Source organism: Eumetopias jubatus, unplaced genomic scaffold (assembly GCF_037043125.1).
Source record: "Eumetopias jubatus isolate StellerSeaLion01/CBP00866 unplaced genomic scaffold, mEumJub1_p1.0 scaffold_6, whole genome shotgun sequence".
NCBI lineage: Eukaryota > Metazoa > Chordata > Mammalia > Carnivora > Otariidae > Eumetopias > Eumetopias jubatus.
This window is the reverse complement of record NW_028274812.1, coordinates 124,699,399-124,842,868: the sequence shown is the minus strand read 5'-3', so window position 1 is coordinate 124,842,868 and position 143,470 is coordinate 124,699,399. Positions and strand designations below refer to the sequence as shown.

The window sequence follows — 143,470 nt, the reverse complement described above, 5'->3', positions numbered from 1 at the left end:
AAACTCGGGGTCCTGGGTCCTTGGAACCCTCAAGTGGGGCCTGTGGGAGGACCTTCTGCTCCTCTGCCTCTCGCCCGACCCCATCCCAACCCCGAGAAGGGGAGCCGCGTCCGGGGAATTCTGCCCCGAAGGTTCAGTCTGGGCGCCATGGGTGTTTGGGGGAGGCTGGGCTTTTGTTCTCTGGGTTTCTCTTTGTGCCCTGGAATTGAGTTGAAAGCCCCCCTTCCACCTCCCAGCGGGAAAGAAAGGCGGTGACAGCTTGCTGATAGTTCTGGGAGGGTCTCACTCAACAGCTGCAGGCTCCGCTCCCCCACGGGAACCCGGGTCATGCGGCCCCTCTCGCCAGAGGATGAAAAGGGGTCACGTCACCTCGCAGAAGACCCGTCCCGAGTCGAGAGGGGGAAGGGCGCTTCACCCACGGAATTGCAGGGGCCGGGTTCCAGGTCGGTATTTCAGCCGCCCTTTCCGCTCCCACCCTTGAACGCAAGCAGGTTGAGCACCCTCTCCCCATCCCCCCTCACACACAGACACACGAAGAGTAACAAAGAGATCATCTCCTCCGACCACCTAGAAACTGTGGATTTGAAAGTGTCAGTGCTCCGAGTCTGCGCACGCGCTTTGTGCGCGTCAGGGTCTCGGGTGGCTGCTCCCTCGCTCTGCCGCAGTTTTTAGGCGTGTCCCTCACCCCCATCGGCAGCACGAAGGTTGGGGACCCCGTGGCCGCCGCAGGGTCCGGCACCTGATGAAAGAGAAGAGTGTTAGCGGTGCGGTGGGCCATGATCACCCGCGGAACCCATTTCCTTCCTGGACAATAGATGAACCAAACCCAGAGAGGGAGAGCGCCGGGGGTGTGATTTTTTAAAAACTCAGACGTGGGAGGTATCCCACACATTTGTGAGCCCTTTGTTCTGCCGCAGCCCCGCCCCCCGGACCCCACCCTTGTTCTGACCGCTGGACAGTACCCGTGCGCGGACAGCCACACCCACACCATCCACTCCGGAGGAACAAAAAGCCAGCCCGCGAGGTGGAGGGGTCTTTGGTACCAGCCAGGGAGCTGGGGACTCTTGAAGAGAGTCGGATGGGGCTGGAGGGGGCGCGGAGGCTGCCCCACCCCTGGATGCAGCAACCGCAGTAGAGGGAGCAAGGAGCCCTTGACAGAGACAAAAGAGAGCAGGCGGATGCTGGGGGCAGGGCGCAGGGCCCCCTGGGGCTCCTGGGCTTTGGGGTCCGGGGTCACGGCTCTTCAGACCCCACAGCCTGATCACACACCATTTTCTCCTGGGCTCGCCTGTCCTCCCAAGGCTCTGTGTGACCAGGGTTCGGCGGCTGGACAGTCGCTGGCTTCTAGGGTTGGGGAAAGAGGCAGTGGTCTCACGAGGGGCGGGTAGCTTAGGGATCCCCGGCCGTTGGCCGATGAGGGGCCTCCGCCAGCGCTGACAGTGCGACCTACGCCCCCCTCTACCCTTCCACCTGCCAGCACCCGGCGCACAGCGCACCTGAGGGCCTCTCCACCTGCACCAGTCTCCCTGCTCCCCCCATGCAGCACCAGCTCTCCCCCCACCACCGGCCTGCCCCAGGGGTCGCCCTCGCTTCGCCACCCTCCCGCCCTCAGCTCCTTCACCTACCCCCAATTCTCAATCCCCAGCTCTTCCACCTCCCCCCGCCCCAAGTCCTAGACAATGCCCACGCCTCCACCCTACTACCCCAAACCCCCACTCCTCGCCCGGTCCGCAAGCCTGTGCTGATTGGCTGCGGGCCCAATGTCCAGCCCCCAGGATGGTCCTTTGGGCTCGGAGCATTACGTCAGCGGGGCCTGGAGAGCTCTAGCTCGAAGGGGACTGGGGGGCTCGAGCTGGGGGCGCGGCCTACGCGGGCCGCCCCACCCTCCTTGCATAAAAGGCTGAGTCCGCTGGGCCGGCGCTCTCAGACAGTCGGTTCCCGAGCGCCTTGCCGGTGACCCCCGCAGTGGGTGTTTAAGGGAGGACGGACAGACTGACCAGAAGCCGACCAGGGCCAGAAGGAGCTAGCTAGCACCATGCGTGAGATCGTGCACATCCAGGCGGGCCAGTGCGGCAACCAGATCGGCGCCAAGGTGGGCGCTCCGGGAGGGGCGGGGTCGGGGGGGGGGGCCTTGGCCTGTAGCCCCTCGGAGTTCCTCGGCTCGAGCCTCGACCTGAGCAGGCCCGGGACTCCCCAAGCACAGACCTTCCCGGCAGCTTTGTGCGGCCGTGTGGGGCGTGGGCTCGGAGGCGATTTGGAGGTGGGGAGGAAGCTCGCTTTCATTTTTGCTGTAACTCATTTGGAATCCCGGCCACTCCTTGCTCCCCGCTTTCTCCCTGATCCTCACTTGGCCAGACAAGCTTGCCTGGAGAAGGCGCGGGTGTGTCCCCGAGGCTGTGCGCGCGCGTTTACGGGAGGGGCCGGGACACTGGGAGAAGTGGTTTTATCCGTTCGAACCCCAGTCGAGCTGTGGGGGAGGGGAGGAGAGCGATTGTCTTGAGGTCTCTGGACGTGCTTTGAATCTCAAACCACCCTCCTTCCGTCCCTCCCGTCCCTGCTCCCCAGCCCACCCCCTCCGCGCCGCTGGGAGTCCCTGCGCGCCCGCCGCCCGCCGCCTCCCGCAGCTGCGACTCTGAGCGCGGAACTCCGCGGCCGCGCGAGCCCGCAGCTTTTGCTGCACCAACCCCACCCCCCCCCGCCCCGCCACCCGAAGAGACCCCCGCCTCCTGCCGCCCGCAGCTGTTCGCCGGGGAAACGCCCAATTTCAACTTTCTGACCCTGCACAATACAAGCCTTGCGGCGGAGCCGGGTCAGCTGCCTGAGAGTTAGGGTTTTTGGAACTGAGTCGAGGGCTTTTCATTGTGAGACTCGGTCTCTCTTTGAGGGGTAGGGCATGTCTAAATGCAAACTTTTTCTGTGTCTTAGTTTTGGGAGGTCATCAGTGATGAGCATGGGATCGACCCCACTGGCAGTTACCATGGAGACAGTGATTTGCAGCTGGAGAGAATCAATGTGTACTACAATGAAGCCACTGGTAATTGCCTTACCATCCCCCCCTTCAATTTTTTACTCTCCTGTCCCCAGGACTAACTCCAGGAGTGTGGCCCCAGGGTAGAGTGGACTAGCGGATTTAGAATTCCCACTCTTTCACTGCAGGATTTCAGTGGGCGGTTCACAACCAAAACCTTTGAGAATCTGATCGGTTCTGTGTCCTTCTTTGTTTGGGGACAACAGTAGTGCCTGCAAAAGGGGGGAGGGAGCCTTTCTCTTTAGAGCTCTCTGCCTGCACATCTAAGTCCAGCTGTGTTCCCTGCAGGTAACAAATATGTACCTCGGGCCATCCTGGTGGACCTGGAGCCGGGCACCATGGACTCGGTCAGGTCTGGACCCTTCGGCCAGATTTTCAGGCCAGACAACTTCGTGTTTGGTGAGTCACTGACATGGCTGATGGCATGGGAGGCTCATTTGACACTGTACAGCTCGGGGTGGAGGGGTATGACCACCTAAGGGAAAGTATTGAATGAAGAACATCCTGTTGTGTGCCCATTCAGTCTTAATATAAGCTAAAATAAATTTGCCTTTCAACCTCTAATGGCCAGGTATTCCTAGACTTCCTTGTTTATAATTATATCCATAACCAAATATTTTAATGTCTGGCCATTTGGGTGGTAATCTGAGATAATCTTATCTGAACACTGACTCATTGATCTATATTAAGGGGTCTAAGGTAAAAAGCATTTAATCCAGTCATCAGTGCCTTATGAAGTCTCTCCCTCTGGCAGGCCAGAGTGGTGCGGGCAACAACTGGGCGAAGGGCCACTACACAGAGGGAGCCGAACTCGTGGACTCGGTCCTGGACGTGGTGAGGAAAGAGTCAGAAAGCTGTGACTGTCTGCAGGGCTTCCAGCTGACCCACTCGCTGGGGGGCGGCACGGGGTCCGGGATGGGCACGCTGCTCATCAGCAAGATCCGAGAGGAGTACCCAGACCGCATCATGAACACCTTCAGCGTCATGCCCTCGCCCAAGGTGTCCGACACGGTGGTCGAGCCCTATAACGCCACCCTGTCGGTGCACCAGCTGGTGGAGAACACCGATGAAACCTACTGCATCGACAACGAGGCCCTGTACGACATCTGCTTCCGCACCCTGAAACTGACCACCCCCACGTACGGAGACCTCAACCACCTGGTGTCGGCCACCATGAGCGGCGTCACCACCTGCCTGCGCTTCCCGGGCCAGCTGAACGCCGACCTGCGCAAGCTGGCCGTGAACATGGTGCCCTTCCCGCGCCTGCACTTCTTCATGCCCGGCTTCGCGCCGCTCACCAGCCGCGGCAGCCAGCAGTACCGCGCGCTCACGGTGCCCGAGCTCACGCAGCAGATGTTCGACTCCAAGAACATGATGGCCGCCTGCGACCCGCGCCACGGCCGCTACCTGACCGTGGCCGCCATCTTCCGCGGCCGCATGTCCATGAAGGAGGTGGACGAGCAGATGCTCAACGTGCAGAACAAGAACAGCAGCTACTTCGTCGAGTGGATCCCCAACAACGTGAAGACGGCCGTGTGCGACATCCCGCCGCGCGGCCTCAAGATGTCGGCCACCTTCATCGGCAACAGCACGGCCATCCAGGAGCTGTTCAAGCGCATCTCGGAGCAGTTCACGGCCATGTTCCGGCGCAAGGCCTTCCTGCACTGGTACACGGGCGAGGGCATGGATGAGATGGAGTTCACCGAGGCCGAGAGCAACATGAACGACCTGGTGTCCGAGTACCAGCAGTACCAGGACGCCACGGCCGACGAACAGGGGGAGTTCGAGGAGGAGGAGGGCGAGGATGAGGCTTAAAGTCACGCTTGAAAGCAGGTTAGGGAAAGTCGAGGAAAAGGAAAGCACGGGGGAGGGGGGCTTAGTGGTGAAAATCTCTTGGCAGTTGAAGGAAAGAAGCATGGTCTTCTCTAGGTGTGTGCGCTGGGTCTCTGGTGCTCTTCACTGTTGCCTGTCATTTGGGTTTTTTTTTCTTTTTGTATTATTGATGATATCAATGTAACATTTGAGATATTTCTGAACTACTGTTGTAATGGCTAAAATCACATAAACGTTTGTGTCCTAATGGTGTCTTCTCTTCTGTCTCCTTCTTCTCTTTATTGGCTTCTTTATAATGGTTTTGCCTGTTAACTTGCAGAACACATTATATTAAATTCTTCCTCTAGAAAAGGGAAGAGAGAGGTAAAAGTTCAAATGAATTTACTCTGTCCGTGTGGTAAAACTGAACCGACCACAGTCATACCCAATATAAGATGTGACATCACTGCAAATATGTAAATGCCCTTAAATATTTTATTAGTTGAAAGGCTGCCTCCTTGAAAGCAGACTAAGTGTAATTTCATGTAGAAATCCTACTATGTCTTTACTTCTTTACAAAAAAAAAATTTTTTTTTTTAATAGTTACTACCTGCATAGGGCACACAATTCTAAAGAATAGAGAGTGGAAAGGAAGTCTCTTCCTCCTGTGTTCCTTGCTACAGTTTTCCTCCCTGGAGGGCAACCATTCTTATCACTGTTATCTCTCCAGCATCCTTGAAGAAATATTCTATATATCTTCAAACGGAGGTAGATTATTCCCTTTTTTCTTTCTTCACACCTCTTATGATGCTAGTAACACTGTTCTGCTGCCTCTTTTCTTCACTGAACAGTATGTTTAAAATACAGAGCTTCCCTCCTTGAAATGGATACACAGTATCCATTATGTAATCCTGCCGTACTTTATTTCGTTAATTCCTTAGGACGGCCATGTAGGTCCTTTATGCTTTTTTCTCATGGTGCCACGGTGAGTAATTTTGTGCATATATCATTGTGTATATGAGAACAGCTATCCTGCAAATTTCTCTGGAGATTTCCTGCCAAATTGTGCCATGTTCTGCCTTAGATTGGGCCAGTCAGTTTCTCATTTGGGGAACAGAAGTGGAGTGTTAAGTTATAAACAAATGTATAACATTTATTTACATATCCCTATAGGAAGAAAAAAAATCAAACTGTAGGCTTATGATTTTTCTCATTTTTAGACAAATGCAAAATTAGGAAAAATATTACTTTAAATGTGACCCTGTATTTATTTCATTCTAGCTGGTTCTACTACATAAATGTTTTTTTAAAAGAGGGGAGGAGAAAAGATGAGGGGTGGATTAGCGATTTCCACATTAAAGAGGCTGAAGTATACATGAAGATGGTTCCAAGGAAAAGCGTGAACATTATCTATATAGTGTGAAAATGGCCTCCAAAATGGAAAAGGGCAGCAGTTTGCAAGTATTGTATATTATAAAAACTAGACCTTAGTGATGAGTAAGGACAAATGGATCAGAGTCAGTGACTTCTTCAGTTTTTATATTTAACAGTGAATTGGCTGGTGCCACTCTTGCTGAGCTGGTGTAAAGCTTCCAACAACTTAATTGAAGGGTAACATTGGTTTTTAAACGCCCTGAACGCGGGGTCAGCTGCCAGGGCCCCCTGGACCCTTGGCCATGCATTCCCCACAACCTGTCAGACACATGATTGGTAACTTTGGAGAAGACAGGGATTGCTGCCAGGTGCTTCTTGGCATACCGTAAGTACCCTGCTTCTCTTTCCCACCTTGTGAGAAGGGGACAGGCAGGCACCCAGCAGGCCAGCCTGCTAGCCTGTCAGCATATCCCGTCTGCACGCTGCTAGAGCTTACTTCAGCATGATTCGAACAGTGGGTGCCAGACAGACCAGTCAAGCAGATGCTCTGGGGCAAAGCTTTAAGAGCACTGTTGTACAAGACAACGTGAAATGCATACTTAAGAAAACAGTTCAAAAGCAAGAAAATGCAGACCAACACTTGGATTAAAAGATACTTTTGGAAACTCTCAGTTTCCTTTGTTTACATCACCATTGTGTGATGGGATTTGGAGTGGTGGTGATGGTCATGGTGGTGGTGGTGGTGGTGGTGGTGGTGGTGGTGGTGGTGGTGGTGTGTGTGTGTGTGTGCAACACTCTGCAAAGGAAATGTTCTGTCACTCCCTGATGTACCACCAGGAGGATATTCACTTCGAGGCAGACGCAGTATCCAAATTACTAGTGGGATGTGATGCAGGATTCAAAGGTTGGGGTGAGGGAGGGGCAGCTAGAGTTATCTTGAGGTCCTCCCAAGAGTCTAGAAGGAACAGGAACCTTGTACGTTCCAAATCTGCCTGCACCCCTACCAGAGATGATCTTAGACTATGGTAGGTTTCCCATTTCATCACAAGGATGCTAGATTAATAGAAATTTGAACCAAAAGTAACCTTAAGAGATCATCTAGTTTGACCTCCTTATTTTGTAAGGAAAGAGATGGAGGCTCAGAGACTTGTCTCAGACCACTGAACTTTTTCTGTACAAATCAGATCTTGGACTTAGTGTTCTTTTCTCTACAGCTGCATCTCTCAGGTCCTGTTATGTACAAGGCCACACGAAGAAGGGAAAGAGAAATTTCCTGGCTTCCAGAAAAAACCCAAAGGTGTCCCTTGGTCTGTAGCTCAACCTCCCTGGATGGGTGGGGCACAGACGAGGTGCTGAAGGGCTTTTGTCTCTAGTGGGGTCACTGACAGATGATGCTGAATTTCCTGGTTCTGAAACACCACATATACGATGTCCTAATGTAATCATGATTGCAAGAATATTCTATCGGGGCATAGTTATTGTGAAAATGAGTAGGAAGTTAATGAGTAGGAAATAGCACTTTGGAGCGCCACCTTTTACACACCCCCATTTTAGTTAAGATGTGACATACACTAGACAAAGCTATTTGACATCTACTATAATGCTGATTTCTTCCCATTGTTTAAGACAGATTCTATTGTGTAGTCATGCTTTTTTAAATGTATCTCAAAGTTGAGCTATTTACTTGAAAACTGACTCACTAATACCCTTGTTTCTTAGAGGCTTTCTCCCTATCCATCTTGTTCCTCATTTTTTTTTTGGTTTTGTTTGGTCTGGTTTTGAGAGAGAGAGAGAGAGAGCGTGCACACTGGGGTGGAGGAAGGGCAGAGGGAAAGGAAGAGAGAATCCCACGCAGACTCCCCACTGAGTGTGAATCCCAATACGGGGCTCCATCTCACGATCCTAAGATCATAACCTGAGCTGAAATCAAGAGTTGGACACTTAACTGACTGAACCACACAGGCGCCCTTTTCCTCATGTTTTTCTTAAGGCACGCTTGCCAACACATACCCAAGTAGGATGCAGTCTATTTCACTGAAAATGTTTCATAATCCTATTTTCGTTTCCTTTAACTGAGATAGAACTGACATGCCATAAAAATCACCATGCAAAAGAGTACAAGTGAGTGAGTGTTAGTATATTCACGGAGTTGTGCAACTATTACCACTATGTAATGGCAGAATCATCACCCAAAACACAAACCCATGCCCACTGGCAGTGCCTCCTTAGCCCCTCTCCCTCCAACCCCTGCACAACCACTAATCTTTCTGTCACTATGGATTTGCCTGTTCTGGACATTTCATATAAATGAAATCATACAGGACGTGTGTTTTTTTGTGTCTGGCTTTTTTTTTTTTACTTAAGCATAATGTTTCAGAACCTCATTCCTGTTTATGCATGAATACTATTCTATTGTATGGATATGCCACATTTTGTTTACCTATTCATCAATTGGTGGACACTTAGGTTGTTTCCACTTTTTAGCTATTAAGAGTAATGCTGCTATGAACACTCATGTACAAGTTTGTGTGTGTGTGTGTGTGTGTGTGTGTGTGTATGTTTTCATTTCTCCTGGGTATATACCTAGGAGTGGAATTGCTGCGTCATGTGGTGGTAACTCTATGTTCATAATCATTTTGACTTCCACCTAAGGATGTAAATGCTTTCGAATTTGCCTGGAAGGCCAAGATAGGATAGAGATCAGGCCAGCCCTGGCTTTTGTACTTGGGCACCCGTATAGAGTCTTAAAATTGTAGTTATAGAAATGGTGGGCACTGGAGGGATCTAACAGGACTCCATCAGTTTGCAAATGAAGAAACAAAGCCTCATTGCTTAATTAGCAATGTTCCCAGGTCACTGTATCAGCTAGGGCTGATATTTGGCTTCTAGCAACAGTGGCTTTGGATTATTTTTTTTCCTCTCCCTTAAAAAAGTCTAGAGACACACAGCGTAGGCCTTGGGGCTCCACAATATCCTCTTTCTGCTCTACTGATCATTGTCACTGGCTTTCTGCCTCATGTTCTCCTCAGGCCACAGAATGGCCATTGCAGCTCTGGTCATGATACCTGGGTTCTAAGCACGGAAGAGGGGAAGAAGAAGGGTAAAAAGGTACCTTCCAGCTGAGTAAGCCACTTTAAAGACCATGGCAGGAGTGCCCCCAATGACTTCTACTTGTACTTCCTTTTCTGCAGGGAAGGCTGCACAAAGTTGGTTTTTAGATGGGCCCATAATCCAGCCTCTCAACCATTTAGACGTTCTGTTAGGAAGGAAGAAGTGGAGAATGGACACTGGATGGGAAACTGGTAGTTTCTTCCATAATTAAAGAGTGGCTAAGAAGTGACATTGACCCAGATCTCACTGCTCCTCTTCCAGTGCTCTCCATAGACATCAGTTTGCAAAAACCGTCATGAAACTAAGAGTCCTCATTTTCTACAACAGAGAGCTGAAGACTGAATGAAAATATTTCTTGATTCAGATTTCTGAATCAAAATGTTTACTTACTTTTCAGCATTTCTAACTTTTAGTCAACAACACATGTCCATGACTTCTAGAGAGATTTCTTTCAATGACCTATAATGGAATGTTCATATTAGGTTGGGCTGATCATGAATATTTTTCAGCTAAAGCAATGGGATTTTTTTTGTCACGAATATATTTCACTGGGACTCACAAACCTGATCACTGAGGAGAAAGAACCAAGAGTACTTTGATGAATTGGGTGGGAGGAGAGGACACCAGGGAGCACTCCAGGCATGAGCAGCTGTGGGACCACATGGGACAAGTGGAGGAAATTATGGGACACACCTGCTCAGGAAGATATGGGTAGGTGTCGGTGACTAATGCAGTCAAAGGGCCCAAGGGATGAGCTTTCAGAGGTTAAGACAGGAAGAGTCAGGCACTAAGGAGGTAAGATCAAAGTTAATGCAGACTATACCTAAGTGAGCCAGATCTAGAGAAGCAACCTTCCAGGTTCTGCTTTCCTCTAGATCTCTGGGTAGATAGGCATGATTTCAGGATCTCATGTACAGGAAAGAGGAAGAGAATCAGCATTTACCAAGTGCCTGTTACGTGTTAGGAATGTGACTGCAGAGCCTATAGTGTAGAATGGAGAGAGAGCTCAATTATGTTGTTTATCGACTTTGGGACCTTAACAAGTCACCTCCCTTCTCTAAATCCTTCTATAAAATTGAGTTCTTAATAGCTACTTGTGCAGAGTTTTAAATGTCATTAAGGTATATATAGTGATAAGAAAATGAAAAAGGCCAGTATTAATCAAACATGTGCTGTCTGTTACACATTTATCTCATTTCATCCTACAGAAACGCTATATAGTTTAAGTGCTTTTAGACCTTTTTTTAAAAGATTTATTTAGTTGAGAGAGAGAGAAAGAAAGCACGCTCAGGGAGGTGCAGAGGGAGAGACAGAATCCGAAGCAGACTCTCCACAGAGTGCAGAGCCCGAGGCGAGGCTTGATCCCAATACCCTGAGATCATGACCTGAGCAAAAATCAAGAGTTGGACGCTTAACCAACTGAGCCACCCAAGCGCCCCTAGTTTAGGTGCTTTTGGCTATGTCCAAAATCATTTAAAAATTTACTTACAAAAGGGTAAGTTTGGGAAATTATTGACTCAATCAAAAAGTCCAGGGGCAGATCTTTGAAGTTCTACCATGACTAATTCTGGAGCCTCTAAATATGTTATCAGAACTTTCTCCTTTATCACTCTCTGGGCTCTGCATTCTTCTGTTTTGGCTTCCTTCTTTGGCAGCCTCTCCCCAACTTTAGGCTCCTAGCACCGTGTTGCTAGAGACCCTGAGAGAAGAAGAACACAGACTGGCCAGAACTGTGTCAGGTGCCCATCCCTGAATCAGTAATGTAGGCAGGGGAAAAGGGACATTGATCAACTACCATGTGACTGGGAGTCTCCTCTTTTAGGGAACTGACAGTTCCGAAAACAATTCAGGCTTAGATTAAGTAATTTGCCCCAAATCAGTCTGCTCTAGGTGGAGGACCTGGATATAAACCCCGGGGATTTCTGACTCCAAAGTGCATGGTATTTGCAATACAACAGCAAAAAAAAGTGATTATAGCCCATTAAAAAGGGGTATCCAGAGCGGCAGCTGAGGACGCGTGCCTGAATCAGAGACAAGCAACCCTTCAGAGGCTCCATCTTGCCCACCGGCCCAAGTCTAAATTCAAAGCACTGGACCATCTGGCAAACCTCTTTACCTCTCTTATTACTTTCCAATATTCTCTTGTTACTTTCAGCATGAACACTTTGTAGTCTTAATTTCTCCAACTAAAAAATGACGTTCTTCCTCTTCTCCTACTTTCGTCATTACATATACCATCCTCTCTCCCAAGACTATCTTATTTTACTTCTCTCCCCAAAATGATTTTCGGTTCTTAGAGTTAGGCTAAAGTTCCACTTTTTCTCAGAAACCTTTCTTTACTCTGATGACTCGTGTAGCACATTCCTTGCATTTTTTATATACTAAGAGCCCAGTTCTAGGAGCCAGGCAATGTCAGTTTCCGTCCTGAGAGTTTCAGCCTCAATTTTGGCTATTGTTCATTGGTTATCTATTATGAGTGGGGCTTTTTATTCCATTTTTATCTCCACTATTGGCTTAGTTGTGTGTATGTTTTTAGTGGTTACTCTGGGGTTTCTAATATAAATCTTTAACTTGCTATCATCTACTGTCAAATAATACCGTCTCACTCCATGCACAGGGTGCGATTCTTACAGCAACATGCTTCCTAAGGTGGGGGGGGAACTAAAAAGAACATATTTATCCACATATTTACAACTCAGGTCTCTTCATCTGTTTGGGTGGATCACGTTTCCTTCTACCTGAAAAACTTCCTTTAACATTTTTTTGTAGTGCAGATCTGGGGCATGAATCTCAGCTTTTATTTGGCTGAGAAAGTCTTTATTCTGCCTTATTTTTGACAGATATTTTTCCTGGATATAGAATTTTACAGAGATGACTTGTTTTCTGCCAGCACTTTAAAGATGCCATTCTATTGTTTCCAGGTTGTGCTGTATGAGTAGTCACTAGTAATTTTCAACTTTGTTTCCCTGTATGTAATGATCTATTTTTGTCTAGCTGCTTTTATTAAGAAGATCCTTTTTCTCTTTTTAAAATTATTTTTATTTTTTTTAAGATTTTATTTATGTATTTGACGGAAAGAGAGCGAGAGAGCACAAGCAGGGGGAGTGGCAGCGGGAGAGGGAGAAGCAGGTTCCCCAGTGAGCAGGGAGCCCAACATGGGGCTTGATCCCAACACCCTGGGACCATGGCTTGAGCCGAAGGTAGACGCTTAACTGGCTGAGCCGCCCAGGTGCCCCTCCTTTTTCCTTTTTTAAAAAAATTTTATTATTTAAGGATAATTGATATACAATGTTATATTAGTTTCAGGTGCACAACATAGTGATTCAACACTTCTATATATTATGTAATGCTCACCACTTACAGGTAGTTACTACCATCTGTCACCATTCAACATATTTAATATGATGTGCCTTGGTATGGTTTCCTATCCTACTTGGAATTTTATTCTGCTCGGGATTCATTGAACTTCTTGAATCTGTGAGCTTATAGATTTCATCAAAATCATACAATTTTCCACCATAATTTCTTCAAATATTCTTCCATCCCCCACTTTATTTTGGGATTCTAATAACATGTATTTTAGAGGTCTTGACATAGTCTCATAATCTATTGATGATCTGTTCATTTTTTTAAAGGTTTATTGATTGATTGATTTTTTTTAAAGATTTTATTTATTTATTTGAGAGAGAGACAATGAGAGATAGAGAGCCTGAGAAGGAAGAGGGTCAGAGGGAGAAGCAGACTCCCTGCTGAGCAGGGAGCCCGATGTGGGACTTGATCCCGGGACTCCAGGATCATGACCTGAGCCCAAGGCAGTCGCTTAACCAACTGAGCCACCCAGGTGCCCCTATTGATTTATTTTGGAGAAAAAGAGCAGGAACAGGAGAGGCAGAGGAAGAGAGAGTCTCAAGCGGACCCCTCACTGAGGGTGGAGCCCAAGGTGGGGCTCGATCTCATAACGCTGAGATCAGGACCTGAGCCGAAACCAAGAGTCTGATGTTTAACCAACTGTGCCACTCAGGTGCCCCAGATCTGTTCATCTTTTGTTCAGACCTTTCTCTCTTTGCTTCAGTTTTGACGGCTGTGACTTCCATCCACTGATCTTTTCTGCAGTGCCTAATCTGCTGCTAATTTCATACAAGTATTTTTCATCTCAGATATTATATTTTTAATTTCTAGTTCTATTTTTGTCTCTTAAAAATTTTCCATTTCTTGGGGCGCCCTGGTGGCTCAGTCGGTTAAGCGTCTGACTTCCGCTCAGGTCATGATCCCGGGGTCCTGGGATCGAGCCCATTTCTCTCTTTGTGTCCACACTCTCCTCTCCTTTCTTGAATGAGGGGCACATGTTTATGCCAGCTGCTTTTTGGGCCTTGTCTTCATCACCTTTGTCTTTTCTAGTCTATTTGTATGAGTGATTTTCTTCATGGTTATGGGCCATATTTTCCTGCTTCTTTGTAACTTTTGATTGAATGGCAGACATTGTGAGTTTTTTGTTGTTGAGTGCTGGATATGTTGTAGTCCTTTAAATGTAGTTGCACTTCATCCTGGCATACAATGACATTACTTGGAATTGGTTGGATCTTTTCAAAGCTTGCTTTTAAGCTTTACTAGGGCAGGTCCAGAGAACTCTGGTCTGGGGATAATTTAACCCCACTAGTAAGACAATGCCCTTGAGGCATTTCCATTCCAGTCAACAGGAACACAAATCATTCCTAGCCCTGTGTGAGCTCAAGGAATTGTTTGGTCTGCTGCTTTCCAGTTGTTCCCTCCCTATTCTCGAGTAATTCCTAATTTTGCACATTAGTATCAGTACTCAGCTCAAGACTAGAGAGGGCCTCTCTGCAGATCTCCAGAGCTCTTTCAGTGAAGTTCCTCCCACGTCTGTGTTCTGCCTGGTAGCTCCCCCTGACTTGGGTGCTCTGAATTCTGCTTTCTCTCTGCTCAACTCAGTGCACCCACCAAGCTCTGTTTGGGTGCCCCCCCCCCCGCACTGCATCCTCCAAATCTGTTGGGACAATCACAAGCTAATTTCATGTGTTTCCCTTTCCTCGGGGGTCGCTATCATGCGCTGCCTGTTGTCCAATGTCCTGAGAACCATTGTTTCATATATTATGCCCACTTTTTTTAGTTATTGCGGTCAGGCAAATAAATCCAACTCCTCCTGCTCCATCACAGCCAGAAGTAGAAATCCTCTCTTCATTTTCTTTTGATTAAAATGTGTTTTCTTTCCTTCTATCTACCAATTCTCTTAGTGTCTGTCCTGTTTGTTTGCTCCTATATTCCTTTTAATTTGGACTTCATTTGCAATTTTTTTATGTTTTTTCTCAGTTCTTTCCCTTTTTACAAGTATTTCTTTTCTCCAAGAATCTCATTTCAGAGTTTTTCTAATTTTAATGTATTTTTTTCTTCCGCATTTGTGATCCTTTGCTTGACTTTTTCTTTTTTTAGCTAATTTGAAATTTTAGGTTATAGTTTTCACCAGTTTGTATCTGTTGTCTTTCTGGCATACTCTCGTCATCTGCAGGGACATTATTCTGCTCCTAATTCTTCTTGATATTATTAGTAATTTTGTATGGATTTGGTCATGATCCTTTTCTGTTGCCCATGTTTAAGTGAAACGAGTTTTATTGTGGTTTTAGGAGTAAGAGAAAGGCCAAGAGAGCTTTAAGAGCTGCCTGGCTCTATAGTTCCCCCTTCTGTTGTTTTCAGAAACCGCCCTACGTTAGAGATCTTTAATGCTCCCTCCTTCATTTTTACTGGGATTCTGATTTTTCCCTTACTGCTATTAATCCTATCCTCCATATTATGGAGGATATCACCGTAAGGCTTTTTCTGAAAGGGAACTTTGATTTTTTTCATTTGAGAGTTCATTTACTTAGCTTCTTGGTCTGTTTTTTGATGGGGGCTAGTAGGGGCGGATGGTCAAGGGAGAGTCAAACTTACGGTCCCACCTCCACGATCTTCCAAATCTCCCAGGATCCAGTCATTTCTAAAGTCTTGTAGTTCTGACTGCCATGTCTCTATTTCATTACCCATTTACTTCAACAAATGTTTATTAGATACCCACTATGCACAATGCTGTGCTAAAAATCACAAATATGAATAAACAAACTCTAGCCTTCAGGAAGTTTCCAAGTTAGTCGGGAAGGCAAATATATGCACAGTTAAGTACAGCCAGGCTGTGGTCACTGCTGTGAAGATGCTAGGGAATAGGAGCAGTGTCCACAATAGCCAAGATAGGGAAAGAGCCCGGATGTCCATTGACAGATGAATGGATAAAGAAGATGTGATATATATATACACACACACACACACACACACACACAATGGAATACTACTCAGCCATCAAAAAGAATGAAATCTTGCCATTTGCAATGATGTGGATGGGACTAGAGGGTATTATGCTAAGCGAAATAAGTCAGAGAAAGACAAATACCATATGATCTCACTCATACGTGGAATGTAGGAAACCAAACAGATAAACGTAGGGGAAGGGAACGAAAAATAAAACAAGATGAAAACAGAGAAGGAGGCAAACGATAAGAGACGCTTAACTCTAGGAAACAAACTGAGGGTTGCTGGAGAGGAGGTGGGTGGGCGGATGGGGTAACTGGGTGATGGGCATTAAGGAGGGCATGTGATGTGATGAGCACTGGGTGTTATATGCAACTGATGACTCACTAAGTTCTACCTCTGGAACTAAAAAAAAAAAAATAGATGCTATGGAAACACAGAGATGACATCAACTAATTCTTATTGGTTTGAAACCAGGGCAATTTTCATAAAGAAGCAACATTTACATCCCCCCAAACTCAAAAGTCTAATGTGATCCACCTAATAATAGGAATTAGGGTTCTTGTAGGAGGGTGGACTGATTTAAACAGTAGCTTTTGAAATAGCCAAGCTATGTTATTAAAGAACCTGTGGTGAGATAATTAGTGCTGTCTCCTCTGCAGAGCTGCAAGCTTCTCCTCGCCGTCAGCCTGGCCTCCTCTCCTTTTATCTGTTTTCCTCTTCCCTGGCAATGTTGACAGTTCTCTGGGCGGAAGGCAGGGTGGTTGCTGCTTGGTGTAGATCCTATCTCGTTCTCTTTGTGGGAGACACAGCAGATTACAGCTTTGCCTTCTTCTGCTGGAAGAGGAGTCCCGGACTGAGCAGTCCTGCTCTCCCAACCTGTGACGTGCACCCCCAGCCCCACGCCACCCCATCACCTAGGGAGACGTGCGGGCTGGTGAAGGAGCCAGGCTGGCATTTCACACAATCAAGCCCCTTTGTTTGGATCTGCTCATAAAGCCAATGGGTGGATGTGTGTACTGGCACAGAAGGAGGGCAGGCTGCCATCTACCCAGCTTTTACCCAGAACAGTCTTTGTGGGCCGATCTTCATTATACAGTACCAATGTGTGTGTCTCCCTTCTATTCCTAAGAATGGTTTTTTTTTTCGTAAGTGTTGAGTCCTGTATTCAATTATGCAAGGTTTCCACTAGAAATTTCTTTAAAAATGTAGGAGATGTGTTATTTTTTGCAGTATTTTCCTGGTCTGTGATGCTATGGCTTCCTACAGAATCAGAAGCTCAGAAGTAACCCGCGAGGCCAGGCAGGAGGTGGGAGAAAGGAGGACGTGCGCCAAAGAAGGCCTTCTCTCTGTGAGCCCCAGTAATGACCTTCCAGAAAGGGGAGCCTGCTAAGGATAAACACACCCTGAAGCTGTTGACTAAAAGAGGAAGAAGAAGAGAATTCCAAGTCCTGGAGGGAGGGGACTAGCAGCCTTCCCAGCTGCTCCTCACCCTGGCCCTTCTGGGGACCCCACTGTCCCTATACCAGCTTCCCTGCCTAGGCCTTCAGGCAAGTCACTGCCAGATCACCACTGCTTGTGCAATCTAGGGGTTCACTGACACCCCCCAATTCTTTGCCAGGTGGGGAGCTCTTTTGCATGATAGGTCCATAAGATGAGCTTAGAAATTTCACTGAAGAAATTAGAAACTAGAAACTCTAAAGCCTGGAAACAAAGGACTTCCAGGCTACAAGATCCTTTTTTCTAGGGAAAGAGAGAGAGCATGGGGAGGGGCAGAGAGAGGGAGAGAGAGAATCTCCAACAGACTCCATGCTGAGTGCAGAGCCTGATGTGGGGCTCCATCCCAGGACCCTGAAAACACGACCTAAGCCAAAATCAAGAATCAGATGTTTAACCCACTGAGCCACCCAGGCACCTCTGAGTCACAAGATTCTTGTCCTAACTCAACTGTCTTGCAGCTTGGCTCAGCCAGCACAACCCATGGGCTCCCCTCCCATGTCTTCCTTCAACTCTGCCTGAGATAGGCACCGAGCAGAGAGACTCAGTCATTTGGGCCACAGTGGACCTGGGACAGAGCACTCTGTCCCCCTAGGTACTGGCTTCCTTCTTTCTCTCTCACTTCTGGGTATGGCCTGAGGTGGGACCTCTGGCCTTGGGGCGACCCAGAGTTTCCCCTTTGTTCCCTCAGGGATCCCTGAGCCACTGGTGATGAAGACACTTCATCAGTCAGCACTTCTCTTTGGAGCTTTAAACCTTCTTGAACAAATCCTTCAGCTCTGTGACCTTGGCCTGGTATTCTTCCCCCACCCATCTTCACTCCATCTCTCCTGGTGCTATCTGGGCTTCCACTCACACAGCCTATTGATTGTTCATGATAATTACATCCTTCAGTAAGATCCGTCCATTCGTCCCCAGTGGCATGGGCTGGAGTTTGGAAATGATTATGCTATAGTTATGGGGAATTAGATGGAGAACGTTGGTTCCTGGTAAGTGAGTACATCTGCCCCGCAGGGGCATGGATAACCAGATTCTTTTCATGTCCTGGTTTTAACTCATTTTTAAACCATTCACTAAGTCCCTAGTTCCTTCTGAGTGGTTTCTCTAGCTTTTAGCTCCTAGGTCCAACAATAAATGAAAAAGCTCTTATGCTAAACGTTCTGTCCACTAGAGCGCCAAGCGGCTCTAGTGATAATCAGGCATCATTCTGATTACAAACTGGGGGACTTGGCAAGGTACAGAGTGCCCTTCTAGGCAAGCCTCCTGCCCGTCTGTCCTTAGGAGGCATGGCTGGTGCTCAGGTCGGAGAGCAGGAGGATGGTGACCCCACGCACACGCACACTCGTGCACACACGCATGCACACAGAGTAGCTGAGTGAGAAGTCATGGACACATGAGACTCATTCTGGGTGCTCCCAAAGTGTGAGGTTGCGCTCTCTTGCTCAGGCCTGTGGTGCTGGCAGGACAGGTAAGTATTGCAGTGTTCGTACTGCCAGGAAGCTCCGTTGTCACCGTCAAGATCAGAAGTGGCATTATAAACAGTACAAGAAAGCCCATTTGGGCACAGCTGTGAAAGCCAACCCTTTTGGAGGCACTTCCCATGCAAAGGGAATTGTGCTGGAAAAAGTAGGGGTTGAAGCCAAACAGCCAAATTCTGCCATCAGGAAATATGTGAGGGTCCAACTGATCAATAGTGCAAAAAAAAAAAAAAAAAAAAACCAAAAAAACCAAAAAACAAACCACAGCCTTTGTACCCAGTGATTGTTGTTCAAAATTTATTGAGGAAAATGAACCAGTTCTGGTTGCTGGATTTGGTTGGAAAAGTCCTGCTGTCAGTGACATTCCTGGAGACATTAAGAATGTCAAAATAGCCAATGTTTCTCTTTCGGCCTCATAAAAGGCAAGAAGGAGAGACTGATATCATAAGTTTGATGGTGCACAAATGACAGTAATAAATTTTCATACGCCAAAAGAAAAAACAAAAAACAAACCAAGTGTGAGGTTGAACCATGTGGAATTTCTGGGACTTGGGGAGAAACCCGTAGATTCCTGTTAGGTCCCACTTTTAGCCTCAAGCAGAGCATGGGGGAAATGGGGATTCCTAGCTCTTCTCACTTGCCAGGTTCTCCTGATGACTCCTCCCGTGTGAGAGAGCTTCTGCATCCAGACTGGCACCTCCAACGTGAAACTGCCTACTCTTCGCCTCCTCACCTCTTGGGGGAACTCATTAAAATGCAGATTCTGACTCAGTCGGTGGGGCGGGGCTGGCGATTCCACATTTCCAACCAGCATGCTGGGGATGCTGCTGCCGGCCAGACCATCCTGGAAGGAGCAGGCTCTAGAATGTCGTCGGTAGAGTTGTAATGCATCCTAGTTCTGAAGATGGCAGAATGAATCTTTCCAGTGCAACATTAGCAGACCAAAAACAAAATAAAGCCAAGCTGCAGCCGATTGTGTGTGTCACATCCGTGTCACATTTCCCCACCCCCACCCCACCGGTCTGGAGAGTTCCATAACCTACGTTTTTTTTGCTGCAAACCCACTAAGCCTATAAAAAGGGATTTTTTTCTTTCCTTTCTTCACTGATCTTTCATTCAACAGATATTTCCTGAGCACCTACTATATCAGAGGCACCACGTAACGAAGAAAAATTCCAACCCATGCTTCATACTGTGGCAAGAGTAGTTGTTGGCAGTGAAACCTGACCCTGTGATTTCTCTTCTTACAATTCTGTTTCTGCAAATATAAAGTGCAAGTGCCCTAACATAGCCCTTCTGATACCTGCTGAAAGTCGACTTATCCTCTCCCCAACCACTCACCCTGCCTCAGGCCCTGCCTGGTGTTAGAACCCTGTCCCCTCCAGCTCCTGCTGAGTGGGTCTGAGATTTGGCACCTGCTCCCTTCCTTCCTATGGACAATCTATAGAATCTAATCTAATATAGACATTCATGGCGCACTTACCCGCTTCCAGATGTGACTCCCCACCACTCCTTTCAGGAATTCTTTTCTGAACACCCAGGTGGATTTCCCGCATCCCCTCAGTTCTGAACAATTTTACATTGAAATTCCAGTTCTCTCTCCTCTAAACTTGAAATTTCTTAAGTGTAGAGAAATGTCTCAACTCTTGCTGGCAGGTTTTCCCATTTGAGATGCCCATGGACTTTGACCTGCTTCCAAGTCATTAGTCTTGGCCTCACAGCAGCTGGTGAAGGGCTGGGCGACAGACCGCTGAGGAATGAAAAATGTTCTGGGGTGAACATGCGTCATCCGTGCTATGTGACATTTTACAGCCCAGCTGTCGGGACAGAATCAATAAAAACCCGGTCAACGCAGGGTGAGGAGAATACGAAGTAAGCAAGCGAAGGACGGGAGGGTAGGGTGCTGATGTCTAATGCCAAGCACTTAGAGACAGAGTGGGTCAGGAATTTTAGATCTGCTCCTGCCCTGGAAATCTCTCACCCTTGGATATAATGCGATGAAAAAGGAATCCAAATGCTTTGCACCTTCTAACACTAGTTCTATCTTGCTTTACGCCTAATGTTTGGCATGGCTAATCTTTCCCAATTTGACAGTTTTGTAAACCATTTCACTTTACATCTTTGGATTGCTAAAAATCCATTCTTCCATTTTATGGGGAAAGGGTTTTGGAAAATATTTAGTTTTCTTGCTCCTCTCTTGAAATCGCAACCCCCATTCAAAAACCATGCACACTAACACACACCAACAACAGCACAAAACAAAGACTTCTTTTTCCTTTATTAGACACATTATGCATTTTTATTGTAGAAAGACATATACATATAGGTGAAAAGGTCATTTCACTTGGTCTCACCATTTGTAGGTAACCAGTTCACACCTAGTGCATATCTTTCCAGATTTATTTCCATGTACACACACATGTATAAATATTCTTACGAAAATATGATCATACTATGACTGCCATTCATAATGGTATCTTGGTGTCAATTTAGATCCATATCTTACATGGTGTCCATACAGGTTTGTACTGTTAAGACTGCATAGCCTCGCCCTGTGTGGACCTACCAAAATTTATTTAATTCCCTGTCACTGGAAATTTCTGTTGCACCAATATTTAGGCATTGTAAGCAATGCCTAAAACAACGTTTTTGAACTTGTGTCTCTGGCATCATTATTTCCTTAGGATAAAGTCCAAGACATGGAATTCTTGAAAGTGGAAGAGATTAGCAGCATTTTAAAGGTTTTACAACGATGTCTTTAAGGTGTATCTGTTACGTCTTGCTTCCTACGAATTGATCTGTGCAGCCAGTGCCCAGTCTATAGCTTTGACCGCCGGGGAGGCCAGCCGGGTGGCCTGGTCAACACGTGTGCCCAGTGTGTCTGCCTCGAGGTAGCTGAGCTGCTGAGACATGGCCTGGAATTCAAATACTCTCTTGGCACGACAAGGGCAATCTGGAATATCCTTTTCTTGAGGGCTATTTTCACCAGGAATCCAGATGAGGACAATCCCTCTGCCAATTTCTGAGAATTTGTCCGGATTCAAAAGCTATTTTGGGTTTAAACTTCTGCAAAATGTTATCTTCCCTGGATCCATGTTTCGCCATGGAATCCAATTCTTTTTCAGGCGCTTCTCCCACGCTTCCTGTAATCTCTGCGACATCATCCTTTTCTACAACTTCAGGTGTAATCCCATCTTCTGTTTCCATTCCGGTTTCAAATCCTGGAGAAAGGAAGTGGCAGTCTAGAACTCTACTGTCTGGACGATCTGTGCACAAGCCTGCTTGTGTCCCAGTCTCCGGTCTGGACTTGGATGCTGCCTACTGCAGTAATGTGCCTTGTGACATCTGGGGCAGGTTTGGGGGCCCAGATAGCCATAGGCCCTGCAGAGAGGAGCACCAGACCCCAGCTGGAGGCACCAGGATTTTCCTGTCTGTGGGGGAGGATTCTCAGAAGGAAGCTCAGATGAGTAAAACTTTTTCTTGGGTTGCTGATTCCTACAAACTCACAGCTGGCGTAGCCCCGTGGCTCTGGGTAGCAGAAGAGAAAGAGGCCTCGGTGAGAGTTATCATGGGGAGGCCGGGCAGGGACACGCGCACCTGCAGCACAAAGGGATGAAACAGCACTGCCCGGCTCACAGGCCAGGGGCTGCCACCCCAGCTTCGCCAGCCCCCCGGGCCGCCCACCCACCTCATGCAGAACTGCTCTCAAACGAGCTGCCTCCTCTCCAAGCCCTGCTCCACCGACTGCTTAAATCCTTCAATATATTCATAACAGCTGTTTTTAAATCCTTGTCTCATACTGACATTTAAAAGAATTTTTCATTCCTGGCTCTTTTTCTATTGCTTTGATTTTCCCCGATTATGGGTCACATTTTCCTACCTCTTCTTGTCTAGCATCTTCTAATTGAATTTAGGGCCCTGCAAATGTTTCACTTTTAAAAAGCATGTGGATTTTGTTGTCTTCTTGTAGAGGGTGTTGGGCTTTGCTTTTGCAGGTAGTTCACTTACTTGTAGATCAGCGTGGTCTTTCCCAGGCTTGTTTCCAAGCTCCGTTGGGTGGGTCTGGAGTAAACTTTCCTTCAGTGCTACTTAAGTTCTAGTCCTAAGGTGGGACCTTTCTGGGATTTCTACTGAATATCCTGGGTAGCTCACTGAAATAACTCCTTGTGGCTGGTCAGAACTCGAATGTCTCCAGCCATGTGAGCGAAAATTACCAAATAGTTGTTTTTTCCCTGGTGGTTGTTCTTTGCTTGGCCTTGTGGAATCTCACCTGTTCATCCCAAAGCCAGCCTTCAGCCGGAACCTTCAAAGGTGCCATGCAGGTTTATGGGGCAATTTCTTTGCGTGGCTTTGCAGCTTCAACCTCCCTCAGCGTTCCAAACATCTGTCTCTGTTTTCTCAGCTAAGACTGCTGGGCTCCACTTGGATTCCTTCTCTCTGTACAATGGTTTAGAAGGTTCTTCAGGCAGAAAGCACAAGTGATTGTAGGGTTCACCTCATTTGTTTCTCTTTTTTTCCAGAAGGTACAGTCCTCCTGGGTCTGTGTTCCGAGGACTAAAAACGGTTGTTTCATAGATTTTGTCCAGTGCTCTCATTGTTTATGGCACGAGGGTTGGTCTGGAATCAATTTACTTCCCATATACTCCTTTTAATGAGGCTTTTTGGGGGAAAAGGGGCGGGTTATTATGTGGTTAAAAAAAAAAGAGTACTCTGGTTCTGAGGGAGGTTTTCTTTGCTCTTAAAAAATAGTTGGGTAAAAATACGTAGTGCCTTTTCTGCCTCTGAAAGCATGTGATGCCACAGAGGGTTGCCACAGCCCATGTGAGGGAAGCTGATATAAGGGGAAGGCCAACAGTGTGTTGAGAATAACAGTCTAGAAAACACCTGGGTCTGGGGTAAAGTCAGTGAGATGGAGTAACCAATCCTGGACCTGTCCTGGCTCTAAACTAGCTGTTCTCAAACCTGTCAGCCTCAGGGCCCCCTGACACTCTGAATAATCACTGAAGATCCCAACAAAATTGTGTATGTGGCTTATCACCGTCAATATTTACCATATTATTAATTGAAATTAAGAACATTTAAAAAGGTGTAATTATTATGAATTTAAATAGATCGTTAATCTTTGATAGAATCAAAAACCCATTACATATTACCTTAACTAACATTTTTTATGAAAAACCATGTTTTATAAAACAAAAAAATAACTTAGGGATATGAGTGGCATTGTTTTACATATTTGCAAATCCCTCTAATGTCTGGCTTTTCATAAGTGATTTTCATACTGGCTTTTCAACTGGATTTTCATAACTGCTTCTGCATTCAATCTGTTCTCATCTGTTGTTTCATTTGAAAATCAAACAAACAAAAAAATCTGGCCTCACTCAGATATGTAGTGGAGAAAGGGAGGAGTATTTTTTTTAAAGATTATTTATTTATTTATTTGAGAGAGAGAGAGAGAGAGAGAGAGCATGAGGGGGGGAGGGTCAGAGGGAGAAGCAGACTCCCCATTGAGCAGGGAGCCCTACACGGGACTCGATCCCTGTACTCTAGGTTCATGACCTGAGCCGGAGGCAGTCAGTGAGCCACCCAGGCGCGCAGGGGGGAGTATTTTTTATTCACGTTCAGAAAATCGTGGGTATTCTTCTTTGGTAAACACCAAAAACGTAACAAGTTGTAATTCCTTAAAGGTTAGTTATAATGTGGACTCTGAAACGATATCCAAAAATACACTTTATTACAGGGCTCGGTACATTTTTTCTGTAAAGGGTCAGATAGTAAATATTTTCCCCGCTGCAGGCCTTGAAGCTTCTGTTACAACTGCTGAAGTCAGCCCGTGCAGCTCAACAACAGCCACAATGATACATAAACACATGAGTGTGGTTGTATTTCAATAAAACTTTTACAGAACCTTCTTTGAAATAAGCTTTTTATAAATAACTGCTGACTTCTGCTTTATGACAGTTAAAACCTGTTGGTCTATCCTGCACTTGGAATGGATGGTTTTGACCATACAGAGGCCCTGAAAGGGTTTCAGGCACTTCCAGGGGTCACTAGAGAACACTTTGAGAACTGCCGCTGTAATATTTTTGTTATATGGGATAACACATTTCTTCTTGCGAAAGGCATTTTCAGTTGGATCTTCTGTTCCTTGCAGACAAAAGCATCCTAGCTGATAAAGCCCTAGGTAGTTTCTCAAGCGAGAAATCTGCATACCGGTTTCTATTTTGGATTCTGGGAAATGGCAAATTAAACCCAACCACGTTCCCTCCCACCAGTTTGATGTACCAGCAGTAGAGTAGAAATTGCAAGTTGCATGTCGGGGCTGAGAGGTCCTGAGGCTGGGAGCTTCGTGGGGCCCCAGAACGTTGCAAGAGAGCTTTGGAAAGTTTCATGTTTTCACTGGGAAGAACAGAGGTAGCCAAAGAGTCCTCATTATCTAGACAAGGGGTATGTGAGTCAGGGTTCTCTGGAGAAACAGAACCAATAGGATATATTTAAAGACATTTATTATAAAAAAAAAAAAAAAAGGCTCACAGGGTGCTCAGTTGGTTAAGTGGCTGCCTTTGGCTCAGGCCATGATCCCAGGGTCCTGGGATCGAACCCCACATCGGGCTCCCTGCTCAGTGGGGAGTCTGCTTCTCCCTCTGCCCCTCCACCTGCTCATGCTCTCTCTCTCAATAAAGAAATAAAATCTTTTTAAAAAATTGGCTCATAAGATTATGGAGACTGAGAAGTCCTGTGGTCTGGCATCTGCAAGCTAGAGATTGAGGAGAGCCGGTGGTGTAGTTCCAGCCTGAATCCAAAGGCCTGGGAATCCAGAGAGCCGATGGTGTGAGTCTGCGTCTGAGAGCAGAAGGTCAACATCCGGCCCCAACAGTCTGCTAGAGAGCAAATCCTCCCATCCTCCATCTCTTTAATCTATTCAGGCCTCCAATGGACGGGATAATGCCTGCCCACACTGGGAACAGCAATCTGTTCCACTCGGTCTACCAATTCAAGTGCTAATCTCATCCAGAACCACCCTCACAGAAATAATGTTTAGCCAAATATCTGGGCACCCCATGGTCCAGTCAAGATGACACATAAAATTGACCCTCACAATGGGACAGGGCAGGATATGTCAGTGAGAACTTTATAACGTGAGCCTCCAGGGACAGGAGTCTGAGAATGTGTGAGTCTGGAAGGCAGGCAGAGAAGAGGCCGTGTAGGACGCGCCTCTCTGGTGCGCCCCGGCCCCCATCACCACCACCTCGCATTGCTCTGAATCCACCTCAGTGGGGAGGGTAAAAGCTCTGGGGTGACTGAGGGTCTCCCAACCCGACAAATACTAACCTTCACTGACTAAGTTGAAGTTGTTTCTGCCAAACAAAACAGTGGCTCTTGAGTTAGAAATGAAGATCAATTTTAGGAAAACTTAAAAATTTTTATATGCCTGTGTTTATGTCCTAAAAGTTCATATTTTCTTCCTTCCTTTTTTTAAAAAATATTTTATTTATTTATTTGTCAGAGAGAAAGAGACAGAGAGAGAGAGAGAGAGAGCACAAGCAGGGGGAGCGGCAGGCAGAGGGAGAAGCAGGGTCCCTGCTGAGCAGGGAGCCTGATGCGGGACTCGATCCCAGGACCCTGAGATCATGACCTGAGCTGAAGGCAGCCGCTTAACGAACTGAGCCACCGGGGTGCCCCGATTTTTACTTCTATTTCTTAATTATTGGTGAAGATGAGCATCACTCAGATGTTGGGGGCATCATATTTGAATCCACCACAGTGCCTTTGAGCACAGTGCAGTTCACATTTGCGGGCTCAGATCTGCAGATGAACCTACGTGCCCCGAACTGGTGACCACGACTTTTACCTTTACAGTGACAGAACTTACAGTTTGTCAAGCATTAAATAGACCACTCACGAGACATATTCCTCCCTTTGAGGTTGACCTGCGCTTCTCATATGTTGATGCTATTTATCATGGAAGTTACATTTTGTTTTCCTATGTGCACTGCCCTGCCCATGCTTTCCAATCAACTCTGTTGAATGGCTTCTGGAAACAAGGCCAGGGCACTAAGTCTCCGTGTGATTCAGGATTTTGTTACTTCCTAAATCTCTCTTCTCCTTCCCAATATTCTAATAAAAATAAACACGTACTTTGGGTCTACATTCCTCATGACAGAGGCAAGTAATTTTCCATGTTGTGCAATTTTCTTATATATTAAAGGGTTTGCCTTTGCTTGCCTGCAGGAGTCATGCCCATTTATAAATTACTCTGATTAAAAACAAAATGGTACACAGGCTACTTGAAATCTCACTGCTCTAACAGAAGCAGTTAGTTTCATTTTTTAAACATTAGCTTTAATCATTGCTTAACTCCACAGATATTTTAAATGTGTATCACGCTGTGTCATTAACTAAGCATCTCTCCTATAAAGGTCTGTTATATTTAGTCTACAAAAGTGATAAAAACATAAAAACAATTGTATTGTGGATTTGCACAATCCTTGGCTATTGTGAAATCCAAATATTGTCACATCTCTTTATTCCACTTTATTTATTTATTTATTTACTCATTTACTCAACAAATATTTATGGAGCTGGGCAATGGGAATACAAATATAAATAGGAGAGACACTGTTCCTGCCCTTAAGGACATGAAGTCTAGGAGGGGAGATAGATATCACACGGTTCTCATGCATTTACCCATTGAGCCATGTATTCATGTTCTATCTGCACAAGCATCCAAATAGAAATCCCCCCTTTTTTAATTATCTTCCAAATTATGTACAAGCGTGGCAGCTCTGTGTGTTTTGGTTGATCAAGTTATTTCCTCAGGGCTACAAAAGCAGAACCATGACAGGGATGTGGAAGACTTGCTGTCCTCTTTTGTGGTTTAATCTCCAGACAGCACTCCCTTCTACTTCCTGCCACAGGATGGGTAGGCAGATAAAACATTCTTCTGAATGAAAAAAACAATTAAGCATTGAAATGTGAGAACAAGAAAACACAAGATAAAAATAGAACTCACTAGCCTGCTTTATGAAACACGTTTTTAACTGGTGGGTTTAACGGTAGCATTTTGTTCCTTAGTCTATCCTTTCTGGACTATACCATGTTTATAAAAAGGAAGTCAGCAAAACATTAACTAACTGTACCACTTAGTATTAAAAAAAATCTGTTTTATGGTTCAGGCCTAGAATTAATCATTAACCCCTTTAAAAAAAAACCTTTAAAAACTTATTTAAACAATAACACTTAAAACCTACAAAATGGGGGCACTTGGGTGGCTCAGTCGGTTAAGCGTCTGCCTTTGGCTCAGGTCATGGTCCCAGGGTCCTGGGATCGAGCCCCGCGTCGGGCTCCCTGCTCAGCGGGGAGTCTGCTTCTTCCCTCTGCCACTCCCCCGGCTTGTGCTCTCTCTCTCTCCCTGTCAAATAAATGAAATATTAAAAAAAAAACCTACAAGATGAAAGAATAGCTCAGACAATTCTTGAATACCCTTCTAATTCCAACAGTTATTCATGTTTTGCCCATTGTGGGGCGTTTGCTTGTGTATGTGTGCATGCGTGTGCATATACACATTTTTTTTTGCTAAATTATTTGCGAGTAGACTATAGACATCATAACAATTCACTCCTAAAAGTTTCGGTATACACCTCCTAAGGACAAAGGCATTGTCTTATGTAACCATAATGCCATTACCATTCCCAAGAAACTTATTAATTCAAGAGGGCCGCCTCATATTCAGCTCCCTGCTACAGTGTCCTGGGATCGTGAGCAGGCTCAGCCCATCTTCCTGCTGGAACTAGCTTCCAGTCCCTGCTGCCTGGCCACTGAGCCTTGTCCCTGCCCTGTCCACTGCCTGTCCAAAACTAGAAGTCTGACTTGGGGTACTGTCACTGCCCAGAGACTGTGCCAACCACCTTCATCCATCAGCTCAGACCCCTGGATGCTGATGCCTTCTCACACCCCTAAAACTGAGCCCACCATTTCGTATCCCTGCGGGCTCACCCTGCAGCTAGGCTGATGCCTCCTGACCTTGACCCAAGACCATGCTGTAGCTGTCCATTGATATTTCAGATGGCAAGTGAAGGTGTTAACCATATGTAATAAAGCTGGCTAGAGACATTTCCAACTTGTTCCATGAGCATAGTGCTACTGAAACAAAATGGCTTTTAGCTGCAACACCCGTGAGCTTCACTTTCATTAATATTTATATCAGAAGAGAGCTTCTCATAAAAACAAAGTGCATTTCAGCTTCTTAGTAAAGGGAATGCTTTGGACTGATGAAGATCCAATTGTTGGCGGCGCTGAAGAAGCGCTCTGCTTCAACTCTCATTCTCCTTGCTTATTTAATCTCTCGGGCTAAGCCCGTCTCCTGCAGCAGGGCATGGAGAGCAAATTCTTCCAGTTCCAGTGGCCCTCTGCAATGACCATCACAGGACGGAAGATAAGAAGCAAAGACTCCGTTTCAGGATGAATGGGTCAGGCGACACAGACATTTGCCAGCCCTGGCCCTTGTCCTGGTCACTGGCAGGTCCAGAGAACGGCGAGGATTCTGCAGAGCCCTTTGCCCATGGGGGAACAGGTGTTGGTGTTTCTCAAGGGCACAGGCTCATTGGAATAAGGGGTACTCACTACTCTTGCCCCCTAGGAAGGGGAACTTGCTGCAAGGACAAAAAGCCTAAGAGAAAAAGGAAAAAGCAGGGGAGTGAATAAAAGCAGAAATAGGCTCCATGCTCTGAACAGGCAAGATTCTCAATGCATCTGGTCCTTCAGTGAGTAGAAATTCTCATTGGAAACATAATCCCACAGGCAAGTGCTTGGGCTTTCTGTTTTCGCCACATTAACACCCCGACAAAGGCTGCGGCATTGTTGATGCAGGAAATGAAGGGAAGACTAGATGGATCCCCCGCCCCTTCCTCCCTTTCATGCAGACAGTCCTGGAGGCTGTGTGCTGGTTACCTAGGAAACTATGCATGTGAAACTCCAGAAAATGTGCTGTCAGGCGTCAGGGGATGCAACTGCTGAGGTTTTTGCTGGCATTGCACGATGCCAGGCCATTTTCTTAACCCCTCTGAACCAGTTTCCTCGTGCACAAGGAGGAGATAATCTCTACCTTGTGTGTGTGTGCGCGCGCGTGCGTGTGTAAAGTGCCTTGGTTGACTGTAGAATACAGAAGGAGCTCAGAGTGGATCTCCCTTCTTTTCCCTTCATCTCACAAACATGTTGCACGGAATAGGCGCCACTGGATAAATGGGATAGAGATCTAACATAGAAGCAGTTTTGGTAACAAATGAGACATTCATTCAATTTTTGTAACTGGAATGATATTAACACCTAATAAGAAAGTTTATTATGATAAATCTCTTGCAAATTGAAAAATCATTTAAAATGCAAATACTTCTAGTTTATCCGCTCCATACATGTGAAATGTTTAAAATGTCTTAGATGCTCTTTGAATCGGCACAGCCTCGTAGTAGGGGTTTGAAGAGCCCGTCAATGGCACTCCCTTGTGCTCCGCTTGAATTCAGACCGCGTGAGGGCTGGGTGTGGGAGTCGGCCATATCGAGGCAACACGGCCAGCCGCAGTATTACTGATAAAAACCCTATTACTGACTCTGTGACAACAATGGGGCTTTTGAGGCTGCTCCTCAGAAAGACTTCACCCTCCCTTCCCAGGCAGCTCCCCACAACTGTGGCCAGGGCTGGGCCTCCTCACCAAGTCTGGGCCTGGCACGGGCAGCCCGCACCATGCTCCCCCAGTAGGCAGACCACCAACACATGCAACACAACGAGAGGTTGTTGACCACGTGTGCATTAGGACTTCCAAGGACTTAAAACTGGAAGTTTCCAAGTGAATTAAGGAAGTGCATTCCCCCTTCAGGACTCTGAGGCTCCTGGAAGTTGGGCCACTGATGGAGCCTCAGCTAGCTCTGCTCTTCGAGTTGCCTTCAGTTAGCAAGCTGCCTCACCCACAGGCATGGTCCCTTCCTCGGGGACCTGTTGCATGCCAGGGCTAGTCGGTGAGGGGAGGGTGTGAAGGTTTAGCCCCCTTGCTTCAATTTGGGACGTCCCTGAAGAGTCATCATAGCTCCAGAGCATCCCCCGGGACTGTACACCTCAGCTTCTCATTGCCCCCATTTCAGCTCCCTTCGTTCTCCAATACGCTTCTTGTGCAAATCTCTCCGAGTCTGTTTCCCAAGAGACCGATAGGAGACAAGGCATTTTCAAGTAACTGGATCATGCATTCAGATCCTAAGGAGGTGATAGACTCCACCATACAGAATTATATCTGGAAACTCACATTCTTCTGTCATTTTCTTCATATATTTATATGATCATATTTCTCCAGTTTTTTTTTTTTTTTCTTCAGCTGCTTCTCTGTGGAGCTGTTATTCATCTGATGTTGGACCTCTGGTTAGTCCTCTAATTTTTTAATCAAATTCGCTCCTATTTTCCATCCCCCACCCTTCTTTCCTATACTTTTTAGATTTGCTTGCTCCAGCGTCTCAACTGAGTGTTCAATTATGCTCTTATATTTTTTAATTTCTAAGAATCTTTCTCAATTCTTTAATTTTATTTTTTATGTATTCTGTTCCTATTTCATGGATACACTATCATCTCTCCTCTGAGGAGATTCGTAAGATTTTTAAAGGACGTTTCCTTTTCCCTTCATAATGTTTTCCATGTTTCTTTCTTTATTCTTAATCTTTGTTTACTTGTTTGAGCCTCTGTCTTCCAGGTATCTGGTCATCTTCAGTTGTGTGCTCATTTTTAAGAGAGAGACACTAAGAAGCTCTTTGGGATCTCCAGGCCCGTGCATAGAGCTTTTTGAGCATAGGATTCACTGGGTGAATTCTGAGCAATCTGGTTATTTGTTTAGGGAACTATCAATGGAGTATACAGACTGAATGAGAGCTGAATATTTGCTCTGTGATGGTGAAACTTCGTGTGTCACCTTAGTTAACCTATGGAACCCAGTTGTTCAAAGAGTAATCTAGATGTTGCTGTGAAGGTATTTCATAGACGTGATTCACCTTTGCAATCAGATTACTCATCGTTTTATTTATTTATTTATTTTTTTTTTTAAAGATTTTATTTGTTTATTTGAGAGAGAGAGAATGAGAGACAGAGAGCACGAGAGGGAAGAGAGTCAGAGGGAGAAGCAGACTCCCTGCTGAGCAGGCAGCCCGATGCGGGACTCGATCCTGGGACTCCAGGATCATGACCTGAGCCGAAGGCAGTCGCTTAACCAACTGAGCCACCCAGGCGCCCTACTCATCGTTTTATTAACAGATTATCTTTCATAATAAGGATGAGCCTCATCCAAATGGTTGAAGGCTTAAGAGCAAAAACTGAGGTTTCCCAGAGATGAATCCCTTCAAGACTGTAACATAGAAACCCTGCTTGAGTTTCCAGTATGTGGGCCTGCCCTACAGATTTCAGGCTTTATTGGTTCTGTTTCTAGTGAAACTGACTGATACACACTATTTTACAATGTGATTTTGCTACTCTATCAATCAAGAGGTAGAGTCTGTTTCTCTACCTCTTGAATCTGGGTTTGGTTACATGATTTGCTTTCACCAATGGGACATTAGCAAGTGTGATACAAGGAAGGGTGGGAAAAGCACTTGTGGATTGGGGCTTGCCCTCTCCTGCCACTAGGGACAGTTTTGCCACCATATAAACAAGCGTGGTTAGCCTGATGGATGATGAAAGACACATGGCTTTTCCAGCTGACATCAAGCCAACTGCCAGACATGACAGTGAGCCCCTCACTAGACCAACAAGCCTGCCAACCAACTGACATGTGAGTGAAGCTACCCCAGAACATCAAGCCCCAGATGAACCGGCCCATAACAAAACCACTCAGCCAAACTCAAACTTATAATTAATAATAAATAGTTTGTCTCAATCCACAAAGTATTGGGGTGGATTTTTGTGCAGCAAAAGATAGCCTATATAATCATCATTATGATGTCTTTGTTCTCGAAATGATCACATAGCCCAGATCATCCCCACACATATCCTGCTTCTTCTGCCTGGCCGCCAGCATTCTGATTGCTGAGTAGAAGGCTGGAGGTTTCAGCATTCATAATGTAAATATTCACTTCATCCCCTGAATAAAATATGGACAAGTATGAAGTTCTAGAGGACACAAAGTGTCCACACAGAAGACTGCCCTCACTTCTGACAACAAGTATAAGTTCAAGGGGCCCCCAAAACCACCCTCAGTTTTAACAATTTGTCAGAAGGAGTCACAGAACTCACTGAAAGCTGTTATGTTCATGGTTATGGTTTATTATGGGGAAAGTATATAGATTAAAATCAGCCAGGAGAGGAGACACTTGGGGAAGAGTCCCAAAGGGTCTGAATGTCAAGATTCCAGTCAACCCGCCCTCATGTAGTCAGGGACAATGTTAATTCCCAGCATCTATGTATGATAACACACACAGAGGACTGCCAACCAAGGAAGTTCACCTGAGCCTGTGGTGTCCAGAATTTTGGGGGGAACTTTTATCTCCTGCCACCAGGGACACATACGGCTCATGTGGCCAACCATTAGTCTCCAGCCCGTCCTGGAGGTTGAGCTGATACCTTCAGGCTCTAGTTCCTGTGATCTAGTACCAAAGCCCTATCATACAGCACATTGACAGACTGTCTAGTGACCAAAGCCTTCAAGCAAATAAAGATGCTCCTATTGGACATTCAAGGGGCTTAGAAATCACCTCCCAGGAGCCAAGAGCAAAGCCAGACCTCTCTTCGGATAAGATTAAGTCTCCATTATATAGAAGACCCCCTGGCCTTTGGCCAAGACTCTGTTATGGCAAAACAATCACCTTTGTCTGGGCATCTGTAATTACAGATACAGTATTTACTAACAAAGCAATGGTAAACAACTAATCAATTCACCCTATAAAGCCATGACATGGACATTCACCTTTTGGTGCTAGGTTAATTACTCTTTTTCTCTCTTGGTGTGTTGCTGTTTGTACCTTATAATCAACTTGTACAGAACCATTTAGCATAAAAATTAGCTTATGATTAGTTAAATCCAGCTGTTCCCCAAGCCAGTTGTTTTATTAACCCTGATGAGGCTTTAATATATATATATTATATATATATATAATTATATTGCTACCCATAAACCAAGCAGCTCTTTGTTGGTTAATAGAGAGTTGTTTATATGGCAATACCCAAGTGGCTTTAGGGTCCAACAGCACGTCAGATGGTTCCAAATTCAGTCCTAAAGGAGAAGGAGCTCCCTGCTCATCAGTACCTCTCCTTGGATTCCCTTGGTACCATTTCCTATATAAATGACTTCTTTTTTATTATGAAACTCTTCTGAGCACTCCCCTCCCCATTATGGTATTTTTTGACATTACCCAAGACATTATGGGTATTTCAAGATTATTTTATGTCCTTCAGTCATAGGAACAATTCCAATTAACGTCAAATAGCAAGCTAGTAATTGTCTCTCAAATGGGAATGCTCTGGAATTTTCAAACAGCAATCCCAGTGGTCATTGCTGGGGTGGCACTCCCAGGCTTTCGTCATGAGCCCCAGTCTGCACCCCACCCCTCACCCAGTGTTATTGTACAGATGATATGTCTGTACCGCTACCCCAGTCAAATTAGCAACAGCCCACGTTGTGTGCTGTCTACTTAATAATGGCTGAAGGGTGGCTTTACATGACTTCCATTGTATAATACTAGGGTAGGGGAAGCACTGCCCAGTTAGACACAATATTCACCCCCATAATATAGTCAGGTAATGGAGATACAACCACTTCATATAGTCTGTTCAGACATTTCAGTCTTCATCTAAACTTGAATCCCACCACCCATGTCATTCCCATAGCCTCCCAATCTAACTGCAACCCCGGTTAGGACTTCACCAGCTGTGGCATCAGGGTGCACAGGGCTCTCATGTCAAGGAGTCCCCGAAATATCATTCTTAGACTCCCTGACCATTTTACCCACTCCTGTGTATATGCCCTTAGGTCCCCAGCTGGGGATTGGGTCAAGGGACCAGGCCCTTTTGTCAATCTTTAATGTGATTAGATTGTGGGATCATCACCTCAGGCAATTCCAGGGTGGTTTTCCCATTTTCATTTTTGCCATCCAGCTTTTGAAATTCTTCCAAACTATGGCGAATAAAGCAGATTTGCTTAAGGCCCTTCAGTGTAGGGGGAAGAGCAGAGGCTCTCATCAGTCTGTCCAACTTCTGAGAGTGCTACAGGAAGACCTTTATTTTGATCTCATTAATGTCTGCTTTAAACAAATAACTGTTTAAAGGTTTCTATCCTCCTGGCATGGGTTTCTTGACTCTCCCCTTCTCCTTTCCCCCCATTATCTTGCAAATCTTGGTTATCTGTGGCTTCACCTTAACTATTTCTTTTGGCGGAAGTCCTAAAATAACTCAGATTCCAATCTTGGCTCTGTCTCAAGATCCACCCACCATCTACCTTTCATTTTGGTTATTAGAGATAACAACAACCAAGGGATTGATATTTGCTTATTTCTTGTTACTTTGCATTTCCTTATGATCCAGTGAGCCACCTCCTTAGGGTTGGAGCCATCATTTCTAAATTCTTTTGACAACTTTTTTTTTAATTTTTAAAAAATATTTTATTCATTTATTTGTTTGAAAGAGAGAGAGAGTTGGGGGAAGAGCAGAGGAAGAGGGGGGGCAAGCAGACTCTGTGCTGAGCACGGAGACCAAGGTGGGGCTTGATCCCATGACGCTGAGATCATGACTGGAGCCAAAATCAAGAGTCAGACCCTTAGCCAACTGAGCCACCCAGGTGCCCCTCTTTTGGCAACTTTGTCTCCAATAACTAATGGCAGCATAGCTCCCCTGTATTCTAGGGAACTCTGTGGCCACCCAGGTAATCCCTACCCATTCTTCCTTCTCTTCTTGAACCATGTTTTGTGAGTCAGGGTCAGGCTAGCGAATCCCATTTCTGACACAAACTGAGAAGCATTTGGGCCAATTGTGAAGTCAGAAGGAACAGTCTCCAAGAATATTCTTAGTTCTGACACCAATTGCAAGGTGAAGGGTCTCCAAGATCACCCTTAGGTTTGATAATTCAGTAGAAGGACTCACAGAACTTACTGAAAGCTCTTAATATTCACAGTTACAGATTTGTCTTTATAAGTAAAGTCTATAAAAGATATAGATTAAATTAGCCAAGGGAAGAGTACAAAGGACAGAATCCAGAATAGTCCTATACTCAGAGTTTCTGTTGTCCTCCCATGGAGTCAGGACATTTTACTTTCACTGCACTGATGTTTGACAGGATGCATGGAGTATCACCAACCAAGGAAGCTCAAATGAGCTTCAGTGTTCAGAGTTTTTATTGTGCCTTGTGTGCATGTTTGTGGATGTTCCAGCCCACACATCCAAACTCCATCACCCCCTCCTCACATGCAGTCTGCCCTTGGTCCTAGAGGTGCATACTGCAGGCATGGCCTGTCCTCAGGGAGACTTGGGGAGAGAGACTTATACATGCACCAGAAGTGGGCTCAGAGCAGTTTGGGCAGGACGTTCAGACATCCTAGGATTTGGGACATGGTCTGAAAGAGGGGTTGCAAGCTTTGGGTGGATATGATCTCTTGGTTTGACAAATGTCTCCCATGGGGAAGGGCATGGCAAAGAAAGAGAAAAGAATGCCTATAGTTGGAATAGATCCTGTTATTGAGCTAATCTTATTAGCCCATATCAAATCTTTAGCTAGGCTGCCTGCTTTTATCACCATAGCTATATTCTCACTTCTGATTTCAGTTTTTCAGGCACTAGTTGATCCAAAACATTGACAAAATCATGTCACATCTACAAGCTGGATGTGGAATCCCAGCCCCAGACAGGCTTTACCCTCCTTCCTTGCCAGGTTATCAAGAAGCCTTAGAACAAGAGGCTAGGGGATTGGAGGACTCTCAGAAGGCTTGACTGCTACAGCAGATCACATGTAGGCAATCTTTTTGCCTGGAGCTGCGGCAATGTGGGCCATTCAGAAAGTCTGCCAGAACAACATTTTCTATGTTCTGCTTCAGGAAATGACCAGAACTATGGACAATGTTACCAAAGACCCAACACCATCACAGAGAACTACGGGAAACTCCAATGAATAGGCCTCAACAAGGGTCTGGTGTTGGCCATGATTCTGGCTTCCCAAAGGAGCAGAAGTCACCACTGTGCATGAGCTCCCATAAATGTCTAGGCCACCACCAGAAATATCCACTGCAAACCATGAAATCCATCAAATTGTCACTGTCATCTTCATTTCTGCCATTAAGTATGCTTTAAGCCCAACATCTCAGAGCCTACTCGACTCACTCACTTCAAACTTCAAATTGTGGTTTTACTCCCTAATTTAACCCTTAATCATTATTCTTTTTAGTATATTCCTAAGTTTACCTCTTATGACACCCCTGATTTTGAAGACCCTCTAACACCTGTCAGTGTAGGGGCACACCCAGCAGATGATAACAGCTAGTCCTTCAGAGCCAACAATGGAAGGCAGCCCACCCCTGACAACTAATTGAACCAATACAACCTCAGAATGACTGTTATTCCATCCCCCACAGCATTTTTTTAAATTTTTTTTTAAAGATTTTATTTATTTATTCATTTGAGAGAGAGAGAGAATGAGAGATAGAGAGCACGAGAGGGAAGAGGGTCAGAGGGAGAAGCAGACTTCCTGCTGAGCAGGGAGCCCGATGTGGGACTCGATCCTGGGACTCCAGGATCATGACCTGAGCCGAAGGCAGTGGCTCAACCAACTGAGCCACCCAGGCGCCCCATCCCCCACAGCATTTAACAGAAGATTGTATCTATGAAACAAAGGAGGTAATGACCAAGTGTTCACAATTGCCCATTTCCTACCCTCTATTTTGCTTCACCTAACTGTAGGCAGGTTTTCCCCCACCCACAGCCCATAAATTTTGGCTTGCACCAAGTTTAAACAAGCACGCAGGTGAACACTGCCCCCCTTAACAGTTCAGTCTGAGAATCTGCTGACTACAGAGGAAAATATTCCTGCTGGGTAACCTCACATTGCACCTACAGCCCCACCATCTCTTTCCCTCCTCACCCACATAGTCCCTGCCAGTCCTGCCCACCTCTGCCTATAAAAGAAAAGTCTGTTCTGATTGATGTCTGATGCTTGCAGATTTCTCAGATCCGAATGGTAGATAACTTCCCTAATATGAGCACTCTTGACATGATGAGACATAGTGTCGGAGTCTGGCTTCCTGTCTGCGAGGCGGCAGGTGATGTCCCCGGCGCTGTGACTACCGACCGCAGTGGGCGAGGCAGGAGCCAGCCTGGTGCAAGGCTGTGGGCGGGCGCCTGGACAAGGACGTGGTCTCTTTCACAACCGCCATATTGCCCACCCCAACCTCCCCGCCCCCTTTCCTGCTGCAAATTCACAATGGAGCCTGTGCCCTCACCGTGCCCAGCTCTACCCACTGTCCCCGGTTGGGCTCCCAGACTCCTCCTGCCTGCCCTTCCCCACCCACCCCTGCCGTGGGCAGGGGCGGCAGGCCCTCTGGATGTCAGTGGCCTAAAACTGCTCTGCCTGGAGGGCTGGGTGGGGTTTGCACCAGGAGACCTTGATCCCTGCAGGCAGTTGAGGGGTGGGGTCCAAGTGGTCCTTGGTCCTGGCAGGACCCACCCATCCGCTGGGATGCAGTGACATTCAGCCCTGCCTGGGGGTGACGGCCCCCCAACCTCCATGGCTTTCCCTAGAAGGGCATCGCTGTGCCCACCCTCCTCATTCAGTGCCCTTCCCAGCTTTTCAGTCTGTCGCCATCATATGGCCGATGCTCTGCGGATTTCCAAGCCCCTCTGCAGCAGCCCCTGGAAGAATGGGGGGTGCAGCTCTAGGACTCCTTCACTGGCTGACCACAGTGGCCGCTGTTCCAAGCACATGAGAGGGAGAAAAGAGCCATCCTTAACCCATATTTAGGATGCCAGCCCATCATGTGTTTTTTTTTTCCCCAGTTTTGGGAGGTCATCAGTGATGAGCATGGGATCGACCCCACTGGCAGTTACCATGGAGACAGTGACTTGCAGCTGGAGAGAATCAACGTGTACTACAATGAAGCTGCTGGTGAGTACTTGAATGTTTTTGCCCACTTTGCTTTGCATACTGTGGCAGATGGAACGTACTAGGACAGACAAATGACAAAGATGTGCTTCTTGCATTCGTTTTAAATGTCAGCTGCTAAAAACGACACGTTCTATAGCTCCTCACGACTCCTGCACGTTGGCCATGACTAAGCATGCCGTTATCTCCTCTTCTGAGGCAGAAAACACCTCTATTCGCTCACTTTTGTCTCAGATGCTAGAATGCTCTCTAATGATTCTGCTGTGAAAGGAGCATAGAGCACAGCCTTGTCTGTGATCCCTTTGCCCGCTGCACATCTAAGGCCAGCCGGCTCTGTTCCCCACAGGTAACAAATACGTACCTCGGGCCATCCTGGTGGATCTGGAGCCGGGCACCATGGACTCCGTCAGGTCTGGACCATTCGGCCAGATCTTCAGGCCGGACAACTTCGTGTTCGGTACGTAGTCACGATCAATGGCAACTGGCTCAGTGAGTCTCCCTTCTCAACACTGTGGAAGTCAGAGATCTTAGTGCTGAATGCCAAGGTGGAGACTGTGTGTCCGCAGAGAGCCCTGGGTCCTGGCCTAATTCCGCGTAATCCTGGGGCGGCCACTTCTCTGGCCCCTCTCTGGGCAGTTCAGAGAACAGTGTCAGCCTCCAGAGGGCCCCTTCGCTCCCCCCGACCACCCCCAACTACAGAGCAGCCTGTGACAGGTGAAGAATACAGAGCAGTGACTAACCTTCCAGCAGGAGTTGATAGGCTGCTGGTGACGTCAGAGGACCAGGGCCAGCAGGTAAGCATGTCAGGAAGCCAAAGGCCAAAGGCACAGGTTATGACCAGACGTGGGGCCAGCTGCTTGGAGCCCATCTTCTTTTCGGATCATACTGTGCCCTTGCCCTTGACCATTTATGGTATCTACTTTAGGTATGTTAAATACTGAACGCAGACCTGCACAAATGGGTCATGAACACGGTGCCTTTATAGGCCCTTAATGGTGTCCAAGCTCACCCACAAATGAAATGTCCTTCCTACAATCCCAATACTAATAGCAGAGGAACAGGAAGGGTGAAATAGTTCTTAGCAGCTCCACAAAGAAGCAGGACAGCTTCATATGAGTCACCAGTAGGATGAGGCTGCCCAGAAGCTGATGTGGTCAGACCTACATTCATAGCTCCCAATCAAGACAATCGAACTAGTTCTGAACTGAAAATCCTGTTTCATGGGGCCGGGGGGAGGGAGTCCAGGAAGGGACTGGAAATTTTAACTAGTAAAACAACACCTCAGGAATATGGAAATTACAGGTATCTGAAAAGTATGGAGAAGATAAACAGCATTAGCTAAGGAACCAAACCTGGACAATTGGCTGAAGTGTATGTGTCAACTGATATGAAGGAACTTTCTGAGGAATGTCTTTGTAGCAGATACCGTTGGTGCCTGCCCATGCTCCTGGGACACTCATTCTTCCTAGACTCCCTACTGCATATCCTGCCCATCGTACCCCTTTGGAAGGAGGACTGTTGAAGGACAGACTAGGGGCTAAATAGCCCAGCTTCCCCAGCTCTTGGTGAAACCACTCTGGGTGATGGTCTGCTTCGTCCCTTACAGATCCCCCAGCATGGAAGCCTGTGCCCACCCCAGCACCTGCTTGCAAATGCAGCCTGGGGTCTTCCCTTTCCTGGCTCAGTTCCCTACTACCCTCCTGCTGCTTCCTGGGGTAAACTTCACTCAAACCCTTGTCTCAGGTTGGCTTCTGGGGGACTGACCTGAGACACTCACCAAAGAGGAGATGCTGTAGTTTTTCATTGCTACGTAACAAGTTACCACAAACTCAGTGGCTTAAAGCATCACAGTTGTCTTACAGTTTCTGTGGTCAAGAGTCATGGGTCTTCTGCTCATGTCCTCAACTGACCACCCTGAGCTGCTCCATCTGGAGCCCAGGGCCCTCGTTCATGGCCCTCGGGTGGTTGGCAGAATCCAGTTCCTCACAGTCATAGGTCTGAGGCTCCTGTTTGCTTTTTGGCCATTGATCAGAGGCCATTCTCTGCTCCTTGGGGCTGCCATGCACATAGCCCTCTCCACTAGGTGGTAGTTCCTCCTTCAAGGCCAGCAGGAGAGGGTCTCTACTGCTTTGAAATTCTGATGTCCTCTTCTGCCACCTGCCAGAAAAAAATTCTCTGCTCTAAAAGGGCTCATGTGATTGAAGGAGGCCCACCCCCATAATCTCCCTATTTTAAGGCCAACTGACTTGTAATCTTAATTATATCTGCAAAATCCCTTCACCGGAGTACCTTGATTCGTGTTTGAACAACTGGGAAATAGTGTATATACACCAGGGCTGGGTGGCTCCCGGGGCTGTGTTAGAATTCTGCCTACCACAAATGGGCCGTTTGGGGAATCGAAAGCACATGGTCTATGAAACTGGTTCCAACATTTGAACCTATGTTCACAGAGTAAGTGATGTTCCTACTTACTAGTTGTATGGCTTTGGGCAAGTACTCAATCTCTCTGAACCTTAGCTTCTTTTTCCAAAAAACATGGTTATAACAGTATCTACTTCAGAGGGTCATTGTAAGGGTTAAATGAAATAACATCTGGAAAGTACTGGTCACACAACAGTGCAACAATTGGTGTGCAGTGAGCATCCCATTAAGGAAGGTGTTCGAGGACAGGCTATATGACTTCTTGTTCGGAATTCTGCAAGGAGGGAGGAACCAAGATAGATTAATTTTGGAATATCTTTTTATTTTAGAAAATGTGATTTTCCCTTTTGACCAGGTCCCTTTTGAAGTCTATGGATCTATGTGAATATTCTTGGAAGAGTTAATATACTCATCAAAATAAGACCTTAACTGATTGGTATTAAATCGTTTCCCTGGGCGCCTGGGTGGCTCAGTTGGTTAAGCGACTGCCTTCGGCTCAGGTCATGGTCCTGGAGTCCCGGGATCGAGTCCCGCATCGGGCTCCCTGCTCGGCGGGGAGTCTGCTTCTCCCTCTGACCCTCTTCCCTCTCGTGCTCTCTATCTCTCATTCTCTCTCTCTCAAATAAATAAATAAAATCTTTAAAAAAAAAAAAAAATCGTTTCCCTGGTACAGAATTTCATAAGGGGATGGAGCCCGTGTGCTCAAATTTGGGAAAGAGTAGCAAGAGGTGGGAAAAAGAATCAAAAGAGAAACCTAACCGCTCTTAAATTTGCCTTAGAACTAGTTCCAATTCTGTAAGTTAAATTTGCAACTGCAGGCGGCTACAGTGGAAATTTCTATCTTAGGCTGGGCTCAGAGTAGCAACATAAGATTTTCTGAGGCAGCCCTGCAGGTCAAGAGCCCATTCTAACTTTCTTCTCACATGTACTTCCTTGTTTCCTTGTCTTGTTTTTCCGTCATTTCCTTTCAGCTCCAGTTTAAGACTGGACCACAGGTTCTGGTCCCAGCATTAATCTCTAGTCAGACTCGACAGTTCATTTGTTGACTCAGCTCCTGATCTTGCTGGGCCTCTTTATTTCCCTACTGTTCCTGTACTCAGCCTATAGTGGGCTCTCCCCACTGTGGAGACTCTCAGTCGGTGCCCTATTTTCAGCTTCATTGCTCCAACATCAGTATTGGCATCTCAACGGGATCCAGATGCCTCATTAATTGCAAAACAAGCCAACCTTAAAAGTCATCTGTGAATCAGCAGAGTATTCCCTGAGTTAACAAAAATGTGACTTTGAAACATCCAGTACATAAGAATTTCTGGTTACACACTGCTTCTCTATCCTACAACTCACCAGAGGCCTTACCCTCCACTCTTCCCCCAACGCACACACACCCCACAGCCAAGCTGTCCTTTGCAGGTACACCCCTATACTGGTGAGGGGAAATGACTGGTCCAAGACTACACCTCCTTATTTTCACCAAAGTAGTTGTGCACACAACGTGCCCCTCCCTTTCCTCTTCTTTCTTTCTTTTTCTTTCTTTCTTTCTTTCTTTCTTTCTTTCTTTCTTTCTTTCTTTCTTTCTTTCTTTTTCTTTCTTTCTTTCTTTCTTTCTTTCTTTCTTTCTTTCTTTCTTTCTTTCTTTCTTTCTTTCTTTCTTTCTCTTTCTTTCTTTCTTTCTTTCTCTCTCTCTCTCTCTTTCTTTCTTTCTTCTTTCTTTCTTTCCTAAGACTTTACTTATTTATTTGAGAGAGAGCAAAAGCAGGAGAGACCACAGAAGGAGAGGAAGAAGCAGAATCATCACTCAGCAGGGAGCCCGACACAGGACTCAATCCCAGGACCCTGAGGATCTGAGCCAAAGGCAGATGTTTAACCAACTGAGCCACCCAGGTACCCCTTCCTCCCTTTCCTCTTTCAACAGTCACAGCTCCGTTAAATCTCTCTCAGAGGATGCCTTTCCCAACATAATTGTCTCCATCTTCTTTAATCTCCTTCTTTCTTCTAATTATCAAAAAAATCTCATATTTCTTTGTAAATACTCTATTATTTACAGAAAATAATCTATTTTGTAAAATGTTTACACTAATTGTAATTTATGTTATGATATAAAAGTTAAGTTGCATTTGACTAATTGACATGCTATGTTTGGTAGACATATCGTTAACATTTATTAATTTTACTATTGCAGTTTTCTTTTCATACTCACATTTTGGAGTTTTATCCCTCCCCCTGCACCACTCATCTCAAACATTTTCTTAGGTCTTGAAAACTAGTAAGTGCTATGCTTGTAGGGGTAAGATAGTAAAATGGGTAAAACTGGCCTTGCTGACAAGATGAAAAGAGTGGAAATAACAACTATTCCGTGTAATTACGAAAAACAAAAGAATATCGGGAGTGCGTTACCGAGGCATCACACTCTGAGTGTTCAACAAAATTCGGTACAGTCAAGTACTAAATTTAACAAACTTAATCTACCACATATTTGAAATGCAGCCTATTACTATTTTTGTACTGCATGACAACCAGGCATAAAGAATAACTGATTACAAGAACATACAATGGGGAAAAGACAGTCTCTTCGAACAACGGCACTGGGAAAACCATAAAAGAATAAAACTGGGCCGCTGTCTGGTAGCATACACAAAAGTACCCAAGATGCACGAAAGACCAGGATGTGAGACCTGAGACTAGAAAGGCAGCACGGGCAGCAATTTCTCTGATATCAGCCGTAGAAATATATTCTGGAAAGGTTTCCTAAGGCAAGGGAAGCAAAAGCAAAAATAAACTATTGGGACTACATCAAATTAAAAAGCTTCTGCACAATGAAGGAAATAATGAAACCAAAATACAACCTACTGAATGGAAGAAGATATTTGCAAATGACATACCTGATAAGAGGTTAATCTCCACAACATATAAAGAACATACACAACTCAACACCAAAAAACAAATAATCCAATTAAAATACGGAAGGAGGCCTTGAAAAGACATTTTGCCAAAGAAGACATCCAGATGGCCAACAGGCACACGAAAAGATGCTCAACATGACTCATCATCGGAGAAATACAAATCAGAGCTACAATGAGCTATATCACCTCACACCTGTCAGGATGGCAAAAAGTAAAAAGACAAGAAATAACAAATGTTGGCAAAGATGTGGGAAAAAAGGAACCCTAGTGCATTGCTGGTGGGAATGTAAATTGGTGCAGCCACTATGGAAAACAGTAGGAAGGATCCTCAAAAAATTAAAAATAGAATGACTATATGATCCAATAACTCCACTACTAGGTATTTATCCAAAGAAAATGAAAACACTGATCTTCCCTGTTTATTGCAGAATTACTTGCAAAAGCCAAGATATGGAAGCCATCTAAGGGTCCATCGATAGATGAATGGATAAGGAAGGTGTGACATGTGTGTGCGTGCATGTGCGCGCGAAACACCACAGGATGTCACTCAAATGTGGAATCTAAAAAAAAAAAAAAATGAATAAACAAAGACAAAGCAGAATCAGACCTACAAACACAGAGAACAATCCGATGGTTGCCAGAGGGGGTGAGGGAGTGGGACCGTGGGACACACAGGCTTCCAGTAAAAATACAATAAAACAAAACCGATTGCAAATAAATAGTAGTATTTCTGCACAAAGCAAGCATTTCTGGCACTCAGTTGGGAAAAAAGGAGGGCAGCAGGACGGAGAAACAATTTCAGGGTTTCTCTGACGACTCCCGGCTGCACAATGCAGCAGACCCCAGCAGCCTGTAGTTTTCCACAATTTAAATGAGCTCGATCCAGTAAACAAAATGTACCTCAATATTATTTCATAGCTAAAAAATAGGCACTTCATATACTGAGTGCCTCTTTCCGCGCGCCCCCCCCCCCCCGGTATTTAATGAGTGGTGGTGGTTGGTTGGTGCTCCCAGGGCCAAGCCCGATCGTGAGCAAGCTGGATGGCCCATGCTGGTGGTGGGCAGAGAGGAGGTGACTCCTACATCTGGGGCGGGCACTGAAAAGGCACAGAATGTTCTGGGACGGCGGAGGCGGGCCCAGGCTGCAGCAGCTGGGCCAAGGATCCAGAGAAGCCGGTCTTGCCACTCCCCACCAGCCACCACTGGAAGCCTCTCCCCCAGCATGCTTGTGGCAGAAAGCAGAATTATTAGGCTCTGCACAACCTAATGGCTTTCTCACCACCGGGAGGAAAATGCTGACGTCAACCTTTCCGTAACTGCCCTTTGCCTTGACAGTGAAACAGAGCACCACTTGAGCCCTGGAGATTCCAAGAAAATGACCTGCACCTTTTGTGCACCCGGCTTGGCCACAGGGGAGTCGGCATGGTTGGCCTTGCCCAGATTCTTTGCAACTCGCTGGTGTGAAAAAAAGCCTGTATTTGGAAAATAGGTGGTGAGGGAGCCAGAAAGTTGGAAAGTGATGGGAATTGGGCTCTCTTGGGTTCCACGCCTCCTCCAGGAGCTGGTCCAGTTCCGTGAGAGGTGCTCGGGCTGGAACTTCCTGCAGAGTGTGGCAACACCCACTCACCCGCAGACCCTTCGGGTCTGGGAGGGGAGACAGCATTCAAAGGGTGCCTCAGCTCACTGCCTGCTCAGTTCTTCTGCGTGTTTATTTCTACAGTAGTGCCTTTTGTTGCTAAATTAATCTCAGGGAAGAAGGGTTGGGATTATAATATGAAGATGTGTACACCATATGATAAGGTACAAAGGAGGGAGCATCACAGAGAAAGTGACATTGGAGTTGAGCCCTGATTTGTGGAGGGGAGCTTCCTGGAAGGAAGGAAGGAAGGAAGGAGAAGGAAGGAAGGAAGGAAGGAAGGAAGGAAGGAAGGAAGGAAGGAAGGAAGGAAGGAAGGAAGGAAGGAAGGAAGGAAGGAAGGAAGGAAGGAAGGAAGGAAATAGTAATACTAATTATAGTAGCTAAGATTAATGTAACATTTACTATGGAACAGGTGGCATTCTAAGTGTTTTCCCATATCCATTCATCCAGTCCTTGTAGCAACTCTAGGAGGTAGGTGCTATTATTATTACCATTTTACAGGTGAAGAAATTGAAGCACAGAGAGGTTAAGTAACTTCCTCTCAGTCACACAGCTAATAAGTGTCAGAGTCAGGTTTTGCACCCACTCCATCCATGGCCTGTGCTCTTAACTCCATCCAGGGAATATGAGAATGGGCTGAATGGGGGGACATTCATTCAGGTCATGTGAACAGCCCTGGCTGTATGAAGCAGTTTGCTTAGAGAATTTGGTACATTCCAGATGCTCTAGATTATAGGGAAAATGGTAGCATTTGGAAAAAGGTTACATACGTTTGAAAATTTGTAAGATTGTGATTTAGGTCATGGCATAAGAAAATGCAGTATTTCTTCATTTTTTTAATGTCCAAAGCAAATGTAATTGAAATGATGTTAAAAAGGAACAAACAAAAACACCCAAATGACCAGAAAAAGGAAGAAGAAAAGAAAGTAATGCATCAAACATAAACAGTGAAAAAAAGTACATACAGAGAAGAGTAGAAAGACATATTTATGTTCTTTGGTATTTTCTAAAGTTTCTAATTTCATAGTCAGAAAATATGTATATATAAAATAAGTTTTCTTACCATAATAAAATATATATGTATATATGATATGTGTGTATATTATACACACACACATTTGTTGTTTTCAATTTTGAAAGGCCCAGATTGACAATTCTAGTAAAAATAACACATACTGGGACATGAAACATTCCAGAAGGGGGCTGAAAAACATTACCATATATTACTCCAAATTATTATTCTCTGGTGCAAAAATTTATAAACTATAAGTTGGTGGAGTTGATATTTTCAAAGTAAGTTAAATTGGGGTTCCGACTATTTATACTTCAGGCAGTCTTTTTAAAAAGGAAAAATTTTAAATGCTTTAAGTAAAATTCCTCCGTCTTCATAAAGAGATGCTTTTATTAAAAGCTTGAAAATGTGTGCTCACAGTCAAAGGAGCAGGCAGGGCTATTTTAGAGGAGTTTCACGGGAAAGAGAAATTGAGGTGCCTTGTCCCCTGGACCCTCTCTGAGGGCACAAACAAGTAAGCTGTGAGACTGTTCCAGAATAATGCATGCGACTTGATTGCTGGAATGGTTCCTGGGTTTTTGTTATTCTATTGATGTTTTCCCAGTGTCAGGGTCCCAATGAAATCTCTTTCAAGCAGATCACACGTGTCCTGTCAGAGACGGCAACCGCTAAGAGCAGCTCTCATCATGGACCTCCCAGGCTTGGGGGCGGGGGGGCGCTTTCACTACGATCCTCTCACCCAGGGCAGGAGACAAGAAGGGCAGGCAGAGCGAAGGGGAGGCTCCTGAGTCCGTCTTTACAATGCAGGCAAGGCCCAGCCTTCTACTGGGAATTCACTCCTTTCTTTCCAGTCTGAATGTTGTCAGCATCACCCCAAAGTGCCTTCAGGGCAGGGACGGCTCACACACTGAAGTCAGTGACATCAGGTCCAAAGCAGGAAATGACATGCGGGGGCGGGAGGATGTTGGGACCCCTCCCCCCTCCCCTGGTGAACAGCCAGAGAGCTGCTCCTTTTTGGACAGGAGGGTCTTGGGGGGGTGGGGGAACCACCTTTCCCCAAAGCTTGCCAAAAAGCCTATTCCAGGGGAGAGGGGAGGATGCGCCGGCCCCATTCCCTCCTGTTCCCTTCCCCAGGGCGGGGGTGGGGGGGTGGGGGTGGGGACGGGTTTCCCTAGACCCTTGCTGTGTGACAGCATGCTGGTGCCGCCTGCCCAAATGGAAGAGAGTAAGAGCTCACAGCCGGATGAGTCACCTTAGGCTGGGCAGGCATTGTTTAAAAATCTGCCTGTGTGCCTCTTTGATTATATTCCAACGGACAACAGGGGCGGGTACTGGGGCGGGGGGAGCGAGCAAATGAGAAAGCAGGCCGGTGCAGACTGGGTGGAGGGAGGAGACAGCCTCGGCAAGGGCATGTGCTGCCAGTAACCCACGGGCAGCCCTCCTGTGCCCAGGCCTGCTGTAATCAATGCTGTCATTGATTTATCGACTGCATAGGTACTAGACGTCCAGTTCACATTGTCTCTTAGACTCACAACATAACAAAACTGGATTTCCACGCTAACAGAGGCTCAGAGAGGGTAGGTGACTTACTTAGCGACCCAACCAGCAGATGGTGCCCAAGCAGAGTGGGCACCATCCATGAGGGTGATCTTTCCCTTCCACAGGTAGGGAGATGCCCACCTGTTAGGGTCCCATGTCTCCAATATCGTCCCTTCCAGGTCACATCTTCTGTGCCTACTTGGAAACAATGAAGACCAAGAAGCAATTACCTCCAGAAAATCTTTATTGGCACTGTGTTATCCGTGAAGTTACCCGGAGCAGGGCCATTCTCTGGAAGGGAACTGGAAGGCTCCATCTGCTCATGAACAGCCCAAGAAATGGGAACTGAAGGTAGAGATGGGGAGAAGGTGGAGGCCAAACCTTCGGAACGTGGGAACAGCATCAGTGGGAATAGACTGTGCCCTGGGGGCCCAGCTGCATGGGGAGGGGAGAGAGGAGGAGAGAGCCAGGAAACCCACACCCCCCTGCCCTCTCCCCAGGGCACCAGGCACCTGATCAGTGCTGAGAGGACCCCCAGAGGACTGGCTCCCTCAGGCAGGCGTGATGAAGCCATGACGTTGCCCACCTCTGACAGATGCCCACTATTAACACAGCAAGCAGGCTTCATACTTATAACAACAGCATCACCTTGGGTTTTATGGGGGCATTTTTGCTCCATAAACTTGACCTGCTTTCATATAGAGCTTCTCATTTCCTACTCACAAAGCTGGCTGCAGGGCACCTATAATTATCGTCATTTTATAGTTGGAGAAACTGGCCCCAGAGAGGAAAAGGAATATGTGCAGGCAACAAAAACAGTCCCCAGGTCCCCGCTCACCTAGCCCAACGTTCAGGATCATCTTTGAGAACAATCATGATTGGGTGTCACCTCACGCTGACCAAGCCTTTAAAACTCACCTGGGCTTTGTCTTTGTAGAAGGAATCCAGATGCCTTCACTTACTAGCTTTGTAGCTAGTCAGCTCTTTGAGCCTCTGTTTCCGAGCTGTGAAATAGGGATAGTAATTATGTATACTCTAGAGCAGAGCTGTTCAATGGAAATACAATGTGAGTCACATAGGTAAGAAAATCTTCCAGTAGTCACTACTAGTGTAGTAGTCATTTAAAAAGGTAAAAAAAAAAAAGTGAAATTAATTTTAAAAATCTATCGAAAATATTATTTTGATATGTAATCAATATACAAAATTAGTAATGGAATATTTTACAGCCATTTAACTTACTGAGTCCATGCAATCCAGTGACTCTTTTACACTTACAGCACATCTCAATTCAGACTACCCACATTTCAAGTGTTCAGTAGTCACATGTGGCTAGTGGCCTTTGGACAGGACTGTGCGGCTCTCTAGGTGGCAGCGAGGATTAGGTGACATATTGAATGTAAGGTATGGGTACCTCGGGGCTGATGTGCGGCTGTTACATCCTCTCGGACACACACGTACGCATGCAGACTGTTTCACATTTAGGTGGCCTTTACAAAGACCCAAGAGCCCAATGCAGACATGAGACAAATCCAGCACCTTCCAGACGGACCATCTTCCTCACAAGTAGAAGTAAAAGCCGCCCACTCGCCCCATTCTCTCTTTCCTCCAACACAGTTCCCATCTGCTCTCACCGGGGAACCCCCCACTCTTCCCCATGTTGCACCCCCTCCCCGCGTTTAGACTGGCTGCTGCGAATTCCCACCCGGAATAGAAAGAGACCGTGGCCGGGAGTCCAGGACCCTGCCCTGGGAGGCAAGAAACCTGAAGAACAGCTGTAGAGCCCACTGACCATTCTAGGCTCCCCGCTCCAAGAGGGTACTGGCTGCCTCTCACCTTCCACCAGGAGGCGCGGACCCTCCCACCCGCGTTCCAGCCCCTGTCGGGTGTCCAGAGTGGAAGAGTGGGTAGGATGCGGTGTTACTGAAGGTGCCAGTGCAAGGGTGGGGCCGCGTCGGTGCCTCGAGCCGACCGCGGCGGGCTGGGCCGCAGGCCCCGACACCACCCTTGGCGGCCGGACGCCAGGGCCGGGAGCCCTCTCGCGAGCCAACAGGCGCGGAGCCGGGCCTGAGCGCCCCCGCACCTCGCACCGCGCCCCAGCTCCCCCTCGCGGTGCCGCAGTCTCCGCGGCACCGCCCCCAGCCCCGCCCGCCATTACGTCATCGCGGGCCAGGCCGGGGAGGGGGCGACTGCCCCGGTATAAAAGGCGGCGCTGGGGGGGCGGCGACTGGTCTCTGCTGCGGAGTCCGCCGGTCGCGCCGAGCGCACAGCTACGAGGGCCAACGCCACCACCCTCTCCGCAGCCGGCACTATGCGTGAGATCGTGCACATCCAGGCGGGCCAGTGCGGCAACCAGATCGGCGCCAAGGTGGGCGCGCCGCCGTGCAGGGTCCAGGGAGGGGGCGGCAGGCCCCGAGGGTGCCGACCCGGGTCGGGGGTGGCGGGACCCCAGGGTGCGGGCCAGGGCAGGGGCCGGGGGGAGGTGGCGGCCACCCGCCGGCCCCGGTGGCGCGTTCTCGGCGGGGCCGCCGGGCGGGGCCCAGGAAGCCACACAACCTGCCACGATGCTCGCGGCGACGCAGTGGGGTGTGCCTTTAATCAAGGCCCTGCGAGACGTGGTTGGCATTTTCGTAGGTGTATTACTCTCTAGAATTTGGATAGGGAGAGCGGTCATATTAATCCAGTGGCATCATGTGGAATTTAATTAGTGAATTTTCCTCTATACTTTGAATGAAAAAAATGCACTGTCATTGGGGTGACATGCTAGAGAGGCTTCTTGTTGGGTTTCAAAGACGGGGATTTAGAGAACTTCCCTAATATGAGCACTCTCGACATGATAAGACATAGTGTCGGAGTCTGGCTTCCTGTCTGCGAGGCGGCAGGTGATGTCCCCGGCGCTGTGACTACCGACCGCAGTGGGCGAGGCAGGAGCCAGCCTGGTGCAAGGCTGTGGGCGGGCGCCTGGACAAGGACGTGGTCTCTTTCACAACCGCCATATTGCCCACCCCAACCTCCCCGCCCCCTTTCCTGCTGCAAATTCACAATGGAGCCTGTGCCCTCACCGTGCCCAGCTCTACCCACTGTCCCCGGTTGGGCTCCCAGACTCCTCCTGCCTGCCCTTCCCCACCCACCCCTGCCGTGGGCAGGGGCGGCAGGCCCTCTGGATGTCAGTGGCCTAAAACTGCTCTGCCTGGAGGGCTGGGTGGGGTTTGCACCAGGAGACCTTGATCCCTGCAGGCAGTTGAGGGGTGGGGTCCAAGTGGTCCTTGGTCCTGGCAGGACCCACCCATCCGCTGGGATGCAGTGACATTCAGCCCTGCCTGGGGGTGACGGCCCCCCAACCTCCATGGCTTTCCCTAGAAGGGCATCGCTGTGCCCACCCTCCTCGTTCAGTGCCCTTCCCAGCTTTTCAGTCTGTCGCCATCATATGGCCGATGCTCTGCGGATTTCCAAGCCCCTCTGCAGCAGCCCCTGGAAGAATGGGGGGTGCAGCTCTAGGACTCCTTCACTGGCTGACCACAGTGGCCGCTGTTCCAAGCACATGAGAGGGAGAAAAGAGCCATCCTTAACCCATATTTAGGATGCCAGCCCATCATGTGTTTTTTTTTTCCCCAGTTTTGGGAGGTCATCAGTGATGAGCATGGGATCGACCCCACTGGCAGTTACCATGGAGACAGTGACTTGCAGCTGGAGAGAATCAACGTGTACTACAATGAAGCTGCTGGTGAGTACTTGAATGTTTTTGCCCAGTCAACCTTGCTTTGCATACTGTGGCAGATGGAACGTACTAGGACAGACAAATGACAAAGATGTGCTTCTTGCATTCGTTTTAAATGTCAGCTGCTAAAAACGACACGTTCTGTAGCTCCTCACGACTCCTGCACGTTGGCCATGACTAAGCATGCCGTTATCTCCTCTTCTGAGGCAGAAAACACCTCTATTCGCTCACTTTTGTCTCAGATGCTAGAATGTTCTCTAATGATTCTGCTGTGAAAGGAGCATAGAGCACAGCCTTGTCTGTGATCCCTTTGCCCGCTGCACATCTAAGGCCAGCCGGCTCTGTTCCCCACAGGTAACAAATACGTACCTCGGGCCATCCTGGTGGATCTGGAGCCGGGCACCATGGACTCCGTCAGGTCTGGACCATTCGGCCAGATCTTCAGGCCGGACAACTTCGTGTTCGGTACGTAGTCACGATCAATGGCAACTGGCTCAGTGAGTCTCCCTTCTCAACACTGTGGAAGTCAGAGATCTTAGTGCTGAATGCCAAGGTGGAGACTGTGTGTCCGCAGAGAGCCCTGGGTCCTGGCCTAATTCCGCGTAATCCTGGGGCGGCCACTTCTCTGGCCCCTCTCTGGGCAGTTCAGAGAACAGTGTCAGCCTCCAGTGGGCCCCTTCGCTCCCCCCGACCACCCCCAACTACAGAGCAGCCTGTGACAGGTGAAGAATACAGAGCAGTGACTAACCTTCCAGCAGGAGTTGATAGGCTGCTGGTGACGTCAGAGGACCAGGGCCAGCAGGTAAGCATGTCAGGAAGCCAAAGGCCAAAGGCACAGGTTATGACCAGACGTGGGGCCAGCTGCTTGGAGCCCATCTTGTCTTCGGATCATATTGTGATGCCCTTGACTGTTTATGGTACCTAATGTAAATATTTACACAAGATTCCTGTCCCTAATTTTAAAACCAGTTGGGTTTTGGGATGCCTGGGTGTCTCAGTTGGTTAAGTGTCTGCCTTCGGCTCAGGTCATGATTGCAGATTCATGATCCCTGAGTCGGGCTCCCTGCCCAGCAGGGGAGTCTGCTTCTTCCTCTGCTGCTATTTGTGCTCTCTTTCTCACTCTCAAAACAAAAACAAAAAACAAAACAAAAAACCAGCTGGGTTTTGTCAAACCATTTTCCTGATCAGTTAATAACTCCATCTGAACTAAACTTGCTTTTTATCCTATTATGATGTCTAGTGTTTTTGAGGATCATGGTTATATAGACAGTTTTCCATAGGTAAAAAAGGTATCTAAAAGAGAAGAATCTGCAACTCTTAAGATTAGTCTACAAATGACAGAAATTGGAATTCCTAATGTTTTAGTGTCTAATATTCTCCTTTCCCTCTGGCAGGCCAGAGTGGTGCGGGCAACAACTGGGCGAAGGGCCACTACACAGAGGGAGCCGAACTCGTGGACTCGGTCCTGGACGTGGTGAGGAAAGAGTCAGAAAGCTGTGACTGTCTGCAGGGCTTCCAGCTGACCCACTCGCTGGGGGGCGGCACGGGGTCCGGGATGGGCACGCTGCTCATCAGCAAGATCCGAGAGGAGTACCCAGACCGCATCATGAACACCTTCAGCGTCATGCCCTCGCCCAAGGTGTCCGACACGGTGGTCGAGCCCTATAACGCCACCCTGTCGGTGCACCAGCTGGTGGAGAACACCGATGAAACCTATTCCATCGACAACGAGGCCCTGTACGACATCTGCTTCCGCACCCTGAAACTGACCACCCCCACGTACGGAGACCTCAACCACCTGGTGTCGGCCACCATGAGCGGCGTCACCACCTGCCTGCGCTTCCCGGGCCAGCTGAACGCCGACCTGCGCAAGCTGGCCGTGAACATGGTGCCCTTCCCGCGCCTGCACTTCTTCATGCCCGGCTTCGCGCCGCTCACCAGCCGCGGCAGCCAGCAGTACCGCGCGCTCACGGTGCCCGAGCTCACGCAGCAGATGTTCGACTCCAAGAACATGATGGCCGCCTGCGACCCGCGCCACGGCCGCTACCTGACCGTGGCCGCCATCTTCCGCGGCCGCATGTCCATGAAGGAGGTGGACGAGCAGATGCTCAACGTGCAGAACAAGAACAGCAGCTACTTCGTCGAGTGGATCCCCAACAACGTGAAGACGGCCGTGTGCGACATCCCGCCGCGCGGCCTCAAGATGTCGGCCACCTTCATCGGCAACAGCACGGCCATCCAGGAGCTGTTCAAGCGCATCTCGGAGCAGTTCACGGCCATGTTCCGGCGCAAGGCCTTCCTGCACTGGTACACGGGCGAGGGCATGGATGAGATGGAGTTCACCGAGGCCGAGAGCAACATGAACGACCTGGTGTCCGAGTACCAGCAGTACCAGGACGCCACGGCCGACGAACAGGGGGAGTTCGAGGAGGAGGAGGGCGAGGATGAGGCTTAAGAACTCAAATAAATCGTGCATCTTTAGTGAACTTCTGTTGTCCTCAATCAAGCATGGTCTTTCTATTTGTATACTATGGTGCTCCGTTTTGCCTCTGTCAGAAATTCACACTGTTGATGTAATAATGTGGAACTCCTAAAAGATTACAGTATTGTCTAAGATATCTATACTAATAAAAAAGCATGTGTCCAAAACCGTGTGGTCTCTAATTTCATTTCAGGCAATTTTTATTCTTTCACTGAATGCTTAAATGTTTCTGGGTTTAGTGACTTTAACAAACTAGGATTTCTGCTGTAACGTTTTTAATTAATAGCTTTTCTGCTGTTAGTGAAGACAGATAAAAAGTTTTTCATCTTCACTGGCCCAGAGTATTAAAGTAAATGAATCCGGGGAACATGTGGAGGAAACAGAGATTTAAGGACAAAGCAAACCTTCCTACCGTATTTGCTGTAGTTCCAGCAACCCTTATGAAAATGTAGTATCAAGGGCCCTAGGCAAGGATTTTCTTCTGTTTCTCTACTTTGAACAATGTGATAAATTCAAGTAAAAAGACCAGTGAAAGCTTATACCGCTCAGATAAAAGGAACAGCATGATTCTAGATTCAAGGTATCCTGAAATCAGTCATAAATACTCCAAATGCTTCACCTAAGATTCACTGGCAAGAAAGTAAATCAGAATCAGAATTCAATTTTTAAGCCAATAGTAGACATTCACAACTTTAATGTTAAAAAAATCAGCTTTAATTTTTGTAGCACTTAGAGCTGGAAGACGTTTTAATATGTCATTATTTCTATTTGACCAGGAGCAGTTTGCAGGGAGGAATAGAAAGCATGGGAAGGCAGGTGAGCTAAGGAGGGACTGCAGTGTGTTTCAAAGGCAGCAACAGGCTCAAGCTCCACAGTAAGGAATCCCCGGGTCCCTGCTGTTCTCAGGGGCCTTTTCCCAGTAAGAAGTCTTCTACTAACTTATTGAATTCATCTGCAAAATGTAGATGTAGGTTGTGCTTGCCTTCTCGTATCAGATGCAACCTAAAAAAAAAAAGTTTGATTAATGGCACACCATTTAAAACTCACCCTTTCCAACATTTCATGAAAATCTGAAGTGAAAACCTGCCCCATCCTTTTTTTTCATGATGACTATTGGGGAGGAAAGGTAAGGTACATAATATAAACTTTCCCTGATTATAGACGTAAGGGTGAGAGCTTCTTGGGGCGTTTACCACCAACCTGGGGGTTGACTAAAGAGAGCACACACATTGTATTTGGAATCTGGAACTGTATCATGTAACACATGGTTTGACTTCAAATCTGAGAGTGGGGGATGTGATTTGATCATTACTTAGGGGGGAAACAACCCCATTTTAATAAGGTTGATTTTAAGAGAGAAGGTTGGAAAGCCAAGAAAAATACGAAATGTCCAGAATCCACTGGATTGGAACAGGTGAGCTTCCTGGGGTATCCTAGAGTGAAAGCCCAAGTCAGAAATCACGGCCCCCAGCAGCCTGTCATTTAAGGGTCAAAATCACCCTGTCACTTTTGGAGGATTCAAGAAGTCTGAATATTAGCCAGCAGACAAAGGGCACGTAAGTGTTCCTGGGGACCGTGGGGGCAACTGGAGCTGGCCTCAGCAACCCTTTGTGCATGTCTTGTGGTGAACCTCACTGTATTCCTAAGACTTCTTTCATAAGCTTTTGGTCAAACGTGGCTGGTTTGCAATTTCTTGAATATAGGCAGTCTTCTTTGAGTTCTACAGTTTATTTATTGGCTGTAAAAGTGCAGAAATAAAGTGTTAAAGCTTCTAGGATATAGGCACAAGTTCAAACTGTTTTGTCTAATAACAACGACATTAAATGGATCCTATTGGGGCAAAATGCCAGTTACTACACCGCCTAATTCTCTGACCTTTCAACAACTGGGGGTTGAGAGCTCTAAGAACTTGAGGATGTGTAGGGAAAAGGAGCCGGGGGATAGAGCTGTCCTTGGACAACATCGAGCCTCCCTGCAACTCAACCACGTGGGGCGTGGGGTAGATACACAAAATAATCTACTTGAAAGAAGTAGATTGTTGGCATCTTTCTGAGGCCCTTGGGAGAACTAATAATGCCATTCATAATAGAACACTCCAAATTCAGTTTTAATGCTATTCAGAAAAAAAAGGATCAACTGCACCAACTCCAAAGGTAGGATCCCACTTGCCCCACAGGAGCAGGGCGTGCAGGGATGCTCGGGGCCTCCATTTTTAGAAGGCAGAAAATAACCAGCAGCCAAGGATACTGAGGTCATAGAACAACGTGTTTAGGCTAAACTGCATCCCCTAATGTGTGCTAAGCTGAACTCTGAAGCAGAGGGACCCTGACCTGCCAAAGCTGGACGTCTTCTTTGTGGGTAGCCAAATTGGTTATCACAGGGCCTACCCCATTTCTACAATTTGCTCAGATTCCCAACAAGGAAGGAGAGACACCAGCTGTGCATCTCTTCTTTTTAGTCTCAGTGTATCTGCACTATTCCTATGGTAATCTCTGGGTCTTAGGGAAATAAACACTAGGTCCTCTTCATAAAAATATGGGAGGCCTGTTTTCAGGCATCTACATTCAGAACTGCACTGGACTGTGGATGGATGGATGGATGGATGGATGGATGGATGGATGGATGGATGGATGGGCTATAAAGAAAATTGCTCTTCTTGATACATTTTGGGGGTCATTTCAAGGTCCTTAGTATATCTTTATCCTTTAGGATTCACTATACTTAAAACCTATCATGTGAGAGGCGCCTGGGTGGCTCAGTCGTTAAGCGTCTGCCTTCGGCTTGGGTCATGATCCCAGGGTCCTGGGATCAAGCTCCGCATCGGGCTCCCTGCTCCATGGGAAGGCTGCTTCTCCTTCTCCCACTCCCCCGCTTATGTTCCCTCTCTCACTGCATCTCTTTCTGTCAAATAAATAAATAAAATCTTAAAAACCTATCATGTGTTCCTCTTTGGGAACAGTCCTCTGGACAAGCATAAATATATAGCTGTCAGGGCAATGTTGCGATATACTGCTGATGTAGATTCTTACCCAAATAACAAAAGGAACTAATCACATGCTCCATGGAGGGTGGTTTTCAAACAATCACATTTTCCAGGAAAATCAGTAGCAAGTCCCCCACCATCAGACACATAGTGCAACTGGAAATGTAGGGGCCTCTGAGGGGACAAATATAAATTCCTCTTTCCCGGGGCAGGTTCCTGCCTGCATTTGGCACCTTCAGAAAAAGATTTGATTCTAGATCTTTTGAGGAGCTAAAATGTGTCTGATCCCACAGTGTACATTCAATGGTCACTTTACCTCTGCTTGGGAAGAGTCCTTCTAGGATGCTCCTTACAGATGAGGTGGCCAAGGACAAACACGCTGGCCCCACCATACTACCTTTCCTTCCTCAGTCTAACCTTCAACAGCTTTCAAATTAAGCTGTGAGAACTACAGACAGGAGCAGCCCATAAGTAACATGCCGTAGCATTTTTTTCTTCACCTTGGATGTGATAAAACTCTGGTGGTATATGAACCCCTAAAGTTGCTAGTCAAGTCTGTGAGCATTTTTGTTTTAGTTGAAAACCAAAGTAGGCTGCTGGTTCTGTGTACCTGGATCTCTTCCACGATGACAACTGGACAGCCATGTGGCTAACAGGGAGGCCTGGTCACTTTCAGGCATTTCTTCCAAGGCCATCCAGACCTCACTGCCAACAACATCCCCTTTTAATTCTTTATTCTCAGGCACCTGGGTGGCTCAGTCAGTTAAGCGTCTGACTCTTGATTTAGACTCAGCTCATAATCTCAGGGTTGTGAGATGGAGCCCTGCGTCAGGCTCGATGCTGGGCATGGAGCCTGCTTGGAATTTTCTTTCTCCTTTTTCCCTCTGCCCCTTCCCCCACAGTCACTCTCAAATAATTAATAAATTATATTTATACTTATATAAATATAATTTATACATATATATATATGTTCTTAATTCTCTGCTCCTTTCAGAAAGCCCAGTGGGTGGGCCACAATACCCTTCAAGCTGGTAAAATGGGGGTGTAGAGCATGGCCTCCAAGCCTGCATCCTCTCCAGCAGGCTCTCCTCCCCAGCCCAAGAGCCGAGCAGATGTTTGGGAAAGGGAAGTAGACTTCTGGGAAGTTCCTTCCCTCAAATGCAACCATATCTCAAGCATTAGAAAGAAACCAAACTGCCTCAGCGGCTGCTTTTCTGATAACACCACAGCAAGGAGTGGACCCTCTCTGGGCTGTCCAGGTCTGCCAGACTGATGCTTTTAACTCGTGTGTAGAGAAGCAAGCCCTGCCAAACCTGCGGGATGACAGGGGCCACGTTGGGGCCTTCTGACCAGACTGAGAGCTCTGAGTCACAGCTGAACGTAATTGGAGGTGATACCATAGGGTTAAAGGCATGGGCTGTATGGGGTCAGGATGTGTCCTGTCTAATCAATGTGGGATCCATGCTGGCAAGTTATTTCATCTTCCCAGGTCACACTTTCTCATCTGGAAAAGGGGGACAAGTAACAGCATCTACCCCACAGGATTATTCCAAAGACAAAATGAGATAAGGCACACAAGGCACATCGCACAGGATCTTTGGGCACACAGTGAACAATAAATGTTTTCTATTATTTTCTTATTCTATTTGAGTCACACTTTAGCATATGCAAAAGTCCTCACAATGGTTCTAATTATGGACAGCATTGTTAATGAAATGCTCTGACTTGGGAGCTTAATTTATTTACATTTGGCTAACATAATCTACTCCAAGTAGAAGAGTCTCAAGAGAGATTTTACAAGATGTCATGGGTAAGGTTTGTCTAGAAAGGAGGAGACCCCATTCTCTCTAAAATACAAAGGACTCGGCTTTGTAAGGACGAGGCTAATCCTGTTTGCTGTTCGTCCTGTAACCCGACCGTAAGTGGGGTCTTGAGCTGACTGCTTTCCCTTCAACCACAGCAGCAAGCAGCTAGGGATGAGGAACCAGAAGCAGCCTGGGAGGAGGAAGGGATGGGGAGAGGTAAGAGAAATCACCTGGGGCAGTCAGGAGAGGGGAGGGCAGATATTCCCTCCCCCATCCCAAGGCTAGAGTTGGTCCAGAAATGGAAGTCAAGGCAGCCATCCCTCCTGCACTGTCCACCTCCCCCCAGTAACCTGGCTCACTCTACCAGAGAGCTGAAAACAATCCTTTGTTTTCCATATTTCCATTGGATGGAATTTCCAATCCTCCATAATTGCATGAGCCAATTCCTTATTCCATAAAGTAAACCAACCTCCGCGTGTGTGCGTGTCTGTTGTGTGTATCCTATTGGTTCTGTTTCTCTGGAGAACCCTAATACCCCCATACACCTATCGGCATGAACCTCTGTCACCTAGGTCAGTTCGTTCCAGCTCCTCCTGGCCTACACCAGAGGCCCTGGGCCAACTTACCTCTGGTGGTGGGATCTGAGGAGCCCAGGCAGCTGCAGAGAGGGGTCCTTCTTCCCTTCCATGAGTCAGACAAAGAACTCATGGCACCTGGCCCACTGCCTAGACAACCTAACCCTCACTACCAATGTGTACCCTCACTACCACCCTGCTGGGACACGCTCCAGTGAATCTACCATAGGCCAAGACCTCTGTGGAGAGTAGCCTGTACCTGTGCCCTCCCCACTGTGATGGCTGGTTTTGTGCATAAACTTGACTGAGCCATGGATGCGCAGCTATTTGGTCAAACATTGTTCTGGGCATTTCTGTGAGGGCATTTTTTGGATGAGATTAACATTTAAATCATTACAATTCAGTGAAGCAGACTGTCCTCCCTGATATAGGTGGGCCACATCCAATCAGTTGAAGGCCTGAATAGAACAAAATGGCTGACCCTCCCTCTGGAGGTTAAGAGAAATTCCTCCTGCCTGACTGCCTTCAAACTGGGACATCAGCTTTTTCTTGCCTTTGGACTCACATGGAAACATCCACTCTGCCCAGTTCTCAGGCCTTCAGGCACACTGGAACCACACCATCAGCTCTCTTGGGGCTCTAACTTGTTAATGTTCCAGCTTGCCCACTGAAGATCTCAGACTTCTCAGCCTCCATAATGGCATGAGTCAATTCCTTATTCCGTAAAGTAAATCAACCTCTGCGTGCGTGCATGTCTGCTGTGTGTATCCTATTGGTTCTGTTTCTCTGGAGAACCCTAATACCCCCATACACCTATCCTGACAACGGTCTGAAAGTCAGGTCAGAGGGCAGCTTGCTACTGACCTCCTATCAAGCGACACCCCAGCTGCCTCCTGGGACCCCTGATCACTTGCACCCACCCCAGCACTCCAGCCACGGAAGTGGCAGCTACTGTGTAGCTCCCACTAGATCTACAAAATATTCTGAAATGATACGTATCATCCCCATTTTATCCACAAGGAAACAGAAGTACAGAAATACATGCACGCTGCTGAAGGGCACACACAGGGACAGCGCCAGCACTCAAACCTGGGTATGAGTCCCTGCCCGTGCTCTTAATCCCCGCTGTGAACGCTGCTCAGGATACCAATGTACCAATCCTGCTCTCCAGCAAGACTCCATTTCCCACCGCTCCCTGGTAGTTCACACTGAACCTTTGGTGCCAAGTCTTTGCACACATGGACTTTACCCTTCATTCTTTCCCACCTGATCTAGCTCTCTGGCCTGGGCCCCAGAGCACACAGTTGGACTCCACACCACACTTTTTGGGACTGAGTCACCGGTCAATGGCCCCTGTGGTGCCTCTCATATTCTCTTTCAAAGCGTACTAAGCACTTTAAAATGCACTAGACCACATCCTGGGACCGGTGTTGACATGCTCAACAGGGAGAAAATTAAATTCATATGCTCACAACTGTTAAAAAGGACCATGCAGTCTCAAAACGATGAGTAACTGGAGAAGGATACATCTGAGTTGCTACCGGAGGGATGAGTACACTTGGCCAGGCAATGGGAGGGGCTGGAGGGGAGCGCCACGGAGAGGGATTCCAGGCATGGTGCTGGTCATCTGCAGCTGGGTCTGGAACCCGGGTCCTGGTCTCTGCTGGTCCTCCTATTCCTGAGATCTGAGCACCTCCACAGAAACAGAGGCTCAAGCACACTGAATTGCACGTCCCGCAAATCCATATGCTGAAGTCCTAACCCCCAGCATCTCAGAGTGTGACCTTATTTGGATATAAGGTCTTTAAAGAGGTGACTAATGAGATCATATGGGTGGGACCTAATCCAACGTGACTGGTGTCCTTCTAAGACGACTATACATAAGCCACATAAAGAAGCCTAAGAAGAAATCAACCCTGCTGATACCCTATCTCAGACTTCTAGCCTCCAGAACTGAGAGGGGGAATACGTTTCTACTGTTTAAGCCGCCCAGCGCCCAGTGTGTGATACTTGTTACAGTGGTGCTGGCTGATCCGTACACAGAGTGACACACACGTGGCTCGACCGGCTGTAAAGTCACATTGTCTTCTGAGCTGGCTCAGCCCCACCGCCTCCCGAGGCTTGCCCACAGCAACCCCAAAGGGTCTCATGGGTGCTGGCCTCTGATCAGCGCAAATCCTCTGAAAGCGAGCTGGGGCTGGCCTTGCAGGGATGCCCAAGAAGCAGCCAGCTAGCCAAGGGGTGAGCGGTCAGGGCTTTGCAGTCTAGGGGGGAGGGCTGGATGAGCAGGGAATGCACAGGGGCTGGGGCAGGACAAGGAGAATCGAAGGGGCAGGGGTGCCCCCACCCCCCACTCTAATCAGAGGAGCTCTTATTTTATGTGTTATGTCTTGGGTTTTTGCATCAGAGTTTGTTAGGCGGAAGCGTTCAGCTGCCTAAAAACAAGTTTTAAAAACCACTGAACTTGAATGATCCTTAAGGCCTCTTCACTTCCAAGAGACTACCATTGTTCCTCACAAAGAGAAAAAAGCGAGACAAATTAACACAGGCCTGTTCAGCAGGCCTGAACAACTCCACCCTTCATTTGGCCTCCTTTGGAGGAGAGAAAGGCATTTGTCTCATATGTGATTATCTATTTGTTGGTATAATCTCTGAAGGGATAGACTGTATCCTTAAGTTTAATTATAAATGTACCTGGCAAGGTAATGAAATACCAAGTTCATTGGAAACTTGCCACTCTACCTTGCTTTCCTGTTGTCACATAGCCTGCAGCGCTGAATCTCAGTAGGACTTTGGTGCTCAAGGAATCCACCTTCCTTTTCTGGGGTCCGAAGTAAACCACCTGGGTTCTAGGTGGGTTCAGGCCAAACACAAAGGGCTCTTATAGCACAGCAATGCAGGTGTAAAATGCAAGCCAGTTTAAGACAATCATTGCCAAGAATACTTGGCCTTCCACTCATTTGTTCCAAAGAACACTGCTCTAAGAAAATGATCTTCCATAAAATAGTCTCCTGAAATAATTAACATCTGAACAGGAAGGGACTATTTTTTTTCCCATATTGATGTATTCCGTTGCTAGGAGATGGGTTTGGAACAGAATTCCTAAATTAAACATCCTTGCAGACTGACTTGTATTGAACCTGGCTCTCTAAGAGAACACACTGCATTTATCATGAGCATCAGTGTGCAAAAACCTGTCATTTCTGAAGCTAGAAGACAATTAACCAGGTCGGCAAGCATATAATCCAGGCATCTTACCATCATATTAAAATAAGAGTATGTTTATGAGAGGCAGCTGTGCTGTGGGGGAAAAGTGCTATATTAGGAGGGAAAAATATCCAGGATTCGTCATGTACTAGCTCTGCAATCTTGGAAGATTACTTAAGAACTCTCAACCTTGATTTTCTCATCTATACATGGGGACAATATTTTTTTCATAAGTTTGTTATGAAGTGTAGTTAGATATTATATGTAAAATGCCTTTTAAAATATAAAATGCTATATGGGATATAAAAATTATACAGGCTGATAATAATTATATTTTATTGTAGAATAAGAAGCATGTCCCCCACATTTAAAAACTCTCCTTTTGTTTGTTGAAATTTATCATGGAATAATATGATGAAGAAGTAGTGCAGGGGGGCGCCTGGGTGGCTCAGTTGGTTAGGCGACTGCCTTTGGCTCAGGTCATGATCCCCGAGTCCCGGGATTGAGTCCCACATTGGACTCCCTGCTCAGCGGGGAGTCTGCTTCTCCCTCTGACCCTACCCCCTCTTGGGCTCTCCCTCTCTCCCTCTCTCTCGCTCTCAAGTGAATAAATAAAATCTTAAAAAAAAAAAAAAAAAAAAAAAAGAAGTAGTGCAGGGGCCCCTGGGTGGCTCAGTCAGTTAAGCATCTACCTGTGGCTCAGGTCATGATCCCGGGGTCCTGGGATTGAGACCCACACTGGGCTCCCTGCTAGGGGGAGCCTGCTTCAGCCTGCTTCTCCCTCTCCCTCTGCTCTTACCCCCCACCCCCGCTTATATGCTCCCTCTCTCCCACTCTACACTCTCTAATAAATAAGATCTTAAAAAAGAAAAAAGTAGCGGATGGCTTACACCATAGACAAAGATAAACTCAAAATGGATTAAGAACCATTTCTTAATGTGAGGCCTGAAACCATAAAACTCCTAGAAGAGAACACAGGCAGTAACTTCTCTAACATTGGATGTAGCAACTTTTTTCTAGATATGTCTCCTGAGGCAAGGGAAACAAAAGCAAAAATAAGCTATCGGGACTTCATCAAAATAAGAAGCTTCTGCACAGCAAAGGAAATAATCAATAAAACTAAAGACAATCTATTGAATAAGAGAAGATATTTGCAAATGACATATCTGATAAAGGGCTAGTATCCAGAACATGTAAAGGACTTATGAACTCAGCATCCAAAAAAACAAATAATCCAATTAAAAAAAGAAGATCTGAATAGATATTTCTCCACAGAAGACATCCAGATGGCCAACAGACACATGAAAAGATGCTCAACATCACTCATCATCAGGGAAATGCAAGTCGGAACTACAAGGAGATATCACTTCATACCTGTCAGAAGGGCTAAAATCAAAAACACAAGACAAGAATTGGAAAGGACAGAGAAAGGGAAACCCTCTTACACGGTTGGTGGGAATGCAAACTGGTGCAGCCACTCTGGGAAACAGTATGGAGTTGCTCAGAAAGTTAAAAATGGAACTACCCTAAAATTTGGTAATTGCACTACTGCGTATTTACCCCAAAGAATACAAAAACACTAATTCAAAGGGATACGCGCACCCCTATGTTTATAGGAGCATTATTTACAATAGTCAAATTATGGTAACAGCCCAAGTGTCCGTTGATAGATGAATGGATAAAGAAGAGGTAGTATATATACACATAGGAATATTACTCAGCCATAAAAAAGGATGAAATCCTGCCATTTGTAACAACACGGATGGAGCTAGAGAGTATAATGCTAAGGGAAATACGTCAGAGAAAGACAAATACCACATGATTTCACCCAGGGGTGGAATTTAAGAAACAAACAAGTAAAGAAAAACAGACAAACAAAAAAAGGCAAACCAAGAAACAGACTCTTAACTCTAGAGAACAAACGGATGGTTAGTAGAGGGGAGATGGGGGGGAACAGGTGATGGGGATTAAGAGAACACTTATCATGATGAGCACTGAGTAACGTATCAGACTCAACACAAGAAAGGGCGCCTGGGTGGCTCAGTCAGTTAAGCGTCTGCCTTCGGCTCAGGATCGAGCCCCGCATCGGGCTCCCTGCTCCACAGGAAGCCTGCTTCTCCCTCTCCCACTCCCCCTGCTTGTGTTCTCTCTCTCGCTGTCTCTCTCTCTGTCAAATAAATAAAATCTTAAAAAAAAAAAAAAATTGTTGAGTCACTCTATTGTATCCCTGAAACTAATATAACACTGTATGTTAACTACACCGGAATTTAAAAAAACAGTAGTGGAACTGTCTCTGAGTCTGGGTTCCCTGCTGGATTGTGTGAGCTCTCAGGACAGGGACCAGCACTAACCACGCCAGGCAGTGCAAGCCCATGAGGCATCAGAAATCAGCTCCTGGAGGGAAAGGAGAAAAGGAGGGAGGCAGAGAGGAAGGGAAGGAGGAGAGGAGGAAGGGAGGGAGGATTTTCTTAAGTCATTAATAAAGCCAATTTCAAAAGAATTCCTTAGAATTCCAAAGATGGAATAATGACAGCATCTCTGGAATTAATATATAGTCTGAAGGGGTCAAGGCTCACTTGGATATTTATCCTCTGGTATGTTTGTTAAAAAAAAAAAAAAAAATCAGGTCACTACCCCCTAGGCATACCTCACTTTCTCCTTCAGGGTATGCATCCATTTCAGGGAAAGAAAATGCTAAATTTATTCAACTTTAAATTTTCATCTTGATATAAGTACCAGGGAAAGCTGGCTCCTGCGTTAGCCAAAGTATTTAAAAGAAAAATTTCTATTCCATACAAAAATGCATGGGCTTAAAGAACAGAATTTCTGCTGACATGTACAATAAGCTTCTTCGATGTCCAAGGCTGCTTGGCAGAAACAAGAATGCAAAGAACAAGTAACATGTATCTGCTGTTTAATCAAGTGAGCCACCAACATGGCTTGGTATATGTTGATATTTTGTGATTCTGAATAACAGGCTTCCCATCTGATGTGTACATATTTAAGGCTGAAATAACATGAGAAGTTAACATAATTTTAAGTGGAAAAAAAGCAGGATTCAGAGTTGAATACAGAATATAATTATATTTACGTTTACAAAATACTAGAAAGGAGAAACATATTAAAATTGCTAATAGCAGGGGGCGCCTGAGTGGCTCAGTCGGTTAAGGGTCTGACTTTTGCTCAGGTCCTGATCCCAGGCTCTCTGCTCAGCGGGAGTCTGCTTCTCACTCTGCACCCCGCCCCCACCGCCATGTGCTCTCTTCTTCCACTCTCCGTCTCCGTGCTCTCTCTCAAATAAATAAATAAAATCTTTAAAAAAATGCTCATAGCAGAAGTACTTAAATGGGTGGCAAGCGGCAGGCAATTGGTTTTCTTCTTTTGATTTTAGAAATTTTCTTTCCTGGGTAGATAGTACTTTTATAATGATAAACACATCTGAAAATTTCCAAATTATATAAAACTGTTTTAGTTAACACTGATGGCTAGAAATCTAAACTGTCTGCAGTGTTACAGAACTTGGTACCTATTAGCACATTTGCCATAAGACATCCATCTAAGAAATCCTTTCCTTCTTTACTGGCAAACTGGGAAGGGAGGGGGACACCTTAAAAACTCCGAACCCCAGGGGTGCCTGGGTGGCTCAGTCATTAAGCGTCTGCCTTCGGCTCAGGTCATGGTCTCAGGGCTCTGGGATCGAGTCCCGCATCAGGCTCCCTGCTCTGTGGAGCGCCTGCTCCTCCCTCTGCCTCCCTCTCTGTCTCTAATAAATAAATAAATAAATAAGATCTTCTGAAAAAAAATCCCCACCGCAATGTTTCTTTTCCTTCCCTAGCTCCTTCCACGCACGCACGTCCTGAGGCTGTGAGGCAGAGCGCGGGGGCAGAGATGGCACTTACTGCGACCCTCTCACGTGTTTGTGTATGAAGTCGGCGTGGGACCGTGGGACCAGCGGATCCTTCTCTCCGTGCACGATTAAGGTGGGGCACTGAACAAGCGGCAGCAAGTGCCCACAGATATTCCCTGCAAGACAAACAGCACCGAGGATCTGCCTCCATGTGACCAGTGCGCCAGGGGAGTCAGGAGAAGCAGGGGGCTGGGGTCCATCCTGCCTCCCTCAGGATCGGTGTCCCCGTCCCTAAAAGAGGTGGTCTGCATTAGCCGGGGCCCGAGGGGTCTCCTAGCTCTCACAACCTGTGGGCCTCCTTTTCCAGTTCTCTGCTTTTTTTTTTTTCTTCTTGGTAAGTTCTAGTAAACAAGCAGTTTTGCCTGATTATATGCGTAATTGATGCAAAACAGGAAAATAAACACACCAAAAACCCCACAGCTCTTTATATTATGGAGAGCAGTCCACAGTTTGCAAAACGCTGGTAGATGCTTGGCATCTGAAAAGCTTTTCCCTTGAAATAATGTCTTAAGTGGTCCCCCCGGGCCCCAGCTACCCTCAGAGGTTCTATACCTCCTGTGAAGTTAAAACTTACACATGGCAAATGAGCTGCTCTTCATTCCTCCTGCCTCCATGACATTCCTGTCTGCCATACTCTGGAGATGATAAGGGCCTCACCTCCATCGTAACAACCTTCCTGAGGCAGATGAGGAACAACCTGGCTCTGGTCCTGCCCTACCATCTCCTGCCTGGGAACTCCTGGCGGTTCCACAGTGAGGAGTTTCAGCCTCCTCCCTGGTCAAACGGGATAGTTCTAGTTCTCTGGGGTGGCCGTGAGGCCAAAAAGAGGTGTCCTATCTACAGTTCTGGGCAGTGGGCAGGTACTCCATAAAGTGAGCTCCTTCTTCCTCTGCCTCCTCCCGGCCTCTGTGGGGGTCACTGGGGCCCTGAGAAAGCTGGGAGCCAGCCCACTGGGGTGCTGCCCAGGCACCTGGCCTATCCCTCCTCCTCAGGGGCCGGGGTGGGGGGCACTGCCTGCTAAATGAGAAGGGGATGGGTTGGCCAGAGAAATACTTCTCTAGGTCTCAGAAGCTGCCATCTCCTGTCCCTGGGATGACACACACTTGTTAACTGCGTAATCAGAGGACGAAGCAGTCATCCCGAGCACTATGGGTCAGACACGATTTGCATGGGTTCATGCCCATGACACAATGCCTTACCTGCTGTAGCTCACTTGGTCTGTACAATCATTGGTAGATCCAGTACCTTTCTAAAGAGAGTCCTAATAACCTTTAATCAAGCGCTTACTGTGTACTTGGTACTGCACCACAGCTGAACGTGCAGAACCCTGGTTAGTCCTCAAAACCCCTTACGGGGTCGTTATTAGCTGCTTCAGTTCACAGATGGGGAACGGCAGCTTAGAGAAGCTGAGTAGTCAGCCCATCATTTTGACAGCAACCAAGTGGCAAGGCCAGACTTCACACCCAGGCCTGTCTGACTCCAAATCTGCGCAGTTAACCCCTATCCTAAACCGAGCATCTACCAACGTGCACAGTGTACAATTACGACAAAAAAGGGTCCTGTGAAATTAATGAGTGTGAAGGGGAGATAAGTAGTTTATTAACAGTCTTGCTGTAAGATCACTGCTATAGTTCCTCTACATTTTGACATTTTCCCCCTCCCTTTCTTTTTTTTTAATAACTGTATTTGATTTTTTTAATTTTAGGTTTACAGCAAAATTGAGTGGAGGGTTCAGGGATTTCCTCTGTACCCCAGCCCCCCACATGCACAGCCTCCCCCACTATCAATATCTCCCACCCAAGTAGGACATTTTTACAATTGATGAACCTACATGGACACATATGTCATCATCACCCAGAGTCCAGAAATTACATCAGGGTTCACTCCTGGTTGTTGCACATTCTGTGGGTTTGGGCAAGTGTATAATGACATGTAGCCATCATTATGGGATTACAGAGTATTTTCATGGCCCTAAAAATCCTGTTTTGGACATTCTAACAGGTAAGTATTGGGATCTTGTTATTTGGCTCACCTTTTAATCAGGTTTTCTTCTTTTTGTTCAGGTTTAAGAGTCTGTTGCACATCTGGATAACAGTGCTTTATCAGATATGCCTTTTGCAAATATTTTCTCCCAGTCTGTGGGGCTTGTCTTTCCATACCCTTGACAGGGTCTTTCACAGAATGGAAGCTTTAGATTTTAACAGATACAGGACATATGTTTGAGCTGCTGATTTAATTCTGCTTCTGCCTCTGAATCTTCCTACCCCGCTCTCTAGTCAGGAAAGCACAAAAATTTACGTTTCAAGAATGTGCCTTCTTTAATGGAGAACTGTCTTAGACATCTTTATGGCATTTTTGTTTTAAGAGCTGAGGGAGACACATTTTCAAAGATCTATTTCTCTGGGTGGGTACACTGCACTGGAAGAGGATATATTTGCTGTTCTGAACTTGAACCAGAAAAGTAATAGTTCCAAATGTCCTTTTCATTGTGAAAGTTTTGATAGGTGACTCACTCTGGAAATGATTACCTAATAGATCAAACTGCTCCTTCAGCTGCAGCCATTTTGTCACAAATGTGCTCCCAGATTTGATCTCGGCTACCCTCTATTCTTTTAGCAGTTAAAATAGAAGAGTGAGAGATTAGCAATGTAAATGGCTATTGAAAAACAGCCTTTAATTCAGAATTTCTCTTAAAGATGTCAGTTCTTCCTGTTAGTGGAAATCTTGTTAATTTTTCTGATGAAGACAGGGAATTAGAGCCACATAACTAAGTTCTGAAGGTGGGAAATAAATTGAACGCTCTTCCTCAGGCTAATTCTGCTGGAGCTGAAGGTCATGACACAAAGGCCCTTCTTTTTTATCCTGGTAAGAGAGGATATAGCAGGGTCATGCATCTAAATGTGAAAAAGAAAAAAATATGGTACGCACGACAGCTTGTTTGTTTTCTGATTACCCACTCCAGAATTAGAGAAAAACAAACACTATTTGAGGCTTCTGGAGAATTATTTTGTCATCGTACACACAAAGGATTAGAAGGAAAAAGGAACAGTCTATTAAAGACTTCACACTGTGAACCCTGATACATAGAGTAAGTGTATACATATAGCATCGCTTAAGGCGGATTTATTATGCAAGAGCGTGTATGGTATACAATCACTAGCATCCTCTGTTCACGCATTAGTGTGAAAGGACAGTGGGTGAGTGCTTTCATCACCAGGGAATTCTGGAACACCAGGGGAAGAACGCAAGCAGCCTCTCTCATCAGCAAAGGAACAGCTAAACAGGTCACATAACCTACCATCTGGAAGATGTTTAAATTGTTTTATGCCATCCACCCACTTCTCACAGGTTTTGGCAAAGTAGTCATAGCCATATAAGGTTTCAAGAGGTTTTCTTATTTTCTCACTCCATTTAGAAACATCTCGGATACCTGAAAAATAGAAGTATTGACAAGAAGAGGTTTAGTCTAGGGGTACCTGAGTGGCTCAGTCAGTTAAGCATCTGCCTTCGGCTCAGGTCATGATTCTCAAGCCGTGTTGGGTTCTCTGCTCGGCAGGAAGCCTGCTTCTCCCTCTCCCCCTGACCCTCCCCCAGCTCGTGCTCTCTCTCTCTCTCAAATAAATAAATCTTTTAAAAAAAATAAAACATGAACAAATTCAATTACTTAGCCCACTCCTTTCCGTATTTCTTTAAACACACTGATAATTCTAATGCTTCTGAGCGTATTACATCTTGCTTAATAACAGCTTTTAACACAGTGCTGCCGCTACACAATACACCTCAAAGAAAACACATGACTAATGACATGAACTCATATCAAACAATAACCCCTCCATGGCACTCCCGACAGCACCAGGGCCCTGACAGGCACCCTGTATGTACTCAGTGAATGCAATTAGAGAGTGGAGGAAAAACTGCTGTTTACAAGTGCACTGCCTTCTAAGGTGGGCGGATGCTGTGACAGAACGAGCCGGATCTGTTCCGACCTGCCCAGGTTAAGCCCAGAGGTGCACATGGAGGCTGGGAGAGCTGACCTGCTCTGCACAGGAGTGAAAAGACTTCACAGAGGGGTGCAGAGAAGTCTGGAAATTAAGAGGGTGTGGAGGAGGTCTGGGAAGAAGAAAAAGGAGAGTTGGAAGAGGGGGAAGGAGAGAGGAGCCAGCAAGAGGTCATAAAGATGGCCAATAAAAAAAAAATCTCCTACAGATATTTCTACTTTGGGCTCCATTGCAGACCACAGCCTCTGCAAGGTACCCTTGCAGTGGAACGACTAGTTTTTGTTTTTGTTTTTTTTCTTAAGTAGGCTCCATGCCCAGCGTGGAGCGCAATGCTGGGCATGTAGGGAACTCCATGGGAACTCATGACCCTGAGATCAAGACCTGAGCTGAAATCAAGAGTCAGACATTCAACCAAGTAGCCACCCAGGCATCCCTACGACTAAATCTCCTTCATAAAACATATTCTTTGTTGCATTGTTGGAGTTGTAGCAATTAATGCAAACTAGGATATGAAGGTGTGTGTGTGAGGAAGAGAACCTAAAAAGAGAGCAAAGAGTGGTAAGACTACTCAAAAGGCAGGGTGGCTTTTGCGGGAAATGTAACTGGTAGTTGGGGGTGGGTGCGTAGAGCCGAACCCAAGATTCCTAGATTAAGTGGAGATGAAAATGGCTCCAATCTGGTATGGAGCCTGTGCTTCCCTAGAATAGCAAATGTAAATCCTCTCTGAAAGAAAGCATCATCAATTTGTATGCATGGTCTTGTGTGTGTGTGTGTTTTCAGATTAAGAGTAAGCAAATATTCGCTCCCACTCACAGGTCACAACACAATCAGAATCTTAATAAAGCTAATGAAAAAGCTAAAACACTGGAAGAGAAAGCTTAAGAAATGATGCAGACCACCACACAGAGAGACAAGAAGATGAACAAGAGACATGGAAGATGGGAAGCCAAGGCCCACAAAGTCCAATCAGTGCCCTGATGGAGGAGAACGGACGAGAAGCAATATGGGAAGGAGGACACGGGCAAGAATGGTTTTCAGAACTGATCAAAGATAAGGATCCACAGATAAAAACTGAATGTAACCCAAACTGGATAAATAAAAAGGAATTCGCATCTGGACACACAACAGTAAAATAGCAATACATCAAAGAAAGAGAAGAAACCTGAAAAACAGCAATAGGTGAGACACATTCACTCCAGACGGGGGAAAGCTACACGGGCAAAACTTCTTAACAGTGGTCGAGGAAGGCAGAAGACCATGGAATGGCTGAGCAAATAATTTGCCATTTACATTTCTGCACTTAGCCAAACAATCTTTCAAGAATGAGCGTGGCATAAAGACAGTATGAGGTAAAAACGGAGCTCACTATTAACAGAGCTGCCCTTAAAGATCTTCTAAAAAAATAACTTGAAGACAAAGAGAAGTGAGCTTGGGAGGAATATCTGAGATGAAAGAAGGGGAGTAAAGAAACTGACGAAAATGTCCGTTAAGTGTGAAAATACACAAAACTTGCCAAGCTAATGAGAAAACAGAACACGAACATTTTTTTACATTAAAATTAGTTCTGTCTAGAAAGGAAGTGAAAGGACAAGCCACAAGCTGTGCAGAACAAGGACTAACCCAATTACTAACCAGCAAGGGGATAATAATCAGACTGTCAAACAACAAACACCCTGCAAATCAGTAACATCGTAATAATACTGGAAGTGTTCTATTCTCGAGCATCATGGAGAGTCCTTGGGTGTTTGTCTGTTAGACTTCACACGGTATGCCTGTTAAACCTATCGTTTTAAAACTTTTATGTAATCTTGATACATATAAATCAACAAAAAGAAACAAAAAGACATGAATAGGGACAATACAGGAGAAGAAACCCCAGGGGCGCATAAATACATAAAAAGATTCTCAATCTTATTAGAAAGAGGAAGATGCAAATTAAGTCCGCCAGTAAGATACCATTTCATATCCATATGACTGGCTGGGACTAGGAAGTCTGATGATTCCAAGTTTTTGAGGATGTAAATTAAGGAATCTATTACGCTGGTGGTGGAAATGCAAATTTATGTAGTTGGAAAACAGCTGGTCACTGGTAACATGGCGTATTTGCATACCACAATATTCAGCAAATCTCACGTTTGGGCCTATACCCCAGACTGATACCACTGCTCATAGGCCCCAGGAGAGATGTACATGAATGTTCACAGCAACAGTGAAAACAGACCTACAGTCCATTGATAAAAGAGAGGGAAAATAAAATACTTTTGCCCAATGGAATACGATACAGCATTATCATGAATGAATCTTAGAAATTCAATGTTCATTGAAATCAGTGAGTCACAGAAGATGATCTATGGTATGAAGAAGGCACTACTTTGTATGACTCAAAAACAAATAAAACTAAATTACATATTGTTTAGGAATATAAACAGATGTAAATAAAATATATAATTACAAAATAAAATTTAAATACATATTGTATACCTTATGATATATAGCATAAATACATATTATTTGTTTAATTTACATATTTAAAGATACACAAATATATTTAACATAAATGTTTAATTTATATATATAAGGTATTTTATTATATTGTTAATAGTATTATTAATATGTAATATAAATGTAACATTTTATAAAATTTTGTTTTTATAAAATTTTAATACTTTTTTAAAACTATAAAATTTTATAAGACTTTTAATAAAATTATATATTTTTTATAAATAAAAAAATTCCCCTGTGACAGAAGGCCAAGATCTTTTAATCCAAATGGGCTAATGTTCAATGTGAAGACATTTTTCTTGCTAACATGTAAATTCCTCTTTGGGATAGCAAGAGATTTCTCAAAGTGAATTAACTCGGTCAAAGCAGGCATTTAGAGTGAGAGGTATCTGTTAGTATATAAACTTTAGACTTTAGACTTTAGCTTTAGACTCTCAGGGAAATATTATCTAAATCTCAAGGGGCAGAAAAATCCAGCTGTAGCTGGGGCAAGCCAGATGTTCACACCAAGCAATGTGGTTAAGTACACAGGCTCAGAAGTCATACTGGCTGGGTCGCACCTACTAGCTCTGTGACCCTGAGCAAGTTCCTGAACCTCTCTGTGCTAGTTTCCTCATCTGAAAAATGAGAATTATACCACCACTCTGAGATAAAGAGTAAATAAGTTAGACATGAAATGTGCTAACAACAGTACCCAGCATATAACACTCAAAAATATTCTATGTATTTATATACTTACTTCTGTTAATTTTTAAGAGGAAGCCAGTTTTATCCCAAAGCATAATTTCCACCAAAAAATAAGTAGCAATTATGTTTCACAGTTAAGTTCCTAATTTAACTATTTGAATCAAACTATTTGCTGATGTGAAACATATAATTTGTATCCCCCCCCACCCCCGGGAAAACAGATACATTTATTTTTTGAGCATATAATTTGTGCTAAGCACCAGAAGAAAACTCATTGGCTCACCATTATTTAGTGAATTAATCCAGTAAACATCATTTGAAGGCTGCTGAGCGTTACTCACAGCACGTACAAATCTGAATGAGATTTGGTCTCTGCCCTCAAGGGCCTTATCGTTTAGAGTTGTAAACAACCTCTGTAGAAGAGTGGGAGAGATGTCGTGGGAGAGGCTGGGGAGGACAGAGGAGGGTCAGTGAGCTCAGAGGGCAACGGCAGGAAGTGGCAGTGGTGGTGGGCTTCCTGGAGGAGGCACTGCTGGGTCTAAGTCTGCGAGAACAGAAGCCAGCAAGCAACTATGGGAGCCATTCCATCTATTGCTAGAACTTCAGGAGTTTCCAGGTGGCCGAAGAAAAGGATGGGTATGTGCGGGTAGAGGAGACAAGGTGGCAGCGGATGGACCTAGAAAGATGGGGGCGGGGGTACCAGCTCACTCAAACTTTGTGAGCAAAGCAGAGGAGTCGGAACTCCACTTATCTGGAAAGCTATGCGAGACTTTGGAGGGTTTTCAAGTAAGACATAATGAGATTCACATCTTAGCAAACTACCATCCAAGCAGTCAGGAAAGTAGACTGAAATGAGGTAAAGACAGGGCAGGTTGGAAAGTGCTGGTTGATCTAAGTGAAGACAGATGCGGAGGCCTGGAACCGGGGCCTGGCAGGAGGAACGGAAAAGGTGAGATGGATTCCAGACAGAGCCCAGCAGAACGCAAGAAGAATGCAGAGGGCTGGATCACTATACTGCAGACGTGAAACGTTGGGCTTTACTGGCAGACCTTCCCAGTTTGTGCCAACATCACAGGTTTCTTCGCGGGTCTGAGCCCAGAGTTGAGTCATAAACAGCCATGTTAATATTAGCTCATGGCAGGCATTCCATAAATCATAATTAAAATATTCTTTTGTGGAAGAAAGAGTATATTCCACCGAGTGTCATTTAGCAAAGTGAGAAATGTAGCAGGAAGACCAGGTGTGGAGGAAAGATCCTGAGCTCGACTTTAGACACGCTGAATGTAAGGTGCCTGTGGGGCAACCAGGTAAGAAAAATGGACACGAAGTTGAATACCTGGAATTTAGGAGTTTGAGGACGCCAAGGGACGAGGGAAGCTCCTTGGGTATAAGAACGAGAAGAGAAGCAGAGAGCTAAGGATGGTGCCCGGCAGAGCAGAGCAGGGAAGGTGTCAAAGACAGAGACTAAGCAAGGTAAGGGGAAAGTTCTGGACGTGGTGGCAAGAACTCCAGGGCACAGAAAGCTTCGAGAAGAGGGATGTGTATTTTCAAATGCTGCAGCATGACCAAGGAGCCGAAGGGCGATAAAGCATCTGCGGGGCTTGGCAGCACGGAGGCGCTGGTTCCACGAGGCCGGTGGGTCGCCCAAGTCAGGGCAAGAGGGGGCCGTGAGGGAGTGGGCCTAGGAAGGGCAGCAGAAAATGCGAAAGAGGAGTGTGAGGTGAGGAGGGAGCTTCTCGTGGTTTGTGTGCGGCGCAAAGAAGGGAAGTCAGGGTCACTGAACATGGGGAGTTCACACAGTTGTGACTGAAGGGAAGGTGCGACAGGGTGACAGCGCCCAGGACAATCGGGCCGGTGAAAGGGTGTGCGGAATACACCAGCGCCAGAGGCACAAGCATCGGCCGGGGCACGGGCTCCAGAATGGTGGCTGGAGAAGACGCGTGTGGGGAGACCCGGCTGGAGGGCAGGCCGCGCAGGCGAGCACACAAGCAGGTGCCGAGGCAGAGAGGCGCAAAGGAGAAAGTCTGTTCCAGGAGTAGCAGCTGTTCAGCGTGGGAGGTTGGGGGGGGGAGGCAAGGTGCAGGGGGAAAGGTGCAGGGAGCCTGGGAGGGGGAGAAGGCACAGGGAGGGCGGGGGGGGGGAGGGGAAGGCTCAGGGAGGCGGGGGGGGGGGAGGCACACAGAGGCGGGGGGGGAGGCGCAGGGAGGACGGGAGGGGGCGGGGTAGGTGCAGGGGTAAGGTGCAGGGAGGCTGGGAGGGGGAGAAGGCGCAGGGAGGGCGAGGGCAGAGGGGAAGGCGCAGGGAGGCAGGGGTTGGGGGTGGGGAAGGCACATGGCATCCGAGGGGGGGAGGGGGGAGGGGAGGCGCACGGAGGCGGGGGGGGGGAGGGGAAGGCGCGGGGAGGCGGGGGGGGAGGGGAAGGCGCGGGGAGGCGGGGGGGGGAGGGGAAGGCGCGGGGAGGCGGGGGGGGAGGGGAAGGCGCGGGGAGGCGGGGGGGGGCACCGGGAGGCGGGGGGGGGGGCACAGGGCTGAGGTGGGGGTAAGGCTCACGGAGGCCGGGGCAGGGGAGGCGCAGGGAGTCCGGGGCGGGTGGGGGGCGGGAGGTGCAGGGGGTAAGGTGCAGAGAGGCTGGTTGGAGGAGAAGGTGCAGGGAAGCGGGGGAAGGTGCGGGGGGGGGGGGGGGAGAGGAAGCGCACGGAGGCGGGGGCGTTGGCGCACGGCGGCCTAGGGGGAAGGCGCAGCTCGCTTCAGGGCAGGCAGGGCCCAGGTGCTTGGAGGTCACTTAAGTCACTGAAGGATTGTAAGTCACAGAATCTGGTGACCAGGTTTTTGCTAGTGAGGAAACTCTTTCATGTAAGACCAAGTGCCCTCAGAGGCCACGGGTCCGAAGCAGGAAAACAGTAGGCGGGAAGAAAGGAGGGGTTACGCTTAGAGGTCGGCCCTGGATGCCTCCCAGGTGGCCCGGGCCCCACTCACTGAGACACGGGCTGGGCTGTGGGAAGAGTTATGAGGTAATGAGTTCAAGGCAGACACACTAGTTTTGACAGACTTACAGGCTATCCAGAGGAAGGTGCTCAGCTGATAGATAGAAATCTGGCTCTGGGGCTCAGGAGGAGCCTGGCTGAATAGTAGTTTAGAGAACATCACCCCCTAGTCATAGCAGAAGCTGTGAGACATCTGCTCAAGTGAGTACCCAGTATCTCTTGGGCGTGGGTGCTGGCTAAGCTGGTGTGAGCGCCCCGCCCCCAATGGATTATAGCTGAACTCCAGACGGAACAAGGAGCAACTACATGCTAATGTATAAGAGCAGGAGGCTGAACAGTCAAACCTTGAATAATGACACAGAAAGGGGATGAGTTTCTTATTTCCCTTTTCTTCCTTGGAGTCCCAACTTTGAAACACGGAGTGGGGGGGTGGACCACACATGTGGTTTGGGATGCGGAAAGTGGGAACTTCAGAAGACCCCTAGAGTTAGCCAGAGGACCTGGACCAGGCTCCCCTGCTTGAGGAAGACTGTTTCTCTCTCTCTCTTCCTACTGTAGTCCATGTTGTGAAGGTGCACAGCCATGGGCCTGCACTACTAGTCCAGCAACAGACAGGCCCCTAAAACCCCAAGAGAAGGCTAGCTTTCTGACCGAAGGTACCAGAAAAAGGGGCCCCTAGTAACTGAAGATTGTAGGTGAAATCCCTGTTAATTCTTCCACCTCTTTTCTCTGGCTGCTTTGCCCTAAAGATGGCTCCAGTTGCGCGAAGCACAGCAGCGGGGGGTGGGGGGAGGCTGCTGAAACCTCTCTTTCTGAGAGAAATCTGTTTCTGGTCATAGGAGCTTTGAAGGGGGTCCCTAATTCTGCATATGAACTAATGAAATGATTCAAGTCCTGGGATCACCCCTGAGCGCTCCATGCATGGGGAAGATCCAAAAAAGCACACAGCATAAGCATCAAGAACTGAACTACCATATAAACCACCACCTATGTCCCAGCATAGCCTGAGTAGGGTTTGTGTGGGGCAGACACGAAGAAGCATAGAACAGGCTCTGAGAATGGACCTGCTGCTGGAACTATAGCCCACAGAAGGCTAAACAGAATTTGCAGTATGAACCTAACCAGGCTGATGGCATGCCAAGAAAAAAAAAATCAACATTCCTCAGAGTTTTAACAGGATACCAAGTCTCACAACATAGCACAATAAAAACAATCCCAAATTAACCAACATATAAAACAAATAAATAAATGAAAAAACTCTACAATCCCCAAACAGGCAAATCTGACCAATTCTCAAGGGAAAAGACAACCAGCAAATGCTGACCCGAAAATGACCCAGACATTGGAATTACCAGACAGAGAAGGCAGGCATTGTCACAGGCATTTCCATTCCATTTACAGTATATTTTTTCAGTATTTTTTTTCCTCTGAACCTGGTACGGATACAATAAGGAAAAGCAGGAGTGCTGATTAGGATGGGTGACTGCCTCCGACTCATCATTTAAGAGGTTCATTGTCCTTTCACAAACAGTGCAAAGAACTAAGATTCTACAACAGAACACTGCCATTTAGTGGCTTACTTAAATCAGGTGAATTGCAGAACCAGCTGAATAAAACTAGACTTGTCATAGTCTAGTGCCTGGGTCTGCAAATGTTTTCTGTCAAGGGCCAGAGAGTATTTTTGGCTTTGCAAGCCAAGAGGCAAAATCAAAGGTATTAGGTAGGCAGATTTACGCTTGACCCTAACTGCCTGGGCCAGGCCATCTGAGATCCAGGAGAGACATACTTGAGATCAAAAGCCACCAGACTGAAGAAGAGGGTCCTGGTGGGTCAACCCAGCAGATGGTGGTCGGGGGGTACCCCAGGGCAGTTTTGATTTTTGCCCCAGACACCCCCAGATCCTGATGTGTCCTCTTCTCCTCCCGAGAGCCAAGCAGTTTCAGTCTGGTCAGCTTGCTGGAGGCTAAGCGAGTCCTGAGGTGCTGCCTGCAATCCCACAGCTGGGCAGCAACTCTGGGCACAGAGGAGGAAACGGGGACAGACGGGGCACCCCGCTTGATCTCTAGGCCTGCCACTGCTGGCCTTCTCCATCAGTGCCCGGCCTTACAAAAACAGATGGGCTGGATTTGGCCCACAGGCTCTAAGTTTGCTGGTCCCCATTCTTCTGCCTCTAAAACCTTCAAAGATAAGCTTCAAGGACAACCTTATGAAATGTGAACAGCACAGAATTTATCAAAATATAAGGTTTCAATACAATATTCCTTTTACGCTCCCATAATTTTAAGAGGTTATGAAGAACACTTTCCATCAAGCCCTTCCTCCTTGAAGTTCACTATCAGTAGTCAGAAATGTGAACGCGGATTTTCTAGGACCTTTTCCTGAGTCACGAAGATGTCACTTCTGCCAACAGAAAGCGTTAAAACACAGACTGGTTAAACTGTAGGGCTTTTGTGAGAACTCATAGCTTTTCTGACCTCAGAGCTGAGAACTGGAAGCAGACGAGACAGGACTTGTCAATACAGATCGAAGTAAGTCCTGAGAAGGGGAGAGCAAAGGTACCACTTATCATGACATCTACGATTCGTGAGACCTACCCTGATAAATCTTCTCATCTTCATCAGTCACGTAGGCATTGGCTCCCCAGATCACCATCTTGCTGATGAACGATGGATATTTTGCAGCTGCAATAAGAGATGTAATGCCGCCGTCACTCCAGCCCAGCAGGGACACCTTCTTAAACTTCAGCATCTGCGAGGAATACAGTGAAATGCACATAGCACAGCTGACTGCTCCTCTCTGCTAAAAGAATCCCATAATTGACAGTTGTCAAAATCAATACAGCTGTGAGGTTTGGAGCAGCTGTTGGTAATTAAAGAAAAATCCTAGAATCCACCATTTGATGACGCAAATGTTTTTATCTCCATTAGTTTTGGTGTAAATCTAAGTGTCGTAAAATCCTAAGTACCTCTGAAACTAATAATGCAGTATATGTTCATTAAATTGAATTTAAAAAAACCCTAAGTACTTAGTATTGTTTTGAATTAATGAGGGAACTACATCTTCTGGTTGGACAGACTCTCTGGAAACAGTGGCGATCACCTGTCCTTGGAAATGACAAGTAACATGTGCATGCACACCCACGCCTGAGCGAAGGCTTTGAGAATAGTAATGCAGATTAGAGAGGGAAACTTGATATTTACTGGATGGAATGAAGTCACCACATCTGATAAAACCACTGACTGCAACTGTGGGAAGAACAGGCTGGAGGAGAACGGTGTCACGGGGAGGTTATTAGTCCTTAAATCAACCAGGCTCTGAAAACGTGTTAGGGAAACTGAACAAAGATGACATCGGAGAGATGCTGCCTAGAAGTAAAAATAGAATGACCTGGAAAATGAAAGATTTAACAAATATCAGTCCAAGATACTGATGGGACTATACATGGCTGTAAGTAGCATGGATAATAATTTGGCACTATCTTGTAAAAGGAACATTTGCATCTTCCATAACCCAGCATCATCCCCTAGGTATGTATGGAACTCCTGCACCCGTACATCCGGAGACAGGTCCAGGAGTGTCCACACAAACACTGTTTATAAAAGAACTAAAATGTCCATGGACAAAACAATATTCACTGCACTGCTGTTTCTAATAACAAAAAAAAGCAACTTAAAAATTTGATTATTTATCTACCATTAGAGAGAAGTGAAATAAGACACTGCATCCCCACAATGGAATACTGTGTGACTATTATAAGATTTACGTAAACTTATTATTTGTTAACATGGAAGTATCTCCTTGACAAATTGTTCAAAAAACAGTAATTTGGAAAAACATTATGTATAAGTATGATGCCATCAATACAAAACCATGTATTTATATATGAAAGAAGACTGGCTGGAGGGGAACCCCCCTGCACTGTTGGTGGGAATGTAAGCTGGTGCAGCCACTCTGGAAAACAGTGTGGAGGTTCCTCAAAAAGTTAGAAATAGAACTACCCTACCATCCAGCAATTGCACTACTAGGTATTTATCTAAAGGATACAAACATAGTGATTCAAAGGGGCACATGCACCCCAATGTTTATAGCAGCAATGTCCACAGTTGCCAAAATATGAAGAGAACCCAGATGTCTATCAATGGATGAATGGATAAAGAAGATGTGGCCTAAATATACAATGAAAGATCACTCAGCCATCAAAAATAATGAAATCTTGCCATTTGCAATGGATGAAACTAGAGGGTATTATGCGAAGTGAAATAAGTCAGAGAAAGACAAATACCATATGATCTCACTCATATGTGGAAGTTAAGAAACAAAACAGATGAACATGGGGAAGGGAATGAAAAATAAGATGAAAGCAGAGAGGGAAGCAAACCATAAGAGATGTTGAACTCTAGGAAACAAACTGAGGGTTGCTGGAGGAAAGGTGGGTGGGGGGATAAGGTAACTGGGTGAAGGGCATTAAGGAAGGCACTTGATGTAAAGAGCACTGGGTGTTATATGCAACTGATGAATCACTAAATTCTACCCCTGAAACTAATAATACACTATATGTTAACAAAATTGGAAAAAAAAAAAAAAAGATGGGCTGGGAAGGCAGAGTGTCAAAGTCATACCAGCAGTATCTCTAAATAGTTGGATTGTGGGATATTTCTACTTCCTAATTCATACCTATTTGAACTCCCTGAATTCTCTGTAAGAATTACATGGTATTACCCCTAGAGAAATAAAAAAAACACAAAACCAAAAACAAATAGATGAAGACAGGCCCAGCCATCCTCCCTTCTCTGGGCTCTTCCCTAAGAGACCCACCTTCATCAAATCAACAGCATCTTTTGCATCCCTTTCAAAAACGTCCACTGGGAAATCTCGATCTGGGGGTCTGGAGTGTCCATACCCTCGAGGATCCCAGGCAACCACTGTGAAGAGCTTCTTATTTAGGTTCTTAATCTGGGGTCCAAAATCAGTCTCTCCACTTCCTAAAAATAGCCACTCAGTTACCCTCAGGTGAATGATTTCATTATTTCAAGCACATTACAGTAAAAGCAGAAAACAACTACAATCTTAAAACAAAGTAACTAGTTTCTACTCGAAGTTAGACAGCAAGATGCAGTCAGCAAAGTAGCCTTGTGATGATAAATAAAATCCATTTACGGGGAGGCTGACTTCCTTTCCTGGTGTTCAGACCTGCCTTTTGTCTCCTCCTAGTGGCTACTTTGAGGATTCATTTGGTCCTGTATTATTACTTTTGATACTTTCCCAGTTAATCTTCCTTAAAAAAATTTTTTTTTTAATTTAAAAAAAGGAATTCATGAAACTGCATAGAATTACTGATATGATATATTTCTGGGTGATTTTTTTCTTTCTTTCTAAAAAGTGACTGTTACAAATGAGAGCTATCTCAATATTATCTGTCAACAAATTTATGAGATTTGGTCCAAGTTATTCAAAGTAGAATTCTAAATTCCCAGGTTGGTTTGTTGTTGTTGTTTTTTTTTTTCAAGGTTTTACTTATTTGAGAGAGAGAGACACAGCAAGAGAGGGAACACAAGCAGGGGGAGCAGGAGAGGGAGAAGCAGGCTTCCTGCTGAGCAGGAAACCCAATGTGGGGCTCGATTCCAGGACCCTGGGATCATGACCTGAGCCGAAGAGGCAGTCGCTTAACCAACTGAGCCACCCAGGCGCCCCAAATTCCCAAGTGTTTTTTACTAGGCTAATGTGAACAGCCCTGGAGATTTTATTTTCTGGTTATAAGTGAACACCAGAAAACTCAACTAAAACTCTAAAATGAGGGAGAGGGCAGGGTGTGGAGGGAAGAAATCAGATTAGCTTGTTTCAAACAGCAGCATGGTAACAAGCAGAACCACGTTGAGGCTGTAGTGGAACTGACTGGCAGTTCCCAGCCTCCCCACAAGGTCACAGCCACTGTGCGCACACACCTACTGCGTGTGGCCCAGAAGGCCAGACTCTCAAGGAGCCCAGTCCAGGAGCAAGTCCACATTTCATTTTTAAAGTCCACTTACTTTCTAAGGGCTTATAGCTCAGGCCACCTAAACATCTTGCTTGATAAACTAGCTATTATTACAAAATGTCTTTTAAGATGGTACAGGATCATTTAACACTATCAAGGACCACCATTCTTCCTGGGAAGATCTACCTTTCTCACCATCAGGTAAATCATTCAGAAAACCTAAGGCAAAAATATAAATGGAGGGGTGCCGAGGTGGTTCAGTTAGTTTAGCATCCAACTCGGGATCTCAGCTGTCTTTTTTTTTTTAAGATTTTATTTATTTATTTGAGAAAGAGAATGAGAGCATGAGATGGGGATGGGTCAGAGGAAGAAGCAGACTCCCTGCCAAGCAGGGAGCCCAATGCGGGACTTGATCCCAGGACTCCAGGATCACGACCTGAGCCAAAGGCAGCTGCTTAACCAACTGAGCCACTCAGGCGCCCCCTCAGCTCAGGTCTTGACCTCAGGGTTGTGAGATTTGAGTCCCATGCTGGGTTCCATGCTAGGCATGGAGCCTACTTAAAAAAAACTTGTATATGTGTGTATATAATGTGTTATATATTGTACATATATGTTTTTTACACACACACATATTATGTGTATATAAGTTTGGAAAGGCATTTTAGCATTTTACTTTTAGAAGAAGAAAAGAAATCATAAGGAAATAGTATATATTGGTATTATTTAACTAAATTAAAACAATACTAAAATCCTTAAAACCAAATTTGAGTGTCCTGGGATCACTGGACATTAATTATCGCCCTGAGCTGTCTACATGTAAATTACTTATCTGAAAGATAAAATTGGGATACAGTCGGCTTTACTATGCTCCATTCATGCCAATCTAATTTTGACTTCCAAAAAGGCTTTAAATTAAGTCTTGTTCTTAGCTCGTATTTTAATTGAGCATATAGTCAACTGTAACAGGGTGATCAATCCATCTTCCAGCACTGGAAGTCTTGCATCCTGGAACCCCTCAATTCCAGGCACACTGGGGTGGTTGGTCAGTAACTCGTCTCCTGCCTTTATCTATCCCTTCTGCCCACACACCTTTCCTTGACCCCTGTCATCCTCCCAAATTGTAGGTAACTACACAGTATAACTCTATGAGAAAAAAAAACAAAACCTGGGTATTTAAAGGAATAAAGAATACATATAGTAGAAAGTTATCCTTCTTTTCTGAATCACTTAAATTTGTAGCAAATATTAAAGCATTTAGCAAAGCACTAAAATTAATAATCAATATTTGGCATCTAATAATGTGAATGCATCACAGACTACACAGCATGAAAATTCCATTAAAAACTTCCAGACCCAACATTCCAGGAAGCAGCAGGACTGCATGCTCTCCCTCTCCAGTCTGCTGATAATGCAAATGGACACCATTCACAGCCACTTTGGCAGAGGTTACGGAGGTGCTGAAAGAGAAAAACCCCACCCCCAAAGAATTATTACGAAGCAGTACAAACGTAATATGACCAAATTGCCCTTTTATATACCCAAGTCAACTCCAGTACCCTCCTCAGGCTTCTTGGATTCCTTTGAGTTGTGCTTAAGTTTTCCAAACCTAAAAGGGGACCGCTTACTAGACTGCAGATCTGAACTGTGCCTTCATGTTTGAATATCCTACAGCGCCAGCCCAGGGCTTACCCTACAAAAGTACTGAGAGGTTGCTGAAATCAATGGCCATACACCCCCAAGGGCATACACCTGGTGAGCTGGAAGCCAGTGAGTAGTGCCAAGGTCCAGGCTGACGCACGAGCTTCACACAATGACATGCGAGGGTGAGCAACCAGGACACAGAGCCTGGAGCCACTTGTCAGGACCTTAGCAGATCTAGAGGGGCGACCTGGGCCTTCAGCTGCATTGGCGGTGTCCCTAAGGGTGAGGCTGGTCTCAGGAGTCCTCAGAAAAGGCCTTGGTCCCTAGGCAGTCCTTTAGGCACATGGCTTCTCATGTTCTCTGGCCAGCCGCAGAAGGGCTCTTGGCAGGAATGGGTCTGCACTGCTATGGCCAGCCTGGTTTCTACCACATTGAAATATTTGTGTTGATTGTTAAACATGCAGGTCCATTAGCTTCAAGAGCCCTCCCTGTGCCGCTGACCCTCCTTGGCCCAACGCCTCCCATGACACAGCACCTAACTGGACATGTTGGCACAGCAGAGTGCCTCAGGCAGGACTCCTGCCCCGTCTGTTCTGCCTGATGCTTGCACCAACCGTATCAAGGGTCCTGCTCTGATGAACCTCTCCTCTGCGGATCTTCCAGAAGCTCCAGAATGACTGTGCGGGGATACACAGCAATAAGCCCATACAAGGCTCCTGCATCAGGCTCTTACAGCCTCCCCACTAATCTCCCAGGTGGCTGGGTGACCTCTGCTCCTGGCAGAATGTTAAGGAATTTAAATTAGCCACTGCCCCCCTTTTTCTTTATGTACTCTCTACCCCTATTACCCTTCTGCAATTAATCAAAATGCTTACGGAAATGAAGCATTTTTAAAAAAATGAGGTCCTCGGCGCCTGGGTGGCTCAGTTGGTTAAGTGTCTCCCGGGGTCCTGGGATTGAGCCCTGTAGAGGGCTCCCTGCTCAGTGGGGAGCCCGTTTCTCCCTCTCCCTCTGCCCTCCCCCCCAGCTCATGCTCTCTCTCTCAAATATCTTTTTTTTTTTTTAAACTGAGGTCCTCTTTCCTCTTGTCGCCAATTTCAAATGAGAATGCAGAAACGAATGTGTTGAATGCAGGTACATTAAGTCTTAACACAATTTCTGCAAAAATGACAGAATTGGGTGGTAATAAAACCTGACCTAACTATAAGCTCATCTATAGAAAAGTCATGAGGAGCAAAAATAAAACCACTGAGCAAGAGTGGTATCATACGGACACTGCCAAGTCCTATTCTTTGGAGTCATTCATTTTTATTGTTAAGGTGGCTCTAGGATCCAGATAAAGGCAAATAATACTCTGGTAATAAAGATTCATTTCCGCAAACATTTACTGACATATTTATTTTTGCCCACAATCTAGCAGGAGAGAAGATAAAGAGACAAGAGATTTCGCTCTGCAAACCATCAGGGAGGGAAGGTTATGACTGAGGCCAGGAGCACAAGGAGCACGGCTGGAACTAGTTAGTAGGATTTCCCATATTCACCACACAGGAATGAGGCAGCTCCTAACTAGAGATGACCAGCATTCGCACGGTTCCTGTTAGTGATGACGTGTACCTTTATTATACCTCACGCCCTAAAGATTTTTGAGGGGGCTCCCTTCCTTGAAGCATTCAAGGACATGCTTGTAAGAATCATTTTGCGCAGTGAGGATGTCACATACAAAGAAAGGAACGCCACTCCCCACAGCATCCTTCTCAATGTCCAAGGCAGTGGGTTTTGTGGCTGGGTGTTGCTGACTCTCGCTGTCTGCAACTCTTCAGGGGCCCCAGGCGTCCTTTCCTTCAGCTTTCATGATCATTCCCAAGTCTCTTCTGCAAAAAACCTCTGCTTCCCTTTGCACTTTGCTGTATTTGTGTTTCGGTTTCCCATTCCAAACTTTTTCCCCATTAACCCTATCCCATCTTTTGGTTGCCCAAGATGAAGGTAAAAACAAAACCATGAAGTCTAGAATTCAGCATAATGGGAACTCAATCTCAAGGCAGGGTTACTAAGGCAGAAGACTTTGAAGATGGTTTTAGAGAGAGACAGAGACCATACTGGGTTGAGTAGAGGTATCTGGAGAAGAGTGAAAAAAGTAGCATTTGAATTGAACTTCCAAGAGACGTAAAATTTTGAAAAAAAGAGAATGTGGTGGGGAGGGTGCTTCTAGAAGAAATAGCATGATCAAAGGCCCGGGAGGAAGGGAGGTCCTCGGCACCTGGGTGGTTCAGTCGGTTAAGAGTCTGCCTTCGGCTCAGGTCATGATCCCAGGGTCCTGGGATCGAACCCCGTATAGGGTTCCCTGCTCAGCAGGAGGGACAAGGCAGTGTTCAGTCTGGCAGGAGTGTGGGGGCAAAAAGGGAGCAAGGTTTGGGCTGAATGCTAAGGAGGTCTGCAGCTAGGCTAAGGGGAAAGGAGATGACCCCGGTGCCTTGTCATCAACATCCTATATGTCCCCACACCAGAGGTTCTTGCCACTATCACATCAGCCCACCCCCTGGGGTTAATGGAGGCTGCCAAAAACCCTTTATCAATCTTCAGGTTGGGGAAACAGGACAGAGAAGTGTTTATGAATAAAAGTAAATCAATTTCAAATGTAAGAAAAAAAATTCATTTACAAAAATAAAGTTACTGAATGAAAAAAAGTTACTGAAACATTTACTGAATGATTCACTTATCATCAATAGAAGACCACTGAAATGAATAAAGCATTCTTTTCTCCAGCTTAGCAAGGGACTCTTAAGACAGCAGTTCAAGCCTCATTATGTGTCTGTTGAAAGAAAATCGGGCTGCGGGGCGCCTGGGTGGCTCAGTTGGTTAAGTGACTGCCTTCGGCTCAGGTCATGATCCTGGAGTCCTGGGATCGAGTCCCGATTCGGGCTCCCTGCTCAGCAGGGAGTCTGCTTCTCCCTCTGACCCTCCCCCCTCTCATGTGCTCTCTCTCTCTCTCTCTCTCTCATTCTTTCTGTCAAATAAATAAATAAAATCTTAAAAAAAAAGAAAGAAAGAAAGAAAGAAAGAAAGAAAATCGGGCTGCGGAGAGACCAGGCCTTCAATGGCCCTAAAATGTGCATATTACTTGAGCCACAATCAAGATACCAAATTTCCCAAACTCTCACACAGGAAAGAGAATAGAAAACTTCAGAAAATTTAAAGACCAAAAACGAATCTTTCCTTTGGGGTGTCCGTCCGTCTTTAGCACCACTTTCTCCCCACTAATAATCACTTCACTTCTCTAACCCATGCATTCTTAAGCAGGTGTGCTTGTTAGAATCACCTGTGGAGAGTTAAAAATATACCTGCCTAGGACAATCCCGGGAGACTATCACTCAATGATTGGGGTAGAGCCCTGGCATGTGATTTTTTTTCCTCTTCCTTCCTTTCCTGCCCTTCCTCCCTTCCTCCCTCCCTTCCCTTTCCTTTTCCCTTCCCTTTCCTTCCCCTTCCCTTTCCCCTTTCCTTTCCTTTCCTTTTAAATATGGAACGCCTCATGAATTTGCATGTCATCCCTGCACAGGGGCCATGCTGATCTCTGTGTCATTCCAATTTTAGTATATGTGCTGCCAAAGTAAACATGCCCTTTTTTATGAGAGCATTTCCAGCTTCCCACTATCTTAGTGGGAAGCTCAAACTTAGATTTAAATCATCTGGCACACTTAAATCTCCAGATGCCCAGGCCACAAAATCTCTGGGGTGGGACACAGGCATCTGTATTTTTTAAATTCCCTGAGAGATTCCAATATGCAACCAAAGTTGAGAATGACTGTACTGAGTTAATTTCTTGTAGAAGAAAAAGAAAACCCTAACTCCCCGTTAAAAACAGCCTGTAGGAAGGCATGCTCACCTAAAATTGCCTTACTTCATATTTGTCCCTCTCTTTTTCGGGGAAGCTGGATAAGCAATTTTGTGAAAGGGGAAGGTCACAAGCAATACACTGATAATAACTCCCTGATTGAGGGGGCTGAGCTGCTCCTTTCCAAGAAGGAAAGTTTCTTTCAAGAATCTAACAACTTGGGGAAAACAAACTAACATTTAGTTTCATTATTAAGCTAAATAATGAATTCTACTAAGAGCTTACTTATCTTATTTGTTTTGCTATGTGCTGTACATACACTTACCCTAATTTTACCATTGAGAAACCTGAGGATTAGAGTGTCTAGACAACTTGCCCCAGTCACATTACTGGTAATGTCTGACATCAGTGCCTTTGGCATTTTGCCCTTTGCTTAGAAATAAAAATGGAGCGAGCCAATTAATACAATACATCCTCACTTTGAAAGTCCTACATATTTGCCGTATATCTTATGTTCAGCTATTTTTTTTTTGTATATTTTTTCCAAAGTAACCATTAGCAACAATAAAGTAGTAGCTACCCGTAGGGCTTGGAATTAAATGAATTTTGATAACTTACTTTGCACCTTTTACACACTGCATTACTAATCTGTATCAGTACTAACTGTAGCTACTACTTAGTGAATTCTTATTATATTCCAGGCCCTTTACATATATATTTTTTTCAAGATTTACTTATTTGAGAGAGCAAGAATGAGAGAGAGAGAGAGTACATGAGAGGGGAGAGGGTCAGAGGGAGAAGCAGGCCCCTCACCAAGCAGGAAGCCCAATGCGGGACTCGATCCCAGGACTCCGGGATCATGACCTGAGCCGAAGGCAGTCGCTTAACCAACTGAGCCACCCAGGCGCCCAGCCCTTTACATATATCGTCTCTAATCCTCAGAACAATTCTGCAAGGCACTAGGCTCCAGGTTAAGTAACTTGCTCACATTTGTGCAGCTAGAAGTGGCAATGCAGCCATGTAAACACCAGAATCCATGTTCTTTCTGTTAGGTCAAGGCCGAACAAAGTCTCCCAGTGAGGCTCTGGCCCCAGGGCCCCACCAACCCTGACTGCCAGACAGAAAGAAGGTGGTGGCAGGTGCCAGGGGAAAGGAGGGTCTCTGATTCTCAGGCAGAGCATCCCAAGGTTGAACTCAGAAGACATTTTTCTTCTGGCAGGTTGTTAGGTTTTTATTACTATTATTTTTTTACCTGATCCTGGAACAAAGCAGTTTACAGATTACAAAATAAAAAAGAGCCAGAGTTCCAAATTACAGACAAAACAAGCTTTTGGAATACAACTCAACTGTAGGCTGGGTACTGGCTGTTTTGAAAGAAAGGTCTTAAAGGGGTGCTTTCACCTATTTATATTGGGCTGCAGCTTCATTTCAGGATCAACCACTGCTGGTTTTCTCTGATTACATGTAATATCAACTTGCAAATGCATTTACAAAATGGCAATTCAAAATCCAGAGAAACCTGTTTTTCAGAGATACTTTACGAAGAATGATTTGCACTAAATGGATGAGGCCTTCCTGCAACCATTAAATAACCTATCTTAACTTGGGTATTGGTACACAGTAACCTCATTTCAATCTCTTTCTGCAAATAGGAAACTGGATAAATTGCCATTTTTCAATGTTTATTTATACAGCTGTGAACATTGACCTATTTTTCCACCTATATTAAAATAGTCCTGAAAATCTAAAAGTTCTAAAACAATAATAAAAAAGAACTTAAATCAAATATGAAACTCAGAAACTAGTTAATCACAACATAAAAATTTAAAGCTGGTCAGATTTTTCCCTTCTCCTTCCAAATTAAATTTTCAAATGAGAAGTTTCCACATTGGATCAACTGAAGTTCTAAATGCCAGGTACCCATTTGGGATTTGACTTTCCCTAGTCATAAATGGAACTGACCCATCACCAGTTAATTGCATACATGCCCTGCGAACGTTTGTGTGTAGAGTGTACAGGTAGGTCTATGGGAATAAAGTAGAGCAAGCCTCATGCTGCTCTAACCACATTTTCTTAGTGTCTCTTGGGACCAAGGGCACCCATTTTTAAGACAGTAGGTCAAAGATTAATCTAGTTTTGTTTTTTTTTATTTTTTATCTCGAAGTATATGTGAGTATGGGGGATAGGGAGTCAGAAAAGAAAAAGGCAGATTCTTGGCCTTTCCGGCTACATCAGAACCTCAGAGTAGGCCAAGATTTTGAATTTTCCCAGGTGCTCAGGATGGTCCTTTTGCATATTAAAGTTCAAAATCAGCAACAACAACAAAAAAAAGACGACAACGCAGGGACTTCGGACCTGGGACCCGTGACTATGAGAGCTAACAGGTCACGGACATTCTCAGGCTGTTTTTTTTTTTTTTTAATATAAGAAGCATGAGAGATCAGAGTCCTGAAGGTGTGAAGAGACTGGACAGAGCAACGAATAAGAATGAAGGGTTCGGGATTCTAACCTCTGTCGTGAGAGTGTCTGTGGCCGAGAGCAAATTACGTTACCTCCCTGGGTCTCTTTCGTCTGCACAATGAAGGGCTTGAACTCCATCACCCAAGTCCTTTAGGGCTCCAGAGTCACCGAACTGAAGCCGATGCAAGGCTGGAAGTGCTCAGTCCCGGAGTAGCAGAGGTGGAGAACAGCCCCACCGCCTCCAGTGCAACCACGTAGCGCAGGCTCCGGGTCGCCGTGTAGGGGCAAGAGGGCGGAGACCCTGCGTCCACCGCCGCTACTCGCACGGCCCAGCCAGTCCCCCCCCGCCCCCCCCCCCCTCCAGCTAGCGCGCTCCTCTCCCGCCGCCCCCCAGAGCGCGGACCTCGCCGCGCGCGCTCCCGGAGGGAAGCGGGCAGCATTACCTGAACGCGGCTACAGGCCCGGCACGGGGGACCGGGTTCCCGGGCTTCAGAGCCGACAGGAGGATCGGCAGACGCCGCAAAAGCCGGCTGTTTGGCTCCGCAGCCATGACCCCAGGGGCGCCCAGCCTCGGAGCGCGCCTGCGCCGGGCTCCACCCACTGCCCCGGGAGGGCCCGGCACCGCCGCGGGAGAACAAGCCTGCGCCCCGCCCCGCCCGCTGCCCCAGGCCCGCTGCCCCAGGCCCGCTGCCCCAGGCCCGCTGCCCCAGGCCCGCTGCCCCAGGCCCGCTGCCCCAGGCCCGCTGGCTGAGTCGCTAGGAAACACGCATGCGCCGAGGGCCCGCTCCGCCGAGGGCCCGCTCCGCCGGGCTGCCCGGGAGCACGCATGCGCCGGGACTTCAGTCGGGTGATGGGTGCATTGGTCACCTTCCGCCAGGTTACTCTTGTCACGCTGAGATGCTGGGCTGTCCGTCTCTGACCCTTGACAGAAACGGGGCTCGGGGTCCCACGGCACTGCAACACAGATCGTCTCCTCTCGGGGTGCCAGTTCTGGCTCACGAGGAGCACGTCCCAGTGGGCTCTGCCCCGCTTGTCGCCACGGTGACTGGTCCCTTCAAGGAGGCGAGGCCGCATCCGCCCATCTTTGAGAGAGTGGGTGGTGAGGAGGGGCTCCGGAGGGATGGGTGAGAGAAGGGGGGCTTCAGGCTGGCTGCTCTCGGTGAGGTGAAATGCATTTGCTTCTAAGAATGATGGGATTAAAATTTCCCTTCATACCATCTCACATCCATTGGTATAGCTATTGTCAAAAAACAAACCAGAAAATAATAAGTATTGGCGAGGATGTGGAGAAATTGGAACCGGTGCACCGCTGGTGGGAATGTAAAATGGTGCAGTGGCGGTGGAAAACAGCATGGTGGGTCCTTAAAAAATTAGACCTAGAATTACCAAAAGATCCGGCAATTCCACTTCTGGGTATATACCCTCAAGAATTGAAAACAGTATCTCAAAGATATTTATACACCCATGGTCGTAGCATTATTCACAACAGCCAAAAGGTGGAAAGCAACCCAAATGTCAATGAAGGGATGAAGGTATGTGTATACATATAATGGAATATTGTTCTTTAAAAAGGATGGAAATTCTGTCATATGCCATAATATGGATGAACACTGAGACATTATACTAAGTGAATATGCCAGTCATAAAAGGACAAATACGGTATGATTTCATATATATGAGGAATAGGCAAATTCAAAGAGACAAAGTAGAAAGGTGGTTTGCCAAGGGGTGCCAGAAGGGGAGAATGGGGAGTTAGTGTCTAAGGGGCGCACAGTTTGTTTTGTAAGATGAAAGGAGTTCTGGAGATGGAAATGGTGGTGGTAGCACGAGGATGTGAGGTTACTTAATTCCACTTAACTATCTCCTTAGAAGTTAAGATGGTTAAGTTTTATTTGTATTTTATCACAAAATATGTTTCTTCTTCAGATTATATAATTGCAGCTTTCTAAAGATTATAAATATTACCTGCAATTCACAATTCAGTGGAGAAAAAACTACCGCTGTAATTCTGGCTACCACTCTGACTTAACTGGAAATAACTGGCAGATTTACGGTCACTGTTTAGCCTTGGCTCCAATTATCCAGAATAGCTGAGGCTTCCTTGCATATCACATTCTTTCTCTTCCCTGAGACCCTTCTATTGGAAATAGTCCTATACACACAGTGCTTTTTAAAGTGTTACAGCCATGGAAAGTTCTGATACCTGCAGTATCCCCACTGGCCATTTGAGTTTCTGGAGCAATAAAGGCAAGGCGGGCCTAAAAATGGATTATGCAGAAATATTCTCTCAACATGTGTCACATCAATTTCCTGCATAGAAGGAAAGAGAAATACATTTCAGCTGATTACTATCATCTGACTTTTAGAAACCTTTGGTGGGTCAAGATTTCCTTATTTTTTCCTGAGACGTTGATTTGGGATTTCTGGTCAGAGATCATGAGAGTAAGAATAATTGTACAATTTTAGCAATGTTATCCTACCGAGAAGCAGAAACAGTAGCACTGTGAGGCTTTAGGTTATTGGTGTCACAATTGATTTTTAAGTGCACACTTGAGAACTAGTACTTTATGTATAACACTACTGTACAGTTTTAAAATTAACTGTGCTGGGCACCTTATGATGCATTATTTTGATCCTCACATCAACTTTATTGCCCTATTACTAGAAGAGAAAATTGAGGCTAAGAGACGTTAGGAAGCAGGCCCTCCATACACAGCAAAGGAGTGGCAGACGAGTATTTAAGCCTGCTTGATTTCACAAACTGTACTTGGATTGTTATTTGTTATGGAGTTCACTGGAATACCATTAGACCTTCAATGATTTCTTTGTAGTCATATTTCTAAAATCTTGACCACATAGACACCTAGTGTTTTGCTTTGTTCTTTTGTTGTTGTTTTTTTTTTTCTTGACTTCAGTCCTTTGCAGTGAAATTGCACATTAACCCTGCCTGATTGCAATGGGTAAAAATCATTAATCTTTCACTTCTTACCCCTAAAACACTAGAACCTGATGCGTTAAAGTAAATTTAAAATTTAAACCGCGATGTTGTATTAAATTCAGTTTTGGCAGTTAGTGGATTTTTTTTTTTTTTTAATCCTACAACAACAGATGTGACTGAAAGAATCGATCTTGTTGACATGGTTATTCTTGTATGGAGAGAAACCAATACTAAAATACTAACAATATCGTCTACCATTGCACATTCTGGCAAGGAAGTTTTTACAGAAAGCCAGGTTGAGCTTGTTTTCCATTATAGTGTCACAGCCTGCTGCTGACACAAAACATTTTTATCTGCGATTGGCCAAGTCATTTGTCTTAGTGACACCTAGTTTTATTCACATTATTATAAAAGAAAAACGTTTGTAAATAACACACATTAAAAAGTACATCGAAATTCTATTTAAAACATTTTCTGAGAAAGAAAGAACTATTCCTGAAGACCTAACTTCATATGATGGACCCCAAACAAATATTGTAACCACAGCAAGTGGAAAATCTGCTGATTTCACAAGGCTGTAAGAGTTCGAAGTGGGCGTTATTCACGGTAGAAACCTTAGGGTCTTTTGCAAAAGCAAGTATGATTTCTCATTTTGTAATCCGTGCCATCTCACTTAATTGATTTTCTGCCCAATTGATTTTCTTGTATTGAAACTCTTCAGATACAAATTTGGCTCTTTTCAGTCCAGTTTTTAGAGAGCAGGGGTTGAAAGAAAGACTTCTGAACCATGTTTGAAGGACAGCAGGGCTGCAGGCTCTCAAGGCAGCACATTTTCATCCTGAGAGCCAAAAAGCTGTCCAGAAGCTTCTCTTCTTTTTACTACCAGCTTCCTCTTGCCTGTTAATAGCAGGAGGTGAAAGGGAGAGTACGTCTAGGAAATGCCAACCTAAGTGGAGAAGCCCAAACGGTTTCATTTATACAAACACATCATTTCAGTTGCTTATATTTGAGGTACAAAATTTTATTTTTAAAAGTCCATTAAAATACCATTTTTGCCTTTTAACATTGATCATTCAATCGCTTTGGAATTTAGAGAATTTAAACACTTAGGACAGAGGTACAAGGGATACATTTAGAAAAGCAATCATCCACCCACGCCTCTCTAGCAAAGCCTGGGACTCTTTCTCCATCCAATTTTTCTTTTGGTCTATGTGATCTAATGCGATGTGGCAACTAAGTAGTGAGCCTAGATATGTGTGGATAAGAGACTGAGGTTCATTACTTTGTAGCAGTGCTCTTCTCAATGGGGGCACCCATGTCCTTCCAGGGAGCATTTGGCAATGTCTTGAGACATTTTGGCTTGTCCCAACTGGGGACAGGAGGAGAGGAGAATGGCACTATTCACATCTAGTGGGTAGAGGATACTTTCAGACATCCAGACCCTACAATGCTCAGGACAGCCCCCACAACAAAGAATTATCCAGCCCAGGATGCCAATAGTGAAGAAGTTGAGAAATTCTGTTTTACAGTCCCACTTCAGGTGTTGGGGTGTGTGTGTGTGTGTGTGTGTGTGTGTGTGTGTGTGTGTGTGTGTGTGTGTGTGTGTGTGTGTGTGTGTGTTAGCTGGGGCTAGCGGGATTTTAGAATCACCAACCACAATACTGTTATCAGCCCACCAGACCCTAGAATCTGTTCTGACATCTAGAATCACCATACTGCATCCTTCTCTCCCTCCTTCCTGGAAGGGCTGAGCACAATGACACACCCTCTCCATTTAGCCACGTGGAGGCAGTGATACTGGATGGGCTGCTTGCCTTCAGTCTTCTAGTCTTCTGGTTCCTTTCACTCAGTCCTGAGTTCCGGGTGGGCTTTGAAAGGTCGAGTGTTAGAGGCACAATTATCAGACTTTGAAGTATCCTTTTTTTTACATCACAGCAGCTCACAGAAGAAAATGAAAATATTTCTACAGTATCCTGGGGTAAGCTGAGGAAGCTGCTCAACAGTGATCAGCCCTGAAGCTCCAGTCACAGCCAGGTGTGAAGAGATCAATATTCCCTGTGTACATGCTCCCTCTGCACGGCACAGAGGTTGGGAAAGTACATAAAGTATCAGAATGCTAGGAAAGAAGTTAAAAACCTCATCAAAAATTGATGTAGTCACCACAATTAGTAGCAATTCCTTGCAACAACCACCTGGATAATTCTGATTATTTTTGTTCTCTATTTTTTTTTTTTTCTGTTTTAGTAGTCCTTAAAATCCCTTCAGTTAATTTATGGAGTGGAGACTGCATGTAATTCTTGAAGCCTGTGGTGAATGACACAACATTTGATACTGAAGTTAACAGACCTTAGAGTTTTGGAATGAACTGTGGTTAGAATACCAAAAAAAACCCTAGTTGAAGAGAACTCACAATTTCACTGTACTTTGGTGATAACAGGAGCCTATGTGGAAAAGAGAGCATAAAATAAGAAAGTTGACTTTGTTTATGTCCCCTGAATTTTTTTTTTTTTCTTGCTGAAACAAAACTCCAGGAAATTAAATGAATGTCATTGCGGAAGGTTATGGAATGAACTGAAAGAAAATTATCTTCCTCAAATATCTCTCTTTCCCTTTCAAAACCCAATTAGGCTTCTTTTTGGATTGGGTCTCAGCCATTAATAGGTCTTCCTGGTTAGTAGGTTGTTCGCTGTAGATTTCTTTCCCATTCTCCAGCTATGGAATGTGGGAGATTTTTATGCAGACAGAGAACGTGTATCAGTGAGGAGAGAATTCTGAAGGATCTGAGGCAGCACACTTCCAGTGGGTTACTTACTCACTAGGTGAGGAGATTACCTCATGCTGCCAAAGCCCGTTCTGGAGTTAGCTCTGGTTGATATGTACCAAATAGTTCAGGAGGTCTATTCTTGAACACTGGTAGAGCGCATAGGCCAGCTTTCCCACCGTGGCCCCCTTATTGCCTTCCCTCATCAGCCACGTTTTGAGCATCTGGTAAACCTTTTCTTTTAGTCCATCTCGCTCATAGTCATGGTCAATTTCCTCAATCTGAGGTTCACTGAAGCCCAGCTTACGGGCACAGTTTTTCCATTGCTTTCCCAGATTTTCCCTGACTGGGTCCAGATGTTTATCAGTCAGACTAGTGGTATTTTCTGCCAAACAGAAAAGAAAAGAAGGCATCAGGCTATAACCCATTTGAACATTCTAGTTTCAAAAACCTGTATAAAGATTATCAGGAGACAGTAAAAAAGAAAACTTATTAATTATAGAGTTGTTGACCCGTGAGGTGATACTTTACATGTCTGGAAGCCCATTTGGAATGTTTATGTGAGTACAACAGAGAACCTCTTCCTCCTAGCAGATACCTCTCTGAGCTACAGCTGATGGCATTGGGAATAAAAGCCCTGCTTGGCTACTAGGCTGTTCTATACAACCTTAGCCAGTGGCCCTGTTAATATCAGACCTTCCTGATGTAAAGAGCAAAGAAAACACCATTTTTGTTCCTTTTGGCATTGTCTACTTATATCTGGCCAGAATCAAGGTCATTCAATTCCTGATCCCCTGCACCCTACAGTTCACTTTCCTCTTACTTACGGAAACCAAGACCATCAAGTGCAAACTTGTTCAATTACAATGCCTTCCCTTGTCTTTTAAGGAATGAGGTATCTACTTTTCAAGGTCTGTTTTGGGACTCCTCTCTCCTTTACCCTAAGCATTACCTTCTCTTCTCCTACAGCCACAGCCTCCCTTTCTACTGATTCCTTCCTCTTAGGCCTTCATAAAAATAACAAAAAGAAACTATAAAGTATAAAATCACCACCACACACATTTTCCTTGATCCTCATCCCACCCCAATAAGCTGAATATAAGGAAAAAGACATCTCATTCCCCATGCCCATTCTTTCCTTAGCACTCCCCTCCCCCCGCAACTCCCATTCTTCCCTTAGCTCCCCACAATGCATCTTCTGTCATCACCACTGGACGTCAGCAGTCCAAAAATGTCCCAAATTTTGTCAATACCTCTCCAGGAGAGGGACCCTGGGTTTCATCAGATTCTCAAAGCTACCTGTGTCAAACCAAGAGTTAGGAACCTCCTCTCTAAGGACTATTCTTCAAATGGATTGGCAAACTATGGCTACTGGGCCAAATCTGGCCTGCTGCCTGTTTTTGTAAATAAAAGTTTTACTGGAACACAGCCACGTACATATGTACATATTGTCTGTGGCTGCTATTGTACTACAATGTCAGATGAGTAGTTGCAACAGAGACCTCAGGGCCAGTGAAACCTAAAATATTTACTATCTGGTCCTTGACAGAAGAAACATTTTGCCAATCCTGGGGTTAATCATAAAGTTGCGTTCTTAAATCCCATTGCTTTGGCCTCATGCCTGTTTCCCAGGTTGTGTTTTGGGATTAATGTCATGAGCCTGCATAGTGGAACCCTGTAAGAGAAAGCTCTCCTGTTTTTATAACAGAGGTGCTGTTGAGGGCAGAATCTTCTATCTTTTCAGAATCCCTTTTGATGAAGACCTGAGGGACCTACCTCTCCTAGGTCTGAGTAGTGATATTGGTCATGATGATGATGATGATGTGTTCAACACTTTCATAGATCTTACTATGTGCTAGGCAGTGTTCTAAGCTCTTTATACATATTGACTCATTTAATTTTCATAACAAATCTGTGAATTAGATATTATAATTATGCCCATATTAAACATAAATAAACCACAAAGGAATTATACGGAAATTACAGAGACATTTTACAGAGAAAACATGGGGCAACTTCCAGGGAAAATAATTGGAAAAATTTCAGGATTCCACTCTATCCCTCTAAACAAGTAAGAAAGTTCCAGGTTGCTAGATGATAGGTCCTTAAAGGGCATCTTACCAAAGATATCTTGGTACTTAGAAGCTGGCTCTTCTTTCAAGTTCATGTCTGGTAGCACTGAACTCATTCCACTAATCTCCATATAATTATGGTCTCCAACCTGAATGCCAGCACTGTTGTATATGGTACATTTCACAGACTCATCTGAATAGAGTGAAGCACAGGTAAGTGTATCTAGATTGAAAGCAAAAGAAATAAATACAACATGGTAAAAAGGCAGAGCTTTACTCTGGATGTATAAGTTAAATTATTTATCCTATGCCAACCTTTGAAATTTTCTTCTTTTAAAATGTAACTGAACCAACCTCACATCCATCAGGATGACTACTATAAAAACAAAAACAAAAACAAAACAACAACAGAAAGTAACATGTGTTGGCAAGGATGTGAATGAACTGGATGTGAATGTGCTGCTGGTGGGAATACAAAATGGTGTGGTAAACAGTATGGAGGTTCCTCAAAAAAATTAAAAATGGAATTACCCTAAGATCCAGCAATTCCACTTCTGGGTATATACCCAAAGGAATTGAAAGCAGGGCCTCAAACAGGTATTTATACACCCCTGTCTATAGCAGCATTATTCACAACAGCCAAGAAGTGGAAGCCACCCAATGTCCATCAACAGAGGAACAGATAAGCAAAATGTGTTATATACTGACCATGGATTATTTTTCAGCCTTAAAAAGGAAGGAAATCCTGATACATGCTACAACATGGATGAACCTTTAGGACACTGTGCTCAGTGAAATAAGCCAGTCACAAGAGGACAAAGACTGTATGATTCCACTTATATGAAGTACCCTAGAGTAGTCAAATTCATAAAGACGCAAAGTAGTATGGTGGCTGCCAGGGTCGGGGGTGGACTGGGGAATTAGTGTCTGATGAATACAGAGTTTCAGCTTGGGAAGATGAAAAGAGCTCTGGAGATAAATGGTGGTGATCGTAGACCAATATTTTGGTTTCATCACAAATGGCAGTCTTTGGCCTATATAAGATAAGCATCAAAATATCCAAGACTTCTTTCTTAACCTTCAGAAAACAGCAAGCAAGTAAAAGAACACAAGCAATGACCTTCACTTCCATCAGAGATTGGGTACAATGGGACCACTGTGATGCAGATTAGAGCAGACGTGCCTACCAGTTACAAGGAAGGACCTGTAACCCAACACTTGCAGGCAGCTGCAATGAATCCCACCCGAACTGAGGCCAAGTGGTCTGATGGAGACTATTCCACGGTTGCAAATTGCATCTGGTGGCTGAACACCACAAGCAACTCATCCTTGTTACCTTAGAGTCTACAACAGAGCTAATGGCTGCTTTATTTTCAGAAACATTAAAAAAAAAATTGTAGCTAAAAAAACTGTTTACCTCTTGATGGGAAGGAGCTGCATGGAAGGGTGGGTGTGTTTCCCAGTAGGTTGGTCTCAGGCACTGGAATTTTATGCACGCTTGGCATATGGCTTGGATTTGGCCCATACAAAACTCTTGAACCTGTTGTTCCCAGATCCTGTGGTCTTGTTCCAAAAGCGAATGGATTGTACAATCCATTGTTCCAGTATAGTACTTGGGGTTGGCTGGTTAGCCCTGTGGGTTGGTGTAGTGCATTACCAGGGCTGGTTGCACTAGAATAAGGAAGGCCTTTCACTCCTGGGTTCTGAACATGCTCATAAGGTCTCTGCTGTGCAAAAGGGTCATGGGAGACCCTTCGTCTCCTTTCCTCCTCTCTATTATAAGCCACATTCTGTTTGAGCGGTTTTGTCTGCCTGTCCATGCGGCTGCCAAAAAGATGGTAGTTGGCTTCCTCTTGGAGTTTACTCTGCAAGCTGAGCTGATTCTCCTCCTGCTGGTTCTCTAGGGAGGGAGAAAACCAGGACTCCTCCACGGGACCTATCCCAAGTCCGTGGGAACTGTGCAGCGAGCTGGGCTGTTCTGGGGCTGAGAAGAAATGATCAACATTGGAAAGAGTTTCAAAAAGCAACAAGAAGTAAAATAAAAGCTGAGCACCATCATACATCTGTATCTCAGAATAACATCCTGAAACCTTTGAGAACAAATAAAAAAGCATTTACTTGATGGTCCTCTTGCTACCTATATTACCTCTATAGGTAATTTGTAGAAGTACCTGCATGGTGGTGAGAGAGCACTAGGGAAATTTTAACAGGCAACAGAAATGTGAGTGTCACAGGAATGAGCAAGGAAGAGAGGGACTTGTGTTGTAGCAGAGAAGGTGGCTGTCTCCTTGATGGGATGCAGGGCTACAAAATAAGAACAGGAGCGGCTTGGTTTTAAGCACTTTCCATGGATTCTTTTATTCTTTAAAAGCCCTGTTAAGAGTAGGCGCAATTATTATCATGATTCGATGGATGAGGTTTACAAAAGGTTAATTTGTCCTAGGACAGATAGCTAATAAAGTGGTTTCGATATCCTATACTCTGTTTTTCCTTTTGTTATAATGAAAAAAGTATCCTTCCTTGAATCTGAGGATCAACCTCTCTGCTTGTTCTCTGGATCTATCATCCCTGACCTCAAGGACCTTGCTTCCACACATGTCCCCTCTTGTTCCTGAGCTGTCACTTTCTTCCTGTCAGGTAAGTTAGGCCTCTTATGTTCAGGATGCTTTGTGATTTTGGTGAATACACTGTTATTTACTATTTCAAATATATGTGTCTTCACTCCCAAATATATTATAAATTTCTTTAAATATTTTATAGCTTCTTCTGTTTCTTTACGGTCATGAAGAGTATTTTTGAGAATAGAGTGAATGCATAAATAAACAAGTGAATACATTACTTTCAATCATTGGATATTTACCTGAATTTGACCTGCTTGGAGGTATTGCTGTACAGTCAATCTGGAGAGAATGCATTCTCTTCACAAATGAATTTTGGTCTGGGTCTGGATACTCTTTCTGTAATTAACAGCATAAATGTACACCTTAGTGAACAGTAGAAAATAGTTCCAGAAAATTATTGTAAGAAAAACAAATCTTTTCAAATGGTAGAGATTTCATATAGCTCTTACAAGGAATAAATCTTTTTTTAAAAATAAACTTTTTTCCCAAATAGCCAAAACAACCCTAAAAAAGAAGAACAAATTTGGAGGGTTTACACTTCCTGATTTCAAAACTTACTACAAGACTACAGTAATCAAAACAGTGTGGTAATGGTCAAAGGACAGGCAGAGAACAATGGAAAATAATAGAGAACCCAGAAATAAACCCTTGCATGGCTAACCGATTTTCAACAAGGGTGCCAAGACCATGCAATGGGGGAACACAGGATATCCACACCTAAAAGAATGAAGCTGGACCCTTACCTTTAATATATACAAAAATTAACTCACATGGACCAAAGCTTAAGCATTCAAACCACATAAACATTAGAAGAAAACATAGGGGGAAAGATTCATGACATTTGATTTGACAATAATTTCTCAGATAGGACACCAATAACATAGGCAACAAAATAAAAATAAATAAACTGGACTACATCAAAATTAAAGCCTCTGTGCATCAAAGGACACCATCAAGAAAGTAAAAAACCCATGGAATAGGAAGAAAAATATTTGCAAATCATAGATCTCTGATAAGGGATGAATATCCAGATTATATAAAGAATTCATACAATTCAATAATAAAACACAAACAACTCAATTCAAAAATGACCAAAGGGCTTGAATAAACATTTCTCTAAAGAAGATATACAAATGGCACATGAAAAAGATGCTCAACATCATTAGTCATTAAGAAAATGTCCATCAAAACCACCCTGTAAGATATATATGACTTCACACTCATTAGAATGGCTATTATTTAAAAAAAACAAAACAAAACCCAGAGAATGAAAAGTGTTGGTGAGAATGTAGAGAAATTGGAACCTTGAGCATTTCAGGTGGAAATGTAAAATGGTAGGGCCATTACAGAAAACAATTTGAGGGTTCCTCAAAAGTTAAACATAGTATTATCATACAATGTAGCAATTCCACTCTTAAGTACATACCCAAAAGAATTGAAGGGAAGAGCTCAAAAAAAAAAAAAAAAAATCGTACACCAATGTTCATAGCAGCCTTATTCACAGATAAAAGGTGGAAACAATTCAGTATCCATCACAGCTCAATCAATAATCAAACTGTGATATACACATAAAATGGAGAACTATTCAGCCTTAAAAAGGAATGAACCTCTAACACATGCTACAACATGGATGAACCCTGAAAACATTATGCTTAGTGAAACAGGGTAGACAAATACAAGAAGACAAATACTGTCTGATCCCCACGTCTGTAAGGTACCTAGACTCTTCTAGGCAAATTCATAGACAGAAACTGTAATTAAACGTTACCAGGAGCTGGGGAGAGGGAGGAATGAGGAGCTCTTATTTAATGGATCCTGAGTTTCTGTTTGGGATTTTTAAAAATGGAAATGGATACATTGTGCATGTACTTAATGCTACTGAATTGTACACTTAAAAATGGGTACGATGGTGGGGCGCCTGGGTGGTGCAGTCCTTTAAGGGACTGACTCTTGGTTTCCGCTCAGGTCGTGATCTCCGGGTCATGATATAGATAGAGCCCTGTGTTAGCCTCTGCGGTCAGCACCCAGTCGCCTTAAGACTCTCTCTCCCACTCCCTCTGCCCTCCTCCCATCCATGTGCGATCACACTCACTCTCTAAAATAAATAAATAAATCTTTAAAAAAGAAAAGAAAAAATGGGTAAGATGGTAAATTTTATGTTATGTATATTTTACCAATATAAAAGTAGAAAAAGAAACTTTTTTTGCTATAAAAGTGATACTACTCATTATTGAAAATACAGAAAATATACAGAATTATATTTAAAAAGAAACCTACACATACACTGCCTCCACTCCAAGCACAAAATTAACATTTTGGTATTTCCTTTAAGTTTTTTTCTTAGTCATATTTGCATTTTGTTTTACCATGTAGTGTTTTTGTTAGTCTTCAGTTTTAAATTTTTCTAAGTTCCATTGTGATTTCCTTTTTGATCGACAGGGTATTTAAAAATATACTTCTTAACTCGTAACCACATGAGATTTTTCTAATTTTAAGATTAATTTGTAGCATAACTGAAATAAAATCAGAGAAAATTCTTTATATGATTACAATCCTTTTAAATTGGTTGGTTGATAATTGTTTTATTTCCCAGGGCATGGTCAATTTTAAAGTATTGTTCTGTATGTTCTTGAAAAGCCTTTAAAGTTAAGTATTCTGCAGTTATTAAATGCAGTGTTTTATTTATTTCCATTCAGTCAAATGTTAATCATGTTCTTCAAATTTTCTACACTCTTACTGATTTTTTTTTTGTCCAGTTGTTCTATCAGTGAGAAATCTGTATTAAAATCTCCAATTTGTCTATTTCTTCTTTGAGTTTTGTCAAGTTTTGCTTTGTATATTTTGAGGCTATGTTATTTAGGGCATATACATATTTAAAGCTGTTATTATCTTCCTGGTGAATTGAACTTTTTATCATTATGAAATATTCCTGATTATTGTGGTAATGCTTTTTAGCCTTAGTAACTATCCTTCCTGATGGCCTTTGGATGCCCAAGAACGGTTACCATTGGATACCTCTCCTTTTAGAGTGTAGGTATCCCTCAAAAGTCTGGTAATTCTTGACGCTCTGGTTTTTTATCTTTATTTCAAAATCTCCATATGCCTTCCTATCTTATTTACTGTAGTCTTCCCTTCATGTTGCTGTAAGACTTATGCCAGCAACTTGCTTTCTAAGTGTGTATGTAGGGAAGGTCTTTGTTTCTCTTGGTTACTTAGCTGGTATCAACCTATCAACCTTTGACATACCTCTTAGACCCCAGACACCAACTTCACTGCTTCAAGTTGAGGCAGATGCTGCTCCCATCTGTTGCTAAGCACAAGGGAATCAGGGGGAGGAGTCAACTTTTCTAACTGGCACAACCATGGTTCCCAAATGACAATCTTATCATCAATGTCCCAGGTGACCATTCTGTTCCTTGTACACACGGACCCAAGGCTTGCTCCACCAGTTCTTCCTCAGCATTATGTTTTGGGTTAGCATTTTCTTTTTCTGTTCTGTGACTTAGCAAATATAATTCTGTTGGCTTTCTATCTTTCAGGAATTCTTCAAAATGACTGATCCACCTACGGTACTTTCCATTCTATTCCAGTGACATTGCGCTTTTGTTTTCATATTGCTATATATAATTTCTCTCATTTCATTAGTTTTGATGGAGGAATGGGTCCAGTATGCCAACTTGATGATATCTGTATAAAACTGCTCATTTTCTTCAAGTGGTTATCAAGCTCGCTTACCTCAAATCTTAGTAACAAATTATATTGCCTTGGTTTTCAAGATTGATAATATGTACGTTTTGATATGTTATGCTTTGAGTACCTGCTAGGTTACCTACCTTTAAACTTGTCACATCATCTTCTACATTTTCTTCTAATTGAACTACATAAAAGGGCCTAAATTTTTCTTCAATGCCTGTATAAAAAAAATAATACTTTAAATTTCTTAGGTATTTTCTAAAGTAAAATTTAAATATTAGTAATCTATTATTTTTGAATTACTTACCTTAATCTGTGGACAAAGCAGTAAAATAAAAATTTTAATGCCAAATCACTGACTTACATGAAGAGACAAGTAAGACCAATAACTAGGTGGAGAGGAGGGACAAGGTAACACTGAAAACCAAGAGCTACTGCCTAATAGCATGTTTCTCTGGCTGCAGCACAGAGCCCTATCTAATATGAATTACTCTCCAAGTGAACAGGGATGGATGGACTCCTTGTTTCTGTCTCTCTGGCATCAGAATTATTATAGGACAGAATACTCGGAATAAGGATTTGACATAAAGAGTTAAAAAGGTGCTAGCTTTAAAAGAAAAAGGCAACTTCCACTTTCAGGAAGATGGAGTGGACATACTTTTCCTCATTTCTCCCTCTAAGCACAAGAACCGCTAGATATCACATATAAAACAAACATGAAAAGAATCTGAAAGGAGGAAAGTAAAGGCAGACCAACTAGGGACTATGGGATCTGAGGAAAGACATGGCGATGAGTTCACTAGGATTTCTTTTTGCCTCTTAGATCCCAAACTTGGACTTAAGGAAGCTGGCAACCCCCACACACACACCAAAAAAAAAAGCCTAACAAAAGCCTCTTCTTTCTAGCCAAAGGACTAAGCAAGGGGCAGCCTAGCAAGACAAAAGACCTTTATTCAATAACCATTCTCCAGCCAAACATCACAGAATACACTGTGGCTCCACTCTCAACCTCACCTGCAAAGGCCAAGTAAGGAGAGCTAAGACTTCCAACCTCATGAAACAGTAACAGGGTACTCCAACATCCCCACCAGGGTGATCTCAGAGAAGGCCAAATAAGGAGCCAGGTCTTTCCTTCCTGCCAGATGGTAATCAGTGGACTATGAGGGTAAACTGGACTTGCACCCTTATTTTGCAGTAATAAGGTGCTCCCACCCATTCCAATGGAGAAGTATCAGGAGAGACCCCAGTGGGAGTCAGAACTTTCACCTCCACTGCAGTGTCCACGGAGACCACGTGCACTCCACTGGAACTTCCACCCTGACCAGTCCAAACAAGGAGCCCCCTCCCCGCCGCCTCAGGTGTCAACAGGGCTCAGTAGAAAACCTGGACTTCCCTCTACCTGTCAAACAAGGTGGCAGCCACCCTTCCACTGGCAAAGCCATGTCAGAAAAGGCTAGCTAAAAGAGAAGGCTTAAAGAAGATCCAGAATCTCCTAACACTATAAGAAAATGTACAAATTTCAAGAGAATAAAATCACTCATCACACTGAGAACCAGGAAGATCTAAAACTGGAGAAAAAAAGATAACCAAGCTACCGAGATATTAGAATTCACTGTTAAAGGTTTAAACAGCCATGATACAAATGCTTCACCAAACAATTACAAATAAGCTTAAAACAAATGAAAAAACAGGGATGGCTGGGTGGCTCAGTTGGTTAAGCCATTGCCTTTGGCTTGGGTCATGACTCCAGGACCCTGGGATCGAGTCTCACATCAGGCTCCCTGCACAGACTGCTTCTCCCTCTGCCTGCCACTCCCCCTGTTTGTACTCTCTTGCACACTCTCACTCTGCCTCCATCAAATAAATAAATAATCTTAAAAAAAATAAAGATGAAAAAACAGGAACCCTCAACAAAGAAACAAGATATAAAAGAAAGTTCAACGAAATTTTTGAATTAAAAAATATAGTAAACCAAAATGGATGAGTTCAACAGCAGAATAAAGGGAACAGAGGAAAATCAGTGAGCTGAAAGACAGAACGATAGAAATAACCTAATTTGATCAAGAGAAAGAAAATAAACTGAGAGAAAAAAAGTGTACAGAGCCTCAGAGACAAGTGAAACTATAACAAAAGATCCAGTATTTTTGTTATCCCAATCTCAGAAAGGAAAAAGAGAGCATGGCTGAAAAAAGTACTGTAAGAGATAATGGCTGAAAGCTTCTCAAATTTGGGAAGGGACACATACCTACAGATTCAAAAATCAAAAGAAAATGCAAACAGAATAAACCCAAACAAATTCATACCAGGACAAATAATAATTAAACCTCTGAAAGATAAAAGTTGTGAAAGCAGCCAGAGAAAATACCTATAGTTTAAAAAAAAAAAAAAAAAGGATTTCTTAACTAAAACCATGGAGGCCAGAGTAAGTTGCATAGTATTTATTAAGTCCTGAAAGAAAGGAATCATCAACCCAGAATCCTACACCCAGCAAAAATATCCTACAGAAATGAAGGTAAGACCAAGACATTCTCAAATGAAAAAAAAACTACGATAATTTGTCCCTAGCAGACAACACCCTAAAAGAATGGCTAAAGGAACTTCCTAAACAAGAAGGAAATGATAAAAGAAGATACCTTGGAACATCAGGGAGGAAGAAAGAACACATGTGGTATAATTAAAAAATAAATATTTGTTCTTTTTCCCAGCTTCAGCTGGTTCATGGCAGGGAGCTCCCCAAATCCCTGGGATCTCCTAAGCAGTAAGAATGTCTTTTCTATGTTAATGAGATGGCTCCTGCCTAGAGGGTTGAGGACAAGAAGCTAGATAGCTTCAGGATGGGAGCTGGTCACCAGAAAGACCTAGTTATGATTACAAGGTTGGCGCTTTCAGTACCAGCTGAGGGGAGAGGGACTAGAGATTTAGTTCAGTCACCAATGACCAGTGATTTAATCAATACTGCCTACCTACTGAAGCCTCCATGAAAACCTCTAAACAATGGGGTTTGGAGAGCTTCCAGTAGTGAATACATTGAGTGAGTACATTGTTAGGAAAGTGGCATGAGAGCTCTGTGGCACACCACTCCCACCACCAATAACTTACTTAATGAATCTCTTCCTTTGGCTGTTCCTGAGTTGCATCCTTTATAATACCCCAGTAAATGTAAGTAAAATGTTTTCCTGAGTTCTATGAGTTCTAGTGAATTATTGAACCTTTAGGGGGTATTATGGGGACCTTCAAATTTGTATTTGGTGGAGCAGAAGTGTGGGTAGTCTGGACATCCTATCTGCATCTGGTGTCTAAAGTAGTGACAATCTTACAGCAGGCCTAAGCCTTTAAATCTGTGGAATCTGACAATAACTCCAGTTGGTTAGTGTCAGAATTTAATTGGATTCTAGAACACCTAGTTGTGGCACATTTAGTATCAGAAATAATACTACAGAAAACACCCACAACACAGAAATCAAAAATATGGGTAAATATAATAGGCTTTCTTTTTTTGAGTTTTCTAAACTATCACTGACAGTTGAAGCAAAACTGTAACAATGTCAATGTATTCTAAATATATGTAGAGGAACTATTTAAGGCAATTATATACAGAGGAAGGTAAGGGGAAGTAAAGGAAGTAAAGTTTATACTCCACTCAAACTGATAAAATAACATCAGTATACTGTGATAAATTATGTACAGATAATGTAACACCTAGAGTATCCATTGGAAAAACTATCCTCAAATATACTATCAATAAATTCAGGGGAGCCTGGGTGACTCAGTCAGTTAAGTGTCCAACTCTTGATTTCAGCTCAGGTCATGATCTCAGGGTTGTAAGATGGAGCCCCGCAATGGGCCTGCACTGGGGCATGGAGCCTGCTCAAGATTCTCTCCCTCTGCCCCTCCCCAGCTCATGTGTGCATGTGCTCTCTTTAAAAAAAAAGAAAGAAAAAAAATACCATTGATAAATTAAAATGGGGTTCTAAATATGTTCAAGAATGCACAGGAAGGCAGCAAAAAGAGAATGGAGAAATGAAAAACAGAAAGAACAAAAAACAAAATAAAATGGCAAATGTGAGCTCTAACATATCAAAATTACACTAAATTAATATGGTCTAAAAACACCAATCAAAAGACAGGCATTGGCAGAATAGATTAAGGAAACATGACCCAAGTATACGCTGTCACAAGAAACTCACTTCACATATAATGATTATAGGCAATTTAAAGTAAAAAGACAGGGAAAGATATATCATATAAACATTAATAAGAGGAAAGAAAGGTGGCTATATTAATATCCAATAAAGTAGACTTCACAGCAAAGATGACTGCTGGAGGGCGCCTGGGTGGCTCAGTCATTAAGCATCTGCCTCCAGCTCAGGTCATGATCCCACGGTCCTGAGATCGAGTCCCACATCGGGCTCCCTGCTCAGTAGGAAGCCTGCTTCTCCCTCTCCCATTTCCCCTGCTTGTGTTCCCTCTCTTGCTGTATCTCTCTCTCCGTCAAGTAAATAAAATCTTTAAAAAAAATTAAAAAAAGATGATTGCTGGAGACAAAAAGGGACATTTATATAATGATAAAAGGATCAATCCATCAAAACATAGCAATCCTAAATATATATACACCAAACAACAGAGATAGAGAATCTATAAAGCAAAAGATGATACAATTAAAAGCAGAAATAGACAAATTCTCAATTATAATTGTAGACTTGAATGAACATCTCTTTCTCAACAATTCAAAGAACTAGACAGAAAATCAGCCAAGGCATAGAAGAACTCAACATCATCATCAACAGGATCTAATCAAGATTTACAGCACACTCTATCCAAAGACAGCAGAATACTGCATTCCTTTCAAGTGTCCACAGAACATATCCCATGATACACCATATCCTGGGCCATAAAATAAACCTCAATAAATTTGATAGAAGTTAAACACACAGAATGTGTTCTCTGACTAAAATGAAATCAAGGCAGAAATCAGTAACAGAAAGATAACAAGAAAATCTCCAAACTCTTGGAAACTAAACAACATACTTCTAAATAATGCATAGATCAAAGAGAAAGTCTCAAGGAAAATTTAAAAATGCAATGAAGTAAATGAAAACAAAAAACAATATATCAAAATTTGTGGGACATAACTAAAGCAGTGCTGAGAAAGAAATTTATAGCATTACATACACATTAGAAATAAGAAAAGGTCTCAAATCCAAATCAATAATCTAAGTTCACACCCCAAGAACCTAGAAAAAGAAGAACAAAACAAACAAAAAGTAGAAGAAATGAAATTATAAAGAACAGGAATCTATGAAATGGAAAACATAAAAACAATAGGGGAAATCAATGAAACAAAAAGCTGGTTATTTGAAAAGATCAATAGGAAGACTGACAAAGGAAAACAGAAGACATACATAACCAGTATCAGGAATGAAACAGGGGATATCACTACAAACACTGCAGATATCTAAACAATAATAAGAGATACTACAAACAACTTTACACATATAAATTTGACAACTTATATGGATTATTTCCTCAAAAAATACAAACTACCACAACCAGAATGACCAAACTATTTGAGATACTACTCTGATATAAAACAGACTACTCTGATGTAAAACAGGTCATCTTGATAGCTCCTATACTATTAAAGAAATCAACTTTACAATTTAAAAACTCCCAAAAAAAGAAATTTCCAGGCCTGGATGATTTCTTGGGAGAATTCTACCAAACTTTTAAAGAATTAACATTACTTACACCATTCTCTTCTAAAAAATAAGAGGGACAACTTCTCAATTTATTTTATGGAGCCAATATTGATCCTGATATCAAAACCAGACAAAGACAATACAAAAAGCAGAAAGTTATAGACCAATATCCTCATGACTATACTTGCAAGTCTTAGCAAAATATTAGCAAATGGAATTTAGCAATATATTAAAAGAATCAAACACCATTACCAAATAGGTTTTATTCCTGGGATGCAAGGCTGGTTTGGTATTCAAAAATTAATCAGTGTAATTCACCATATTAACAATGAAAAGAAGGGAAATCACATTACCATACCAATCAATGCAGAAAAAGCATTTGACAAAATTCAAAATCCTCTCATGATAAATTCTCAGAAAAATAAGTATGGTGAACTTCATCAAGTGATAAAGAGTATCTACAAAATACCTAAAGCTAACATACTTCATACAGAAAGTCTGAATGCTTTCCCTTAATATTGAGAAAAGGTGAGGGTGTCTGTTCTCATTGCTCTTATTTAAGATAATGCTAGAAATTCTAGCCAATGTGATAAAGGAAGAAAAGGAAATAAAAGTCACACAGATCAGAAAGGAAGAAATAAAACTGTCTGTATTTGGAGATGACATGAAAATCTAAAAAAGATATCCCAAAAAACTCCTAGAACTAATAAGTCAATTCAGTAAGGTCATAAGATACAAGATTAACATACAAAAAAAATCAACTATAGTTCTCTATTCTAGCACATGGGCACCTAAATTTAAAATACAACCTATTTATAATTGCTCAAAAAAGAGAAATATATAGGACTTGTATGCTGAAAACTATAGAACACTGATAAAATAAATCAAAGAAGATATAAATAAATGAAGAGACATATTGTGTTCACGGATTAGAAAACTCAATATAGTAAAGATCTCAATTCTCCCCAAATGGATATACCGATTTAACACAATTTCTATCAAAATCTGGGTAAGATTTTTTTTTTATAGATTTAGAGAAGATTTTTCTAAATTTTATATGGAAAGACAAAGGAAATAGAGTAGTTAAAAGAATTTTTGAAATAAAAAAATGGGAGGAATCAGTCTACGCGGTTTTAAGACATATCACTATATTAAGACTGTGGGTATTGGCTGAGGGATAGATGCACACATCAATGGACCAGAATAGAGAACCCAAAAAGAAACGCATAGAGATATCCCAATGATTTCTGCCAGAGAAGAAAAAGCCATTCAATGGAGGAAAGATAGACTTTCTTTTTTTTTTTTTTTAAGATTTTATTTATTTATTTGAGAGACAGTGCACAAGCAGGGGGAGAGGCAGAGGTAGAAGCAGGCTCCCCACCAAGCAGGGAGTCCTATGTAGGGCTTAATCCCGGGACTCCAGGATCATGACCTGTGCCAAAGGCAGACAACTGAGCCACCCAGGTGCCCTGGAAAGGTAGACTTTCTACAAGTGGTGCTGGAACAAGAGGATATTCATAGGCAAAAAATGAACTTAACTTAAGCCACATATCTTATACAATAATTAACTCAAAATAGATTGTGGTATTTTTCCAATAAAATATAAATTGAATAACTGGCAAGAAAGACAACCAAATATTTAGTTCTGTGCTATTGTTCTTATCAATTAAAAATTTTCCTTGATAATTATAGAAAAAAAAATACTTAACACAGTCTTAAATGTAAAACTGTAAGAATTTTAGAACAAAACATATTAGAAAATCTTTGAAATCTAACCCTGACAGTGTTCTTAGGATTGACACCAAAGGTACAATCCATAAAAGGAAAAATTAATAAACTAGACTTCATCAAAAACTTTTACTCTGTGAAAGATGCTGTAAGAGGATAAAAAAAAGCACTATATGTTAGAAGAAAACATTTGCAAACTACATATCCAATGAAGGAATACTATATAGAATAGATAAAGAACATTCAAAATTCAACAGCAAAAAGAAACCAAGCAATCTAATTAGGAAATGGGCAAAAGTTATTAAAGCAACATTTTACCAAAACAGACAGAATGCAAATAAGCACAAAAAAATATATATTCAATATCATTAGCCATTGGAGAAATATAAATTAAAACCACAGTGAGATATCACTACATACCTATCAGAATGGCTAAAATGACATAGTGACAATACCAAATGCTGGCAAAGATGCAGAGAAACTGGATCACTGGTGGTTCACATTGCTGGTAGGAACATAAAATGGTGCAACTACTCTGGAAAACAGTAGCAAAAAAAGCCCACAAAAAAACAATCATGAAACTACCATACAACCTAGCTATCTCACTCCTGGGTATTTATTCCAGAGAAATAAAAACTTATATTCACACAAAAACCTGCAACATGAATATTTACAGCAGTGTTAGTTATAACAGCCAAAAACTGGGAACAAACAAACCAGATTTCCTTTGAGGAGAGAATAAACAAACTGTGGTATATCCACACCATGGAATACTATTCAGCAATGAAAAGGAACAGATCACTGATACACAAAACAGCCTTGATGAATCTCTAGGGATTTATGCTGAGTGGCAAAAAGCCAATCCCAAAGGGTTTCCAAAAATTATTTTATGATTCTATTTATGTAACATTTGTGAAATGACAAAAAAATGATAGAAATGGAGACCAGTTCAGTGATCGGCAGAGGTGAAGGAGGGGGGTGGGGTTGGGGAGGAAAGTGGGTGTGGCTATAAGAGGGCAACAGAATGGACCCCTTGTGGTGATGGAGATGTTCTGTATCTGACTATATCAATGTCAATATCCTAGTTGTAATACTATACTATAGTTTGGCCAGATATTATGGGGGGTAAATTCGGTAAAAGGATAAGGGATATTTCTGTTATTTCTTTTCTTTTCTTCTTCTTTTTTCTAGATATTATTTTATTTGGCACAAAGAGAGAGAGAGAGCACAAGCAGGGGGAGCAGCAGGCAGAGGGAGAGGGAGAAGCAGACTCCCCACGGAGCAGGGAGCCTGATTCAGGGCTTGATCCCAGGACCCTGGGATCGTGACCCGAGCCAAAGGCAGAGGCTTAACTGACTAAGCCACCCAAGTGCCCCTCTTTTTTTTTTTAATAATTTTATTTTATTATGTTATGTTAGTCACCATACAATACATCATTAGTTTTTGATGTAGTGATCCACGATTCATTGTTTTCATATAACACCCAGTGCTCCATGCAGTATGTGCCCTCCTTAATACCCATCACCAGTCTAACCCATACACTCACCCCCCTAAAACCCTCAGCTTATTTCTCAGAGTCCATAGTCTCTCATGGTTTGTCTCTCCCTCTGATTCTCGCCCCCCGCTTCATTTTTCCCTTCCTTCTCCTAATGTCCTCTATGCTATTCCTTATGTTCCACAAATAAGTGAAACCATATGATAATTGACTTTCTCTGCTTGGCTTATTTCACTTAGCATAATGTCCTCCAGTCCCAACCATGTTGATGTAAAAGTTGGGTATTCATCCTTTCTGATGGCTGAGGAATATTCCGTTGTATATATGGACCACATCTTCTTTATCCATTCATCTGTTGAAGGGCATCTCGGCTCTTTCCACAGTTTGGCTATTGCAGACATTGCTGCTATGAACATTGGGGTGCATATGGCCCTTCTTTTCACTACATCTGTGTCTTTGGGGTAAATACCCAGGAGTGCAATTGCTGGGTCATAGGGTAGCTCTATTTTTAATTTTTTGAGGCACTTCCACACTGTTTTCCAAAGTGGCTGTACCAACTTGCATTCCCACCAATAGTGTAAGAGGGTTCCCCTTTCTCCACAACCTCTCCAACATTTGTTGTTTCTTGCCTTGTCAATTTTGGCCATTCTAACTGGTGTAAGGTGGTATCTCAGTGTGGTTTTGATTTGAATTTCCCTGATGGCTAATGATGATGAACATGTTTTCATGTGTCAGTTATCCATTTGTATGTCTTCTTCAGAGAAGTGTCTGTTCATGTCTTCTGCCCATTTTTTGACTGGATTATTTGTTTTTTTGGGTGTTGAGTTTGAGAAGTTCTTTTTTTTAAAAATTGTTTTATTGTTATGGTAATCACCATATATTACATCATTAGTTTTTGATGCAGTGTTCCATGATTCATTGTTTGTTCATAACACCCAGTGCTCCATCCAGAACGTGCCCTCCTCAATACCCATCACCAGGCTAACACATCCCCCTACCCCCTCCCCTCTAGAACCCTCAGTTTGTTTTTCAGAGTCCATCATCTCTCATGGTTCGTCTCCCCCTCTGACATATGTTGAATTCCCCTTTTCTTCCTCTCCTGTTATCTTCTTCTTTTTCTTTTTTCTTAAAATATGTTGCATTATTTGTTTCAGAAGTACAGATCTGTGATTCAACAGTCTTGCACAATTCACAGTGCTCACCGTAGCACATACCCTCCCCAATGTCTATCACCCAGCCACCCCATCCCTCCCACCCCCCACCACTCCAGTAACACTCAGTTTGTTTCCTGAGATTAAGAATTCCTCATATCAGTGAGGTCATGTGATACATATCTTTCTCTGATTGACTTATTTCACTCAGCATAACACCCTCCAGTTCCATCCACGTCGTTGCAAATGGCAAGATCTCATTCCTTTTGATGGCTGCATAATATTCCATTGTGTATATATACCACAGCTTCTTTATCCATTCATCTGTTGATGGGCATCTTGGCTCTTTCCACAGTTTGGCTATTGTGGACATTGCTGCTATAAACATTGGGGTACACGTACCCCTTCGGGTCCCTACATTTGTATCTTTGTGGTAAATACCCAGTAGTGCAATTGCTGGATCAAACAGTAGCTCTAATTTCAACAGTTTGAGGAACCTCCATACTGTTTTCCAGAGTGGTTGCACCAGCTTGGATTCCCACCAACAGTGTAGGAGGGTTCCCCTTTCTCCACATCCCCGCCAACATCTGTCGTTTCCTGACTTGTTAATTTTAGCCATTCTGACGGGTGTGAGGTGGTATCTCATTGAGGTTTTGATTTGGATTTCCCTGATGCCGAGCGATGTGGAGCACTTTTTCATGTGCCTGTTGGCCATTTGGATGTCTTCTTTGGAGAAATGTCTGTTCATGTCTTCTGCCCATTTCTTGATTGGATTATTTGTTCTTTGGGTGTTGAGTTTGATAAGTTCTTTATAGATTTTGGATACTAGCCCTTTATCTGATATGTCATTTGCAAATATTTTCTCCCATTCTGTTGGTTGTCTTTTGGTTTTGTGGACTGTTTCTTTTGCTGTGCAAAAGCTTTTTATCTTGATGAAATCCCAATAGTTCATTTTTGCCCTGGCTTCCCGTGCCTTTGGCGATGTTTCTAGGAAGAAGTTGCTGCGGCTAAGGTCGAAAAGGTTGCTACCTGTGTTCTCCTTTAGGATTTGGATGGACTCCTGTCTCATGTTTAGGTCTTTCAACCATTTGGAGTCTATTTTTGTGTGTGGTGTAAGGAAATGGTCCAGTTTCATTCTTCTGCATGTGGCTGTCCAATTTTCCCAACACCATTTGTTGAAGAGACTGTCTTTTTGCCATTGGACATTCTTTCCTGCTTTGTCAAAAATAAGTTGACCATAGAGTTGAGGGTCCATTTCTGGGCTCTCGATTCTGTTCCATTGATCTATGTGTCTGTTTTTGTGCCAGTACCATACCGTCTTGATGATGACAGCTTTGTAATAGAGCTGGAAGTCCGGAATTGTGATGCCGCCAGCTTTGCTTTTCTTTTTCAGTATTCCTCTGGCTATTCTGGGTCTCTTCTGGTTCCATACAAATTTTAGGATTATTTGTTCCATTTCTTTGAAAAAAGTGGATGGTATTTTGATGGGGATTGCATTGAATGTGTAGATTGCTCTAGGTAGCATTGACATCTTCACAATGCTGATTCTCCCAATCCATGAGCATGGAACGTTTTTCCATTTCTTTGTGTCTTCTTCAATTTCTTTCCTGAGTATTTTATAGTTTTCTGAGTATAGATCCTTTGCCTCTTTGGTTAGATTTATTCCTAGGTATCTAATGGTTTGGGGTGCAATTGTAAAAGGGATAGACTCCTTGATTTGTCTCTCTTCTGTCTTGTTGTTGGTGTATAGGAATGCCACTGATTTCTGTGCATTGATTTTATATCCTGCTACTTTACTGAATTCCTGTATGAGTTCTAGCAGTTTTGGGATGGAGTCTTTTGGGTTTTCCACATACAGTATCATATCATCTGCAAAGAGGGAGAGTTTGACTTCCTCTTTGCCGATTTGGATGCCTTTGATTTCTTTTTGTTGTCTGATTGCTGTGGCTAGGACTTCTAATACTATGTTGAATAGCAGTGGTGAGAGTGGACATCCCTGCCGCGTTCCTGACCTTAGGGGAAAAGCTCTCAGCCTTTCCCCATTGAGAATGATATTCGCTGTAGGTTTTTCATAGATGGCTTTTATGATATTGAGGTATGTACCCTCTATCCCTATACTCTGAAGAGTTTTGATCAAGAAAGGATGCTGTACTTTGTCAAATGCTTTTTCTGCATCTATTGAGAGGATCATATGATTCTTGTTCTTTCTTTTGTTAATGTATTGTATCACGTTGATTGATTTGCGGATGTTGAACCAGCCTTGCAGCCCAGGAATAAATCCCACTTGGTCATGGTGAATAATCCTTTTAATGTACTGTTGGATCCTATTGGCTAGTATTTTGGTGAGAATTTTTGCATCCATGTTTATCAAGGATATTGGTCTGTAATTCTCTTTTTTGATGGGGTCTTTGTCTGCTTTTGGGATCAAGGTAATGCTGGCCTCATAAAATGAGTTTGGAAGTTTCCCTTCCATTTCTATTTTTTGGAGCAGTTTCAGGAGAATAGGTATTAATTCTTCTTTAAATGTCTGATAGAATTCCCCTGGGAAGCCATCTGGCCCTGGGCTTTTGTTTCTTGGGAGATTTTTGATGACTGTTTCAATTTCCTTAGTGGTTATAGGTCTGTTCAGGTGTTCTATTTCTTCCTGGTTCAATTTTGGTAGTTGATACATCTCTAGGAATGCACCCATTTCTTCCAGGTTATCTAATTTGCTGGCATAGAGTTGCTCATAATATGTTCTTATAATTGTTTGTATTTCTTTGGTGTTGCTTGTGATCTCTCCTCTTTCATTCATGATTTTGTTGATTTGGGTCATTTCTCTTTTCTTTTTGATCAGTCTGGCCAGGGGTTTATCAATCTTGTTAATTCTTTCAAAGAACCAGCTCCTAGTTTCGTTGATCTGTTCTACTGTTCTTTTGGTTTCTAGTTCATTGATTTCTGCTCTGATCTTAATGATTTCTCTTCTCCTGCTAGGTTTAGGCTTTATTTGCTGTTCTTTCTCCAGCTCCTTTAGGTGTAGGGTTAGGTTGTGTATTTGAGACCTTTCTTGTTTCTTGAGAAAGGCTTGTATTGCTATATACTTTCCTCTCAGGACTGCCTTTGCTGTATCCCAAAGATTTTGGACAGTTGTGTTTTCATTTTCATTGGTTTCCATGAATTTTTTAAATTCTTCTTTAATTTCTTGGTTGACCCATGCATTCTTTAGTAGGATGCTCTTTAGCCTCCATGTATTTGAGTTCTTTCCGACTTTCCTCTTGTGGTTGAGTTCTAGTTTCAAAGCATTGTGGTCTGAAAATATGCAGGGAATGATCCCAATCTTTTGGTACCGATTGAGACCTGATTTGTGACCTAGGATGTGATCAATTCTGGAGAATGTTCCATGGGCACTAGAGAAGAATGTGTATTCCGTTGCTTTGGGATGGAATGTTCTGAATATGTCCGTGAAGTCCATTTGGTCCAGTGTGTCATTTAAAGTCTTTAGTTCCTTATTGATCTCTTGCTTAGATGATCTGTCCATTTCAGTCAGGGGGGTGTTAAAGTCCCCCACTATTATTGTATTGTTGTCAATGTGTTTCTTTGCTTTTGTTATTAATCGCCTTATATAATTGGCTGCTCCCATGTTCGGGGCATAGATATTTACAATTGTTAGATCTTCTTGTTGGATAGACCCTTTAAGTAGGATATAGTGTCCTTCCTCATCTCTTATTACAGTCTTTGTTTTAAAATCTAGTTTGTCTGATATAAGGATTGCCACCCCAGCTTTCTTTTGGTGTCCATTAGCATGGTAAATGGTTTTCCACCCCCTCACTTTCAATCTGGGGGTGTCTTTGGGTCTAAAATGAGTCTCTTGCAGACAGCATATGGATGGGTCTTGTTTTTTAATCCAATCTGATAGCCTGTGTCTTTTGATTGGGGCATTTAGCCCATTTACATTCAGGGTAACTATTGAAAGGTATGAATTTAGTGCCATTGTATTACCTGTAAGGTGACTGTTAACTGTCTGTTGTCTGTGTTCGTTTCTGCTCTTTGCTGCTTTTAGGTTCTCTCTTTGCTTAGAGGACCCCTCTCAATATTTCTTGGAGGGCTGGTTTCGTGTTTGCAAATTCCTTTAGTTTTTGTTTGTTCTGGAAGCTTTTTATCTCTCCTTCTATTTTCAATGATAGCCTAGCTGGATATAGTATTCTTGGCTGCATATTTTTCTCGTTTAGTGCTCTGAAGATATCTTGCCAGTCCTTTCTGGCCTGCCAGGTCTCTGTGGATAGGTCTGTGGCCAATCTAATGTTTCTACCATTGTAGGTTACATATCTCTTCTCCCGAGCTGCTTTCAGGATTTTCTCTTTGTCTCTGAGACTCATAAGTTTTACTATTAGATGTCGGGGTGTTGACCTATTATTATTGATTTTGAGAGGGGTTCTCTGTGCCTCCTGGATTTTGATGCCTGTTTCCTTCCTCACATTAGGGAAGTTCTCTGCTATAATTTGCTCCAATATACCTTCTGCCCCTCTCTCTCTCTCTTCTTCTTCTGGGATCCCAATTATTCTAATGTTGTTTCGTCTTATCGTATCACTTATCTCTCGAATTCTGCCCTCGTGATCCTGTAGTTGTTTCTCTCTCTTTTTCTCAGCCTCTTTATTTTCCATCATTTGGTCTTCTATATCGCTGATTCTCTCTTCTGCCTCATTTATCCTAGCATTTAGTGCCCCCATTTTTTATTGCACCTCATCAATAGCCTTTTTGATTTCGATTTGGTTAGATTTTAGTTCTTTTATTTCTCCAGAAAGGGTTTCTCTAATAACTTCCACGCTTTTCTCAAGCCCAGCTAGTATCTTTAAAGTCATGATTCTGAACTCTAGGTCCGACATCGTACTAATGTCCGTATTGAGTAGGTCCCTGGCTGACTGTACTACCTCTTGTTCTTTTTGCTGAGGTGATTTCTTTCGTCTTGTCATTTTCTCCAGAGGAGAATAGATGAATGAGAGAACAAAATGCTAACAGGTTTACAACGTCCCCAGCAAATATACTGTATACAAATCAGAAAAGACCTGAAACCAGGGGAAAAGAAAGGGAAAGAAAGAAAAAAGAAAGAGAAAAAAAAAAAAGAAAAAAAAAGATAAAAACAAAAACAAAACAATACAAAAAAAGCAGAATATGATCAAATATGATCAGGCTAGTGCATAGATCAGTGCCACACACTAGATTTTGGGCGTATTTTGGTCTGTTAGAAAAAAGTGCCTCCTAAAATTTTAAAGGAAGAAAGACATATATGTACAAAATAAGGGTTGATACAATGAAGGGATGGAAGATGACTGTAAAGATGAAAATTATAAAAGATTTTATAAAAGGACTTGGTAAGATAAGTTGTTTGAAAAAGGAAAGAAGATTTAAGAAAAAAAAAAAAGAAAAAGGGAGAGAATGTGATCAGGCAGGAGACTAGAACAAAGCCATACACTAGTGATTTAGGGCATATTTTGATCTGTTAGAAGAAACTGTACCTCAAAATTTTAAAGAGAGAACAACTTACATATATATGCCAAAAATAAGGGTAACTACTATGAAGGGATAAAATATGACTCTAAAAATGAAAAATAAAATGTTTTTTTTTTTAAAAAGGGGATTGATGAGATGTTGGTTGAAAAAGGGAAAAAGAAAAATAAAAAAAAATAGTCAACAAAAATTAACTTTGATGAAATAATGAATCATGTTAAAAAAAAAAAAAAAAAAGCCATGAATCTATGTGCAGTATTCCCCTAGCGCTGGAGTTCTCCCATTCTCCTTGATCAATCAACTTGGTCTTGGCTTGCTGGCTGTTTGTGCTGATCTTCTGGGGGAGGGGCCTGTTGCTGTGGTTTCCAAATGTCTTTGCCGGAGGCTGAATTGCCCCGCCCTTGTCGGTCTGGGCTAAGGAAGCTGCTCCGGTTTGCTCTCAGGAGCTTTTGTTCCCTGCAAGCTCTCGGTACAGCTTTGGAGGACCAGGGCAGAAATGGTGGCCTCCCAATCTCCACCCGGAGGAGCTGAGAACTCGGGGCCCCGCTCCTCAGTGTGCCCCCAGAGAAAAGCAGTCACTTCCGTGTCCCCGGTCTCCGGCCGCACTCTGTGCTCACCTGGCCTGTGATCGAGCGTTTGTATCTCTGGCACCCGACCCCGCGCGGAGTCTCCAAACCCAGCAGATCCCTGCAGTGCATTCCCGCACCGCTCCTCCCAGGGAAGGAAGGGGAGTCTCCCCGGATCTGCTGCTTGTTGGGTCCCTGCTGGAGGAGCCGTGCCCCGACTGGGCCGCAGATCACAGTTTATGGCAACCCCCAGCTGAGAGCCCGCGACTCTGCTCCGTCTCTGCAGCCGGCTTCCCCGCTCTGATACCTGGGAGCTCTGGCGCACTCAGGCACCCCTGGTCTCTCTGTGACCCCAAGGGTCCCGAGACCACACTGTCCCGGGAGGATTCCACTCCCCGCTTAGCCACTGCAGCGACGTCCCTCCGCCGAGCCAACTTCTAAAAGGTCCGATTTTGTGCTCCGGCTCTATCACTTGCCAGAAGCGGCTGGCGGAGGCCCCTCCCCCGCCGTCTATCCTCCCGAATATCGCCTCGGATTCACTTCTCCGCACGCCCTACCTTCCAGTAAGTGGTCGCTTCTCTGTTCAGAGAGTTGTTGCTACTCTCCTGTTCGATCTCCTGTTGAGTTCGTAGGTGTTCAGAATGGTTTTGATCCCTATTCAGCTGAATTCCTGAGACCAGACGAAATCTAGGTCTCCTACTCCTCCGCCATCTTGCTCCGCCCCCAAGTTTGAGAAGTTCTTTATAGATCTTGGATACCAGCCCTTTATCTGTAGTGTCATTTGCAAATATCTTCTCCCATTCTGTGGGTTGTCTCTTTGTTTTCTTGACTGTTTCCTTTGCTGTGCAGAAGCTTTTTATCTTGATGAAGTCCCAAAAGTTCATTTTTGCTTTTGTTTCACTCGCCTTTAGAGACATATTTTGAAAGAAGTTGCTGTGGCCGATGTCAAAGAGGTTACTGCCTATGTTCTCCTCTAGGATTTTGACGGATTCGTAGTTTGAGTTTATCTTTGTGTATGGTGTTAGAGAATGGTCGAGTTTCATTCTTCTGCATGTGGCTGTCCAATTTTCCCAGCACCATTTATTGAAGAGACTGTCTTTTTTCCATTGCATATTTTTTCCTGCTTTGTCGAAGATTATTTGACCATAGAGTTGAGGGTCCATATCTGGGCTCTCTATTCTGTTCCATTGGTCTATATGTCTGTTTTTGTGCCAGTACCATGCTATCTTGGTGTCACTGCTTTGTAATATTGCTTGAAATCAGGCAACATGATGCTCCCAGCTTTGTTTTTCTTTTTCAACATTTCCTTGGTGATTCGGGGTCTTTTCTGATTCCATACAAATTTTAGGATTGTTTGTTCCAGCACTTTGAAAAATGTCACTGGAATTTTGATTGGGATAGCACTGAAGGTATAGATTGCTCTGGGTAGCACAGACATTTTAACAATGTTTAAGCCACACATTAGAAGAGAAATAGTTAAGATTAGAATAGAGATCAATGGATTAGAAACAAGAAACACAGTAGATCAGATCAATGAAACTAGAAGCTGGTTCTTTGAAAGAATTAATAAGATCAATAAACCATTGGCCAGACTTATCCAAAAGAAAAGAGAAAGGACCCAAATTAATAAAATTATGAATGAAAGGGGAGAGATCACGACTAACACCAAGGAAATAGGAACAATTATTAGAATTATTATCAACAACTATATGCCAATAAATTGAGCAACCTGGAAGAAATGGATGCCTTCCTGGAAACCTATAAATTGCCAAGACTGAAACAGGAAGAAATTGACAACCTGAATAAGCCAACAACGAGTAATAAGATTGAAGCAGTGATCAAAAACCTCCCAAAAAACAAAGAGTCCAGGGCCTGATGGATTCCCTGGGGAATTCTACCAAACATTCAAAGAAGAAATAATACCTATTCTCCTGAAGCTGTTTCAAAAAACAGAAACAGAAGAAAGCTTCCAGACTCATTCTATGAGGCCAGCATTACCTTAATCCCCAAACCAAGCAAAGATCCCATCAAAAAGGAGAATTTTTTTTTAAAGGTTTTTAAGTAATATCTACACCCAACCTGGGGCTCAAACTTACAACCCCCCAGATCAAGAGTCCCATGTTCTACCTATTGAGCCAGCCAGGTACCCCTCTGTGTTTTTCTTACAACCACATGTAAATCTACAATTATCTCAAAATAAGAACTTTAATTTTGAAAAGGTGAAAAAGGCATGAAAGAAGAGAAGAGACCAAGTCAGGAGAAGATTGGCTGACTAACAGAATAAGAAAACAAGCAAATAAACCCAAGTAACCCTCTAATCCTTGGTAGTAGTGGTAGGTGGGGCTTTAATTCTGTTTTCTCATAGCAGAAATAGGCTCCTAAGTGACTTCCTACTGTTTATTTTTTGCTCACCTGATTTTCTTTCCTCTGATTTCCATTTTTCCTCTGCCTCTAGGATCTTAGCAAGATCCTAGGTAACCTAGAGGAATGGAAAGAGGTGCAAGGATGTGACAAACATCCATGTCCCTTTCCCTCTCCCTCTCCTACAGGCCCAATCTAAATGACAACATACATTTCCAAAGATGTCAGCTACACAAGGGGAGAGAAAAGAAATAAGAGAAGCTAAGAAATAAAGAGGCCAGTGGAAGCAACCCAAGTATCCATCGACAGATGAATGAATAAAGAAAATGTGGTCTATAAACACCACAGAATACATACCATTCAGCAATAAAAAGGAAGGAACTTCTGACACATGCTACAACATGGAGGAACCTCAGACGTTATGCCGACCGAACTAAGCCAGGCACAAAAAGACAAAACCTGTATGATTCCACTTACATGAGGTACCCTGAGTAGTACCTTTCTATTTATGTAATAATAAACATAATAGAATAAATTCAGAGAGATGAAAAGTTAGAATGGTGGTTGCCAAGGGCTGGGGGAAGAGGAATGGGGAGCTGATATTTAACTGAAACAAAGTTTCAGTTTGGAAGATGAAGAAGTTTTGGAGATGGGTGGTGGCGATGGTGAATGTACTTAATGCCATTGCCCCGTACACTTAAAGAAGGTTAACGTGGTAAATGATGTGTTATGTATATTTTAACACAATTTTTAAAAAGTTACTTGTGAAAAAAAAAGAAATAAGAGGGCCTTACATGGCTTCATGCTTTTGAGAGGGATGGTATCTTTTCATTGAACAATATGTTTGAAATCTAGAAAACCAATTTGAAATCACAAGTGGAACTGAGTTTTTTGAAAACTTAAAGCAACTTCTTGACAACATCTTACTAGGAAAATTCGCCTCATTGGCAATGTACACAGTCATAAAAGATGCTCTTACCAGTAAATGTTGGCCGAACTTCTGGTTTCGTGTCCCAGCATTGCTTCATGATGCTGATAATCTCCACGGGGCAGTACTCAAGGATGTCGTCCACATTTGGCCTGTTCCCAGATTTAATGCACATTATCAACTGCTGTTCACAGATAGCATCTATAAAGCAAAGAAGAATTTAAGTTGACTTTCTCTTAGGTCCTGCATATCTCAGGCAGGGAGGTGGCAGAACTTGGACAATGCTGCTCATCTCTCTCTACAGAGGGTGTGCTTTTAATACAGGTGCCTCATCTGATAGGGGCAGAATGACCCTCTGACAAGGCGCTGACATCTTCTACTGCCCAGATGATCAAACGACATTCTAACCTCTGCCGATGAGACAGAATTCACAACAAAGTGGCCTCCTGGTAGAACAAATAGAATATATAAATAAAACCAACAGCATACTCCAGATTTTAATACAAAAACAAATACGGCACAGCTCTTACCTGTAAGGAGCTCAGTCTATTTAGAGTGACTGAACACACTGAGTGGTAACTTATTTGAGGAGTAAGTACAAAGGGTTCTGCTAACAACTGTGACTAGAAGGTCAGAGAAGGCTTTGCTGAGTCAAGAAAAATAAGCAGGATTTATCCATGTAAGGAATCAGGAAGGAGGACTCCGAGAGGAGGATTCCAGGCTAGGGAAGCAGGATATGAATAGACTGGAAGTCCCCGAAATCATGATGTGTCCCAGGAATTATGAATAGTTCATTATAACTGGGCATATTGACTAAAGAAAGAGAGGTAAGGAATAAGGCTAGAGAAAGACGGAAAAGCCAAATCAGAGAGGGGTTTGTATTCCATACTGAAGAATTTGAACTTTATCCTGAAGGCCCAGGGAGCCTTGGAAAGATTTTAAATAGACGAGTGAGATGGTCATACTTGCCTTTTAGCATGAGCATGAGCAGCTTGGCTGCAGTGTGAATGGGGAAGGGCGTGAGCAGGCTTCAGCAGAAATATGGAGGGTGTGAACTAAAGAGAGTCTGGTGGGGATAGAAGTGGATGGATTCAAGATGTATCTTGAATCATATGTATACCTTGAATTCATAGGTTTTGATGTCTGATTGGATGCAGGAGACAAGGGGCAAAGCTGAGAATGGGATGCATAAGGGTTCTGGTCCAGCGACTCAGTAGGTGGATGGTGATGCCATTTTCTGAACATGAGAAGAGCAAAGCTGCGTGGACTACAAGGAGAGCATGCAGAAGATGAATTTGTTTGGGGGGATGTTGCTTTGGGTTCCTCTGGTATGTGTAATGGATCTAACAGATAAGGGGATATCCCAGGCCAGGGCTAGAGATAAGAGATTTTAGAGGCCTTGGCAATGGGTGATCATTAAACCAGGGGAGCTGATAATCACCCAAGAAAATGGGACCAGAAAATGTCCATTAATCTGAAGAATGACTACTTCTGTATGGGTTCTCCTTCATGAACAATGTCTTTTCTCATCTCTTTATTCTTAATTCCCATTAAAGTGCCCATAGTAAGTACTGAAAAGAAATAATTCTCGAGTAAGGGAGCAAGTGAATGAATGAAAGTATGAAGTAATGTGTCTCATAAGCAGAAGCAAGCAAGCTTTCCCGTCCAGGAAGAATCCTGGAATTTTATGTCACTTCCCAAACTCAGATATATCATCAAGGCTCCTATTTGTCCTGTGATTTGCCCTGATTCCTAAACAGATTACTCATTCATTCAACATAAGGGCATTGAGCACCTACTGGGTTCCAGGCACTGTGTGTGTAGATACTGGGGAAATAGCACTGAATAAATCAGATATGGTCCCAGCCCCTGTGTAACTTATGGTCTAGTGGGTAAAAAAGACATTAAATGAACAGACAGTCATAAGTCTTAACTGACTTCACTGAAGGTCACTATTTTACTCAGCAGTTTTGATGAATACCCAGATCCCATTCCTCTACAAATGTCTTACTTTCATAGGGCTCCTTATTAGCAAATATTGCCCAAAGTACTATGCCAAAGCTGTACACATCTGACTTCTCTGAGGGCTTTGCGTTGATGTCATTCAGATGCTCAGGGGCCATGTAGCAAAGGGTTCCACCATTTTTCTTAGAGACACTATTCAATTTTCTCTGCTCATTATGTTCCTCTTTAGTCAGTTTACTCCACATCTTAAAGGAAGCAACGCCAAGATCAGCTATCTGCAAGAGATCAAAACCAATAGGATTGTTCTGTGAGAGCCACAGGTAAATCAGACTTGTCTAAATTTGGGGCTTAACTAGTAGATGGGAGGTATAGTGGATTTCCAGAAATTTCCACTAGATAGATTTAAAACAGCTACTTCTGAACAAATTCATAGAAACTTTGTGTTTCCTCAGCTAGCTGGAAAATGTCCTCTAAGAAATGTCCATGTGAAATTCTGGTATCTCAAATTCTTATGCAATGAAACCATGGAATTTGCTAGTGGGGTTAGGGGAGGGGAAGGGAAAAGAAAAAGCAGAAGTCATTTCTGACATGAACTACAGCAAACCATGTTTATTCTAATTCCTCATTTACTCTACATATTTTTCAACTATTTCTGGGGCTAGGAAGAAAAGGTATTTTCTTCTCAGCAGATTTGTATAGCCGATGGTGACGAGATACTGCACCTTCAATTTTCCCAAATGGTGTCCTGAAGCCCATGGACGCAAGATTCTAAGGACTCCTAAGTCCTGAAGTTAAGGACTGCACTGCTAGTTGTTTTGAGTTGGTAGCCTGAACCTAAGAGAAGATGGGATAGGAAAGAGGAGAAAAACAGAGAAGAAAGCAAAAACAAAAATACAAAGGTCAGACACAGAACAGGGAGAGGTGGCAAGAACAAAAGTACAGAACAATAGAACAATACAGTTAAGAAGAAATCAAAGATGACAGTTTCACTTTTGCCTCTAGGAATTCAAGCATATGGGTATGGGTTTTGGCATGTGATGATCCAAAATCCCCAGATTTTAACATAAGAGATACGTAAGAAATGTTATTAATGTAAAGAAGGAACCTTCTTTCAAAGTCGTAGGAATAAAAATCTGTCCAAGACTAGAAGGAAGTGTTAGAAGCAGAATCTTGTAGTAAAAGGATGCCTGCGTAAGCAGTTCCTGAGTTCTCCCCCAAATGCTGCTTCCCCTTTCGGATTCTCGTGCTTGGATTCCTGTTGCCAAAACCAATTAGATGTGAGATTCCACCTCGTTAAATCTGCTCTTGAGTGAACAAAAGGAAAATCTCTTCCCCTTGTTGCCTTTACTACATTGGAGTATGTTACACTTAAAAAAAAATGATAAAAAATGTAGATGAGAATAAATAAATAAGTAAATAATATGAATTCCATCAAGTCTGCATCTTTCTTGTCAATCCTTGGCAGAACCTTCCAGCACCACTGTCTTCAGTTCTAAGCTCAGTGAGATCTTCCCTTAGGGGTCTACTATGTACAAAATGGATTTATAGTGGAGAATTAAAACTAAAATCACCCTAATCTTCTAGAAACCTTCAGATCATGACTTACCTTAATGTGAAAGTCATCATCAACGAGGATATTTTCAGGCTTTAGGTCCTTGTGTATTACGCCTTGTCCATGTAAGTAGCACATCCCTTCAATGGTCTCCATAATTATCCTTCCTTTTACAGAAAGGGGGATACTGACCTAAAACAAGTGACATTAAGTCTATGAAATGGAAAGGTAAGCCAAATAGGCCAAAGCAACTGTTTTATTCAAGAGTAGTGGGGTCTGAACCTGAGGATATACAGATCTTCCTCGACATACAATGGAGTTATGTCCTAATAAACACATCATAAGTTCAAAATACCATAATTCAAAAATGTTTAATATATCTAACCTACTAGACATCATAGCTTAGCCTAGCCTATCTTAAATCTGCTTAGAATGCTTACATTAGCCTTAGTTGGGCAAAATCATCTAACACAGGGCCTACTGTATAATAAAATGGTGACTATCTCATGTAATTGACTGATACTAAACAGTAAGTGAGAAACAGAATGGCTGTGTGAGTAACAGAATGGTTGTAAGTATATCGGTTGTCTACCGTGTGATCACGTGGCTCACAGCCACTGCCCAGCATCCTGAGAGAGGATCATAATGCATGCTGCTAGCCCAGGAAGAGATCCAAATTCAAAATTCAAAATACGGTTTCCACTGAATGCCCATTGCTTTTGACCATCATAAAGTGAAAAAATCGTAAGTGGAACCATAAGCTGGGGACCATCTGTAGTTACCAGGATTCCTTCTATCATGCTCTGCAGCACTGCCATCATTTTAAAAGAAGCCCCCTTTTAAAGAAAGATTTCATCCCACATGCTAATGGTATTAATGTTATATTCTGTCATGTAAAAATAAAACATTCATGCCAATATGGTAATATATAAAAATGCTATAAAATTAAGCCCCTTAAAAGCAGAACATGATCATGATGATGATTATAATATGCATCCTTACTACCTAGCACAGTGCCTAGAATTGCTGTTGAATGAAGGGATAAATAAACCAAAAACAGGCATTTTCTACAGTGCATTAATATATGCTACTGTATACTAAATAGGTGAACAATGTCACAGAAGTGTGTATATGAAATAATACTGAGAAAAAAGAATATAAGAGATTCTCAGCGTGTTCACACTGATTGCAAACATGTAAAGATTAACCTATGAGATATCATGATGTTAAAACAATGTGGAAGTGAATTTCATAGCTATTTGGTAATTTGGTATCAGATACTTCAGCAGGTTTTTGTAAATTCACAAGTCATTCTTACTTAACAATTGTATTCTAGTTACATAAATATCAACATTAACATAGAGAATTCCAAAACATTAGTTTTGCTTAACACTGAAAAATGCAGATTGTTTGTGTGTGTGTGCAGTCTCTAGTTTACAAACAGGCTATTTCCTAAAAATTTATGTATATGTTGGTTGTTGGTAAACAGGACAAAAATTTAAATGATGGAAGTTAGAATCCCAAGTCAACCCCCCCAAACCATATTTAAAACCCATAACGTAGCTGAATTGGTAGTCTGATCACCACCATCCAAAAAAGAGCTAGAGATTTTCCGTTCTTCCTTGGTATACCTCGGACGTAGAAAAAAATTCTGAGCAAGCCAAGGAAGTCCCTTTCTCATCCCCCTTTCTGCTTTTCTCCCTCACATCCTCCTGAATTCCTCTGGAGCCCAGACTAGTCCACCTTATCCTCGCCTGATCCGGAAGAACGCCTCTTGTTGCACAGGATTTATTTCCCAATCAAAATGCCTACTCACTTCACGCAGCAGCTGGTCTAACCTAGTTTTGGCGAGAAGAGCAGTCTCATTCAATTATAACACAACATGTATAAGTGAACATCCCTTACCCTTCCCACATGTGTCTGCGAGAGATGTCTGGGGCTTAGAAGAACTGAAGAATGGACATAACCTAAGGCAGTTGTAGGGCGAGGGAGAAGATGGGAAAAGGGGGGATATTTGCCCTACAGACTGCCACATCCCACCACGCCCAGATGCAGTCTATGCTTTGGCCAAAGCCAGTTATTTGCAGTGTCCCCACTTTGGCATATTCTCTTTCCTTTGCTATTCTCTCGCCCAGAACGCATATCCCTCATTCTCTGCTTGTCCTTCAGGTTTTGGCTCAAGCATCCCCCTTCTGGAATCCCTTCTCATCCCTTCCACCCTGAAGTGAGGGCCTCTCCCCTGTGTTCCCACAGCCCGCTGGGAGATGTCTACTGAAACACCGTTAGGCCATACCGTTCCCTCCTGATCTGTCCGTGGTACGTGTCTGTGTCCTATTTGCTACTGCCTCCTGAGCAACTAGCATGAGGCCTTGCTCTTAATAGGTAGATAAACTCTAAAAAATGCTTTATTACAGTGATGTGGTTTTCATAAACAATTTTTCTTTTCTTATTTTAAGTCTTATCCAGTGTTGTTGCCTCTAATGCTCTCTATTTAGCCTCTAAGTTTTCTCAAGTGTTATCAAAGAGCAATTGTTAATATTCCATTTCCACCTACAGTCACGTCTAGTGTACATCCTTCAGTCAGTCAGTCAGCTCACACCCAGGAGGCATGTGCCTCACGTCAGGCGACGGCCTTCAGGAAGACAGTGCCTATCCCTGAACTGTGGATGCTGGGGTGGCTGACCAGAGCCAGCTACAACACCAAGACAGAGGGGGGACCTCCCCGGGTGAGGGTTTCAGACAGCTGTCTATAAGGACTGACAGGAAGGCAAGACCACGTTCTGGGCAGACAAAGTGCAAGATGTTCTCACCAGGGACTGACTTCAGAAAATCCACACTATGTAGCAACTCGCAAGGGGGTTATTTGACCCCAACAAGATACAAAAGAACAAACACCATGGCGAGCACCATCACGGATGCGCGGGCCCAGCACACAGCAAAGCCCTCTTTACCTCTGCCTTCAGAACGTGCATCAGGTTGCCCTTTTCCATGTACTCCATCACCAGGGAGTAGCTCCCTTCTTCCATGATGACGCCCAGGAGCTTCACCACCCGATTATGTCTCAGCCTGTGCATCATCTTGCCCTCCTCAAGGAGGGACTCGTTGTACCTGCGGGACAGAAAGGTGCTGTTAACATGGGCGGAGTTTGTGCCCTTGTCCCTTGTGCCCCCAAGAAATGCAGTACGCGCCTCCCACGCATCACATGCTGGTGTTGGAGCTTGTGCATGTACTGATCTCCTCCAGGCCCAGACAACAGACGTCCGCAGGCAGAGGACTTTCTCGTTCCTTCCCAGTGATGGGCAGCGAGAGCTCAAGAAACCTCAGAGCGACGAACGAATGAATGCAAAGTACGTGAAGAGCCGCAAGGAGAGGCAGCCGGACAAAGGGCTGTGTTAGATGGCATAACAGAAAATTCAGCCTCTCTTGGTAACCACTCTGGCAAGAAGAGAGGGACGTAAAACAAGTCCACCAACTGCTTTAAAGAGAGGGCTTCTGGAACCTCTAATTAAGAACGTTTTTCTTTTTTAAAGATTTTATTTATTTGAGAGAATGAGAGAGAGAGAGAGAGCACATGAGAGAGGGGAGGGTCAGAGGGAGAAGCAGACTCCCGGCCAAGCAGGGAACCCGATGCGGGACTCGATCCCGGGACTCCAGGACCATGACCTGAGCCGAAGGCAGTCGCTTAACCAACTGAGCCACCCAGCTGGTCCCCACCAAAACCATGCAGCAAGTAGGCAAGTGTATCTCACTGACCCCTCCCATGGCTTCTCACTGCCTCCCCCATCACTCTTCATCTCCTTCCCTTTCTCTAATTCCTTCCCTTTGCTTCTCTTCCATTGTCTATTAGCTGTGAGCTTTTTGCTAACCAGCGGTACAGGGATAATAATAACCAGCTCAAAGGGTTATGGGACAGCAAGTGTGCCCACTGACACCCCACAGTCTGTCTCCTTCTAACACCTAGGCCATGCTTATCCACTGCCCTGCCCTGGCCCTCCCCAGTAATGTTTCCCATGGCCAGCCCGTAATTTGGCCCACCCACCTCAGCTCCCAACTCACTCGGTGCGCTTGGGCCCTGTGTACACCTTTTTCAGTATTACAAGTCCATGGGATCTGTGTAAACACAAAGACACCTTTCCGAAGCCCCCACTGTCCAAATGCTCCTTCTCCAAAAAGTCACTAGATTTCATTTTAATGTCGTCCAAGGACATGGCTAATTTCCTTGTGAATCCTCAGAATGTCCAAAAATGCACCACTTTTTCCCCGTCAGAGCTGTGCCCTGTAAAACAAGACAAAACCAAAGAATTTCAGGTAATTAAACTATTGAATACTCTTAGAAAATAAATAATTATGAACAAAAAGACTGAATTTGAAGAATATAAAAACAAAAACGCATTATCTAAAAAGAATAGAAAGGTATAAAAAGGATGAGGATTTGAAGAATCTGTACGTAAGTGCTACGAAGTCTACAGTGTATAAAATCTCAAAACAGAAATGTTTGCTTCTCCTTCTTCCCTTCTTCCATTCATTTTCCCCAAACTGAACTGAAGAGTAAAAACCCATGGGGGACCATAATGAGACACCATTACACACCTACCAGAATATCCAGAATTAAAAAGGCTGATACCACCAAATACTGGGGAAGATAAGAAACAACTGGAATTCTCATACATTGTGAATGGGAATATAAAGTGGTACAACCACTTTGATAAAAGGTCTGGCGGTCTCTTATAAAACTAAACATACACCTAAACTATGGCCAAGCAATTCTAATCCCAAAAGAAATGAAAATATATGTCCCCAAAGACTTCTATGATGTTCGCTGCAGCTTTATTCATGATAGCCCCAAACTGGAAACAGTGATGCATCAATAGGAGAATGGATTAAAAAGAAAAAAAGACTGTATATTCATACAATGGATTACTACTCAGCAATGAACTACCAATACGCACAACAAAGTGGATGAGTCACAAAAGATGCTAAATAAAAGGAGCCTAGTACAAAAGAATACATACTATATAACTCCATCTATGTTAAGTTCTCCAACAAAGTAATCTATGTTGGAAAAGTAGCACCTTTCCAGGGACAGGTTGCCCAGGGACAGGGTGAGGACTACATGGTTTGGAGCATGAGGAAACTTTCTGGTGTGATGGTAATACTCTATCATCCTGGTGGGGGTTAGGGTTACACAGGCATAAGCATTTGTCAATACCTAGCAAATGTACTGTAGGCAAATCTTGCATCAAAAGAAAAATTTGTAAACATACTGAACTCTAGTTAGTGGTGCGCATGCTGAAAATATTTAGGAGGAAGCATACTGATATCTGCAATTTACTTTGCAGACAGACTGGTGGATAAAGAGTGTGTTAAACAGATACTCTGTGATAAAGCAGGCCAAATAAAATAATATTGATGGTGGATGCATAAAAGTTCACTGTAAAATTTTTTAAAATTTGTTTCTACATTTCTATTTTTATTTATTAATTTTTCCCATATATTCCTCACCCAGTTTCTAATAGTACATATGTCAAAACTAAGAAACCAACATTGTACATTACTATTAACTAAACAACCTACTTGATTCTGATATTACTCATTTTTTTACGAATTCCCTTTTTCTATTCTAGGATCCAACCCAGAATACTACATTGCCTTTTATAGCTTGTGATTTTTAAATTTTTTAAAACCTTTTGACCCCCTTCACCCATTTCTCCCAGCCCCTGCCTCTGGCAACCCCCAATCTGTTCTCTGGATCTATGAGCTTTTTGAGCTTTTGTTTTTTTAGGATTCCACATATAAGTGAGATCATACAGTATTTGTCTTTCTGACATTTCACTTAACATAATGCCCTCAAGGTCCATCCATGTTGTCACAGATGGCAAGATTTCCTTCTTTTTTATGGCTGAATAACATACATATAAATCACATCTTCTTTATCCATTCATCTACTGATGGACTTTTAAGCTATCTCCATATCTTGGCTATTGTAATTGATGCTGCTATGAACATAGGAGTGCATATTTTTTTTTGAGTTAGTGTTTTTGTTTTGAGTAAATACTCAGAATTTTTTGAGGAAGCTTCATACTGTTTCCATAGTGGCTAAAACAATTCACATTCTCACCAGCAGTGTACAAAAGTTCCCTTTTCTCCACATCCTTGCCAACACTTGTTATCTTGACTGTATGATAACAGCAGTTTTAAGAGGTGTGATGTTATACCTCATAGTGGTTTTGATTTGCATTTCCCTGATGATGACTGATGCTGAGCGTCTTTTTATGTGTCTGTTGACCATCTGGATGTCTTCTTTGGAAAAATGTCTATTCGGATCTTCTGCTCATTTTTTAGTTGAATCTTTTTTTTTGCTATGAAGTTGTATGAGTTCTTTATATTTTTTGGATATTAAGCTCTTAACAGATACATGATTTGCAAATATTTTCTCCCATTCAGTAGGTTGCCTTTTCATTTTGTTGATGATGTCCTTTGCTGTGAAGAAGCTTTTTTGTTTGATGTAGTCCCACTTATTTTACATTTTGTTTCTTTTATTTTTGGTGTCAGATTCAAAATATCATTGCCAAGACCTATATCAAAGAGCTTACTGCCCAGGGTTTCCTCTAGAAGTTTTATGGTTATTAAAAGAGTGGGCATGTTACATTCAAGTCTTTAATCCATTTTGAGTTAATTTTTTTGTATGGTTTAAGATAGTGGTCCAGCTTCATTCTTTTGTATGTGGCTGTCCAATTTTCCCAACACGATTTCTTGAAGAGATTGTCATTTTCCCATTATATATTCTTGGCTTATTTGTTGTAAATTAATTGACCACACGTGTGAATTTATTTCTGGGCTCTCTATTCTGTTCCACTGATCTATGTGTCTATTTTTATGCCAATACCACACTCTATTAATTACTGTAGCATTGTAATAAAGTCTGAAATCAGGGAGTGTGATGCCTCCAGCTTTGTTCTTCTTTCTCAAGATTGCTTTGCTGATTCAGGGTCTTTTGTGGTTTCATATATATTTTAGGACTGTCCTATTTCTGTGAAAAATGCCATTGGAATGTTACTAGAGATTGCTTTAAATCTGTATATTGCAGGGTACCTGGGTGGCTCAGTTGGTTAAGTGTCTGCCTTTGACTCAGGTCATGATCTCCAGGCCCTGGGATTGAGCCCCATGACAAACTCCCAGCTCAGCGGGGAGTCTGCTTCTCCCTCTCCCTCTACTTCTTCACCTGCTTGTGCTCTGTCTCTCTCCCTCTCAAATGAATAAATAAAATCTTTAAAAAAAATAATAAATCTGTATATTGCTTGGGGTAGTATGGACATGTTAACAATATTAATTCTTCCAATTCACAAGCATGGAATATCTCTCAACTTATTTGTGTCTTCTTCAATTTCTTTCTTTAATATCCTGGAGTTTTCAGTACCCAGATTTTTCACCTCCTCAGTTAAATTTATTCCTAGGCACTTTTTTTTTCTTTTGATGCAGTTGTAAACAGAACTATTTTCTTAATTTCTCTTTGGTAGCTCATTATTAGTGTATAGAAACTGGATTTTTGTATTTTGATTTTGTATCCTATAACATTACTGAAATCATGTATTCTAATAGTTTTTTGATGGAGTCTTCATGGTTTCCTATATATATTATCATGTCTTCTGCAAGTAGTGACAGCTTTGCTTTTTTCTTTCCAATTTGGATGCTTTTTCTTTTTGCCTAATTGTTGTGGCTCTGACTTCCAATATTATGGGTTTTTTAAAACATTTTTTAAAGATTTTATTTATTTGACAGAGAGAGAGAGTACAAATAGGGGAAGCAGCAGGCAGAGGGAGAAGGAGAAGCAGGCTCCCCGCTGAGCAGGGAGCCTGATGCGGGACTTGACCCCAGGACTCTGGGATCATGACCTGAGTGGAAGGCAGACGCTTAACCGACTGAGCCACCCAGGGACCCCGACTTCCAATATTATGTTGAATAAAAGTGGCAAGAGTGGGCATCCTTGGGGCACCTGGGTGGCTCAGTTGATCAAGCCCCACATCGATCTCCCTGCTCCGTGGGAAACCTGCTTCTCCCTCTCCCTCTCCCACTCCCCCTCGTGTCCCCGCTCTCGCTGTGTCTCTCTCTGTCAAATAAATAAATAAAAATCTTTAAAAAAAAAACAAACAGAGTGGGCATCCTTGTCCTTTTCCTGATCTTAGAGAAAAAGCTTTTGGCTTTTCACTATTGAGTATGATGTTAGCTGTGGGTATAAAATCTTCTGAACTTTTCACTTTGAAATTTTTCATAATAAAATATAGTGAGGCAGGAAGTTTTAGCACCCGAGGGATTTCTGAAAATGCCTGGCCTGATGGTGGTCTTGCATAGTGGCCTGTGGAACTCTGGCTCAGGTTACCACCTGCACCTTGTACAAAGGCTGTGGGTAGACCATGTCACTCCAACAAAATTCACGTATCAGCACAGTAGACAACGCTATGAACCATCTTTCTGTAACATGAGACATTGCCAAACAAGAGGAATCACCCTCTGGAAAGAAGCACATCTATGTATGGGGTAGACAGGGGATGGGGGAGGCTACCCAGAGAAAGGGCATGAAGATGAGAAGCAGAGGGTGGTGATGGTTCTGAGGCAGGCATTGAAGGAGAGGTAGCAGAGCCATATTACTGTGGAAAGAGCACAGGCCTTTCTTTTGTGAGTATGAACTCTAGTTCTGTAATTTATTAGCCCCATGACTCGTGTAACTTCATAAGGCTCAATTTCCTCATTTCCAAAAGGAAAACAGATTTGTTGCTTGCTTAATGGTTCTGGCTATGGTTGGGCCAGCTGCTCACATTTATCCACATTTCTCCCATTTTAATGGGCTTTGAGAATGCCAGTGTGCTGCTGGGATCCTCTGCTCAGCAGTTCTCTACTGATCCATCCTTGTGAGAATGGCAGGGTGCAGGGAAATAGAGTAATTTGTCCTACTCTTCCCTACAACCCTCTGAGGGCACCTTCTTCTCTGGGCTCCTCCTGCTCATCCTTCTGGTCTCAACGAAATGTCATTTCCTCAAGGAAGTCATCCTAAGTCTTCCCATTAGACATTTTCATAGAACCATTTACTTCTCCCTTGAAACAGTTAAGATAGCTGTAATTTGAGAATTATTTCTAATTAATTACACAGGAGGCAGGAAACTATCTTGTACACTGTCTGTAGTACCTAGGACAAAACCAGACATATAGCAGGTTTTGTCCTAAGCACTGATCAGGAACAGGACAAGGATGCCCATTCTTGCCACTTGTATTCAACATAATGTTGGAAGTGCTAGCCACAGCAATAAAGCAAGAAAAAGAAATAAAAGGTATCCAAATTGGAAAGAGAAAAGCAAAGCTGTCACTATTTGCAGAAGACATTATATATAGGAAACCATGAAGATTCCATATGTCCTAGTTGATCATTAAATGGATAATTATCTTTTAAAAAGAAATATTTAATTGTCCAAAAATAAAGGATACAGTTAAATGAATTACAGGACATTCATAAGATGGAATATCATATAACCATTCAAAGTTATAGGTAAAAATAAAAAACATATTTACAGGGAGATGGCTACATATACATATAGATATACATACAGGAAAAAAAAATGAAGATACCAAAATGTTAGCAAGGATTATATTTGGATAGTAGGGTGATTTTTACTTTCTTCTGTACAGTTTTACATTTTCCAAATTTCCTATAATAAGCATAAATTACATTTATAATAGAACATTTCTTAAAGGCAATAATTACTTCACTCAATATTTCTTTAATCAAATCAGAGATGCTGATAGATTATTGACAATGATGGTCCTGGCAACACTACACAGAACAGCAAAAGCATATAAAACAATTTACATACACAGAAGAGAGAATAAGTTATGGCCCATCTATATTCTGAAATACATCTAGCAGTTTTTGAAAATTATGTTGTATATGACCTTTTATTTATTTTTTTAAAGATTTTATTTATTTATTTGCTAGAGAGAGAGAGAGAGAGAGAGAGCGCAGAGGCTAGAGAGAGTGAGCGAGAGCACAAGCAGGGAAAGCTGCAGGCAGAGGGAGAAGCAGGCTCCCCACTGAGCAAGGAGCCCGATGCAGGACTCGATCCCAGGACCCTGGGATCATGACCTGAGCTGAAGGCAGCTGCTTCAGGTGTCCTGTATATGACCACACCACATATACAGGTGTCCTGTTTATGACCTTTTAAAAAAAGGCTCACAGAGTAAAGAAACAGGAAGGAATTATTAACTGTGAAATATGCCATTTGAGTATAAGATTTCAACTTTTTTGAGGAGTTCTACTTGCTCTCTCTCCTTCAGCCAAGATCTTGTCTCCTGGAATTTGCCAGGACCAGCTAGGATTTGCAGGGCCTCCTGCCAGCATAATGGACCTCAGGGGAAGGAGGCCTCCTAGTGATTCCACTGCACTTTGTGAAGTTGGCTCCTGATCAAATCAGTTCTCTTCTCAGTCTTGGAGTTTGCTGGTTTACTCTGACCTTAATCTTATGCACCTCTTGCATGGTTCCCAGTGATTTCTTTTGCTTTTACTGCTTTTGTTCCTTTTTCTTTTCCATGAACAATTCAACTTTATAAGTACCGAATATCTTAGGAAGGTCTTGTGAGTGGTTTAGATATCCAACAGTCACAAAAACACTGAATGTAGGCAGGCAGAAAACCACATTATAAAGCCATGTTACAGAGTAATAAATGAAAGCACACTGCCCTTTTATATCATCTTACAATAACTAATTTCTTTTTTTTTAAGATTTTTATTTGTTTATTTGCTAGAGAGAGAGAGAGAGTGACAGTACAAGCAGGGGGAGTGGCAGACAGAGGGAGAAGCAGGCTCCCCGCTGAGCAAGGAGCCTGATGCAGGACTCAATCCCAGGACCCCAGGATCATGACCTGAGCCGAAGGCACACGCTCAACCGACTGAGCCACCCAGGTGTCCCTATGATAACTAATTTCAACTAATAATGTAATTGTGTCCATTTTAATGGGATTTCTTAATGTTTTTTTCATAAGTGGATGTTAATTCAGGGACTCAGGAAAGCAAATTTTGTCCACAGAAATTAACTGACAATTTCAAGAAATTTCACAAATTTCTAAAATTTATTCTAAGGCAGGATGAGTCTATATATCAAAATACTCACATCTATATTCAATTTTGTTTGTCAATTATACCTCAATAAAACTGGGGGAAATACAAATAAATAATAATACCAAGAACAAAGGCAGAATTAATTTCTGATATTAACAGATAGTGATTACTATAAGATAGAAGACAGGAGATAGTGAGTAAGAGGAGAGAGGCACAAGAGCTTTCAGGAATGATAGCAATGTTCTATTTCTTAACCTGGGTAATGTTCATTTTGTGATACTTCATAGAGCTGTACAATTATGAAATGTGCATTTCACATTCATTATGTTACACTTTTTTTATTTTAAAAAGACTTTAAAATATTCATACTTACCTTTCAGTGCTGGAAGACTATTTTTTTTCAGCTTTTCAAAGATGATCATACATCAAGAATCAGGAAATGTCACTTGCCTACCTATCATTGCCTTCCTTTCCCCTGCTAACAGAACTCTGATTTTACTCAAGTATCCAGTGTGGACCTCTCAAAGGTTCTTTGATTGTAACGGCTTAATGCTTTGCCCCAGATAAACAAGAGCTCTGAGTAAGGAAGAACCAAATGAAGAGCAAAGGATAGGACTGGAGGAGTTAACCAGGTATTATCATATACATTATGACCCCATGAAGTAAGTTTTATTCTTATCATTCCAATTTAGAAATAAAGAAGCTGAAATCTGGAGTTAAATGATTCACCTAAAGCGGCAGATCCTGGCACTGAACTTTTGTTTCATTCAAGCTTCCACTATCAATTCGCTAACACATGCAACTTCTCTAGATAGCAAACTATAATCTTTGTTAAAATCCTATTCGAAGACTCAATCTTAATAGCTTTGTTCACCTATATTAAATGAATATGCTACAGTCAGAAACATGGGCAATACACAGACTAAATTTTTAAAACAACAAAATATGTAGTTCAAAATCAGTATTTTACAGGTTACTGCAGTCAATCATTTTTGCCAGAGTATAACAACCAACCAAAGCATGGGAACCTATATATATATTTTTAAATTCCAGATCATATTGGTGGTATTAACATATTATGGATTAATAAGCACCAAACAGTAGTTAGCCATTTTGGAAGTTGATATTTTAGGAATTTTTAATTCTCATTAATATGCACATTCTTAAAAGTGCAACATATTGGGGAGCCTGGGTGACTAAGTTGGATGGGGGCCTGACTCTTGACTTTGGCTCAGGTCATGATCTCAGGGTTACGAGAATGAGCCCCACATGGGGCTCCAGTAGGTGTGGAGCCTGCTTAAGATTCTCTCTCTCTCCCTCTGCTCCTACCCCCCCCAAAAAAGTACAACATATCTCTGCAGCTCAATATAGTGAAGAAGAAAATGAAAATTAAAGTGAATCATTATTACTGTTTTATTAACAATAATTGTAATGATACACCCTAAATTTTATTTAAAGATTTTATTCATCTATTTGAGAGAGCGCACATGAGCAGGGGGGAGGGGCAGAGGGAGAAGGAGACGAAGACTCTTCTGCTGAGCAAGGACCCTATGCAGGACTGGGTCTCAGGACTCTGGGATCATGACCAGAGCCAAAGGCAGAGGAGACTCAACTGACTGAGCCACTCAGTCGCCCGATACACCCTAAATTTTAAACAAACTTAGTCTTCACTTTTTGTGTTTAGAAGAGCTGTTCTCCACATTCTTAATTGACTACAATTTCCTCCTTCCTCTGGCACCTACCTGGTGTTTACAAAATGCAGACAACTACTAAGTCACTCTATGTTCCAAAGGTTACTTGTGCCCTGATTTCCTCGGGTGTAAATCACGGGAAGAATTAATAGTGGTCTAAAGACCGAAGGACTTCTGAAAAGTTGGTTGAATGTAACAGCCTCGGGCTTTGTCCAAGATAAACAAGAGCTCAGGGCAAGGAAGAGCCGAATGATCAGCAAGAGACAACACCCCCCCCATCGGTGGGGTTTTGTCAAATGCTTAGGAAAGGAGTATGTAGCTTAACCTCTTCAAACCCTGACGAGATTCTGCAGCACTTCGTAAAAACAAACGCCACTGACTACGTAAGAGGTCACCTAGGGTTCTGACATTCATCCCTTCTGTCGCTGTGGAAGTGGACCCTTCTTTTCCATTTGCCAGCTCACACCTAAGATTATGCGGAAATGCTTTGCAAAATGCTTTATATCTGCAACCGGCGCGCCCGGGCCCAAGGGCAAGAGTAAAAGCCCTTTCAAAGGCTTGGTAAGCAGTCCTAGCCCAGGACCAGTACGTAATCCTATTACGACGAGAGCATGCGCCACCGTATCTTAATGAGAGCAATAAAAACCCATCATCGCTACGAAACAACAACGATAGCAGCAACCCAACGCTACACCGTCCTCCTGGCCCGAGGGCAGGTCTGCGTCCTTGGACGGAGTTAACACCAGGTGAGCAACATCTGGGGAGAAAGGAGAGCAGCTGGGCTTTTGACAGTTCTACAGCCGACTCAGGGAAATTCCATAGGCCCAGCAGGCCGCCCTACTTCCGGGAATACCGACCGCTTTCCCACAGCTCAACTTCCCCAACGGCCGCGAGCCCCGCCCACCAGCCGAAAGGCCCAGTCACTGTTAAGAGTTCCGGTGGACGCCGTCCCCGCCCACCACCCGCCCGCCTAATCAGGAAACCCCACCCCTGCCTGGAGGCCGGTCCCAGGCGAACCTGGATGTGGCAGCCAGTGCCTCCGCGCAGACGCACCCAGAGTTATTTACTTTCGTTTCCGCGGCAAACTTCCCGAGGCCTGGGTAAGGAAGGAAAGAGGCAGCGGTGGGAGAGTCCGGGGTTACTCCGACGCCGCGACAGCCTCGGCGGGACAGGCAGGGGGCGGACGCCCGAGCCTGACACGGGGGTCGCCGGGGACAGAGCTCGTCGGGCTCGGAGAGGCCGAGCCGCAGAGTGGCCGCCCCGCTGCGCGCTCACCGCGCTCGGCTCTGTGGGCCCCGCTGGTCAGTGCGCGTCAGGCCGCGCGGCCCGGGCTCCCTCCTTGCAGCGGGACAGCGGTCTGGCGCACCTCGAGATGTGGGCCCGCCAGGACCGCCGCGCTCCGTGAGCCCCGGTCCGGTGTCCGCGACCTCTGGGTGTCGACTGAGGGCTCTGGGGCCGGCGAGAGGGCGTGGACTCCTCGCTCCGCCTCCGCGGGCTCCGGAATCGGGTAGGAGGAGAGCGCCTGCCCCGCGGCCAACCGGGCCTTGCACCCAGATTTTAAATTCCAGGGATGTCACCCAGAGGATCATGGCTTTACTTTGTTTTAAAGTCAGCTGGGAGGCCAAAAGAGGATATGTTACCTAATCATAGAAATCGCCGCCGCTGGGGAGAAGCAGCTTGGCCTAGGGGTAAGCACTGGGTAGATGCCACCACTCCCCCCAACTCCCACTCTGAGCTCCGCGGGGCGCGTTATCAGCCCTACAGCTTTAGGCAAATTACCATTCTCGTATCTCCCTTCACCTGTGAAGTGGGCATAATAAAATCCGCTCTGTGGAGCTGTGGAGGAAGAAATATATTTATCTTGCATTCCTTTAGAATGGTGATTGGGAAGTCTCAAGCAAAATGGGAAATGCCATATTATACATAGCGTGATTACATATTGTAGAAAGAATATACAGTTGACCACTGAACACCAGGGGTTTGAACTGCAGGGGACCACTTATAGGTGGGTATTTTCGGTAAATACAATAGAGTACTGTAAATGTATTTTCCTCATATTTTGAACATGAGAGTAGTTTATTGTTAGAATACAGTATATAATATATATAACATATAAAATATGTGTTAAATTGGCTGTTAGTGTAAGGCTTCCAGTCAACAGTAGGCTATTAATAAAGTTTTTTGGGGAGTCAGAAGTTATATGTCAATTTTCAACTGTGTGGGGTGGGTACCTCTAACCCCTGTATTCCAGGGTCAAATGTATACTTCAAGAGAATAAGAATTCACAAGCTGGGAGAAAATATTTGCAAAAGACATCTGATAAAGGACTGTTATCCAAAATACACTAAAAATTCAACAATTAAAAAAGGAGCAACCCAATTAGAAAATGGGCAAAAGATCTGAGCAGACACCTCACCATGTAGATGACAAATAAACACATGCAAAGGTGCTCAGTATTATAGGTCATTAGGGAATTGCAAATTTGAAACAATAATGAGATACCACTACATACCTATTAGAATGGCTAAAATCTAAAACTCTGATGATACATGTTGGTGAGGTTGTGGTGAAACAGGAATTCTCATTGTTGGTGTGAGTGCAGATTGGTACATCCACTTTGGGGAGAGTTGGGCATTAAAAGCTGAAAATAATCTTACCATATCATATGATCCAGAAAGCACATGCCTTGGTATTTACCCAAGT

At 44.0% G+C, this 143,470-nt stretch overlaps 4 protein-coding genes, 1 non-coding gene and 2 pseudogenes across 10 annotated transcripts; 3 read left to right on the top strand and 4 right to left on the bottom strand.

The window, feature by feature from the left end:
* Nucleotides 1-1,936: 1,936 nt before the first annotated feature.
* On the top strand, nt 1,937-5,108 carry LOC114223871 (tubulin beta-2B chain). Its single transcript, XM_028122878.2, has 4 exons — nt 1,937-2,092; nt 2,926-3,034; nt 3,317-3,427; nt 3,783-5,108. The coding sequence occupies exons 1-4, from the start codon at nt 2,036-2,038 to the stop codon at nt 4,841-4,843; spliced, it is 1,338 nt and encodes a 445-aa protein (XP_027978679.1). The 5' UTR covers nt 1,937-2,035; the 3' UTR covers nt 4,844-5,108.
* An 11,766-nt stretch (nt 5,109-16,874) lies between these two features.
* Nucleotides 16,875-19,042, top strand: LOC114223889 (small ribosomal subunit protein uS12 pseudogene; annotated as a pseudogene).
* A 2,310-nt stretch (nt 19,043-21,352) lies between these two features.
* On the bottom strand, nt 21,353-22,793 carry LOC114223890 (uS5 assembly chaperone PDCD2-like; annotated as a pseudogene).
* Nucleotides 22,794-50,387: 27,594 nt separating this feature from the next.
* TUBB2A (tubulin beta 2A class IIa) lies at nt 50,388-54,570 on the top strand. The gene is made up of 4 exons (XM_028122877.1): nt 50,388-50,571; nt 51,819-51,927; nt 52,276-52,386; nt 53,316-54,570. The coding sequence occupies exons 1-4, from the start codon at nt 50,515-50,517 to the stop codon at nt 54,374-54,376; spliced, it is 1,338 nt and encodes a 445-aa protein (XP_027978678.1). The 5' UTR covers nt 50,388-50,514; the 3' UTR covers nt 54,377-54,570.
* Nucleotides 54,571-55,094: 524 nt separating this feature from the next.
* BPHL (biphenyl hydrolase like) lies at nt 55,095-91,627 on the bottom strand. 2 transcript variants are annotated; one of them, XM_028122913.2, is made up of 7 exons: nt 91,402-91,627; nt 84,379-84,482; nt 81,867-82,033; nt 79,646-79,799; nt 70,179-70,310; nt 66,873-66,996; nt 55,095-55,405 (listed from the first exon to the last, which is right to left on the bottom strand). In XM_028122913.2, the coding sequence occupies exons 1-7, from the start codon at nt 91,506-91,508 to the stop codon at nt 55,306-55,308; spliced, it is 888 nt and encodes a 295-aa protein (XP_027978714.1). In that variant the 5' UTR covers nt 91,509-91,627; the 3' UTR covers nt 55,095-55,305. The 2 variants fall into 2 exon arrangements, with proteins under 2 accessions (XP_027978714.1, XP_027978715.1); XM_028122914.2 differs by lacking the exon at nt 91,402-91,627 and adding an exon at nt 91,008-91,285.
* On the bottom strand, nt 88,178-88,281 carry LOC114223923 (U6 spliceosomal RNA). The gene has a single exon (XR_003612266.1). It is a non-coding gene; the product is annotated as a U6 spliceosomal RNA (small nuclear RNA).
* Nucleotides 91,628-94,896: 3,269 nt separating the features above from the next.
* Nucleotides 94,897-142,230, bottom strand: RIPK1 (receptor interacting serine/threonine kinase 1). Of its 5 annotated transcripts, none has more exons than XM_028122911.2 (11): nt 142,134-142,230; nt 132,029-132,248; nt 130,924-131,080; nt 128,027-128,164; nt 126,467-126,695; nt 124,507-124,656; nt 105,184-105,260; nt 101,590-101,686; nt 100,147-100,713; nt 98,779-98,952; nt 94,897-97,042 (listed from the first exon to the last, which is right to left on the bottom strand). In XM_028122911.2, exons 2-11 carry the CDS (start codon nt 132,178-132,180, stop codon nt 96,756-96,758), a joined length of 2,028 nt encoding a protein of 675 aa, XP_027978712.1. In that variant the 5' UTR covers nt 132,181-132,248; nt 142,134-142,230; the 3' UTR covers nt 94,897-96,755. The 5 variants fall into 5 exon arrangements, with proteins under 5 accessions (XP_027978712.1, XP_027978709.1, XP_027978713.1 ...); XM_028122908.2 differs by having other exon boundaries at nt 141,785-142,225; XM_028122912.2 differs by having other exon boundaries at nt 98,779-98,922; nt 141,785-142,225.
* Between the last annotated feature and the right edge of the window lie 1,240 nt (nt 142,231-143,470).

Coding starts and splice junctions, on each gene's coding strand:
- TUBB2A (XM_028122877.1), top strand. CDS start 50,515: ATGCGTGAGATCGTGCACATCCAGGCGGGCCAGTGCGGCAACCAGATC. Junction 50,572..51,818: donor GCAACCAGATCGGCGCCAAG/GTGGGCGCGCCG, acceptor TTTTTTCCCCAG/TTTTGGGAGGTCATCAGTGA. Junction 51,928..52,275: donor GTACTACAATGAAGCTGCTG/GTGAGTACTTGA, acceptor TGTTCCCCACAG/GTAACAAATACGTACCTCGG.
- RIPK1 (XM_028122911.2), bottom strand. CDS start 132,180: ATGTCCTTGGACGACATTAAAATGAAATCTAGTGACTTTTTGGAGAAG. Junction 124,657..126,466: donor TAATAAGGAGCCCTATGAAA/GTAAGACATTTG, acceptor TTTGCTTTATAG/ATGCTATCTGTGAACAGCAG. Junction 97,043..98,778: donor TAAGTACCAAGATATCTTTG/GTAAGATGCCCT, acceptor TCTGTTTGGCAG/AAAATACCACTAGTCTGACT.
- BPHL (XM_028122913.2), bottom strand. CDS start 91,508: ATGGCTGCGGAGCCAAACAGCCGGCTTTTGCGGCGTCTGCCGATCCTC. Junction 84,483..91,401: donor GGGCCTGTAGCCGCGTTCAG/GTAATGCTGCCC, acceptor TTTCTCTTTCAG/CACCTCCGTAACCTCTGCCA. Junction 55,406..66,872: donor AAACACGTGAGAGGGTCGCA/GTAAGTGCCATC, acceptor TTTTTTTTTTAG/GTTGCATCTGATACGAGAAG.
- LOC114223871 (XM_028122878.2), top strand. CDS start 2,036: ATGCGTGAGATCGTGCACATCCAGGCGGGCCAGTGCGGCAACCAGATC. Junction 2,093..2,925: donor GCAACCAGATCGGCGCCAAG/GTGGGCGCTCCG, acceptor TCTGTGTCTTAG/TTTTGGGAGGTCATCAGTGA. Junction 3,035..3,316: donor GTACTACAATGAAGCCACTG/GTAATTGCCTTA, acceptor TGTTCCCTGCAG/GTAACAAATATGTACCTCGG.